The sequence below is a fragment of the Medicago truncatula genome, chromosome 2, assembly GCF_003473485.1.
Source record: "Medicago truncatula cultivar Jemalong A17 chromosome 2, MtrunA17r5.0-ANR, whole genome shotgun sequence".
Taxonomy (NCBI): domain Eukaryota; kingdom Viridiplantae; phylum Streptophyta; class Magnoliopsida; order Fabales; family Fabaceae; genus Medicago; species Medicago truncatula.
In genome coordinates, this window is record NC_053043.1 from 50,627,871 (window position 1) to 50,742,270 (window position 114,400).

General features: G+C 33.2%; 12 protein-coding genes and 1 pseudogene across 12 annotated transcripts; 11 read left to right on the plus strand and 2 right to left on the minus strand.

Moving 5' to 3' along the window:
• The window catches only part of LOC25480959 (boron transporter 4-like), a 4,698-nt pseudogene extending 3,212 nt beyond the window's left edge, over window positions 1-1,486 (plus strand).
• Window positions 1,487-39,437: 37,951 nt separating this feature from the next.
• LOC11433574 (uncharacterized) lies at window positions 39,438-42,404 on the plus strand. The gene is made up of 3 exons (XM_003597795.4): window positions 39,438-39,592; window positions 40,986-41,498; window positions 41,622-42,404. Exons 1-3 carry the CDS (start codon window positions 39,523-39,525, stop codon window positions 42,158-42,160), a joined length of 1,122 nt encoding a protein of 373 aa, XP_003597843.1. The 5' UTR covers window positions 39,438-39,522; the 3' UTR covers window positions 42,161-42,404.
• Window positions 42,405-43,517: 1,113 nt separating this feature from the next.
• On the plus strand, window positions 43,518-45,518 carry LOC11433573 (probable ribosomal protein S11, mitochondrial). Its single transcript, XM_003597794.4, has 2 exons — window positions 43,518-43,741; window positions 44,621-45,518. Exons 1-2 carry the CDS (start codon window positions 43,645-43,647, stop codon window positions 45,238-45,240), a joined length of 717 nt encoding a protein of 238 aa, XP_003597842.2. The 5' UTR covers window positions 43,518-43,644; the 3' UTR covers window positions 45,241-45,518.
• Window positions 45,519-46,409: 891 nt separating this feature from the next.
• LOC11430014 (cytochrome c oxidase subunit 5b-2, mitochondrial) lies at window positions 46,410-50,870 on the plus strand. Its single transcript, XM_003597793.4, has 6 exons — window positions 46,410-46,661; window positions 46,740-46,822; window positions 47,543-47,593; window positions 49,123-49,189; window positions 49,307-49,386; window positions 50,565-50,870. The coding sequence occupies exons 1-6, from the start codon at window positions 46,535-46,537 to the stop codon at window positions 50,607-50,609; spliced, it is 453 nt and encodes a 150-aa protein (XP_003597841.1). The 5' UTR covers window positions 46,410-46,534; the 3' UTR covers window positions 50,610-50,870.
• Window positions 50,871-63,076: 12,206 nt separating this feature from the next.
• Window positions 63,077-66,833, plus strand: LOC11421505 (acyl-protein thioesterase 2). Its single transcript, XM_024775948.2, has 10 exons — window positions 63,077-63,475; window positions 63,677-63,779; window positions 64,241-64,355; window positions 64,974-65,010; window positions 65,095-65,164; window positions 65,255-65,359; window positions 65,469-65,619; window positions 65,752-65,834; window positions 66,182-66,275; window positions 66,361-66,833. The coding sequence occupies exons 2-10, from the start codon at window positions 63,749-63,751 to the stop codon at window positions 66,446-66,448; spliced, it is 774 nt and encodes a 257-aa protein (XP_024631716.1). The 5' UTR covers window positions 63,077-63,475; window positions 63,677-63,748; the 3' UTR covers window positions 66,449-66,833.
• A 926-nt stretch (window positions 66,834-67,759) lies between these two features.
• On the minus strand, window positions 67,760-72,268 carry LOC11433073 (monothiol glutaredoxin-S15, mitochondrial). Its single transcript, XM_003597790.4, has 6 exons — window positions 72,123-72,268; window positions 70,746-70,877; window positions 70,549-70,648; window positions 69,558-69,624; window positions 68,161-68,239; window positions 67,760-68,080 (listed from the first exon to the last, which is right to left on the minus strand). Exons 1-6 carry the CDS (start codon window positions 72,171-72,173, stop codon window positions 68,033-68,035), a joined length of 477 nt encoding a protein of 158 aa, XP_003597838.1. The 5' UTR covers window positions 72,174-72,268; the 3' UTR covers window positions 67,760-68,032.
• Window positions 72,269-74,692: 2,424 nt separating this feature from the next.
• On the plus strand, window positions 74,693-80,161 carry LOC11434784 (lys-63-specific deubiquitinase BRCC36). The gene is made up of 10 exons (XM_003597788.4): window positions 74,693-74,976; window positions 75,102-75,227; window positions 75,847-75,934; window positions 77,180-77,265; window positions 77,355-77,570; window positions 77,947-78,128; window positions 78,801-78,959; window positions 79,100-79,180; window positions 79,273-79,327; window positions 79,673-80,161. Exons 1-10 carry the CDS (start codon window positions 74,866-74,868, stop codon window positions 79,898-79,900), a joined length of 1,332 nt encoding a protein of 443 aa, XP_003597836.2. The 5' UTR covers window positions 74,693-74,865; the 3' UTR covers window positions 79,901-80,161.
• A 956-nt stretch (window positions 80,162-81,117) lies between these two features.
• Window positions 81,118-86,601, plus strand: LOC11436368 (biotin carboxyl carrier protein of acetyl-CoA carboxylase). Its single transcript, XM_039830927.1, has 10 exons — window positions 81,118-81,215; window positions 81,248-81,300; window positions 82,299-82,487; window positions 85,066-85,145; window positions 85,319-85,378; window positions 85,510-85,746; window positions 85,813-85,875; window positions 86,018-86,086; window positions 86,211-86,256; window positions 86,348-86,601. Exons 2-10 carry the CDS (start codon window positions 81,285-81,287, stop codon window positions 86,419-86,421), a joined length of 834 nt encoding a protein of 277 aa, XP_039686861.1. The 5' UTR covers window positions 81,118-81,215; window positions 81,248-81,284; the 3' UTR covers window positions 86,422-86,601.
• Window positions 86,602-89,468: 2,867 nt separating this feature from the next.
• On the plus strand, window positions 89,469-91,143 carry LOC11433075 (mRNA decay activator protein ZFP36L2). Its single transcript, XM_003597805.1, has 2 exons — window positions 89,469-89,763; window positions 90,893-91,143. The coding sequence occupies exons 1-2, from the start codon at window positions 89,469-89,471 to the stop codon at window positions 91,141-91,143; spliced, it is 546 nt and encodes a 181-aa protein (XP_003597853.1).
• Window positions 91,144-91,700: 557 nt separating this feature from the next.
• On the minus strand, window positions 91,701-94,184 carry LOC11427200 (broad specificity amino-acid racemase RacX). The gene is made up of 2 exons (XM_003597806.4): window positions 93,269-94,184; window positions 91,701-92,216 (listed from the first exon to the last, which is right to left on the minus strand). The coding sequence occupies exons 1-2, from the start codon at window positions 93,950-93,952 to the stop codon at window positions 91,935-91,937; spliced, it is 966 nt and encodes a 321-aa protein (XP_003597854.2). The 5' UTR covers window positions 93,953-94,184; the 3' UTR covers window positions 91,701-91,934.
• Window positions 94,185-99,568: 5,384 nt separating this feature from the next.
• Window positions 99,569-100,735, plus strand: LOC25487948 (embryo-specific protein ATS3B). The gene is made up of 3 exons (XM_013610104.3): window positions 99,569-99,787; window positions 99,909-100,028; window positions 100,182-100,735. The coding sequence occupies exons 1-3, from the start codon at window positions 99,644-99,646 to the stop codon at window positions 100,425-100,427; spliced, it is 510 nt and encodes a 169-aa protein (XP_013465558.1). The 5' UTR covers window positions 99,569-99,643; the 3' UTR covers window positions 100,428-100,735.
• A 1,843-nt stretch (window positions 100,736-102,578) lies between these two features.
• Window positions 102,579-103,927, plus strand: LOC25487949 (embryo-specific protein ATS3B). Its single transcript, XM_013610105.3, has 3 exons — window positions 102,579-102,795; window positions 103,013-103,138; window positions 103,450-103,927. Exons 1-3 carry the CDS (start codon window positions 102,700-102,702, stop codon window positions 103,690-103,692), a joined length of 465 nt encoding a protein of 154 aa, XP_013465559.1. The 5' UTR covers window positions 102,579-102,699; the 3' UTR covers window positions 103,693-103,927.
• A 2,751-nt stretch (window positions 103,928-106,678) lies between these two features.
• On the plus strand, window positions 106,679-108,005 carry LOC25487950 (embryo-specific protein ATS3). Its single transcript, XM_013610106.3, has 3 exons — window positions 106,679-106,843; window positions 107,031-107,162; window positions 107,504-108,005. Exons 1-3 carry the CDS (start codon window positions 106,715-106,717, stop codon window positions 107,750-107,752), a joined length of 510 nt encoding a protein of 169 aa, XP_013465560.1. The 5' UTR covers window positions 106,679-106,714; the 3' UTR covers window positions 107,753-108,005.
• Window positions 108,006-114,400: the final 6,395 nt, after the last annotated feature.

Below are 114,400 nucleotides of genomic sequence, written 5' to 3' on the forward strand. Positions count from 1 at the left end.
CAGTGTTTGCTATGCCTGCCATAAAAATGATACCAACTTCAGTTTTGTGGGGATACTTTGCTTACATGGCTATTGATAGTCTTCCAGGGAATCAGTTTTGGGAAAGGATATTGCTTCTTTTTGTAAGACCTAGTAGATGGTACAAGTAAGTGAAAGTTACTTTGATTTCACCATTTTAACAAAATAGACATGAAGCATTGAAATAGACACAAACACCGAACACGACATTCACACATCGGATACCGGACACATCTTTATTCTGAAGTGTCGGTTGTCATTGATTTCTGGTTCTAAAGCCAAACCTATCCTTGCAGGTTGTTGGAAGGTGATCATGCTTCCTTTGTTGAGTCAGTACCATTCAAACATATAGTATTGTTTACACTCTTCCAATGTGTGTATTTCTTGGTTTGTTTTGGAGTGACATGGATTCCAATTGCTGGAATGTTGTTCCCTTTGCCATTCTTTTTGCTGATCACATTGAGGCAATATATACTCCCCAAGCTGTTCAGTCCAAACCATCTTATGGAACTAGATGCAGCTGAGTATGAAGAAATACCTGGTGCTCCAAGACTAAGTTTCAATATATCCTACAAAGTATGCTATGCTTAATTTTATCATTTTTTTTATTTGCTTTGTCTGCAGTCACGATTTCACGCTCACGAAGTCAACACATCGGTAGCCATTAAATCGAGATCGCACGTTGCAGATTTCAAGCTCGATATTTTAGAGTGAAAAAAAATCAAAACCTGCTTGCTTTCTACACCGTTCGAACCCGATCCAAGGACTACCGATGTGTTGACTTCATGAATGTGTGGGATTGTGATTGCATGCAATCCGAAGCCTTTTCAATATGTTATTTCATCTCAATTATGTTTTACACAATAACCTAGGATATTAAAGAGTTCTTTACTTTTGTAACAGGAGGTTGAATCACCTAAAGTTGGATCAAAGGAAATAGGTAATGCTGAAATATTAGATGAGTTAACCACTAACAGAGGGGAGTTGAAGGTCAGAACTATATATGAGCTTTAGTGAGGAAAGAAATAATCAGGTAACCATAATTCAAATGTTGTTTCTTTGGATGAATTTGAGTTAAATAGTTTTATTCTTTCTCTAAAGAGATGCATCGTTTTTAATGATGAGTTTTTGCAGGTTTATCCTCATAAACTTGATTCAAACTAGAATGTGATATTACATGGTAACCGTGACTGTCCAATCCAATGCAACTAATAGAGTTTCCTCCTCTTAAAGAATACATCCATGAAGATCAAGTGTTGCAATATAAATTTTCTACGTGATGTTAGTGGAATTTGTAAGTAACATTAGAATATAAGTAGTGAAAAGTTGGTACTCTAGTTACATATATATTATTCCCTATGTGATGCTTCCATAAAATTTTGTTAATAGATCTAGAAGTGTTAAATGAGCCTAGTCCGAACTAAATTGTGGGTTGGCTAAACAAAAAATTTGCTTTTAATAATTTTAATCTAACCTGTCCTTGATATTGATGGATTGGACCAACCACGGGATAAAAAAGTATATACTTAATTGCAGTTTTTGTCTTCTTATTTTTCTAAATCCGAGATTTCGATCTTCCATTTTCTAATCTACAATTTTGGTTGTGATTAACTTTGTTAGTCATTAAATTTTTGTTTGTCGATCAATTTGGTCCTTAAATTATTCGAAATAGTTTTAGAGCCTCTCAATTTACTTAACTTGAATCAAATAAGTCCCCTTCATCAAATTTTATAAACCCAAAAACATCAAGATATTCAAACCCAAAAACACATCAATCAACGTTAGTCCATCTTCTTCCACTCAAAAATTTATTTGATGAACTCATTCTATTATGCGCAATGGCTTTTGTTAATAGGCATGAATGAAAATGTGAAGCAACCGTTAATTGTAGGTGAATCAACCCCTACCTAACAAATGAATATCTTCCACTATGCTATTCTTTTTGTTACAATATATGGAATAAATTTACAGAACTTGTCCAATAAATCCTGGGTCGATTCATTATTTCCTTTACATCATCCTTATGAATATGAATGAACACACAACTTGGTGAAGTTAGAATAAGAGACTTCCGATCTTCATTAATCGAACGGTTAAAATATTTTTACCGTGTGAATTCAAGTCCTACAAATGCAGTTTCATGTTGATGACCAAACAAAAAACATTTTTTAGATGACTCCTTAATGCAGAATGACCTTTGATGAGAAGGATGTGTACTTACAATATCGACCGACTTGGTTCATTGTTTCTGACCCTGACGGTGTTATAATTAATGGTGGGTGGGAAGTTTGAGTGCCAGTTTAATGTCCTGAGAGCAGAAAAGTCTCCTCCAGTCATAGTGGATTCTGTCATGGAACCATATTGTTCCTCTGATTCATATTTCAGAAATTGCGGTTGTTGATTAGACAAAGAAATAAATGTGAGTCTTTTTGTTCCTTCAGCTCAGACAAGGTATAAGTATAAGGCATAACTTATCATTTTGAAAAACAGAAGGAATGTTCCTACAAGTATTATATGCATGCATTAAAAAAATCAGCTCACAATCGCATGTCTATGGTGCAGAATAGAGTTTAACAAGTTGATTCTAACATACAATAAAATTCTGTTGGATTCATGTGTCCAATTTGCAAAGCAAAATCTTTGGTCAAATCAATGTGTTGGACAATGGATCAACAAATGCTGGCAATTTTTTATGCTCTATAATTTGATGATTTGTTAAAAATGGTTTCTGTTATCTTATCTGCTAACTATTATTTTGTCTTCCTAACTGAAAGACACAGTAGTCACTACTTTATTTTTAGTAGAGTGTATCATTATGAGATTTCAATATCTTAAAATATGCTCTAGTGTCTGAATTCGTGGATTGGATTATTGATTGTTTATATTAGGTACTAAAAACTGTCTCTTAGGAATGGAGTGATTAATTAGGGGCTGGAGCAGTTTGTCTGTGATTGCGGTGGTGTAGAATCGGTGTTTGCAAGTGTTTGCTATTCAATTTGCAGGTGACTCAACTCAACATATCTACTGCTTTTTTAAAGGGATTGGTTGGCACATCTAGATCAATTCATTGGGTCGTTTTCAAATAGAATGCTTGTGTTTTGAGTATTTGGAAAGCAAGAAATGGAAAACTATTTCATAACAGACCATTTAGGGTACACGTAAGTTGGCTGAGCAGGAGAAATTGAATAGTCTTGATTATAACATAAAATATCTCAATGATGCTTGAATCCAAGTGCTAGTTTGGGGTTTATTTGACTGTGTTTTCTGCTGTCCAAAGTAGCGATACATTTCTGATATGTCGCAGTTTATTCTGGACAGATTTCAGGTCTGTCATAATTGCTTGAGATGTTTTGTGTGGAGATCATTCTTTCTACAGTCTGCCCTGGTTGTCATGCATGAGGCTATTCGTTTGTTTCTTTGCATTGTAATTCTTTTCGCTTCCGTGTTAAGCTGGTTTTGTAGCATCCTTCGTAAGTTAGAGTTTGACGGTTCTATTCTTTCTGCAACTTTGCAGACTGGATATTTTGTTCTAATAAATTTGTTTGCTTCTACATAAATGAAATTATCCTTGAATCCATACGCAACTAGTCTGTAGTGAATGGTGTACTCAGGCTTCGGCATTCACAATTTTCTTTTTTTGCAAGGTGTGTCACACCTGCGTAATTGTTTCTTGCCAGCATGTGAGTACCTGACACCGTCTCACCACTTATACGATAACACAAGCGGCAAGCATTGTCATTGTTGCCATCGATGCCAGTGTCATTGTCGTTGTTGTCACTCCTCTCCGGAGTGAGAATTGGTTGCTGCCACAACCTGAAAACCACCTCAGCAAAATCACCATTTATAATTGGCAGATTGATAGTTAGGTCGAAAATGGAGGCTACGCATCCACACTTTAACCACATGGAGCGTTGTGATGTAAGATCACACTTCCAGTACTACCATCAGAGTCAATAATAGTAACAAATTCATGTAAATTGTTATCTTAAAGATATAGCATGGTTAAAATTTTGAAGAAAAAAAAAATTAAAATTCAAGAGAGTAGCACTCATTTCTGGGATTTGCACGAGAGATGTGTTGTACACTTTAGCATTTTCTTTTTATTATATAGAAGTGCATTTGTTGAGAGGATTATATTGATAGAGATGAAAGTAGGTCGGATTAAGTTAGACTTTGATTTAAATAGGTCTAACTATTTTAAGAGTAATGATTGAAAATTTTATAGGGACTAAAAGTTGAAGGAAAATTTTAGAGGAATTAAAACAAAAAATTGGTATATTTATAGGGACCAAAAACATATTTAACCCTACTTTTTTTAAATAAACTAATAACATATGATTTTGTGAATCTCGCACCATACTTCTTTTCATAAAATGCCATTTTTCTTCTATTGTTGCTGTTGTGGGACTTTTCATAAAATGCCATACATCAATGAAGAGATTAAGAAGATGATTCTTGAAGAGAGTCATAGAAGTAGCTTGAGTATTCATCCGGGAGCTACGAAGATGTATCATGATTTAAAGAAGATTTTCTGGTGGTCTGGTTTGAAACGAGATGTGGCATAGTTTATGTATTCCTGTTTAGTTTGTCAGAAGTCGAAAGTCGGGCATCAGAAACCCGCTGGGATGATGGTACCTTTAGATGTGCCAGAATGGAAATGGGATAGTATATCGATGGATTTTGTGACGAGTTTGCCGAATACTCCGAGATGGAGCGACACAATTTGGGTGATTGTTGATAGGTTGACGAAGTCAGCTCATTTTCTACCTATTAATATTAGTTTCCCTGTTGCCCAGTTGGCAGAGATTTATATCAAGGGGATTGTGAAGTTGCATGGTGTTCCTTCGAGCATTGTATCAGATAGAGATCCAAGATTTACTTCTAGATTTTGGAAAAGTTTGCAAGAGGCTTTGGGTTCGAAGTTGAGATTGAGTTCGGCGTATCATCCACAGACAGATGATCAGTCGGAGAGGACAATTCAGTCGCTAGAGGATTTGTTGAGAATTTGTGTTCTTGAGCAAGGAGGGACTTGGGATAGTCATCTTCCGTTGATCGAGTTCACTTATAATAATAGTTATCATTCTAGTATTGGAATGACACCGTTCGAGGCTTTGTATGGTCGGAGATGCAGAACTCCGTTGTGTTGGTTTGAATCAGGAGAAAGAGCGGTCTTAGGACCAGAGATTGTTCAGCAAACTACTGAGAAAGTTCAGATGATCCAAGAGAAAACGAAGGCGTCGCAGAGTCGACAAAAGAGTTATCATGATAAGCGTAGAAAAGACCTTGAATTTCAGGAAGGAGACCACGTGTTTTTGAGAGTCACTCCTATGACTGGTGTAGGACGTGCTTTGAAGTCAAAGAAGTTGACCCCGAAATTCATTGGTCCGTATCAGATATTGGAAAGAGTTGGAACAGTGGCTTACCGAGTGGGTTTACCACCGCATCTTGCGAATTTGCACAACGTTTTCCATGTGTCGCAACTTCGAAAGTATGTTCCGGATCCATCTCATGTAATTCAGAGTGACGATGTGCAAGTTAGAGACAACCTTACGGTAGAAACTTTACCGTTGAGGATTGATGATCGTAAAGTGAAGACGTTGAGAGGCAAGGAGATACCTCTCGTGAGAGTCGTTTGGTTAGGAGCGACTGGTGAAAGCTTGACGTAGGAGCTTGGGAGTAAGATGCTGGAGTCTTATCCAGAGTTGTTTACTTAAGGTAAATTTTCGAGGACGAAAATCTTTTAAATGGGGGAGAGTTGTAACGCCCACTTTCGTTTAATCGTTATTTAATCGAGTTTAGGCAATTATATTATAATTATATAATATATGCATGATTTTGATATGTTTTGATGATTTGTGGTGATTTTGATGATTTGATTGATGACGTGATAAGTTATGAGTTTTGGAGGATTTGATAAGATTAGAGAATTTATTTTATTGTTAAATAAAATAAAGATTTGAAAAATATTTAGTTGAGGGCTGTTTTGATATTTTAGATAGTGTTGGGGGAGAAAGTGAAATAAGATAAGTTATTAAGGAGAGATATAAAAGAATAGACCTAGGTTTAGAAAAAACACTTTGTACGTGAAAACTTTTGGAAAAGGGAGAAAAAGCTTAGAGGGGAGCAAGAGACCAAGAGGGCTGCGATTTTCTTCATAACCAGGTAAGGGTGGGACTAATAACTCAGTAACATTAGTGAATGTAATTCTGATGATTAGTTAGCAAGAATTAGGATTAGATGGAGAAAACGAAAACTAGGTCAAATCCCTAAAATTTGAGAATAAACGGTGGAAATTGGTTAGATTGATGTAGAAAGTATTCCTGGACCTTAGATAATGTTTAGGACAAACTTTGGAATCAGTATCAGACTTAGAACCATGTTAATCGATGAATTTTTGTGATTTTAGGAAGCCTGGCCGTAGCGACATTCATCGCTCGCCGCGGCGAGCTATGATCCTCGCCTCGCGAGTGATGAGCTTCATCGCTCGCCACGCGAGCCTTTTCCCTTCGCCTCGCGAGTTGTTTGGTGCAACTCGCCATGGCGAGCAACCCTTCCTCGCCTCGCGAGCTTAGGCAGAGTGCATGTCATATTTTGTAGTTTCGACTTTTTAGGTGGACCTTGAGTGCCTTTAAATGCCTAAACATACCTAGAGATGATTAGGAATGATTTTATGACAGGATTGAACCCAAAACAACATTAGTTGGGAATCTGAGTGGTACTCGCCATGGCGAGTGAGAACTCTCGCCTCGCGAGCAAGTCCAGAATGTAGCTGTTGAGTGGTTGTGTGATCTGTGTCGCACCTTTTGATCAAGAGTGAACCCCTAACTGGTAATGAAACCTAATGATAACGTTTAATGCAGTCTGTAAAGCTATTAAGATATGTTGATATTAATTGAGCATGATTAATGTATTATGCAATATGTGAGATATAATGAAATGATTATGATTCTATTGAATTGCTGTTGATATATTGATATCTCCCTGCTGTTATGTGACTTGACTATGTTGCTGCTGTTATTTAACTGAGTATGCAATGTTTATATATGAATATAATGAAAATGATGACGTTTTGCTTCAAGTTATTGAATGCACATGATTACGATGATTACGATGTTTTGTTGTTAAGAGTCCATGCATAGCATATCATTGAGCTTAGTCCTCACCACGTTTTATTAGGAGCTTTGTCCTCCGCACGATTATTAGGAGCTTTGTCCTCCGCACGATTAAAGTATATTTATACTTATGATGACGATTGGTACCACATGCATATACGGAGTCTAGGAGCATTGTCACATTGTCATGTCTATTATGCTTTGTTGATGATGATTGATTATGTGATTACGTGATAACATTATATTGTTGAAGATGATTAATTATGTGATTACGTGATAAATGCTTATTAAAGATACAATGATGATTATGTTTTAAATTGATTATGATCAAGACTGATTAGGATGTTAACTTATGATTGTTAATTGCATTGATTAATGTTAATCTGTTATGAAATCTCACCCCTTCTGTTTGAATGTTACCTCGACCGTGGGTAACGTGCAGGTGATCGAGCTTAGTGTGTTGTTTCCGTCGTGAGTGCCCTTGCCTTCACTGTGTCGTCTAGGTCGCTCTGATACGTAACGGGATGAGGCTTTATGATTATGCATGCTTCATTCTATTACGTGACTTTTATGCTGTTTATGATTATGAACTAATTTCTTTAAGATTCATGATGAGGCCTGCGTGCCAAAACGTTTTATGATTATGACATAAATTCCGCTGCGATGTTTAAGATATTTGGTTAAATCATTATTTAACTGTTTTGGATTACGTTTATGTGATATCCCGTTGTTTACGATGCTTACTCTGATAAATGTTTTAATGAAATTTTTCATATTGGGAAAACGGGGTGTTACAACTGGTATCAGAGCAGGTCGGTCCGTCCGGTCAATTAGAGAGTCGTGTCGAGTCTTAGTAATATTTATATTACTATCTTATGTTGTTGTTGCTACTTTTGTAGAATCTCGGAAATGGCTGGAAGGAACGATGTTGCGTTAGCTGCTGCTCTACAAGCTGTTGCCCAAGCTGTGGGACAACAACCTAACGTGAACGCCGGTTCGAATGCTGAAGCTAGGATGTTGGAGACGTTCATGAAGAAGAACCCTCCGACTTTCAAAGGACGTTATGACCCTGATGGAGCCCAGACGTGGCTTAAGGAGATTGAGAGGATTTTCCGAGTGTTATGCAGTGCACTGAAGATCAGAAGGTGCGGTTTGGTACTCATCAGCTAGCCGAGGAAGCTGATGACTGGTGGGTTGCTCTTCTGCCTACCCTTGGGCAGGAGGGAGCTGTTGTGACTTGGGCTGTTTTCAGGAGAGAGTTCCTGAGAAGATACTTTCCGGAAGATGTTCGCGGGAAGAAGGAGATCGAGTTCCTTGAGCTGAAACAAGGAAATATGTCCGTGACAGAGTATGCTGCCAAGTTCGTGGAGCTGTCTAAGTTCTATCCGCACTATACTGCTGAGAATGCTGAGTTCTCGAGATGTATCAAATTCGAGAATGGTCTGAGGCCCGACATCAAGAGGGCGATTGGGTATCAACGGCTGAGAGTTTTTCCAGATTTGGTTAACAGCTGCAGGATCTATGAGGAGGATACCAAGGCTCACTACAAGGTAGTGAATGAGAGGAAGGGCAAGGGACAGCAGAGTCGTCCTAAGCCGTACAGTGCCCCCGCTGACAAGGGGAAATAGAAGATGGTCGATGTTAGGCGGCCTAAGAAGAAGGATGTTGCAGAGATTGTGTGCTTCAATTGTGGTGAGAAAGGCCACAAGAGCAATGCCTGCCCTGAGGAAATCAAGAAGTGTGTCCGGTGTGGTAAGAAAGGTCATGTTGTAGCTGATTGCAATCGTACGGACGTTGTGTGCTTTAATTGCAATGGAGAGGGTCACATTAGTTCACAGTGTACTCAGCCTAAGAGGGCGCTGACTACGGGTAGGGTCTTTGCTTTGACTGGGACTCAGACAGAGAATGAGGATCGTTTGATCAGAGGTACTTGCTATATTAATAATACTCCTTTAGTTGCTATTATTGATACTGGTGCTACGCATTGTTTTATTGCTTTCGATTGTGTTTCTGTTTTGGGTCTTGATTTGTCTGATATGAATGGAGAGATGGTTGTCGAAACTCCAGCTAAGGGTTCGGTGACTACTTCTCTCGTATGTTTGAAATGTCCTTTGTCTATGTTTGGTCGTGATTTTGAAATGGATTTAGTTTGTCTACCTTTGAGTGGTATGGATGTGATTTTGGGTATGAACTGGTTAGAGTACAACCACGTTCTTATTAATTGTTTTAGCAAGTCAGTACATTTCTCTTCCGTCGAAGAGGAAAGTGGTGTAGAGTTTTTATCTACTAAGCAGCTGAAGCAACTGGAACGCGACGGTATCTTGATGTTTTCGTTAATGGCTAATATATCTATTGAGAATCAAGCAGTGATTGATAGGTTACCGGTGGTGTGTGAATTTCCTGAAGTTTTTCCAGATGAGATTCCTGATGTGCCTCCAGAGAGAGAAGTTGAGTTTTCTATTGATCTTGTTCCTGGAACGAAGCCGGTCTCGATGGCACCTTATCGTATGTCTGCTTCTGAGTTATCTGAGTTGAAGAAACAGTTGGAAGACTTGCTTGAGAAGAAGTTTGTTAGACCAAGTGTTTCACCTTGGGGAGCGCCGGTTTTGCTAGTAAAGAAGAAAGATGGTAGTATGCGGTTGTGTATTGATTATCGGCAGTTGAACAAGGTAACTATCAAGAATAGGTATCCACTTCCGAGAATTGATGATTTGATGGATCAGCTAGTGGGTGCACGAGTTTTCAGCAAGATTGATTTGAGATTAGGTTATCACCAGATTAAAGTAAAAGATGAAGATATGCAGAAGACAGCTTTCAGAACGCGTTATGGTCACTATGAATATAAAGTTATGCCTTTTGGTGTTACCAATGCACCTGGAGTGTTTATGGAGTATATGAATCGCATCTTCCATGCATTTTTGGATCGGTTCGTAGTTGTGTTCATCGACGATATTTTGATCTACTCCAAGACTGAAGAAGAACATGCTGAGCATCTGAAGATTGTCTTACAAGTGTTGAAAGAGAAGAAACTTTATGCTAAATTGTCTAAGTGTGAATTCTGGTTGAAAGAAGTGAGTTTTCTAGGCCATGTTATTTCCGGAGATGGTATTGCTGTGGATCCGTCTAAAGTCGAAGCTGTATCGCAATGGGATACTCCTAAGTCCATTACTGAAATTAGAAGCTTTTTGGGTTTAGCCGGTTACTACAGAAGATTTATTGAAGGGTTTTCTAAGTTAGCTCTTCCGCTTACACAGTTGACTTGTAAGGTAAGACTTTTGTGTGGGACGTTCATTGTGAGAAAAGTTTCGATGAATTGAAGAAGCATTTGACGACTGCTCCAGTGTTAATTTTGCCGAAGTCGGATGAACCTTTTGTGGTGTATTGTGATGCGTCCAAGTTGGGTTTAGGAGGTGTACTTATGCAAGAAGGTAAAGTGGTAGCTTATGCTTCAAGACAGTTGAGAATTCATGAGAAGAATTATCCTACGCATGATCTCGAGTTAGCGGCCGTAGTCTTTGTATTGAAGATATGGAGACATTACTTGTATGGTTCGAGATTTGAGGTGTTTAGTGATCACAAGAGTTTGAAGTATTTGTTCGATCAGAAGGAATTGAATATGAGGCAGCGAAGGTGGCTCGAATTGTTGAAAGATTATGACTTTGGTTTGAATTATCATCCAGGTAAAGCTAATGTTGTTGCAGATGCCTTGAGTAGGAAGACATTGCATATGTCCGCCATGATGGTCAGAGAGTTCGAATTGCTTGAACAGTTTAGAGATATGAGTTTGGTTTGCGAATGGTCACCTCAGAGTGTGAAACTGGGTATGCTAAAGATTGATAGTGAATTTCTGAAAAATATCAAGGAAGCACAGAAAGTTGATGTAAAGTTTGTGGACTTGTTGGTTGCTAGAGATCAGACTGAAGACAGTGATTTTAAAATCGATGATCAAGGTGTGTTGAAATTCCGAGGAAGAATTTGTATCCCAGACAATGAAGAGATTAAGAAGATGATTCTTGAAGAGAGTCATAGAAGTAGCTTGAGTATTCATCCGGGAGCTACGAAGATGTATCATGATTTAAAGAAGATTTTCTGGTGGTCTGGTTTGAAACGAGATGTGGCATAGTTTATGTATTCCTGTTTAGTTTGTCAGAAGTCGAAAGTCGGGCATCAGAAACCCGCTGGGATGATGGTACCTTTAGATGTGCCAGAATGGAAATGGGATAGTATATCGATGGATTTTGTGACGAGTTTGCCGAATACTCCGAGATGGAGCGACACAATTTGGGTGATTGTTGATAGGTTGACGAAGTCAGCTCATTTTCTACCTATTAATATTAGTTTCCCTGTTGCCCAGTTGGCAGAGATTTATATCAAGGGGATTGTGAAGTTGCATGGTGTTCCTTCGAGCATTGTATCAGATAGAGATCCAAGATTTACTTCTAGATTTTGGAAAAGTTTGCAAGAGGCTTTGGGTTCGAAGTTGAGATTGAGTTCGGCGTATCATCCACAGACAGATGATCAGTCGGAGAGGACAATTCAGTCGCTAGAGGATTTGTTGAGAATTTGTGTTCTTGAGCAAGGAGGGACTTGGGATAGTCATCTTCCGTTGATCGAGTTCACTTATAATAATAGTTATCATTCTAGTATTGGAATGGCACCGTTCGAGGCTTTGTATGGTCGGAGATGCAGAACTCCGTTGTGTTGGTTTGAATCAGGAGAAAGAGCGGTCTTAGGACCAGAGATTGTTCAGCAAACTACTGAGAAAGTTCAGATGATCCAAGAGAAAACGAAGGCGTCGCAGAGTCGACAAAAGAGTTATCATGATAAGCGTAGAAAAGACCTTGAATTTCAGGAAGGAGACCACGTGTTTTTGAGAGTCACTCCTATGACTGGTGTAGGACGTGCTTTGAAGTCAAAGAAGTTGACCCCGAAATTCATTGGTCCGTATCAGATATTGGAAAGAGTTGGAACGGTGGCTTACCGAGTGGGTTTACCACCGCATCTTGCGAATTTGCACAACGTTTTCCATGTGTCGCAACTTCGAAAGTATGTTCCGGATCCATCTCATGTAATTCAGAGTGACGATGTGCAAGTTAGAGACAACCTTACGGTAGAAACTTTACCGTTGAGGATTGATGATCGTAAAGTGAAGACGTTGAGAGGCAAGGAGATACCTCTCGTGAGAGTCGTTTGGTTAGGAGCGACTGGTGAAAGCTTGACGTAGGAGCTTGGGAGTAAGATGCTGGAGTCTTATCCAGAGTTGTTTACTTAAGGTAAATTTTCGAGGACGAAAATCTTTTAAGTGGGGGAGAGTTGTAACGCCCACTTTCGTTTAATCGTTATTTAATCGAGTTTAGGCAATTATATTATAATTATATAATATATGCATGATTTTGATATGTTTTGATGATTTGTGGTGATTTTGATGATTTGATTGATGACGTGATAAGTTATGAGTTTTGGAGGATTTGATAAGATTAGAGAATTTATTTTATTGTTAAATAAAATAAAGATTTGAAAAATATTTAGTTGAGGGCTGTTTTGATATTTTAGATAGTGTTGGGGGAGAAAGTGAAATAAGATAAGTTCTTAAGGAGAGATATAAAAGAATAGACCTAGGTTTAGAAAAAACACTTTGTACGTGAAAACTTTTGGAAAAGGGAGAAAAAGCTTAGAGGGGAGCAAGAGACCAAGAGGGCTGCGATTTTCTTCATAACCAGGTAAGGGTGGGACTAATAACTCAGTAACATTAGTGAATGTAATTCTGATGATTAGTTAGCAAGAATTAGGATTAGATGGAGAAAACGAAAACTAGGTCAAATCCCTAAAATTTGAGAATAAACGGTGGAAATTGGTTAGATTGATGTAGAAAGTATTCCTGGACCTTAGATAATGTTTAGGACAAACTTTGGAATCAGTATCAGACTTAGAACCATGTTAATCGATGAATTTTTGTGATTTTAGGAAGCCTGGCCGTAGCGACATTCATCGCTCGCCGCGGCGAGCTATGATCCTCGCCTCGCGAGTGATGAGCTTCATCGCTCGCCACGCGAGCCTTTTCCCTTCGCCTCGCGAGTTGTTTGGTGCAACTCGCCATGGCGAGCAACCCTTCCTCGCCTCGCGAGCTTAGGCAGAGTGCATGTCATATTTTGTAGTTTCGACTTTTTAGGTGGACCTTGAGTGCCTTTAAATGCCTAAACATACCTAGAGATGATTAGGAATGATTTTATGACAGGATTGAACCCAAAACAACATTAGTTGGGAATCTGAGTGGTACTCGCCATGGCGAGTGAGAACTCTCGCCTCGCGAGCAAGTCCAGAATGTAGCTGTTGAGTGGTTGTGTGATCTGTGTCGCACCTTTTGATCAAGAGTGAACCCCTAACTGGTAATGAAACCTAATGATAACGTTTAATGCAGTCTGTAAAGCTATTAAGATATGTTGATATTAATTGAGCATGATTAATGTATTATGCAATATGTGAGATATAATGAAATGATTATGATTCTATTGAATTGCTGTTGATATATTGATATCTCCCTGCTGTTATGTGACTTGACTATGTTGCTGCTGTTATTTAACTGAGTATGCAATGTTTATATATGAATATAATGAAAATGATGACGTTTTGCTTCAAGTTATTGAATGCACATGATTACGATGATTACGATGTTTTGTTGTTAAGAGTCCATGCATAGCATATCATTGAGCTTAGTCCTCACCACGTTTTATTAGGAGCTTTGTCCTCCGCACGATTATTAGGAGCTTTGTCCTCCGCACGATTAAAGTATATTTATACTTATGATGACGATTGGTACCACATGCATATACGGAGTCTAGGAGCATTGTCACATTGTCATGTCTATTATGCTTTGTTGATGATGATTGATTATGTGATTACGTGATAACATTATATTGTTGAAGATGATTAATTATGTGATTACGTGATAAATGCTTATTAAAGATACAATGATGATTATGTTTTAAATTGATTATGATCAAGACTGATTAGGATGTTAACTTATGATTCTTAATTGCATTGATTAATGTTAATCTGTTATGAAATCTCACCCCTTCTGTTTGAATGTTACCTCGACCGTGGGTAACGTGCAGGTGATCGAGCTTAGTGTGTTGTTTCCGTCGTGAGTGCCCTTGCCTTCACTGTGTCGTCTAGGTTGCTCTGATACGTAACGGGATGAGGCTTTATGATTATGCATGCTTCATTCTATTACGTGACTTTTATGTTGTTTATGATTATGAACTAATTTCTTTAAGATTCATGATGAGGCCTGCGTGCCAAAACGTTTTATGATTATGACATAAATTCCGCTGCGATGTTTAAGATATTTGGTTAAATCATTATTTAACTGTTTTGGATTACGTTTATGTGATATCCCGTTGTTTACGATGCTTACTCTGATAAATGTTTTAATGAAATTTTTCATATTGGGAAAACGGGGTGTTACAACTGGTATCAGAGCAGGTCGGTCCGTCCGGTCAATTAGAGAGTCGTGTCGAGTCTTAGTAATATTTATATTACTATCTTATGTTGTTGTTGCTACTTTTGTAGAATCTCGGAAATGGCTGGAAGGAACGATGTTGCGTTAGCTGCTGCTCTACAAGCTGTTGCCCAAGCTGTGGGACAACAACCTAACGTGAACGCCGGTTCGAATGCTGAAGCTAGGATGTTGGAGACGTTCATGAAGAAGAACCCTCCGACTTTCAAAGGACGTTATGACCCTGATGGAGCCCAGACGTGGCTTAAGGAGATTGAGAGGATTTTCCGAGTGTTATGCAGTGCACTGAAGATCAGAAGGTGCGGTTTGGTACTCATCAGCTAGCCGAGGAAGCTGATGACTGGTGGGTTGCTCTTCTGCCTACCCTTGGGCAGGAGGGAGCTGTTGTGACTTGGGCTGTTTTCAGGAGAGAGTTCCTGAGAAGATACTTTCCGGAAGATGTTCGCGGGAAGAAGGAGATCGAGTTCCTTGAGCTGAAACAAGGAAATATGTCCGTGACAGAGTATGCTGCCAAGTTCGTGGAGCTGTCTAAGTTCTATCCGCACTATACTGCTGAGAATGCTGAGTTCTCGAGATGTATCAAATTCGAGAATGGTCTGAGGCCCGACATCAAGAGGGCGATTGGGTATCAACGGCTGAGAGTTTTTCCAGATTTGGTTAACAGCTGCAGGATCTATGAGGAGGATACCAAGGCTCACTACAAGGTAGTGAATGAGAGGAAGGGCAAGGGACAGCAGAGTCGTCCTAAGCCGTACAGTGCCCCGCTGACAAGGGGAAACAGAAGATGGTCGATGTTAGGCGGCCTAAGAAGAAGGATGTTGCAGAGATTGTGTGCTTCAATTGTGGTGAGAAAGGCCACAAGAGCAATGCCTGCCCTGAGGAAATCAAGAAGTGTGTCCGGTGTGGTAAGAAAGGTCATGTTGTAGCTGATTGCAATCGTACGGACGTTGTGTGCTTTAATTGCAATGGAGAGGGTCACATTAGTTCACAGTGTACTCAGCCTAAGAGGGCGCTGACTACGGGTAGGGTCTTTGCTTTGACTGGGACTCAGACAGAGAATGAGGATCGTTTGATCAGAGGTACTTGCTATATTAATAATACTCCTTTAGTTGCTATTATTGATACTGGTGCTACGCATTGTTTTATTGCTTTCGATTGTGTTTCTGTTTTGGGTCTTGATTTGTCTGATATGAATGGAGAGATGGTTGTCGAAACTCCAGCTAAGGGTTCGGTGACTACTTCTCTCGTATGTTTGAAATGTCCTTTGTCTATGTTTGGTCGTGATTTTGAAATGGATTTAGTTTGTCTACCTTTGAGTGGTATGGATGTGATTTTGGGTATGAACTGGTTAGAGTACAACCACGTTCTTATTAATTGTTTTAGCAAGTCAGTACATTTCTCTTCCGTCGAAGAGGAAAGTGGTGTAGAGTTTTTATCTACTAAGCAGCTGAAGCAACTGGAACGCGACGGTATCTTGATGTTTTCGTTAATGGCTAATATATCTATTGAGAATCAAGCAGTGATTGATAGGTTACCGGTGGTGTGTGAATTTCCTGAAGTTTTTCCAGATGAGATTCCTGATGTGCCTCCAGAGAGAGAAGTTGAGTTTTCTATTGATCTTGTTCCTGGAACGAAGCCGGTCTCGATGGCACCTTATCGTATGTCTGCTTCTGAGTTATCTGAGTTGAAGAAACAGTTGGAAGACTTGCTTGAGAAGAAGTTTGTTAGACCAAGTGTTTCACCTTGGGGAGCGCCGGTTTTGCTAGTAAAGAAGAAAGATGGTAGTATGCGGTTGTGTATTGATTATCGGCAGTTGAACAAGGTAACTATCAAGAATAGGTATCCACTTCCGAGAATTGATGATTTGATGGATCAGCTAGTGGGTGCACGAGTTTTCAGCAAGATTGATTTGAGATTAGGTTATCACCAGATTAAAGTAAAAGATGAAGATATGCAGAAGACAGCTTTCAGAACGCGTTATGGTCACTATGAATATAAAGTTATGCCTTTTGGTGTTACCAATGCACCTGGAGTGTTTATGGAGTATATGAATCGCATCTTCCATGCATTTTTGGATCGGTTCGTAGTTGTGTTCATCGACGATATTTTGATCTACTCCAAGACTGAAGAAGAACATGCTGAGCATCTGAAGATTGTCTTACAAGTGTTGAAAGAGAAGAAACTTTATGCTAAATTGTCTAAGTGTGAATTCTGGTTGAAAGAAGTGAGTTTTCTAGGCCATGTTATTTCCGGAGATGGTATTGCTGTGGATCCGTCTAAAGTCGAAGCTGTATCGCAATGGGATACTCCTAAGTCCATTACTGAAATTAGAAGCTTTTTGGGTTTAGCCGGTTACTACAGAAGATTTATTGAAGGGTTTTCTAAGTTAGCTCTTCCGCTTACACAGTTGACTTGTAAGGTAAGACTTTTGTGTGGGACGTTCATTGTGAGAAAAGTTTCGATGAATTGAAGAAGCATTTGACGACTGCTCCAGTGTTAATTTTGCCGAAGTCGGATGAACCTTTTGTGGTGTATTGTGATGCGTCCAAGTTGGGTTTAGGAGGTGTACTTATGCAAGAAGGTAAAGTGGTAGCTTATGCTTCAAGACAGTTGAGAATTCATGAGAAGAATTATCCTACGCATGATCTCGAGTTAGCGGCCGTAGTCTTTGTATTGAAGATATGGAGACATTACTTGTATGGTTCGAGATTTGAGGTGTTTAGTGATCACAAGAGTTTGAAGTATTTGTTCGATCAGAAGGAATTGAATATGAGGCAGCGAAGGTGGCTCGAATTGTTGAAAGATTATGACTTTGGTTTGAATTATCATCCAGGTAAAGCTAATGTTGTTGCAGATGCCTTGAGTAGGAAGACATTGCATATGTCCGCCATGATGGTCAGAGAGTTCGAATTGCTTGAACAGTTTAGAGATATGAGTTTGGTTTGCGAATGGTCACCTCAGAGTGTGAAACTGGGTATGCTAAAGATTGATAGTGAATTTCTGAAAAATATCAAGGAAGCACAGAAAGTTGATGTAAAGTTTGTGGACTTGTTGGTTGCTAGAGATCAGACTGAAGACAGTGATTTTAAAATCGATGATCAAGGTGTGTTGAAATTCCGAGGAAGAATTTGTATCCCAGACAATGAAGAGATTAAGAAGATGATTCTTGAAGAGAGTCATAGAAGTAGCTTGAGTATTCATCCGGGAGCTACGAAGATGTATCATGATTTAAAGAAGATTTTCTGGTGGTCTGGTTTGAAACGAGATGTGGCATAGTTTATGTATTCCTGTTTAGTTTGTCAGAAGTCGAAAGTCGGGCATCAGAAACCCGCTGGGATGATGGTACCTTTAGATGTGCCAGAATGGAAATGGGATAGTATATCGATGGATTTTGTGACGAGTTTGCCGAATACTCCGAGATGGAGCGACACAATTTGGGTGATTGTTGATAGGTTGACGAAGTCAGCTCATTTTCTACCTATTAATATTAGTTTCCCTGTTGCCCAGTTGGCAGAGATTTATATCAAGGGGATTGTGAAGTTGCATGGTGTTCCTTCGAGCATTGTATCAGATAGAGATCCAAGATTTACTTCTAGATTTTGGAAAAGTTTGCAAGAGGCTTTGGGTTCGAAGTTGAGATTGAGTTCGGCGTATCATCCACAGACAGATGATCAGTCGGAGAGGACAATTCAGTCGCTAGAGGATTTGTTGAGAATTTGTGTTCTTGAGCAAGGAGGGACTTGGGATAGTCATCTTCCGTTGATCGAGTTCACTTATAATAATAGTTATCATTCTAGTATTGGAATGGCACCGTTCGAGGCTTTGTATGGTCGGAGATGCAGAACTCCGTTGTGTTGGTTTGAATCAGGAGAAAGAGCGGTCTTAGGACCAGAGATTGTTCAGCAAACTACTGAGAAAGTTCAGATGATCCAAGAGAAAACGAAGGCGTCGCAGAGTCGACAAAAGAGTTATCATGATAAGCGTAGAAAAGACCTTGAATTTCAGGAAGGAGACCACGTGTTTTTGAGAGTCACTCCTATGACTGGTGTAGGACGTGCTTTGAAGTCAAAGAAGTTGACCCCGAAATTCATTGGTCCGTATCAGATATTGGAAAGAGTTGGAACGGTGGCTTACCGAGTGGGTTTACCACCGCATCTTGCGAATTTGCACAACGTTTTCCATGTGTCGCAACTTCGAAAGTATGTTCCGGATCCATCTCATGTAATTCAGAGTGACGATGTGCAAGTTAGAGACAACCTTACGGTAGAAACTTTACCGTTGAGGATTGATGATCGTAAAGTGAAGACGTTGAGAGGCAAGGAGATACCTCTCGTGAGAGTCGTTTGGTTAGGAGCGACTGGTGAAAGCTTGACGTAGGAGCTTGGGAGTAAGATGCTGGAGTCTTATCCAGAGTTGTTTACTTAAGGTAAATTTTCGAGGACGAAAATCTTTTAAGTGGGGGAGAGTTGTAACGCCCACTTTCGTTTAATCGTTATTTAATCGAGTTTAGGCAATTATATTATAATTATATAATATATGCATGATTTTGATATGTTTTGATGATTTGTGGTGATTTTGATGATTTGATTGATGACGTGATAAGTTATGAGTTTTGGAGGATTTGATAAGATTAGAGAATTTATTTTATTGTTAAATAAAATAAAGATTTGAAAAATATTTAGTTGAGGGCTGTTTTGATATTTTAGATAGTGTTGGGGGAGAAAGTGAAATAAGATAAGTTATTAAGGAGAGATATAAAAGAATAGACCTAGGTTTAGAAAAAACACTTTGTACGTGAAAACTTTTGGAAAAGGGAGAAAAAGCTTAGAGGGGAGCAAGAGACCAAGAGGGCTGCGATTTTCTTCATAACCAGGTAAGGGTGGGACTAATAACTCAGTAACATTAGTGAATGTAATTCTGATGATTAGTTAGCAAGAATTAGGATTAGATGGAGAAAACGAAAACTAGGTCAAATCCCTAAAATTTGAGAATAAACGGTGGAAATTGGTTAGATTGATGTAGAAAGTATTCCTGGACCTTAGATAATGTTTAGGACAAACTTTGGAATCAGTATCAGACTTAGAACCATGTTAATCGATGAATTTTTGTGATTTTAGGAAGCCTGGTCGTAGCGACATTCATCGCTCGCCACGGCGAGCTATGATCCTCGCCTCGCGAGTGATGAGCTTCATCGCTCACCACGCGAGCCTTTTCCCTTCGCCTCGCGAGTTGTTTGGTGCAACTCGCCCTGGCGAGCAACCCTTCCTCGCCTCGCGAGCTTAGGCAGAGTGCATGTCATATTTTGTAGTTTCGACTTTTTAGTTGGACCTTAAGTGCCTTTAAGTGCCTAAACATACCTAGAGATGATTAGGAATGATTTTAGGACAGGATTGAACCCAAAACAACATTAGTTGGGAATCTGAGTGGTACTCGCCATGGCGAGTGAGAACTCTCGCCTCGCGAGCAAGTCCAGAATGTAGCTGTTGAGTGGTTGTGTGATCTGTGTCGCACCTTTTGATCAAGAGTGAACCCCTAACTAGTAATGAAACCTAATGATAACGTTTAATGCAGTCTGTAAAGCTATTAAGATATGTTGATATTAATTGAGCATGATTAATGTATTATGCAATATGTGAGATATAATGAAATGATTATGATTCTATTGAATTGCTGTTGATATATTGATATCTCCCTGCTGTTATGTGACTTGACTATGTTGTTGCTGTTATTTAACTGAGTATGCAATGTTTATATATGAATATAATGAAAATGATGACGTTTTGCTTCAAGTTATTGAATGCACATGATTACGATGATTACGATGTTTTGTTGTTAAGAGTCCATGCATAACATATCATTGAGCTTAGTCCTCACCACGTTTTATTAGGAGCTTTGTCCTCCGCACGATTATTAGGAGCTTTATCCTCCGCACGATTAAAGTATATTTATACTTATGATGACGATTGGTACCACATGCATATACGAAGTCTAGGAGCATTGTCACATTGTCATGTCTATTATGCTTTGTTGATGATGATTGATTATGTGATTACGTGATAACGTTATATTGTTGAAGATGATTAATTATGTGATTACGTGATAAATGCTTATTAAAGATACAATGATGATTATGTTTTAAATTGATTATGATCAAGAATGATTAGGATGTTAACTTATGATTCTTAATTGCATTGATTAATGTTAATCTGTTATGAAATCTCACCCCTTCTGTTTGAATGTTACCTCGACCGTGGGTAACGTGCAGGTGATCGAGCTTAGTGTGCTGTTTCCGTCGTGAGTGGCCTTGCCTTCACTGTGTCGTCTAGGTCGCTCTGATACGTAACGGGATGGGGCTTTATGATTATGCATGCTTCATTCTATTACGTGACTTTTATGCTGTTTATGATTGTCATACCCCAAATTTTGACCACTTTTTTCTATCTTTACCCATTTTATTCGTATTTTTAAAGTCGGGAATTTTCGTCGTTTAAGACGAAATTTCGACAAAGAGGTTACTACCCTTTTCTCTCTTTATTTTATTTTTATTTCGGTATTTAATTTTCATCTTTTATTAGTTTTGATTTTAAAATTAGTAACTTTTTTCTTTAGTTTATTTTTTGTTTTTGTGTTATAATGTCAATGAGTCCAAAAAATCCCAGCAATGGGTCCAAAAATATTTTTTTTACACGCCTAATATTCAGGCAGATTGTCAAACTTTTGTTTCCAAATCCAGTATGTTGTTTCCTTTTTCCCATCAACCCTAGTGGTATAAATTAAAACCTGCAAAAAAGAAGAAAGGGGGACAATTTTCCACAGCCGCAAACAGAGAGAAAACCCTGGCCGCACAAAACTTTGACAAGAAAAACCCTAGCGGACAAAAACTTTGACAGGAAATCAATCATTGGCAGCCGCTCAATCACCCTTGCAAACCCTAATTTCCATTTCTCTTTCGAACGTATACAAACAACAAACCGGACCGGCACGGAAACCGAGCAAGCCAAAATAAGCCTCCAATCCACAGAGAAGAAAGAAACAGTGCGTGAATCGGAGCAAACGGAACTGGAACAGCAAGGAAAGTTCGATTCGAATCCGTACAACACAGCAACGACAAAACGGAATCGAACCATAGAAGAGGATCGCGAGTCCGATTCGAGTTGAGAGAAGAAGAAGCAAACAAATAGTGACGCATCGGAGTTCAAACCTTCATCAAGGAACAGAAGCAGAATCAACACGAGGTCAAGGAGGAAGGGTCCGAGTCTCGCGCACACTACTCGTTTCCAGACCGCAAAAAGGTAGAAAGTTTATTTGTTTTTGTATTCGCATTTTGAAAGCTAGATCTAGGTCTCATAAAGCCTTATTTTCAAAAAGTAAAGTTGGATTTGAGTTCTAGGAGGAAAAGGATATTTAAAACTGAAATTATTTTTGAATTTGGTGGAGTTTTGAAACTCCGGCACGGTGGTGCACCACCGGCCACCGCGCCGGAAAGCACTGTCTCGCCGGAGAAGATGAAGTTTCATCTTTCTCTGTTGATTTTTTCCAGAAATGTTTTAAGAGGAGAGAAGAGAGAGAAGTGAGGGTTTTGTTTTTTTTAGAGAGAGAGAACAAGAAAAAATGAAAAATAAACCGGTGCTGCCTTTTATAGAAACATTAACCGGTTCGGTTCGCCTATGAACCGATCTAGGCTTTGAACCGGACCGGTTCACTCTAAGTCCAATGGATCCTCTCTCTCGGCCCTTTTTTCTTTGTTGTTGGAACTTTTTGCTGTTTACTGTTGGCACCTACTATTTTATCCACTGCACCCCTCTCTGCATATATCTTAGTAATTCTGTTAAAACTCATGCATCTTACTGTTAATTGCCGTATTTTTCGTATTATTATTTTTTTAGTTTTGTTGAGTGATTTAAAATTTTTATTTTGTGCATTTTCTCATTCGGTAGTTTATTTTTAGTATGTGGTATTATCTTATGTTTTTTTTGCATCATTACTAATATTATCTCATGCATCCTTTAATTCTTGTCAATTATTTTATTATCATTAAATTAATTAGTGTGTATAATAGGGATTGAATGTAACACATGCATTTCATTTTCCGCATTTTGTTATAGTACGTCATTGCGTTTAATTTATTTTTAGATGACGCTTAACTTAGAGAAATCTTATCCAAAAAAATCAAATATGCAAAACTCCAAAAATATTTTCTTAATAAACCTTGGTTTGTAACCCAAGTGTTTTTCCTTTTATTTTCTTAATCAAATGCTTAATTGAATTAATATTCATAATAGACTTGATTTCTTGTAATTAAAATCTGACCAACCTCACTTTATTTTCTCTCATGCCTTGAGGCCTCTTATCCTTTCTTAAAACCATTTTCAAAAATCTTAAAATCAACCTAACCCACAAAAAAGAAACTTTTTAGGTGAACTACATTGGTTTTGATCCCTTTTCTTTAAGGGTATGTAGGCATATGATTTTTATCCTTCCAAATCAAATAAAAATAACCAAAAACATACTTCTTCTTCCTCCATTCTTTCACTTAGATTTTTTTAGGTAACAGTTTTCAAATAAGCAATGAATTTAGCACAAGATAATTTAGGTAAGAGGTTCCTACGGAATACCGTAGATGCTTAGGGTGCTAGCACCTTCCCTTCGCATAACCAACCCCCGAATCCAAAGTCTCGATAAGGGTTTTTACTCATTTTTTTCCCTTCCCACGAATAAAAATCGAGAGTTCAAAGATTGACGATTCAAATCAATTAATGGTTTGATATCCAAAAATCGCGAGCACAATGATTATGAACTAATTTCTTTAAGATTCATGATAAGGCCTGTGTTCCAAAACGTTTTATGATTATGACATAAATTCCGCTGCGATGTTTAAGATATTTGGTTAAATCATTATTTAACTGTTTTGGATTACGTTTATGTGATATCCCGTTGTTTACGATGCTTACTCTGATAAATGTTTTAATGAAATTTTTCATATTGGGAAAACGGGGTGTTACAATAGTGCTTCACGTCCATTCCCGGTTACTCATGTTGGCATGCAAGAGTCTTCTGCTGAAGCCCAGGTTCCTCCGGACAACTTGGCTTTCAATCATGCTGGTGTTGTTAATTTGACGGATATTGTTCCTCGTGAGGGATCTGACATCCAAGTTGCTTCTAATATTCATAGTAGCGTTCGAATTCAACAGGACTTAGATTTGTGGCGCCGTGTTAAGGAGTATGACAAAAAAACGGCAGCTGAACCTTTTCTTCCAGTTTTAACAAGGCAGCAGAAGCTACATCTCAAAAAAACCACTTCCGGTAAGCCTACTTCAACCCGCTCCACGGGTTCCAAATCTACATCTCATCAATGATTGCTCTTTATTGGAATGTCCGTGGTTTTGGAAACTCGGATACTAAAATAGCGCTGAAGAATTTTTATTTATCTCATAAGCCTACTTTTATCTTCTTGGCTGAGCCTATGATTAGCTTTTCTCATGTTCCTTCGTGGTATTGGCATGGTATCGGTGTAAATAAATGTTGTTTGAATAATAGGGGTCCTCGGCTACCTAATTTATGGGCTCTGTGGAATGATGAAGTTCCTGTTGTTGTTATTTTTAATTCGGACCAGTGTATTGCTCTTGAAGTCACTTGGCAGAACTCTTCTGTTTTCATTGCTGTGATTTATGCTAACACCTCTTATTTATATCGTCGTCTTTTATGGGCGGATCTTACACATCTTCAAGGGTGTTTTCTTGGTCCGTGGTTATTCATTGGTGACTTTAATGCTGTTATGGGTGCTCACGAAAAGAGGGGTCGGTGGCCTCCTACTACTGCTTCTTGTTCAGATTTTGGCTCTTGGTCGAATGCAAATCTTTTAACGCATCTCCCCTCTTCTGGTCCGTTGATTACTTGGTCGAACGGTCGCATGGGATCGGCATATGTTGCTCTCCGTCTTGACAGGTCTATTTGTAATGAGGAGTGGCTTGCTTTCTGGCGTGTTACTAGTTGTTGTACGTTGATCCGTCATCAATCAGATCATCATCCGCTCTTGCTTTCTGCAGATGTTGCCTCGGTTAAATATGCCATTCCTTTTAAATTCTATAAGGCGTGGTCTTCTCATGTGGATTGTCGAAAGTTGGTTTTGGAGAATTGGGCGAAGAATGTGAGGGGTGTTGGCATGGTTCGCTTACAAGGTAAATTACAAAATCTCAAAATGGTTTTTAAGTAGTGGAATCGTTCTGTGTTTGGAGATGTTGATAGGCAGGTCCGGTTGGCTACGGATGAGGTGCTGCGTATCCAGCAAATTATTGACTCCGTTGGCTTCTCGGATGATTTGTATAAGCAGGATCTTGAAGCGCAGCTGCTTCTTACTAATGCTTTAAATGTGCAAGATCAGTTTTGGAAGGAGAAATCTCGCCATCAGAGTTTTATTCATGGGGACAGGAATACGGCTTACTTTCATAGGGTTGCCAGGATCAAAGCGTCTTCCAAAAATATTTCTTTATTGTATGATGGTGATACTGTTTTATCGGATGCAGGAGACATTGAGGCCCATGTTCTTAATTATTTTCAGGGCATCTTTGGTGTGGTGAACAATTGTATTCCTAATGATCTGGTGGCTCGGTCTATCCCTGCGTTGGTTACGGAAGATGAGAACAATATGCTCATCCGTCTTCCGTTACGTGAAGAAATTAAGTCCGCTGTTTTTGATCTCAATGGGGATGGTGCTCCGGGGCCTGATGGTTTTGGTGGTCATTTCTATCAGACGTTTTGGGACATTGTTGGCTCGGATGTTGTTCTCTCGGTCCAAGATTTTTTCCTCCATGGTTCCTTTGCGGATAATATTAACTCTAATCTGCTGGTGCTCATTCCTAAAATTCCAGGGGCCCAAGCTATGGGAGATTTCCGACCTATTGCTTTAGCTAATTTTCAATTTAAAATTGTGACGAAGATTTTGGCTGACCGTCTAGCATCTATCGCAGTGAGAATTGTTTCTGTTGAACAACGTGGTTTTATTCGTGGTCGTAATATTGCGGATTGCATTATCTTGGCGTCTGAGGCTATTAATGTGTTAGACAAAAGACAGTATGGTGGTAATCTCGCGGTAAAGGTTGATATTCGCAAGGCTTTTAACACGCTGGATTGGAATTTCTTACTTGCGGTGTTGCAACAGTTCGGGTTCTCTTCTGTCTTCTCCAATTGGATTTTGGCGATTTTACACTCGGCAAGACTCTCTATTTTGGTGAATGGCAAAGCGGTGGGTTTCTTCTCTTGTGTCCGTGGTGTTCGTCAAGGAGACCCTTTATCTCCTCTCCTTTTTTGTTTTGTCGAAGAGGTTCTTAGTAGAGCTTTATCTTTGGCTAGGAATTCGAGCAGGATTGTGCCTTTATCTTATTGTCGGGGTGTCTCACTGCCCACTCATATTCTTTATGCGGATGATGTCTTGATTTTTTGCACAAGTCTCAAAAGTAATATTCGGTGTTTGCTTGCTATTTTCAAAGATTATGCAGATGTTTCCGGGCAGCTCATTAATAACCAGAAAAGCTGTTTTTATTCTGGTTCTATGACGGCGGTGCGTGAGAAGATGCTTGGGGAATTGTTGGGTTTTGGCGCTGGCTCAATTCCTTTTAATTATCTTGGCTGTCCAGTGTTCAAAGGAAACCCTAAGCCAATTTATTTCCTTCCTATTTCGGACAAAATCAAGATGAAGCTTGCTACTTGGAAAGGTTCATTACTTTCTATTATGGGTCGTGTTCAATTGGTGAAATCTGTTATTCATGGTATGTTACTTTTCTCCTTTCATGTTTATATGTGGCCTCGGAGCTTGTTGCATGATTTAGATAAGTGGTTAAAGAATTTTATTTGGAGTGGGAATGTTAACACGCGGAAATTATGCACGGTTTCTTGGAAAGTGGTTTGTCGTCCGTGGGAGAAAGGGGGGCTGGATCTCAAACCGACTCGCCTTGTTAATGAAGCTTTAATGTTGCATTTAGCTTGGACTCTGGTTTCTGAGGACTCGCAGTGGTCTTGTTTGTTGAAATCCCGCTACTTTTCTAAAGGGCAGCCTATCCGACATTATTTCAAATCTTCTATTTGGTGCGGGGTCAGACCACATATTGACACTATTCTTGCTAATTCCCTTTGGGTGGTGGGTACTGGTACTAAGATTCATCTTTGGACTGATAATTGGCTTGGGGAAACTTTGGTGGACATTTTGAATATTGACCCTCTGGTTCATGTCAACTTCTCTGGTTTACTGTCTGATGTTATTCTTAATGGTGGCTGGAATTTGCCGGATGAACTGACCTCAATCCCTGGTGTTGCTTCTCGGCTGCCCTCTGTTGTGCTTCCTTCTTCGGAGCTACCGGACTTCCTTTCTTGGCCGCTTGCCCAAGATGGAAAGTTAACTATCAAGCTGGTCTACTCTTTTCTCACGTCGCATACTTCTTGTGCTCCGTGGGCCTCAACTATTTGGAATTCTTGCATCCCTCCTTCTCATTCTTTTATTTGTTGGAGGCTGGCTCATGATAGATTACCCACGGATGATAACCTCTCTTCACGTGGGTGTGCTTTGGTTTCGATGTGTAGCTTTTGTTTGGAGCAAGTCGAAACTTCGGATCATTTGTTCCTTCGTTGTAAGTTTGTGGTGACGCTTTGGAGTTGGCTTTGTTCTCAGCTGCGCGTTGGGCTGGATTTCTCCTCCTTTAAGGCGTTGCTGTCCTCTCTCCCACGCCATTGTTCTTCTCAAGTGCGGGACTTGTATGTTGCTGCGGTTGTGCATATGGTTCATTCTATTTGGTGGGCTCGTAATAACGTCAGATTTTCTTCGGCTAAGGTTTCCGCTCATGCGGTCCAGGTAAGAGTACATGCTTTGATTGGCTTGAGTGGCGCTGTCTCCACTGGTAAGTGTATTGCTGCAGATGCTGCTATTCTGGATGTCTTTCGGATTCCTCCTCATCGTCGGTCTATGCGCGAAATGGTGTCTGTCTGTTGGAAGCCGCCTTCCGCTCCTTGGGTTAAGGTCAACACGGACGGATCCGTTCTTAACAACTCTGGCGCTTGTGGTGGTTTGTTTCGTGATCATTTGGGCACTTTCCTAGGCGCCTTTGTTGGTAATTTAGGAAGGTGCTCGGTTTTTGACACAGAGGTGTCTGGTTTCATCCTTGCTATGGAGCATGCTGCACTTCATGGTTGGTATAACATTTGGTTGGAAAGCGACGCTTCTAGTGCTCTCATGGTGTTTAAAAATCCTTCATTGGTTCCTATTCTTCTTCGGAACCGTTGGCATAATGCTCGTACTCTTAATGTTCAGGTTATTTCCTCGCATATTTTCAGAGAAGGAAATGTTTGTGCCGATCGTTTAGCGAACCTCGGTCACTCAGTTGTTGGGGAGGTTTGGTTGTCTACTTGACCGTCCGATTTTCACCAAGTTTTTTATGAGGACCACTGTGGTTTGCCTAGGATTAGATATCCGTAGGTGGCTGTTGTTTTTGTTTTTCTCTGAGGGTTTTGGCCTAGTCCCCCCTCTTGTAATTTTTTCCCCTTTTTTATTTATGTTATTTTTGAGTTTGGCGGTGCGGGATGGACGTTCATCGGGGTACCAACCTAGTTGGGATGTCGTTGCTTCTCCTTGATGTTGTCCTTTCTCCTGCTTTACCTAAAAAAAATGACAAAAACACACACATTATAAATTGAAAACAGCAACTCAACACACAAACACACACATTCATTATATTAGGAGTATATCTTTAATATCTCAAATCAGTTGCTCCTGTGCAAGGTATGTGTCATCAGTTGCTCCTCTGCAAGGTATGTGTCAACCTTCGTTGTTCCTGATGATAGAGTTGGATGTAATCCCTCACACCCCTTGTTCTTATCTAACTCTCTTCATGTTCCACAAGAATCGATAGATCTTCAATCCGACACGAGTATAAAGCTTTCATTTCTTCAAAAGAAAGCATTAAACGAAATCCAGAAATCCATACATTCCGGATTCGTTCTTCTTTTGAGCGGATAATGGATGTTGGTGATGAATGAACGGTGGATGAAATGCAACATGGTTTATTGATTGGTGTAGATTTGTGATGAAGATTTGGTGTTGTTGAGTTTATAACTGTTGTTGCATTTTTTTACTAGGCTAAACCTTATTCCCTTTTTATAGGTACCCAGATTTTTTTGTTTATTTCTCACCTTGTTTTTTGTATTTCAACTTCTTTTCTTTTTATTATTTTCTTTTCTTTCTTTGCTTGGATTATGGTTTTCATTTTGTAATTTGCAAATTTGTGCAATATAGGACAAACGTGTATGTTATCAGTACATGCTATTTTCACTCTTTTTTCTATCTATCTATCCGTGTTTGTGACTATTTTTATGGTTTGATTTCTTGTGGTAAAAAATGAATCAACAATTGGACTCAATTGGTTAACAGACTTTAAAAAAAAAAAAAAAAAAGTGATTGAACTCAAATCGTTAATTTATTTAAACATTGTTTGATGAGTATGAGTTATTAATTCTTATTATCAAACCCATTTGATTCCAATACATATAAATGTGTGGGTTCTTATGTGAAATGATTTTCATCTTGAGGGAGAAAAGCAATTATAAACTACATATGCTATATCATGTGTGCTTATGATTTTAATTTGCATATGTATATTTTAATGTGGTAAGGAATCGCAGATGATTCAATAGTTTTCTTGAAAACAATTATAATTGAGACTTCAACCAATTGTTTAAAAAAAATTATGATTAAAAATGTATTTTCATTCAAAAAAATTGTTTAAATAACAATTATTAAAAAAGAAAACGTTTATTAAATAAAACTAACTTTCTAAATTAAACTTAATTTCTTTTTTGTAAGAACAACAAAAATTTTATTATTTAAAATGTTTTTAAATAAATAATAGTTTTCATTAAAAAAAAAAAAACAAACGTTTTAAAAGAGTAACAATTTCTTATCAAAAAAGGAGTAAAAGTTTTGAAGAAAAAAAAAATAGTATTTTGGTTTTATCTTTCTTAACATTTTTGTCTATTAAATTGTTTAAGTGTGTATCAAACATCATCTATTTAAAAGAAAAAAATACAACTGTTTTATACTTCACAGTAATTCAAACTTTGAAGTTCTACTTAAATTTTAAAAAAAGTTTAACAATTGTAACATATCTACAAAAAATAAATTAACAGATCTAAAAATAACATACAACGATATAAACAATTATAGAATATAAATATATAATTAAACATATCATCATAATATAAAGAAAAACATATATTCAACATGCATTTTAAAAAAATAAAAACATACATATTCAACGTATACTATATACATATAAACTTGAAATATATAATAACATACTACCTCCGGTCCTATTTATAAGAGAAATTTAGGTCAACAAAAGTGAATGTATTTGGACTGAATTTTTAACTAGATACATCAACTTTTGTTGACCCAAAATTCTCTTATAAATAGGACCGGGGGGAGTATATCCTAAAACTTACATATTCATGTGTAATTATCAGATTTCTTGTGGTAAAAAATGAATCAACAATTGGACTCAATTGGTTAACAGACTTTAAAAAAAAAAAAAGTGATTGAACTCAAATCGTTAATTTATTTAAACATTGTTTGATGAGTATGAGTTATTAATTCTTATTATCAAACCCATTTGATTCCAATACATATAAATGTGTGGGTTCTTATGTGAAATGATTTTCATCTTGAGGGAGAAAAGCAATTATAAACTACATATGCTATATCATGTGTGCTTATGATTTTAATTTGCATATGTATATTTTAATGTGGTAAGGAATCGCAGATGATTCAATAGTTTTCTTGAAAACAATTATAATTGAGACTTCAACCAATTGTTTAAAAAAAATTATGATTAAAAATGTATTTTCATTCAAAAAAATTGTTTAAATAACAATTATTAAAAAAGAAAATGTTTATTAAATAAAACTAACTTTCTAAATTAAACTTAATTTCTTTTTTGTAAGAACAACAAAAATTTTATTATTTAAAATGTTTTTAAATAAATAATAGTTTTCATTAAAAAAAAAAAAAAACAAACGTTTTAAAAGAGTAACAATTTCTTATCAAAAAAGGAGTAAAAGTTTTGAAGAAAAAAAAATAGTATTTTGGTTTTATCTTTCTTAACATTTTTGTCTATTAAATTGTTTAAGTGTGTATCAAACATCATCTATTTAAAAGAAAAAAATACAACTGTTTTATACTTCACAGTAATTCAAACTTTGAAGTTCTACTTAAATTTTAAAAAAAGTTTAACAATTGTAACATATCTACAAAAAATAAATTAACAGATCTAAAAATAACATACAACGATATAAACAATTATAGAATATAAATATATAATTAAACATATCATCATAATATAAAGAAAAACATATATTCAACATGCATTTTAAAAAAATAAAAACATACATATTCAACGTATACTATATACATATAAACTTGAAATATATAATAACATACTACCTCCGGTCCTATTTATAAGAGAAATTTAGGTCAACAAAAGTGAATGTATTTGGACTGAATTTTTAACTAGATACATCAACTTTTGTTGACCCAAAATTCTCTTATAAATAGGACCGGGGGGAGTATATCCTAAAACTTACATATTCATGTGTAATTATCAGATTTCTTGTGGTTACACACCGTGCGTTCCTCAGGAACACTAGAGAGAACAAGAATACCAGCATCAACAACAGAGAATGCGATTTAAATATCTAAGGTAAATGTGGGTTGGAAACCGGTGTCTATCAGGTTAATCTGTAAAGACAATATGCATTATAACTAAATCAAGACAATATGTGGGTTGAGACCAAATTTAGGATCAAATTATACCGTTACCGTCTCAAAATAGTTGTTTAATTTGACTTTTACATGGGTATTTAGGAAAGATTAATAGTATTTTTCAATAGTAGTAAAATATATATCATTTACTAAATCACTCTTATTAATAATAGTTAGTTGAATAATTATAGAGGATTGAAATGCAATAAATAAAATAATGTTTATGAAAAAAAAAACAAATGTTGCATTAATATTGTAAAATGGTCAAATAATTTGAGATAACTTTCTTTTAAAAAGAGGACACATAAAAAAAGAGAAATACTTTAACTTATATCAAGTTGTTAATGATAGTAAGCCAAATTAGAGACCTATATTAATCCCTGATTTAAGTTGTTTTTAATATGACTTACTATCAAGTTAGTGTATTGATAAAAATGACAAAAACACACACATTAAAAATTGAAAACAACAACTCAGCACACAAACACACACATTCATTATATTAGGAGTATATCATTACTACCTCAAATTCGTTGCTCGTGTGCAAGGTATGTGTCAACCTTAGTTGTTCATGATGATAGGGTTGGATGTAATCCCTCACACCTTGGTTCCTATCTCACTCTTTTCCTTTTCCACTAAAATCGATAGATCTTTGATCCGATCCAAGAATAAAGTTTTCCTTTCTTCTAAAGAAAGCATCAAACGGAAGCCAGAAACCCATACAGTCCGGATTCGCTCTTCTTTTGAACGGATTATGGATGTTGGTGATGAATGAGCCGCTACAGTGGAAGCTCCTCTCGTGTTCAGAATCCTTGGTAATGAGCAGTGTATGAAACGCAACATGGTTTATTGATTGGTGTACATTTGTGATGAAGATCTGATGTTGTTGAGTTTATAATTGTTGTTGATTTTTGAGACTAGACTAAACCCTAATCCCCTTTTTATAGGTACCTAGATTTTTTTGTTTATTTTCTAACCTTGTTTTTTGTATTTCAACTTTTTTTTTTCCTTTGCTTGAATTATGGTTTTATATTTCCTGTTAGCTCATTTTGTAATTTGAAAATTTGTGCAATGTAGGGCAAACATGTATGTTACCAGTAATTATTTTTACTCTTTTTTATCTATCTATTTATGTTTCTGTGTTTGTGACCTTTTTTATGGTAAAAAATGAATCAACAATTGGGCTCAATTGGTTAAGGACTTAAAAAAAAATAACAAGTGGGTGAACTCAAATCGTTAAATTTATTTCAACATTGTTTGATGAGTATGAGTTATGAATTTTTATTATCAAACCCATTTGATTCAGATACATGAGTGTGTGGGTTCTTATGTGAAATGATTTTCATTTTGAGGGAGAAAGACAACTATAAACTACCACACGCTACGTCATGTGTGCTTACGATTTTAATTTGCATATGTGTATTTCAAGGTGGGAATGAATTGCAGATGATTCGATAGTTTACTTGAATTATAGTAGAGACCTCAACCCGTTGCTTAAAAAATTATGATTAAAAATGCATTTTCATTAAAAAAAAATTTGTTTAAATAATAATTATTAAAAAAGAAAATGTTTTTTAAATAAAACTTAATTTCTTTTTTGTAATAACAACAATTTTTTATTATTTAAAATTCTGTTTCATTATTTAAAACGTTTTTAAATAATAATAGTTTTCTTTAAAAAAATAAAAAAAAAACAAACGTTTTTAAAAAAGTAACAGTTTCTTGTAAAAAAAAGGAATAAAAGTTAAAAAAAATAAAATTAGAATTCTGGATTTTATCTTTTTTTAATATTTTTTGTCCAATAAATTGTTTAAGTGTATAAAACATCATCTATTTAAAAGAAAAAAATACAACTATTTTATACTCCACAGTAATTCAAATTTTGAAGTTCTTTCTACTTAAATTAAAAAAAAAAAAATTCAACAGTTGTAACAGATCTACAAAAAATAAATTAACAAATTTAAAAATAACATGCATCCAAATAAACAATAACAGAGTATCGATTAATGCTCAAAGTTCAATTTATATATAGCTGTCCTTGGTGGTTATTTTTGTCGATGTGGGACTTTTGAGACAAGGTAGAAAACAACAGTAAAGTCAACGAAGCAGAGTTAATGTCCATGTTTGTTCAAGTAAGAAGTATTTTCAATTATTATTAGTGAGGTAAACTGAGGAACATAGAAGAAGATGAAGAATAATCAACCGTTATGAATAGGTACAATAGATCTCTCATTATTTTTGTACATAGAAAGATATCATAAATGAAAGGTGAAGGTATAATTAAAACACTATAAGTATATAATCAATTAATAGGATGCATAAGAGAAATATTTAATGAAATCTTATCCTAACACAACATTTTAATATGTTAAGTTTCATGATTTTTAGCTCATTTACCTTACAAACAACTATTCAAACTCTATCACTAAAATATTATTGAACAGTTCAAATATTATCAAGTCTACATGGATATGATAACTCAAAATGTTTTGATAGTCGTTATAGCCATCAATTTGTGATATTGAAAAAAATTAAATGTCTTTTGCGGGGTAAAGGTTCTTATAATAGAGATTAGGTTGATGGCATGGGAAAGGTTGACATGTCCTTAATCAAAAGGTGGGGTAAGTTTTTGTAACTTTTAAGCTTTCAATAAGGTATGGTGGAAAAACAAGGGTGTCTTAAGGATGTCTTAAGAGGAGTACTCCCTCCGTGTCAAAATATAAGCAAAATTCACTTTTTAGGTTCATTCATTTAATGATGTATGTGGTCTATATTATGAACCACATACATCATTAAATGAATGAACCTAAAAAGTGAATTTTGCTTATATTTTGAAACGGAGAGAGTATTACTAATCAACTTTTTTCAGCATTCATTTAAACACACTCAATTTTATTGAGTGAAATTAATGTGAATCCTACACTTTAAAAATATAATTCATTTAAAATGGTGGAACACATATGTTTCTTCCAATTAAAAAAAGTGTTTAAGTGAGTGTTGAAAAGAGAGTATTTTAGCATTTATCGTATCTTAGATATAATGTGGATATGAGTTTTCATCATGAAGCGGGTATTGTTTCCTTGGGTTGTTGTGTTTAAAACAGGGAAGGGGAATTTATTCTAGCCAGAACAAAGTTCAAAAAGATGTCGATTGTCGACAATTGAAGGGGAAACAAATGTGTTATTTGAAGCAATTCAGATGCTTATCAACAAGAACAAGATGGTTATCCCTAAAAAAAAAAAAAAAACAAGAACAAGATGGTTAGATGAGAGCGAGTGGTGTTTGAGAACGATTCTCAAATTTAAATAGAATTTATTTATTTTCGCTCATCTCGTGTTTGCGAGTTTAGTTCAATAACTTTTACCTTATTAATAGCTAGTTTATCTCTACATTCTAACTTTGAGGTAATATTTCCTTAAAAAAAAAAAAAAAAACTTTGAAGTAAAATTTATTAGACGACAAACGAATATAATTGCTCATATGTTTGGGAGGATGGCTATTTCTTAGGCTATCGGTCAATGCATCATTGAGTTTAAACTCCTTTTTAACTATTAATATTGCTCATTGGCCGAAGAAAAAAAAAGGCCATGGCGACAGGATGTTCAAAACTAAATAAAATCACATGCAACCATGATATTTTTATTTTTTTTAAATAATACAACCATTTTTATCTCAAAAAGGTAATTTAGAAAAAATCAAATAAATAATGCAACCATGTTAATTGTGTCCTAATTTTGCCATGATATTTTTATTTTTTTAAAATAATACAACCATTTTTATCTCAAAAAGGTAATTTAGAATAAATCAAATAAATAATGCAACCATGTTAATTGTGTCCTAATTTTGCCATGTTATTTGTTCAAAAACACAATTATTCTCTAACCTGCTACTAAGTCAGCTTGATTTTCTTGATACCCAATTTTAACATCCTAAACATAATTATTATTGCTTCTCCTTTTGATTAATGATATGAATTAAATTATTAGTTTTTTAAAAAGAAAATTCATGGTCATAGGATGTTCTAAACTAGTAAATAAAATCACATGCAACCATGTTAACTGTTGCCTAATTTTGTCATGTTAATAGTACAAAAGGCAATTATTCTCTAACCTGCCACTAAGTCAGCTTGATTTTCTTAGATACCCAATTTTATCATTCTATTAAACATAATTATTATTGCCGACCACAAAACAAAGAAACTAATGGAAAAATGAAGAAATAAAGAACAGCCACCATATGTAGGCTAGAAAAAGGGACATTGAGATTAAAATAACTTTTGCAGTCACATGGGTTGCCTAGGATAAGATATTTGATATGGATCTCTTTTTCATTTCCCATCTTCATTATTTCTTTTCTAATAAAAAAATTAGGGAAGACTCATTTTCATGCAATGCAAGTTCGGACATACTTTTTAAAGGAAAAAGATAGGTAGACACCCTTTTTCATACACCTCTTATGTACACCCCCATGTATTAGGGGTATTTTAGTAATTTTACATCATATCACCACCCTTTTTCATCTCTTCTTTCAATGTTTTTGCCACGTGTCACAAATGTGTGTGGGTGTAAAAGGGTGTATGCCACCTAAGGTGGTTCATGTATAAGAGCTCCTTTTTAAATGATGTGTCTAATTATGAAACTTTAAGTTACAGCTGATGTGAGCAAAGTGTTATACAAAGTCAAGTAGAAGCCTCAAACTACTGATATTGATATGTCTAATTATGAAACTTCGAACTTAAATTCAAGTCAGAGTTGGTTGTTGAAATTTGGGACCTAACTCATCCTTACAAAACCAGTTTGTGAGGTGAGGATTGCACTCACTTACAAACACATTGTCAGGCTATCACCTATTCGATGTATGACTCTTAACACACCCCATCACGACCAACACTATTGGGCTTGGTTCATGGACATAAATAGTGGGTGACCCGATAGGCGGAAACCTGATAGCAGGTGGTCCAATGGATCTTGGAGAGACTCTTGATACCATATTGAAATTTGGGGCCTAACTCATTATTACATAACCGGCTCGTGAGGTGATGATTGCCCCCACTTACAAACATATTGTCAGACCATCACCTATCCGATGTAGGATTCTTGAGCAGAATGTGAAACAAGGTCAAGTAGTCGGGTAGAAACATCAAACTAATTGAAGATTTACACTGAAGTATGATACGTCTAATTATGAAACTTTAAACTTGTATTCAAGTTACAGCTAATGTGAACAGAATGTCTATCCATCCAAATCCACCGCAGTTAATTAATTTCCCAGCTCCATAATTTTTTATTCACATGATTGATACATGATTCTTAAGACCCCACGAGGACATAAATTAATAAACCATGTAGATTTGGTATACAACATTTACCAATTTCAATTAATAGAGGGGTGATCTCGTCTTTATGACCCAAGATCTTGGACCACCAATCCACCTTCATATAGAAGATCCATACGAACATGACCAAATTCAAAGCCATGTGTGTTTGGATCATGGTACAACCAGCCTAGCTAATTTTAATTTTTAAATTATATTTTATTGAATCTGTTCATTATTCATATTGAAAAACGACAAACCCATTGTGAGATCACCGAAACAAAGTTTGAAGGGACAAAATAATTGTTTGCCCATGTATAAAATTGGCAAATGAAAACAAAACTAGACTGTGTCCACGAATTTTTTATGTATTGTGCGAAGAAATAATTTAATATTTTAGTATATTACATATAATATATATGGGTAACCGAAAAATTGTATTAATAGTTTGTTAATCACTCTGACAAATATACTTGTATTAATAATAGATAGCAAAACCCTAATAGATAAGCCTAAGTAAATGGTTCAAAAGGTAATATATAACACTTGAAAGGAATATAAATTTCTTGCCACCGACAGTGTGTATGTTCTGGACTGAGAGAGCATGTGGGATTTAATGAGTTTGTCTTAACCTCCCCCATAAAATCATTGCATGAAATTTTAAGCAACTCTCTCTAGTGCTGAATATTTCACATATTTTTTATATACATTATTGCCACTGCAAAATCTAAAAACTACGTCTTACTAAATAACACGTGTCCATATATTTACTTTGCTCAAGAAAATTCTTTTGCTTTGGGATATGGAAACTTACATTGTTGGATCCAATTAAATTAATAATGCTTGTTTCTTAAAAAAAATATTAGGAAAAAAATTGATTATCAGGGGGAGGCATTACTTGTTTCTTCAACTTTAGGATTGAATAATATACTATAGTATTAATTTCGCAACTAAAATTAAGCTTTAGTTTTTAGAATTTTAATTTGCCAGATTCTTTTTTGAATTATTAGAAAAAGTTTACTTGTTTTGCATTTTCGGTGTAAAGATTTTTAAACAACCATCATAAATTATATTGGATATTCCCCTAAAATAAAAATGTATTGTATATGAATTTAAACAACCATCAAACCACTCACCATCTTGTTTCCCACACATTCTCTGTACCGGAGTTAATTCAAGACATTGAATATTAAATATGAACATCTTTTTCGATTGAAATTTAAATATTGGTTTACTATGTTGTAAAAGTCTAACTCATTTTGCTAGACTCAACATGTTGATGTGCATGCATATATAAGTTTTATTATTCTTAATTTGTGAACTGGTTACGTTATAATATTATCAACTTCTAGTATTGATAAGTAAAAAAATATTCATTTTTTTAAAATATAAGCAACTTTAAACTAGCTTCAATATGTTTATTGTTATTATTTCCATATCTCATTTTATCAAAACTTTATTTTCCTTATCCTTCAACAATGTTAGGGTTTGCCTACTGCACTCTCAAAAAAGTATGAAAGTGGATCCTTATCATTTTTATTAAAAAGAAGTAGATTTAATCCTAACTCCGAAAAGCATTGAGTACAAGAATAAATATTGATATAGTGAAATAAGGATTATATCTACCAACCAAATTAAAAGATTTTAAATTAGTATCATAGTTAACTAAACTTTTTGATCCTAACATAGAAAGAGTTAATTAGTTGTATATACTCGGGCTAACTAACACATAAGTAGATCCCTTAAAAAAAACACATAAGTAGAAGTTTGGCAAAGTACATCAAATGCTTGATATCTAAGCTTCAATGTGAAACAATTGCTAAACCAACTTTCTCTCTTAGTCACACACAAAAGATAACTTAAAATTGAATTATTAAGCCTCAATTATAGAGGTTATAAAAGTAGAGGTTTGTCAAGTAAAATCTTATTCGCTTAGCGAATAGACGTTTCTTCAAGTGAAGAGAAATGTGAATTTATCCTTTTAGGTCACTAATAACGTCATAATTGATTAAGAGAAATGAGATTCTCTTCGCGAATAAATTATTGTCTTAAAAGAAAGAATGTTTTGTTATATTTGAGACAAGAATGAGTATAATGCAATGAAATTGAATGTTTTTACACATCACATTCTACCACATTAATGAAGGAAAAATTGAGTTTTGAAGTCTTAATAGACAAATGAAAACCTTTCTAGTTACCAAATATGCAAGGACTTCAGCCGAACAATTAATGAACTCATTTAGAGGAAAATACATTCATTGTTGAAAGACAATGAAATATTTAATGAACTTTGATTAGCAAATTACTTTGATAGGGTATTCAATCAATATTCAATACTGGTAGTTTAATAAGTTATAAAAAATAGACTATAATTTTTTTGATTAAAATAGTAGCCGCATGAAATTATAAAAAAAGAACAAAAATTGGTGTCAATCTCGTTACTAATGAAAGAGATTTATGAAAAAATACAAATGGAGTAGTAATTTTTTAACTCTGACACTGACACTCGTGTAAGATTTGTCTGGTACTGGCAAACAATACTAACATGTATGTATTCAGGGCAAAGCCATCTCTTGCTGGAAAATTTAGGATAGGATAGTTCCAGTGGCATTGATGTTATTTTTTGCTGAATTTAGTGGCATTTTCATTTTATGATTCAAATAAAACCCTGTGCTCTCTCCCTAGGATCTCTCAAATCCAACTCACTCATATCTCTCTCTCTCTCTCTCTCTTTTTGAGATTCATACAAACAAAAAATTAAAATATGCAGAAGTTTAAAGTTCTATTGGTTCTATTCCTCTCAGTATGCCAAGGTGCTTTGTCTTATACAGATGGTAAGTTCTTAATTCCCAACACTATATGCAATGTAATGGTGTTTTGATTTCAATCACCTTAATTAATTCATTGATGTTAGTATTTATTGCTAACTAATAACCGAAATGTAATTTATGTGATTATTAGGATCTAACTATATTCAATGCAAGTGTTTTATTGATCATCTCCAAATGTTCACTTACTTAAAAGTTCAACATTAATGTTGTACTTCAATTTTAGATTCTTAAACTTTAAATTTTTTTGACTTAGAATTTATCATATTTGTTGTGTTTGGTTTTACTATCTATTTTGATATGCTTGGCTGTCATGGTTTTACCTAATAGAACTAAGAGCTGTGAATTCTAGAACTGATCTTAGTCTCAAATTAACTTTTTAACTAACTTGTTGTATATTAATGATTCCGAAATAACTTTACATTCAATATATTTTTAACTAAAATTAATTTTCACTGCAATAGAATCATACACAAATTTTTAAAATATTTTATTTTTAATAATTAACTATGTTCACCTAAAAATGAGCTGAATCGGGTAGTAATTTGAGAACAAAAAGAAGATATATATGTTTTGTAGTTCAAAATCTCATTTTAATGTTATAATCTATGTTAGAGGTAAAGAGAATTTTAGATGAGAATACTTTAACATGTTAGTGTAAAACAATATGTTTGCAACCTACTAATTAATTAGTTGCTTATTTAGGCTATATACATAATTTATTTAGATATTATTTCAACAAAAAAAAAAATATTTATTTAGATATTCGTAGGCTAATCATAATGTCTTCTCCATAATACTACAAATGTATCGCCAGAAAAAACAAAAACAAAAATAAAAATTTACATTAATAGATTATGAATGATTTTGAACTTTGCATGTGAGTTGTTTTGTTCTGCATAGTCTGGATCCACAACATCCCTTTCGTCAGATCTTAAGGCACATGATTTTGAGATAAGTTATTATCTAATTACGAAGCATATATGTACTAAAACGTTACCAGATACACGATTAACCTATTTATTTATTTTTTAAAAAATGATTAACATATTTATCAGTTCTTATGTTCTTTTACTTGATACCAAAGTAACAAAAACGAGAATTAAAAAAATGTGATGTGAGAATATCAGCATTCAGGCAGGATTAATTCAATAAAAAAAGTTATACACGATCACATTTACACGTACAACTCCTTGAGATCTATCTAGATTCTAGAACAATATAACATTGGAAATTCTTTTCACATGGCTTACAAAGGTTTGCATGTGCACACAGCCTGCACTTATTAACAATGGTGGAACAAGACCAAAAAGTGCTCTTGAAAAAGATATTTCATCTTTTATATATATATATATATATGAAATATGACACAAATCTTTTAAATTTAAAATTGTTTCAGGTTTATTGCCAAATGGTGACTTTGAAGTTGGTCCAAAAGCATCAAACCTAAAGGGTACAGTGGTGACAACCCATGATGCCATACCTAATTGGACAGTTTCAGGGTACGTTGAATACATAAAATCAGGACAAAAACAAGGTGACATGCTTTTGGTTGTACCAGAAGGTGCTTATGCTGTTAGGCTAGGAAATGAAGCATACATTAAGCAAAAAGTGAAATTAAATAAAGGGTCATCTTATTCCATCACATTCAGTGCAGCTCGCACGTGTGCACAAGAAGAGAAACTTAATGTGTCAGTGGTACCAACTTCTGAGAAAAGAGATTATGGTATCATTCCAATACAAACTATGTATGGTAGTAATGGTTGGGAATCATTTGCTTGTGGGTTTAGAGCTGATTATCCAGAAGGGGAAATTGTGATCCATAACTCTGGTGTTGAAGATGATCCAGCTTGTGGTCCACTTATTGATTCTGTTGCTTTGAAGGTTTTGAACCCACCTATAAGAACCAGAGGTAATTAATTAAACGGTCCAATATGATTGAATATTTTTGTAAATCTATTTTATGCTTTTTTTACATAGAAATAAAATTCTTAATTAAACTAGTTTGACAATTGTTTTTGTTTGTTTGGTGTAGCCAATTTATTGAAAAATGGAAACTTTGAAGAAGGACCATATGTGTTCCCAAATGCATCATGGGGGGTATTGATCCCACCCCACATTGAGGATGCTCACGGTCCATTACCAGGATGGATAGTTGAATCTCTGAAAGCAGTAAAATACATTGATTCTGAACACTTCACAGTACCAGAAGGAAAAAGAGCAATTGAACTTGTAGCAGGAAAAGAAAGTGCACTTGCACAAGAAGTATTCACAACAATTGGAAAAGTTTATGTCCTCACTTTTGCAGTTGGTGATGCCAATAATGCATGTGAAGGTTCTATGACCGTAGAAGCATTTGCTGGTAGAGACACTGTTCAAGTTCCATATCAATCTAAGGGTAAAGGAGGGTTTGTTAGAGGCAAACTTCGTTTTAAGGCATCGACAAGACGTACTAGGATTAGGTTCCTAAGTACATTTTACACCATGAAGAATGATAACTCTGGTTCTCTTTGTGGACCTGTTATTGATGATGTAAAATTGCTTAGTGTTCGTTATCCCAACAACCATACCTAAGTAGTATGCTGCAAATCAAAATGCTACCTTCATATCAATCATGTTTCAGTATTTTTATTACGTTATAGAATTAATTCTTGTAATAATATATATAGCTAGGAGGAGGATCTATTATTGAGTGGTTTTACTCAGTCTTATATATTCACGTATCCAATCTACATCTACGATCTACATCTACAATGTAAACAAATGACAAATATTTCAATACGTGGCAATATTATATATATAGCACTCTTTTGCATTATGATTTTCCAATGTCACATTGTTATATTTTTCTTTTCTTTTCTGATTTTAACTCTATACTATAAAAGCAATATTAATTGTTAAAGGCCACCCTAATAAAGCAAAATTTCAAAATTTCTTATTTCAATAAAATGAAATTCAATAAATTCCACGAGTTCAACATTTAACAAGTAATTTCAAACAACCCACCCATATGCATATTCATCATAATGAAAAATATTGAATTTACTTACAGACCATCATAGAAACATTATTTATGTGTGTCTAAGTGATTCATAAGAAGACGTTCTAAGTGATGGAGTTGTCTGAGAGCAATATCAGATAAAAACCAACATATCCCTAAACAGTAATTTCATATGTAAGAAATATCACCTAAAAAAACATGTCTTAAAATCCTTAGAACCAACCCACACCCATACTCTAGTATCTTAGTATAACATATGTAATCTCAAAATCATAAGCCAATTATGTATCCATTAATTAAACAGTAACCCCTTTTGTTTTAAAATGTAATTTTATCAAGGAATTTATACGTTTGGCAACTTTGGAATATGAACCCTTCTTGTGACAAAATGCAGATTTATAGTGTTTTCACATGCTTTAAAGTTTACCTGGTTTGGATTCTAAGATCTGAAAATCAAAGGGTGTCTCAAGTTTCCAGGAGGAGCGTAAGAAGGCGATTCTCAAACATCGAGCTTTCAAGGATTTTTTTTAGCTTGACTCCTACAAGCCTGTTCCTTTTTCAGACTAGCTTGTATCGTAGCCCACACATAGACTAAAATAAGAAGGTTGCTTGCTAGTTACTTCATTTTTGTCGAAAACTCATCTATTTATCAGAGTGTATCTTTTGATGGTAAAAACCTATCTTTAGATTGAATTTTTTACTACGAGAAGCTATATTCTTTGAGTAGTGATATATGTACAATCATTTGGGACAACTTTTATTTTATCTCTTTTTATTGGTCCAAAACAATAGAGAAAGAAAAATGAATAGAGGAAATAAGAATAGAATATGAGTATGAGAGAGAAAGTTGTAATAAAATTGTTGGACAAAATCTTCTTAGTTATTGACTATCTTTGAAGGTTAATATACCTGGGGTGTAAACAGCAACAACTGAAAAAGAAAACCGGCCCAACTCAACAATAACACGCTCAACGTTCGTTCGCTTCTCACACTCATATACCTTATACAACGCTCTCACACTCGGTTGCTCCACCGTGCGCCGTCGTCCTTGTTCGCGATGTTTCGCTATTTGCGTTCTTCCATTTGCCATGTCCATGGATCTCTTCTCTCTGCATCGAAAACCACACTTCCATCTCACACTACCTTCTTGCCCGGTAATGTTCTAATCTTTATTTTTCTTTACTTAGTCGTAGATAGAATGATTTTCCGGTTGGTTTGTGTATTTGAATTTAGTGTTTGTAAAATTCGATGCTTTTATACTTTTAGTTCTACACTAATATTTTTAGATTGATTTGGTATTAAGCTATATCATATAGGATTTTAGATGATAATATTGCGTTTGATGTGTTGTAAGACTAGATGAGATATGATTACAAATGACAACATTAGAGAGTTGAAGTAGCACCTATAGTAGGAAAGATGGTGGAAAATAGGCTTCCGTGGTTTTGACATGTTTAGAGAAGACTTGTAGCTGTTGCAGTAAAGAGAGTAGATCAGATGAAGTATCTTCAGACAAAGGAAGACTTAAAAAAGATATATATGGTTTATACTAGCCCATTACGGTGTAATTTGATCCATGTAGCTAACCCCGTGTAATGGGATAAGTGGTGCGTAGTCATAATGATAGATAGCAGGCAACTAGATACCATAAATCATTTTGTGTATGTTTGGATTCACTTTGTGAGACAAAAGTGATTATAGACACATAAAATTGTGTTTGACATGTTTGTGTGTCTACGAGTAGAATTGGTTTTATCTCTTGAATGAATTGTAACTTGATTTGGGGCTTTTGCATCCAAACCTGATTTTTAGCCTTAAATCTGTTGGTCATATTTCACTTTTACATGAATGGATCTAAGCATAAATCATTTTACGTTCAACTCACTTTACACAAAATCAATCTTACATAATTGATTGAAAGTCAATTTTTGCCACCGCATAATCAAATAGACACGATCTTTTTATTTTTTTTAGTTTTTTCTTTAATGTCATCTCAACAATCTTAGGTCCTTTTCAAACTCTTGAAACTGCAGGATATGTTAGAGGATTTTCTAGTGCAAGCTGGGGTTTGAACGGGAGGAATCAAGGTGAGAATGTAAATTCAAATGCAAGTGCTCGTCCAAATTTTATGCGGGATAGGGAGAATATTAACTCCCCAATTGAGAATAAGGCTGAGATTGGTGGGAATTTCAGGAAGATGGACTTTGTGAGAGGAAGTGTAGAAGAAAATGAAAAGGGTGTTATGGGGGGTTATCTATACAATCAGTATCATTTTCAGCATGATGCTGATTTTGTTCATATCAAGATGCGTCGTAACAATACCTTTGTTACAGTGACCGATTCTAAAGGAAATGTAAAACTTAGTGGCTCTGCTGGTTCCTTGAAAGACATGAAATCAGGGCAAAAGCTTTCTAGGTATGCTGCTGAAGCAACTGCAGAAGTGGTTGGACGAAGATCTAGAAGTTTGGGGTTGAAATCTGCTGTCATGAAAGTGAATGGATTTACTCATTTTCGGAGGAAAAGGCAGGCAATATTGAGCTGGAGAGAGGGATTTTCTGATTCTCGAGGAGATAAAAATCCAATTGTATACATCGAAGATACAACTCGTCGTCCCCATAATGGATGCAGACTGCCAAAGAGTCGACGTATCTAGTTATTTTTACAGGGATGGTTGAAGAAGCTTTATTTGACTTGGATAAAGACATAGTTTAGGTGCATATTGAAGAAGCTTCTGTTGAGCAGATTTTAATTATGATTTTGTTTCATACTTGTTTGTTTACATTTTGTACAACGATCAGAATTTTTGTAGCAACTTCTCTACCGAAAGGCTATGTAATTGGAAGCTTTTGTGGCTCAAATTATCATTGCCAAGGAAATCATGTAGCAAACTCTTCCTGAAATTGTCAAATTTAAATTCCTTGTTCCATCAAATTAAAATCCGAACCGCAAGTTTTTTCGATTGAACTGCATTGCTACTACATCAGTTGTCAAAAGCAGGACATTTGTTAATCATGATGGCCTTTTCTCCATCGTTTCCAATGGCTGAGCCGCATTTCCTTTTGGTGGCAAGGTAAGGGATTTGTGTATTAGACGATAAATTTCACTGGTCGGTCGTTCTCAACTCTGGTAATTCAGAAGCCAATGCTCCAAGATTAGAGATAACTTGGTTGATAATTTACAAAATATTCATCGGAAATGAGCATACAAAATAATGATCATAGCAGTGATATAAAGTGAACAGTAGATTGCGACCACATTTACATTTACAAACAAGTTTATATTTATATTTATATAATTTTGGGGTAAGAAGGAAAAAATAACTAAACTTTTTACCAAGCAATCTCAGAATTTGGTACATTGCAATCACTTGGATGGGATTATTATGAATTTTGTGTGTGCATACGAGTTTGTGAAAAATATAGGGGAAGCACGAGGAAAAACCATATTTCAGAACTCAGTTTGTGCCACCCAACCTGCTCGAAGCGAGTCTTGATTGTTCATAGTGTACGATTTAGGCTAACATGTCACATTTGTTTTTGAGTTTAACCAATATGCAATGACAGTGTAAAACAGATTTACACTGACATCCAATAAAAAAAAACATCAATCTGCCATATTACACATGTAATTTCAAAATATCTTTATGATTTGGCGCAATACAAGATGCTCATCGGCGGAATTTTGTTCAGCTGTATAACTTTCCTTTTGTAATATACACCCCCATCTTCAAGTGGGGGTTTGATTTATTGGCACGTGCAATATTCCACATCACGTGCTAATCCGTTTGGGCCTTGAAGTTGAACTTAAGCGCGTTCAAAGCACACGAAAGAGCATTTTTCACATTCTGTAATAACAAACAATACTTTCATTCTCAACTCTGTTTCGTTCTTCCTTCTTCCATTTCCAATCAAACGACGCCGTAACCACCGTAGATCTCAAACACCATCATGTGGCGGAGAATCGTTTCTTCTCCTCACCTCAAAACCCTAGCCTCTTCATCTCATTCTCATCCTCGATCCGCCGTCGCCGGTCTCCGATTCGCCGGCCTCAGCCGCCACGTCGCCACACAATCAGGTATCTTCACCGTTCATTTCTCTTCTTCGATTGAGTTGTTCTTGATTTTGATTCATTTTGATTTGGTTGTAATTGTAGCTGGTTCGGTGAAGAAGACGGTTGAGGATGTAGTTCCAATTGCTACCGGTCATGAACGTGAGGAGATTCAAGCTGATCTTGAGGTACTTACTTCATCGTGATTAATTCATTTTTTAATTGAACGAAATTTGAATGCTAGTGATGTTAAATGTTATGAATCGAATTGAATTTTTGTGATGATATTAATATCCATTTTTATTTATATCTTGTCCGTATTCTTATGAATTGAATTTTTGTGATAATAATATCCACTTTTATTTTTCCATTTTGTCACTTTCCTATGCCTTGAATCCGAACTACTTTTATTATGATATAAATATGCTGATTTTAAATTTTAATCTGAGGATCATTTTTGCTGTAACTTGTAAGATTTGTTAATCATGCATAGCAGAAAATAGCAGATTGTTAAAAATCCGCTAAAGTATGGTGCTATAGCACCACTATAGTTAGTTAGGATACTCGCCATTTTCTCTCTCCATTTATTATCCCATTACTAAAGTTTTTAAATGTTTTGGGGTGTATAAAAAGATTTGGACTCATTTAACTTTTGTATTTATATTTTCCAAAACTATAGTAATGGAGGAAATGGAGAGGATCCTAACCCCAATATAGTTGTTATTTCAAAACACATTGTACTAAATAGCATATGGCGGAACAATAGTGGTTTGTTGGAATTCTGCTACACTATAGCGGTATAGCGCTTATAGCTGCTATATGACAAGACTTCATATTATATAGGTTACTTTTGGTATTTGAGGACTTTTTTAACATTCTATTTTTTGTTTGTTTGTTTGTTTGTTTAGGGAAGGAATATCCTTGAAATAGACCACCCTGAAGGTCCTTTTGGCACCAAGGTTAGTAATGTTCTTGTTTCTTCAAACAAATATATATGCAAGCTGATGTTTAACTCGTTTTAAAGTTGTGTTGTGTGTTTTGATGTTGCTTTCCTATGTGTGTGAATTAGATGTTTCCAAGCTTGATTTTTATGTGGGTTGCGGAATGGTTTTGGTTTATGTTTGGTGACCTTAATTTAGAAAAGTGATTTTGGCAAAACTAATGTTGTTTGGAGTGTGTTGTTAAAAATCATTATGGATATTTATATTTTAATTACCTAAAGGGTATTTCATTCTTCATATTGTCTTTTTCTTTTCTATTACTTATTTTCATTATTTCAGTCTCTAAGAGCTGCACTGTTGCAAATGGCACAAATGTTGTTGTAACCGTACTCAATTGTAAGATAAAATATGGAACACTATTTAATCTTTTTGAAGTTTGGTTCATTTATATTTTTAGTGCTATGAGTCCTTAGTTTAAAGAGAAACTATTAAGAAAGATCTAGAGATTGAGGAGTTGAATTGAGATACGATAGAACATTATAGGGCCGTTTGATCCATGTTGCCAACCCTGCTTAGTGGGATAAGGCTTGGTTGTTGTTGTATATGGTCCCTAGTCTCCCTACCCTTCACTGAGTTATAACACCCAAGTCTCCTTGGGATGGTATTATAAGATCAAAAAACAATGGGGATTAGATTGGATATGAGTGTAACCAAACATTTTTTTACCTCCAAATTATCATTCTTCAAAAATTAATAATTTGAATGTAAGATTTTAAAAAACATCTATCAAAATCCATAAAATTAACAGAAGCACTGCATATAATCAATTACTTGTTGATAAGTAAATTCAAATTCAAATTGCAAAGACACATAGAAGGCTGGAACTACAAAACTGATTACTGGCTTGGAATTTGGGACTAACTATCATACCATCAATCTACAATACCTATATGATTCGATGCAGAAGCAATCTTCTGGAGCTTCTTCTCAGACAGGACTCTTGCATCAATGAACAAACATATAGATATGTATTAAATATATCAAATTTGGATGCTAAGTTGCTTACATTGGATATTCTTTGGAAGTAAGCATGAGGATATTGGTAAATTGTTGGTCCTGTTAACAAGTTGCTATCCTCAGTTACTTCACTGTACTCGGTTGTAAGAGGTGAAGAGTAACCATGGCTAGAAAATCAAGGGGTTTTGTAGCTTTGTTGAGCTTTAAGTTTACACAATTGTAGTTTTGAATCCAAAGTTTAAAGACAAAAAATGTGCTTAAAGATGTTTTATGAAGGTTGGTGAAGAGTAACGATGGCTGGAAAATCAAGGGGTTTTGTAGCTTGTTGAGCTTTAAGTTAACACAATTGTAGTTTTGAAGTTTCCAAAGTTTAAAGGAAAAATGTGCTTAAAGATGTTTTATGAAGGTTCTGAAGTGTGCTTGATATATGTTTTGTGAATAGTTGCTGTAGATTCACATTGTCCGCGTTGTCTAATACTTATAATGGTTTTGAAGTATGCTTGATATATGTCTGCTTTCGTTGTTTATAGGAAGCACCTGCTGTTGTTAAGTCTTACTATAACAGAAGGATTGTTGGATGCCCCGGTGGTGAGGGTGGTAAGTGTTGCCTGTCTTTCTTTATGAATCTGTGTGCAAACCTTTTCACAATCTGGTGATAAGTACTAGAATTTGGTGCATGTTATTATAGATGAAAAATTTGTTTTTTTAATGCAGAGGATGAGCATGATGTTGTCTGGTTTTGGCTGGAGGAAGGCAAGCCCCATGAATGTCCAGTGTGTGCACAGTATTTTCAGGTAAATTGAGCATCACGTTTATAACTTTATATTTATTGGTTACCATGATCAATTTGGAGTTAAATGTTGAGATATGTAAGTATGTAGATTGAAAATCATGTACTTGTTTGCACATTACTGCCCTCAACTTTCACGGACTTCATAGGTTGATGTTGCTCCTAAAAAATCTGTGTTTTGACATGCTTTGATTTCCTTTAATAATTTGAATGACTTGAATAGTTTGAAACACAATTAGCTGACAATTGATTGTTTGGTTTTGAAGTTACACCTTGTCACTTTTTAATGTATACTTATGTTCATAATTATAAGATCCTTTGACAATTTTATCTGTCCCTTTTCATAAGATCTCTTTGGTATTTTCAACTACATTAATTATTTCTTTACCAACATATTCCTATTTATTTATATCTTTTTCTTCAGTCAACAGTAAATACTATGTTGAAAACATAGTGTAACTCTTTCTCATAAGGGATAAAATTGTAAAAACAATAATAGTAATTACAAACAAATTTAATATTACAACCAACTTTCTTAATTCCGGTAATTTGGCCAAAAGGGTCCTGTTGTTGTGGATGGATGTAGTATATGATATTATTATATTTTAGCAAGAACAAACGCTCTATGACAGTTGACATATAAAATGAGACATCATATACCAGAATACTATTTTAAAACTTTGTTCGTCACTGCTTAAGCACTAGGTGCACTACAGAAGCTTGAACTTAATTTGAGTTTGAAATATTCATCCTTTAGCCAAAATTTGCGCAGAATTTAAATTGTTATCTTTTACCAGTGTCATCACTCATGAATGCTTTGATGTATATCTGAGCTTATGTTTTGTTTGATATAAAGAAACCATGGTGTAGTGTATGCTTAAATCGAAAAATCATGCATAAAAAATTCCTCCACATGGTGAATATATAGCCACCTCTCATCCATATTATTAAAATCTGTGCAGTATATCATGTTTACAGCTTTTGGAAAAAATGATTTGAAAATTCCAGGAATAAGAATAGTTGGAACAAAATTCAATTGAATTCTTTTCAAAATTTCAAATTCTAGTCAAATACAAATTGACTATTTAAAATGGGTCCTTTACTGCTAATTAGAACTATTTTTTGGTTTTGCACTACAGCTTGTAGTGGTGGTAACTAATTTTTTTTGGTTCTGTGTTACAGCTTGAAGTGGTGGGACCTGGCGGTGATCCTTATGGACACCATTGATTGGATGCTGCAGTTTTCCTTCAGGAATAAATTTTCCAAAGAGATTGTTTTATACCTTTCAAAATCACGATGCAATGATTTGTTTGGTTTTGACTGGTCTAGACCTTGCGGTTTTACAACTTCAGAGAGTTTCTGTGATTATTTAGACACAGGGTGGTCATTTGATTAAGCTACAAATCCTGTTAGGTTGTCATTTTTGCTCTGCCTAATAATTGATAGCAACGCTATGATTCTTTAACAAAGTTTTTTTCTTTTGAAATACGCATAACCTGCAGCTACTTTTAGCACCTATCCACGAAAGGGACTGCAAGTTTATTTCAAGAAAAGCCTCCACTTTCATCCATTAGGTGAAAAAGAAGTCAATTTTTAGTCCTTAGAATTCAGACATGGGACATGTTAATCCCTCCGTCGACCGTCATCCACCAACTGATGTTTGTGTTGACTTATACAGTTACTGTTGTGACTTGACTGTTTGTTGGTTTATTTTCACCGTGGCATTTATATGAAAAATGTGTAGAAGAGACAATCTGGTCTCTATTTGAAATTAAATAAGAGGCAAAACTTTGGTTCCTTATCGAGGCATTCTTCTATTTCTCTTCCTCCTTTTGTTGAAGGGCTTAAGTGTTTTCTGTAGCTTTGTTTACCACTAAGCGGTGTTTTTTTTTTTTTTTTGGTACAACGACTAAGCGGTGTTTTAGTTGAGTTGATCAATCATAGTCACTTTTATAGGTGTAAAACTTTTGACAATCTCAAACTCAAGTAGGAAGACGAAGGGAAATGCATGGAGGATGTTTGAAATTGAGGGTCAGGAAGGAATCATGTCCCTGCCATTTTAATTTCAAATAAAAGGATCGAAATGTCGTTTATAATTACAAATATTTTTGTATGTAAATGGTTAAATGCCATGATGGAAATAAACCAACAGCCTAGTCAGCTTACTACCTATCACTAGCAGCAGACATGCAACACAAAATCGTTTGTTTGTGTGGAAGTTGACAGAGAATGGTCTCATTTTTTCTCAGGGATCAAAATGACCACTCTTAATCTTTAAATAATCTTTTGAAAATGGATGCAACGTGAAAGTAAGCCAAATGAAATTCAAACGTAGCAATCTTAGTGAGTTTTTTTTTCTTCTTTTTTCGATGATCTACCACTTAACATTGATAAGATTGCAACGTATGGTTTGAATTGATAAAAAAAAAAATCCATGACCTTAGTAGTTTTTTTCCATAATGTGTCGAATAACATTCCTTAAGTAGGTTCTCTACCAGTGCACAGCATGATACCCTGAACTAATATTTTATCATTGCTAAGAGTAGCCTACATTTGGATTGAATTGATAAAAGTTTACGTCTGATTTTATTTCTCACTTTTTTGCCAAGAGTTTTTGAAAGCAATGAGATGAAAATAAATGAATATTTTTTTTTTTTGTTTTCTTTTGAGAAAGTTATATAAAGAACGAATAAATTTATGTAAAATCTTCTAAAACCCGTCTATTGCAGAGTTTCCCATATTGTTCTAATATAGGTTTAAATATGTAAATCGTCCCTGTAAGTTATAAACGTTTTGCTTTTGATCCTTGCCGTCATCATCCGTTACAAAAACGCTTATGTGTCTAACGGCAGCTGACGTGGCGATGTGTGATGTGGCAAGTGAGGCTTATGTGTTGTTCCAGATAATGTCATAGGGACCAAAACCGAAAAAGAAAATTTACAGAGGGACGAAATTCAAAAACATGACTTAACAAAATTTTAAATTAAAAACTTTCTTTTTCTTTCTTCATCTTCTTCCTTCCTTTCTTCATCATCTTCAACCTCATCTTTATCAACATTCATCAATCTTTATCAAACCTAGAAAACATAAATTAGACATTCAAACTCTTTAATCAAAATCTCATTTTTCATTTCCTCTTATTAAACTCTTCTTATTTAAACATATTATTTCTTAATTCTCAATTCTACCCCTTTTTTCAATTGCATATCCAGGGATACAACATAATAAAACAAAGGGAGTGAAAAAAAAAACTTCAATGAAGAAAAATATGATGAATGTTGAGAAGAACCCCAAAACCCAAACATTCTTCTTCTAATTTTAATTTTAATTTCATCAATTTTAATTTTAATTTCGTCAATGTGAACTAGAACACATGCCCATAACAAACAAACCTACGACTATGATAGGGTTTTTTATGGCTGGAAGAACTTTGCAACGAAACTAGCATCTTTTGGAAAATTGTGCCTCTAAAATTTGCTAGAAAAAAATGTGTTGTTCGAAAGAATAAAATGCAATTGGTGTGTGGTCTAATGGGATGTTGTTGTTGTTGTTGTGTGGTTTAATATGAAATTTTGAAGGTTTCTGGAGAATTTAATTAAAGTTATGCGTTGTTGTTGTTTGAAAATTTATGGGTACAATTATTTTTGGGTGATGATGAATTGATAGAAGGAAATAGAATTAGAACCAACATAAGAATCCATAAAGTGTTCATTATACTATACAATATATGTAAAGAAAAGAGATGCAATTTGGGGGTAGATTAGGAGATTTTAAGGTTTCAGTGTGATTTAGATTTGGAATTGGGAATACATTGAATATGGTGAAGGAGAAGATTTTGATGGAAATAGAATATGAGATTTTGATTAAGAGTTTGAATGTGCAATGTATGTTTTCTGGGTTTGATGAACATCAATGAAGGTGAGGCTGAAGATGATGAAGAAGAGGAAGGAGAGGAAGGAGAAGATGAAGAAAGGAAAACAAAGTTTTTAATTTAAAATTTTGTTAAGTCGTGTTTTTGAAGTTGGTCCCTCTGTATATTTTAAGTTTTGGATTTGGTCTCTATAACCTTGCCATTGGACATCTAGAACGACACATAAGCCTCAGTTGCCATGTCACACGTTGCCACGTCAGCTACCGTTAGACACATAAACGTTTTTGTAACAGATGGTGACGGCAGAGACCAAAAGCAAAACGTTTATAACTTACCGGCTCTGTTTTAGAAGAAAAAAGGATACAAGGACGAAAACAAAAAACACGCCAATTTACAGGGATGATTTACATATTTAAGCCTCTAATATACTCCCTCCGTCCCTTAATGTAAACTCCCTTTACTTTTTTCACATTTCTTAAGAAAAATTGTCAGTGTAATTAATGTATCTGTTTTGTTTGTTAATATTACTAAATTGTCATTTGTTTGTATGTGTATTAAATTTGTTTTTTTAAATTTTAAGACAAGTTAGTAGTACTCCCTCCGTCCCAAATTGTATGTTGCTTTAGGAGAAAAAATTTGTCCCGAATTATATGTCGCTTTACAATACCCATGCAACATTAATGTTACTTTTCCAATTATAACCTTAATTAATTATTACTCTCTCTTCTTTCAATTCTTTCATTTATCTTTCTCATATTATTTATTAAGGACAATTTTGTAAAACAACTCATAATATCTATTTTCCACACAATATTAATTGCATTTCTTAATATGTGTGAAATGCCCAAAACGTCATACAATTTGGGACGGAGGGAGTATTAATTAAGGATATGTTTAGGAAAAAAAAAATAAATGCATCTAATAATTTAGAAAGGGGTTTACATTTAGAGACAAAAATAAAATCAAATAGGTGCTTAGATATAGGGATGGAGGGAGTATTAGCCATTTTTTTATTTTATTTTTACGAAAATTAACGAGTTTATTATAATCAGCGCAGAGTTAAATTACATTGGATTTTACTTGCGTTTCCCATAACTGTCTTTTAGAAAATCACGCTCAGTTCCGTGAGCATGGCTTATTTGGTAGGACAATGCATTATTATATGCAGGGATCGGAGTTCGAACCCCGGACACCCCACTTATTCACTTTATAAGGTAAATTCTAACCACTAGGCTACCTGACAAAAAAAAAAAAATCACACTCCATCGGATTTGGAAAAGAAAATAAAAACAGCATATGTTTGCATTCAGATGGTTAATTCGAGCAAGTGCAGTTTTAAATTAGGTATTTAAAGGGGTATTTAAAATCGAAACAATTCAATAGAAAAACCATAAATTGAATTAACCTAAACCAAAAACCCTATTTGGTTTTTTATTTTGGCAACCAAACTAAACCAAACATTAATTAAACACATGTCACTTAACTTAGTACTCAAAGAAATTCAATGATGAATTTTATAGAATGGCATGCTTTTTTTCTCTTTTTCTTCTTTACTAAAACATGTTTTTTCTCACGTTAAGTTTCTTCTTTGCTTTTAATTTTAAAAATATATTTATGTGATTTAATTTAATTCTACTTACACTTTTGCATATATGTTCATATTAGATATATTTTAAGTTATAGAAACTCAATGAGAATTTTTAGAAAATAATAAAATCTTAGTTTTTGCATTTCTTACTGAAGAGAATTGTTTTTTGGTCCATACCGCATCTTAATCTTTTGCAAAAAAAAAAAAAAAAAAAAAAAAACACAACAACCAAATCAACCTAAACCACATTGATTTAGTTTGGTTTTCATTTTAAAAGTCAACCCGACTAAATCAAACCACATATCTTTTATCTTACGGTTTGGATAACGTTTAGTCTCTAAACTAAATCAAACCGCACCGCGAACTTTCCTATATATTTATGAATCATAAAGGTAAGATTTTTAATTGAAAAATGATATTTGTACAACCACTTTTTAACAACTTTCTCTTTCATACTGACATTATATCTCTTCCTTAATGAAAAGAGAGAAAAAAGAAATTGTCTCATTTAATTGTTCAAATAGCACAACTATTTTTAATTAGGTATTTATGAATCAAAAGGGTGAGAAAAGAAGCTGTCTCCTGGCTATGACATTAATAAATGATCCCAGCCCATTAGCCTAAAATTCAAATGTTGGCATAAACCTTAAAATTGGTTGTCCTATTCCAGCACCGCATATGTTAACTCGGACTAGACTTGATAAGATGGGAAGCAAATTAGGTTCCATTCCAATTGAAGAAATTAACTAAAACAAAAAATTAAGAACTAGATTCTTGACCATGACATTTTAATAAAATCGAGCGATCATAATTTAAAGGATGGAAGAAGAAAAAAAACTGGTGGGTAGGGACTAAACATGAACTTACTATAATACTCCATACCTAAAACATAACTTCGAGAATGCATATAACACAATTTCCTTCTGTATTTTTCTTATCATTTTATAGAAAAAAGAAATATTCGAAAACAAAAGAGACGAAATAAAATGATTGTACTTGCTGAAAATATAGTGAAATGACAACTAAATATTCTTAGGAAGGTGTGTATATGTTATTATGTATCCCAAATTCCTTTGTCCTTTCTATGAGCCCTTAAAATGGCACGCAACCATTACCATACTAAAGTAATAAAATCTAATTTAAGAAATCAGCATCAGAATAGAATAGATTCAAAGTCTCACTCACATCTCTATCTTACCAATAATGAAAAGGAATTAATTGTCATTTTCTTTTCTAAATGGAATTATAAGGATAGTTCATATAGATGGAGGGAATTTTTGACATAATACAAAGCTTTACCAACCATTATTCCTTTGGGTCGTTTTTCTTCTCGAACATGTTTTACTTTACCTAGCATAATAACATTTTACTACTACAAATCTTATAGGTAAAAACTAGAAGAACTTGATTGTTGAACTTTTTGTTGTTTAAATTTTTTGGCATTCAAATTTGACACAGAAATAAGTAGTTATTATTTCATTTTAATGGTTAGTTAGATAACTTCAACTCATAGCATGCTAAGATTTGAATTCATGTGTAGTACTTAGGCATCAACCTTCACATTATCTTTGTGGTCATGGAATAGGGGTAAATTGGTACAGAAATCTCGGGTAGACTATTTTAATACTCCCTCCGTCCCATTTTAAGCGAATCTTTTGTTGAAGTATTGATGTATAAGTGAAAGAGAGAGAAAATGGTTTTGAATGTCTTGTCAAGTATTGATGCATTTTTTATTATCATAAATGCAAAGTTGAATATATTGAATTGAGAATGATGAAAGTAGTATTAATTAGAGTTATAATTGAAGAAGAAAAAGTTATTATTATTATATTGAAAAGTGAAATGGGTAAATTTTTTTACGACAATATTTTTTTGCAAATGGCTTCATTATTATGGGACGAAGAGAGTAGTTTTTTTAATAGATGAAAGCTTGTGTTAGGGAGTGTGTAAACTCATGTTTTACATATTACTCTCTAATAAAGTCTACTCCCTCCGTCCCTTAATGTAGGCACTCATTGCATTTTTCACATTTCTTAAGAAAAGTTGTTAGTGTAATTAATGTGTCTGTTTTGTATGTTAATATTACGAAATTGTCCTTTGTTTGTATGTGTATTAAATTTGACTTTTCATATTTCAAGACAAGATAGTAGTATTAATTAGGGGTATGTTTAGGAAAAAAAATAAATGCATCTAGTAATTTGAAAAAGGGTTTACATTTAGGGACAAAAATAAAATCAAATGGATGCTTAGATATAAAATCGGAGGGAGTATACACTATCATCGAGAATTGAACCAACGTTTTTATAAGGAATGAACAAAAAAAATTATCAACTAAATCAACATCTATTATATGTGGATAGCCTCTTGAGAAACTTGTGGATCAATAAGTACACAATACTTCATCTAGTCTTATTTATAAGAGATATTTGGATCAACCAAATTGATGCATCTCGTCTAAATTTTGAACTAGATACATAAACTTTTGTTGATTCAAATATCTCTTATTAATAGGACTAGAGAAAGTACATTATTGTAAAAGTGATAAAATAAATCATTAAGGTTTTTTTTTTAAGAAGTAAATCATTAAGGTTAAGACTTTAAAAATTCGAAAATAGTTTTTAATTATCTTGCCATAATCTAATGGGTTATCATAAACTGGAGCTAAAGAATGTAATCATGACTAAATCTTGTTATTGGTAAATATTCACGTAAGATAATCCAAAGCATAACTTTCATAATTATCTCACGACCAAAACATGAAGTGTAGTAATATCAAAGAGGCTTATAATTTGTATTTGACTTTTAATGATGAGCTCAAACTTGTTTTTCACTTTTTAAATAAGTTTTGTCTTATAATTAGTATTGGTCTACCCTATCATCATATCCATATTTGAAATCTACATAGCAATCAAAACCTTCTTTTGCAGCTGAAGTAATAATAATCTGGACAATTACACTTTTATCAAAAAAGATTTATTGGCAATGGAATAGTTGATAAATTTTGTCTTGCTTCATCCAATTCAAGACTAAATAACAGCTTAAAAGTTTTTATTTTGGCTTAAATGCAATTTTACCCTCCTATTTTGATTGAATCTGAATTTTACCCCCCTTATTTTAAAACTCGGAATTTTACCCCCTCTATTTTGATTGAATCGGAATTTTGCCCCCCTTATTTTAAAACTCGGAATTTTACCCCCTCTATTTTACGTTTTTCAGAATTTTACCCCCTATTTTAAAATAAAGAACCAAAAAATACTAGAAAAATAAAGAAACGATTATAAAATATTAATTTGGTAACAAAATATAAGGAAAACAAGAAAACACAAAAAAAAAAAAAAAAAAAACTAAAAAATAGAAAAAATTTGTAATTACAAGAAAAAATTCAATTAAGAATACATGAAAAAACTAATTTGCACCTCTAAATATTTGCTATTTTCATACTAATTTTTTATTTTATTTTTAGAGATCATACTAGTTTGATGCATTTTTTTCTAGTATTTTTTATTCATTTTTTTTTAGTATTTTTTTGGTTTTATTATTATTTTTTCATTAAAAAACATTTAATACAAATAATTAATTATGTGGATAAAATAGGGGGAGGGGGCAAAATCCTGAAAAACATAAAATAGGGGGGTAAAATTCCGAGTTTTAAAATAGGGGAGGCAAAATCCAGAATCAATAAAAATAGGGGGGGTAAAATTCCGAGTTTTAAAATAGGGGGGGTAAAATTCAGATTCAATCAAAATAGGGGGGTAAAATTGCATTTAAGCCTTTTATTTTTTAACCGTTCGTTTCTAAAAGGGATATTGGTAGTTCGACGTTCAAATGAGAAGTAAAGTCTGATAAAAAAAATCATTTAAAAATTGAACTTGAATTCTTTTAAATATATATACATATATATATATATATATATATATATATATATATATATATATTATTTTTTTGGTACAAATTCTTTTAAATATTTTTATATAGATGTTATTGATCATTTGAGTTCAATCAATTGCTTTAAAAGTTTTATGTTTTCTTTAAGGTAAGTACTCCAAAACCATAAATTAGATCCTACTAAAAATACTAAATCTTATTTATTCCTTCAATTTTGATATCAAATCCTAATTATTCTTGAAATAAAATTTCGCAAATCTTCATTTATTATGAGTATGTTTTTGCTGTAATTTATATTCTCCATTGAAAAGACGGCAATTATATATATTGCTTGGTATACTTTTGTATTCTTTTACAAAAATGTCACACCTCTTTTTTATTGACCCCTTCTCAAAGAAAGAACCACGATCCTCTCCACAAGTTATATGTGGCCTAACCAACCTATCCATAAATAAATATAATACAAAAAAAAAAAAGGATTTTTATCCGTAAAGAGTGCAAGAAATATATACCATCTTTTTCCGGTTAAATCATATGATTTTGACCAACATAATGTGACACAAGTAATAGATACTTAGACCCTTAACTATTTGGTTCATGCTTGGTGCATATGAGGAAACATTTTTAAGATTAATCTCTGCACGACTGCAGTTGCATGTGAATAATACATTTGGTTTACCCAAAAACAATTATATGATTTTGGTTTATAAATTTTTTTCTTATAAATACAATAAACAATATACAAGTACTTTTTGCTAGGGGGTTTGTATATAAACTTATAGATTTTTCTTTTTCAGCAGTAAAAGTTTAAATGAGTTATGTCAAAAGGCTCATCATAAATTAAGAAAAGCTAAGCCTTAAGATTAAAAAATTCAAGATAAAAGTGCTTACATATTGTTTAAAAAAATAGTACTTATATATTATCCACCAATAAAGTTTTTTTTTGAAAGAACCAATGAAGTTGAATATGAGTTAAATTGCTAATATTAACTTGATCAAATTTCCTCGACATATTAATAAATAGATGTCACATTAATAAATTTTACGGATAGTTTTTTTATAACGTGAGTGTGTAGAGATGATAGTAGTAACATAATTTGAGTGAGTTTTAAAGTGGTCCCTTTTTTCCAATTCAAGTGTAGCATGTGTATATTCTCGTACAAGCGTATATTCCATTACTTTGTGCAAGTAAATTAGCGATCATAAATTTTTCAACTTCCAATATAAATTATTTCTGGTTTTTATTTTATTTCTTTAAAAAACTTTAAATTTGTGAGCACAAATTATTAGTATCAATTTTATCAAAAAACAAATTAAGGAATATTTTGCTCAGTATGCAAGCCAGCTTATAGCAAACTAGGGAGCTTTAAAATAATTGAAAAAAATGGACCAACACAAATTGCAGTAAACTTTTCAGATTATGAAGTTTACACGTTTTTTCAATTAGGTACTCAAATATGTAAATGTTCCCTTTACTATAAAGTTTTGCCAATTTTAGCCGCCTAATAATCTGCAAGATTATACCCACCACACAGTATTTAAATTAATCCTTTTTTTGTTACTTTAAATTAATCCAATAAGAGATAAGTGATTTTTTTCAAGTTAAAAAAAAATAAAAAAAAATAAAGATGGTAGTGCCAACAGCATATTTTGTCTGCTCATAAACAAACGCTCCTAATTGTACTATGCAATTTTTTTTCTTACTTTTTTCTGAATTTGGAGCTATTCTTTTTCTGAATTGAGTGTGGGGCTATTAAGGAGTTGACAAAATGAAAAAGTTTATGATCTTAAGTTTTTTCCTTAGATGAGGGAAAAATCCACTAATTTTTGACCTTTTAGTGTATTAGATGCTCAACCATTAACAGCTTAACCAATTAAAATTTGACACGTTACTACTAATTCTAAGTTTAAGTCAACCAGTTTAATATTGATTTTACTTTTGTTGCATCAACATTGTCTTGTATGCAACCAAACCCTATAATAGGTCTTTTTGTTGTTGTTTAGGAATAGACCCTATAATAGTTAACACCTTTCTGTGCAAATATATATTATCTCATGAGATATTCTTCTCCCAAAAAAATTCACTATCAATTAACTTGCTTAGTTCTTTTATATATTTTAATTTTGAGATTCATTGTAGTACAATCTTTTGAAAAAATCTCATTATATTTTAAATTTAATAATATAAAAAAATTGCATAAACGTTTACTCATATTATATATATCACAACTTTATTGAATTTTAATATCACTTAAAGCTTTTATAATAAAAGGTCTTGAGTTCAAATAACAAGGGGAAGTGGATAGTGAATCTGCTTTTAAAATAAAAATTAAAGAGAAAGAAATTTAAAATAATAATAATTACAGAGTACGAGTATGTAAAATATAATTCAACATCTTGAACAAAAAAAAAAAATATATAATTCAACATATGTTTAATATTTGTCTACACTATTAGTAAGTACTTATTCCACTTTTACTTTTTTAAAAATATAAATAAATTGCATGATGATAGTGGGTACGTGTGACTTTTATTACTAGGTAACATTTGACATAAAGTATGCGATTATAAAAAGATGATGTATTACAATATTTTTTTAAAAGGATGATTAAGATGGAAATATGTGATCGAGTTCAAGTGGTCGATCAATGATTTTTAGTTAAGTGTTCGTTAGGAAGAATGTAAATTTGAATCTAGGTTAAAATAATTATTGATCGAATTTTATTTTTCTTTCAGTCGAATTTCAGGTTATGAAGACTTACTTCATCTAAAAATGGAGAGTTAAAAAAAATCAAGATTACAAAAATGGACTCCTTTAAAGTTTATGCAATCAAGAGGTTCAAAAGCAAAATATTTTAGGATGGATTACAAATGCAACATCATAAATTCACAACTTGTTTTAAACAGGCAATTTTTAATGCATGGGAATTAAAAAGAGAAAAAAAAATATATATAAATGTGTTAACATTAAGTAGCACTGTCATTCATTCTGTCAGGAGAAAAAAAGTCTGAGTGGGAATTATGGGCATTCACCTTTTTCAAAGTGGGGACTTGCTCATGTTACAGAGGATAATTCACCTAATAACAATAATTCTAACATTCTAGGTAATAAATCATAAATAGTGGAAAGTTTGGTACATCAACAAAATGAAGTAACAATCACATATCATGACCTATATAAAACCGATACTTCAGATTAAAGACATCTTCAGTATCTGACATACACGCCGACATGACACCGATACATGTAGTTACATTAATTACTCCTATAGATCCGAAAAATTAAAATTTGGTTAATGAGTTTTACTAAAGCTTTATTAGCACATCCAATTTAAAATGTTAAAAATTGTCCAGAATCTTGATGAATGCAAGCATAGAAAGAACTACATAAACAAGTTAGTGGATAGAAGGAAGGACAGATAGCATTTTAAGATTTCCAAGTAAGAAGGCATGAAAGCTGAATTTTATAGGAGAGCAGACATAGTGGTGCACAATGAATTATGTACTCATTGACCTATACTACTACTACTACTACATAGTGGCACTCTCTACCTCTCATTGTACCTCAATTTTTATCTTGGTGAGCCTGGTATATATGCCAGGTCCACTCTTTCACTTTGCAATAAATTACATATTTGTTATTACTCTACTGTGAGAATCAAAGCTGCAAATATCTCTGCACAACTTGGAGACAGAAACAGGATTGCAATATGTATAATATATAATTATAAACCATAGAAAAGAAGTTGGAGCGTGGGATATATTCATGTTGGAGTCCACTATAGAAAGCCCTATCTTACTGACAAAATAAAAGATATGCAGAATTTATATTAATAATTTAGACATAAGATAATTTCATTGTGATGATGATTTTTTTATACAATTTTAAATACATGAAGATTTTAGGGCTTTATTTTTTTTTTACCTAAATGTGTTACAAAGAAGATATGCTATTATCATTATCATCATTACTATTATTTTGTCATTATGCTTAAGAGAAAGTCTAGCCTTTGGACTTATGTTGTTTCTCATATGTATAAACAAACAAAACTTTTCTTCAAGTGGGGTTTGTGCTGCAAAGTTTAGTGGCAACTAAGAAATCATAAGAGAGGGAAGTTAGATTGAAAAGCTAGCATACTTTTTCTTGTCAATTCTAATTTGAAATCCAGTTTAACATACGCTTTAGCTCGGTGATAAAAGTATAACATTGTAACCTCAAGAGACAGTGTGTTCAAATCCCCTCGAAAACAGTCGTAAAATGACCGTTAGTGCCACTTTAATAATAGTAAAAAAAATTAGGTACCTGTGTTTTTTATTTATACGAATCGAAGCGACAATGACCAATTTTCCAAGTTACTAAACTTGATTGTTAGTACTATTTGCTAAGAACTAGAAAGCAACACTTGCTTTTCCAACTGAAATTATGAAGTGATTTCCATTTATTTTTTTTCTAGAGTTTCATTGAGTTTGAGTGTACAAAATTGAAAAAAGTTTAGTTTTGAAGTTAATGGGCATCCATCAATCATGCAGAAATTCATAAACAAATGATTGTGAAAAGATATTTTCTTTTTTTTACAAACTAAGGTTATTCTTTTCTTTCTGTATTTTCAGTAAATATTTGCTTTATTTTATGGCCACTATCCACAAATAAGCATAGATTCTCTCTTAGAGACTCTCTCCTAGCCGTGCTGCTTAGGAATGGATGATTGTGCTCTGTCTTCTCTGCTTTGATTCTCTCTGCTCATAAAGGTTTCTTGCTTTTGTCTTTGTCTTTACCTCTCTCTCCTTTTCATTGATACCATTCTAGGCTATTGCAGCTGCACTCTATAAACGGTGCACTCACATTATATACTTACATGGCAATGAATATTCACACATTTTATTCCTACTCCACCATACCTTTTAGGGTATAAAAGGGCCATCACCATTCTGCATTTTTATTCATTGCAGAAGCCTCTTCATTGTTATTACAGTTGCAGTAGGTGAAGGTGCTTTCATTAGTTCTTTCTTTCAAGCAGCAAAATGAGTCACGCGCATTCTCATATCGGCTCCGGTTTGTTCTTTTTGCTCCATTTTATTATTTTCTCTTATCCTTCTTTGCAACTTGCATGAATTTTAGTCTGTAGATTGCTATAAGTGCTTGTTTGGAGTCACAACGAGTTTGACGAAATCATGTTGACACCATGATTTTGTTGAAGCTCTAAAGCGTGCGTAGCTTATGCAAAAATTACAGTCACACACTATGATTCTGTCAAACTCGTCATGAATCCAAATATGCACCAAGTAAATACATGATCTTTTTTTGTTTCTTTATTTGTTGTTTAAAGAGTTCAAACTCACATGTAAATAATGTTTTCCTCTAGCTCGTTGCATCGCTGAACTTCAATGCAAATTTGCTAGGTCCATTTGAAGGATTGTTATCAATATTTTTACCTCATGTTTTGACATCTATCAGCTATGTTCAAACTTAGCATGTTATTGAGTAGTAGCCTTCTTTCTTGTTTACAATAACAGGTAGTAGAACTACTCGACGAACTTTTGAATTCGGGAAGACACATGTAGTGAGGCCTAAAGGAAAACATCAAGCTACTATAGTTTGGTTGCATGGACTTGGTGATAATGGTTTGAGGTAAAAATGTTATCTCTTTCTAACACTGTTATATGTCATGCAAACATCATCATAAGTCATAACCATTAGTTATTCCTTCTCCTACTTGTTCTGTTTTGTACTTTTCCTTTCTTTCCACATCCTCTCTTTTTCCTTTTCTCTTTTACTCTACTCTGTCCAAAAAAAATATTGTGTTATGTTTCATTCTTCGGTTTAAGTACACAATCCGTATATGAAAGCTGAAACTTTATGGGAAAGAATATGAACTATATTAGGGGTATTCCTTATGTTGAATGTTTTAAGTATTGAAGTTATTTCTGGTTAGATTCCACATGGAATATATTCTGCTGAAAAAAGTTGTGATTATAATTGTTGGAAGCTTGGTTGTGAAGAGTATATACTAAATTCTCTACCTATATGAGTATTGACAGAAGAATATATAATATGAATAGAAACTGGCACATTGTTTTTATTTTTAGTGTGGACACATGAAATACAATTGAGTTTGAGCATTTCAATATATGGTTGAGTATTTTTATGTCAGACAATTTTTACCTGGGAAATGAGAAACTTAATTGATGTCAGATTTAATGGCCAGAAACATGCTTATCTGATTTTTTGTGTTTTGTTTCTCTGCAGCTCATCTCAGTTGTTGGAATCACTTCCACTTCCAAATGTAAGAATATTTACTAAAATAATATTTTGATAACTCATGAATGCTATAATGTTATTTTCTTATTTATGATATGATATGATACAGATAAAATGGATTTGCCCTACTGCTCCTACCCGTCCCGTGGCGATACTTGGTGGTTTTCCCTGCACTGCATGTAATTTTTATTTTCTCACCTAATTTTTGTTAATTTATTTAGGGCACTAAACAAGTCTAATTAACACGGTGATTGAACATTAATCTGCAGGGTTTGATGTGGGAGAGCTTTCGGAAGATGGTCCAGATGATTGGGAGGGTTTAGATGCTTCAGCAGCACATATTGCTAACTTGTTGTCAACAGAGCCAGCAGATGGTTGGTACTTTTCAGGCTTTAATTTAATTAATAACAACAAATCATTATTTTTTGGACCTTAATTGAAGTAGGTACCTTGAATTAACATTATTTCATTATTATGTGACAGTGAAAGTTGGTATTGGAGGGTTCAGCATGGGTGCAGCAATAGCATTATACTCTGCAACATGCTATGCCATGGGAAGGTATGGAAATGGCATCCCATATCCTGTCAATTTAAGAGCAGTTGTTGGACTCAGTGGTTGGCTTCCAGGATCAAGGTATCCTATATTATAACATTACTATTTGCTCTATAATTTTGATCACAACTTTAGCACATATTTGCTCTACTATTTTCTCATCAGTTTCACGATAATCATTTGTCTATTGTGTTGAAATCTGCTATCTTCTAGGAGCTTAGGGAACAAGATAGAAGTGTCACATGAAGCGAGAAGGCGAGCTGCTTCATTACCAATTTTACAGTGTCACGGAATCAGTACGCATCTATAAATCTTATATGCTGATATAACTAGGTCGAGCATTTTCAATCTCAACTGTCTGATCTCAAATTAACAGTCGAGATTGCTTTAACTGATTTTGTTATTCTGTAATCTAAACCGTACAATCTCATATTAACGGTCAATATCGTTTACAGCGTAAAAACACATGTTTTTATCACTGCATGAAATCTGGATTCTGTTCACAGATGTAACACTAACTTTTACTGCATTAGATTCTAGCAGTCACAAATTTTTTATAGCATATTTGGAACGGTTCCCTTTGCTACTATTATTACTATGTTTGTACATGATTAAGCATAAGATCAAAGTATTCATTTTGTAGGTGATGATGTAGTCCACTGTAAGTATGGAGAGAAATCTGCTCAATCCTTAAGTTCAGCAGGGTTTCGATATGTTGCATTCAAATCCTATGAAGGGTAAGATGAAATCAATCATAACACTAATGAAACATGTGAGTTATTAGAAAAGTTATCTCAGTTTGTTGGTTTTTGATGCATGCAGGATTGGTCATTACACAGTTCCAAGAGAGATGGGTGAAGTTTCCACCTGGCTTAGTTCAAGGTTGGGACTTGAAGGATTTTCGTCGTAAATGACAAAACTATTTTCTAGTACGAAAATATGAATCAGAGCATATGCTTGTAGAATAATAACAGGGAAGGTGGACATTGTAGAAGCAAAACAAGCAACTAGCTAGATGGTGGAGGGGTTCATGGGGTATATATCAATAGGAGGATTCATTTTCTGGGTTCCTTTTTGTCGTGTTGGTGAGCAATAAAGATATGTGAATGTGTTCACTATGATGTATTTCTCTCGATTATTAATATTATTGTAGAATCTAGGTACTGAGTGAGTCAGTTGTACTATTGGAGAGATTTTCAGTTTTTTTTTTTTTTTTTTTTACTATTGTAACAAAACGGGGAACTTAGACTCCTTGTTTTTCAATTTCAATAAACATTTTTTCTTTTTTGGGTGAACTATAAATCTTTATGTAGCTAAAGATAATGTTGGTGCTTTTAAGAAGAAAAAAGAAAAAACAGGTGATTTTTTAACCATAGCATATCATACTGATACCATACAAAGAAAACCACCAACTGGGAAATTGCATCATTGTCGTCAGTTACTTGGTAAAAACTTAGGTATTCCCTTGATGGGTAGATCACCAAGAATAGCCGATTATCAGTATCTCAGACTAAGTTAAGGCAAAGTTGTCAGCTTAAAAAGATAAACAATTTCTTTTGCGGGTCGTGTTCAATTTGCCAGAGCAATTATTGATGTGATCCCTCTTTATCCCGTGATGACGAGTATTGTTCCGAAGGAGTGTGTTATGAAAATCCAGAAAGTGCAGCGTGCTTTTATTTAGGGTGATGACGATCATGGTTGTCGGTACAATGAAACACTTGCATTGAATTATTTTCCCCATTTAATTTAACTGACCAAGGTGCAAATTAGGAAGGCTAGGATAAGTAAGAATCTCCAACGCTTATTAACATTTAAGAACAGTCCTTAAGTTTTCAAACATTAGCGATGGTCGAGCTGGCATCCACATCTCATGATAGTTCCCACGATGGGACAGTGCTTAATAGAATTGTTGTACTTCATAGTATAAGTTAAGAACCAAAACATGGTTCCAACATTGGAGTGAAAATCAATCAGTGTTCTTAAATCTCATGTCGCAGTTGCGGACACACAGAAAGCAACTTAAAAACATGAATTTGGTTGTTCCAACATTGGAGATGCTCCAACAGGACATTGGGGTGGATCCTGCATGGCATGGCTTGGCTATGTAAGTTGTGCACGCGGCAGGTATGAAGGGAATGTGAGTAATGGACAAAAGGGGAGAGGCAGACATGAATTGGGTATTGTTTTGCAGTGCTGCATTTTTAATACAATATCTGTGCTCTAGTCACATTATTCTAAATCAAGGTGTATAAAATTTCGGTCTTGACTGTCATTTCAGGTACAACAAATAAACAATAAAGCAAGGTATGCGCACACATGAAATTCTTATACCTAACAATTTTTTATTCGTCAAATAACTTAACTTATTACTATCCAGAAAATCTAATACAAAGACATCACATAGTGTCATCTTTCAGCAAAAGAAACAGATTGCATCGAACAAGTCGGTCTAAACTACCTCTCTCTTTTAAATCCCATCACCTTAGTTGTGCTTTTACTGCTTGGACACAACATCTTTAAGCTTTTCCTTCAACTCACCACTCTACAAGGATGTGAAATATTGTTAAACAGGAGAGCACTAAATATTGTAAAAATTGATCAACTCTTGCAATGGGAACTAACCTGGTGCATACTAAGAACAATATCTGATCCACCAATAAACTCTCCCTTAATGAAAACTTGTGGAAATGTTGGCCAGTGACTGCAGTGAAAGAACATGGGAGAAACATAAGAAATGTATATTTGCCTAATATGTAAATTATTAAGCTATTAAAAGGGAAAAGTAAATTATATTTGGCAGCACCAGCACTTCTCGTACTACCATATTTGAAAATCAAATAATATAAGACAACACTGTGACACAACCATACCACTTTAAATGCAAAGAAAATAAAAGATATTCAAAATAATTTTATATAAGTTGTCATATGCATGTACATATATCAATAGCATACAAGGATATACTACCTCCGTCCCTATATATAAGACCCTTTTGCCAAAATCACGGGAATTAAGATAGTGTATATTTGTATTAAAGTTGTTTGTAAACACTATTGTTTTTACAAATTTATCTTTTAAGAAAGAGAGTTAGTTTATGTTTTCAAGATACTATATATTGTTGATTGAAGAAAAAGATGTATAATAAATAGAGGGCCAAATACCTTCCCGGGTCCTTTAAATTTCATGTTTTTTTCAGATAGATCCTTTAAGTTTCTAAGGTTTCAGATAAGTCCTTTAAGTTTTTAAGGTTTCAGATATGTCTTTAAGTTTCTAGTTTGTTTCAGATAGGTCCTTTCTATCAACCTCCGTTAAGCCAAAGTTGATTTGATAGAAAAGACCTATTTGAAACAAACTCGAAACTTAAAGGACCTATCTGAAACTTTAGAAACTTAAAGGACATATCCGAAACAAACTCGAAACATAAAGGACCTATCTGAAACAAATGTGAAACTTAAAGGACCTAGGGAGGTATTTGGCCTAAATAAAGGCATGTATGTAAAGAAATAATTAATGTAATTGGAAATAGCAAATGAGTCTTATAAAAAGGGACAAAAAATTTTCTCAAAAGGGTCTTATCATTAGGGACGGAGGTAGTAATAAATAACAAATTAATAACCCGCAACTAGATATGTTGAAATCAACCGTAAAAAGTTTTCTGTCCAAATATAAAACTGTAACTTCACACAGTACTTGATCTTCAAACTGATGTTTATGATCTTCAGATTATTGACATGACACTCGTCCATTGAATTCCATAGCCATTAAAGGGTATCAAAATTCTAACACAATTGATATTCGTAAATGGAAGATTTCAACGTTTAGACAGCAGTCATAGCACAACGATTACTTACAAGTTTTCAGATTTATAATCATAATAATCTGATTTTCATTAATATATTTGGATTTAAACAATGCAGTTGGAAATTAATATTTTTATGTTTCATATCACATATCACTAATACTAGTTGTAAGAGCATTACAAGAAGCTAGAGTAATATAACCAGCATGAACAAACTTACCTGAAGGCTTTTACAGCATCTTTCACTTCAGGATCCTGCAAAATGTTCCTAGCACTTAAAGGAACATCTGCAAAAGCAACAAATATGAAAAATTGCAACATATAAAATCGTCCATTCATCATCCAGTAAAGCTAAGTCATATTCACAGTAAATTTCTGTAGGCTATAAGTAAATTAAACAATTGGAAGAACACATTTGAAACTTAAAGGCCGCATCCTATATAAGTTCGCGCAGGTTATGATATAGATCATTATAATTAAATTGCAGGCCAGCCACCTATGTACTAACCCTTTAAAATTGTTTTAGTTTCCTTTTCCGTTGAAGAGGATAAAATCAAAAGGCAAGGGTGACATTTTTATCCATTCAACATAATTAAACCAAAACATGAAATTACAGAAACACAGTAGCTACCATGACATCAGCTACAACAACAAGAACAACAACAACAACCAAGCCTTATCCCACTAAGTGGGGTCGGCTACATGAATTAAACAACGCCATAGTGTTCTATCAAAAACCATGTTTTTCTCCAACTCATTTATCTCTAGATCCTTCTTAATAGTTTCTCATATAGTTTTTCTAGGTCTACCCCTACCTCTAGTGATCTGACTCCCCTCCATCTCATCTATACTCCTTATTACAGAATCCACAAGTCTTCTCTCTACATGCCGAAACCACCTATGTCTAGTTTCTACCATCTTTTCTACTATAGGGGTTACCCCCAACTCTATCTAACGTCGTTATTTCTAATTCTCCCCATCTAGTCAATAAACCCATCAGCTACATTCAACAAATTAATCACCATAATGTTTGTAGAAATGTAAGTAACACTATCTCCTCCACTCTGAGTCTACACTTTCAAATCACATAAGCACAAAATTTCAGAATACATGAAAATGTAACAGCTCTACCATGAAAAAACTAGTTCAGATTCAGAGGATATAATTTCTCAGGTAGCAAGGATGAAGCATGAAAATTATCATTTACTTACCATATTGTTTTAAAACTTTAACTGCAAGAGAACTAAATCCACACTGTGGGAAATCAGGTACACCCTTCATGTAAATCATAACAGGATTATCCTTGACATCCTGTACATTATTAACAAGTCACAAATTACTTATACCATCAAAACAATAAACCCTTCATAGAATTCTCATGTACAGATTCAACTGATATAAAATTCACCTGCTCAATAATACTTGACAAAGAAGTTCCAGAATTCTCAACTTTATTAGTTGGTTTGAAGTCATCGTGTGTGTCGGTATCATTAGACACCTTAGTTGTGTATCTCATTCCATAATAACTGGAACTAGTTAGCTGCAAACATGTTAAAAGAAAACCAACACCATTACATACAGAAAACACAATTCACATTTTAACGAACAAACAAACTCTAGCCATTTAAATCATAACACTAAAATAGTTAAAATCATAAAGAGTGACAATGCAAAACTCCAAAAGTTAATCTTAGGGCCTGTTTGAATTGACTGATTTGAGCTTATCTACAGACATAATCACTTGAGACTGTCTGGGGGAACATGTGAAAACAGCTTATGACATGTTCATAACCTGTTTTCAGCTTATTTCCACAAGATCTCCAGGATAACTTATGAAGACAGCTTATGGCTTGTACAAAAACAGTTTGACTTTATTTTATCTTTTGCTACGGAAATAGCTTACATTAAGTGCTTATATATGATAAGTGCCTATGCTATAAGCTGCAAATTAAGCTGTTTACCCAACCATTGCCTTAGTAGAACATGAATGAGATAATAGTAAATTTAAAAAGAAAAAGGGCTAAAATTCAGTGGCAATATTTACTTTTTGAGGAACCAAATGTGAGTGGCAATTTATGTATGTATGTTCGGTTTCATTTTTTAGAGGAGCCAAAATTGATTCTAAAGGTGTTGAATTAATTTTGACATGTTTGGTTGCCCTCCAGGAAAATTGATTTTGCCTCTAGAAGAATTGATTCTAACTTGAAGCTAAAATTTGGAGCTTTTGATTCTAAAATTGATTTTAACACTCAAATTTATTGTTCAACTCACTTTTACATAAACATATCCAAACATAAATCACTTTACATTTAACTCACTTATAGCCATGATCAAACTTACATAATTATAGCTTATAAAAACAATTTATAGCTTATACAAAAACAGTTTAACTTTATTTTATATTTTGTTATGGAAATAACTTATAATATGCGCTTATGCTAAAAGCTGTAAATTAACCCGTTCATCCAAACAGGGTCTAAAAAGGCTTTTCAAGATTTCATGATTTGAAAAGTAATAGCTTATTGATCTCATACGATAGCAAAACAATTTCAGGATTCAAATTCAAACTAGAATTATTGAACGACCCATTTCAATCTGATAAATAAAAATTGCAAGGTGAGAAATTATAAGAGGAAAATGAAGAAAACAAAGGATACCCATTACCGAAAAATGGAAAAAGCATGGAACTTTATGATTATAAACAGGTAAAAGGTAAAAAAAGAAACGAAGTTGCAGAAAAAAGAAGAAGAAAATTAGGGTTTGATTTTAGGAATGGAAAGCTTACACGTGTAGTGAGAGAACGAGCAGCGATTCCCTTGAAAAGAATGGTTGCCATGGAAGCACTTCTGATGTGAGGAATGTTTCACAACGCAGACAACTTCGAACTAAGGTGTTTATATCTCTCTCTTCTGGTTTAGGGTATAAAAGGTATTTCCTCTATTTTTGTTTGTTAGAGAAACAATATTACTTTTTAGGATTAACATTGACACATTTAAGATGTGGTGCGAAAGACATTTTTATTTTATGATGAATGTATTTTTTACTATCTCAATATTGGTTTGGATCAACACTTATCGCGTCTCTTTGCTCATTGGATACCCCTCCGAAAGGTAGACTCAAACTCGATATTGATGGTAGCTTTCTAGAAGATTTTGATTGTTTAGGTGATGGTGGCGTTGTTCGCAACCACGATGGAGATTAGGTAGCTGGTTTTTCTCACTATGAAGTTGTATGTGATACGTTATTAGCAGAGTTATGTGTTATTCAGATATGTCTTGATTTTTGTAGTAAAAAAGGCTATGTCAACATTATTTGTGAGAGTGATTGTTTGGAAGCAGATGACTCAATTATTGATGGTCGTGATCATACCTTGCACACTTATGCTACTAACATCCTTCATATTAGAGATGTTTTACATGAAAATGAAAATACAACATTGGTGCATGTTCTTAGGGAACAAAATATGTGTGCAGATTTTATGGTTAAGGAAGGATCACATGCAAGTTGCTCTGTTCGCTGGAACTATCCTCCGTCTGGTATGAAATCTCTAATCCTGAGAGATAAGCTTGAAACTTAATTTCGACTCTCCCTTTTTCTTCTTTTTCTTTTTGTCTCGTTACATTGTAGCATATGTTTAAGAACGAGGTGATTGAGAACTCCCCTTCTTATTTCTAACTAGCTCATAAGATCATCTCTGTAAATCTTTGAAACCAAGATTTTTCCTAGAACTTAAGTGGTAAGTTGATTTGATGATAGAGATGAACATGATTTTCTCTTTGTTGAATAGTGCATTGCAATTGAAAGCTCTCAATAAGGTAGGATATAATAATCATTATCTTATATGTACCATATCAGTCGAACACTTACTATCAAGGAACTCCTTAATGTTCCATCCAAAATTATCCAAACTATCAAAATTGTATACCTTTCCCCGAGCAATAACTCTAATTAACCAATTTTTTTGAGTTAATATGTGAGGTGAACCGTGAGATCAAATATAATTTCTTTAAATTTACACTATTAAAACAAAAAGGTATAAATGAGTCACTTTAAGATATCGTGGCTAAACAACACCAAATACAAATTTTTTGACGAAGATTGAAGTAAAAGAAAATGTTTTTTCCAAACAAGTAAAAGAGAATATTTATTTATTTATTTTCTATAAACTAAAGGTATATATATATAATGAAAACTAAATGGATATTTATTTACATAAAATAAAATTCTCTCTCTTTTTCCTTTTCTCTCTTGTGAGCCGTTACCAATTGTGAGCCGTCACCAAAACTTTAATTTTTTCTCTTTCATCCATCAAAGATGGGTGACTTAGAGTCAATTTTTGACCCAAAATCACTTATCTAACTCGTTTTTATCTTTCTCTTTTATCGAAATAAGTGATTTTCACATCTATTTTTTTTTTTTTTAATTTTGTCATCTTAGTGCGACGTTTGTTTGTTCGTCGTCTTCGTACGGCGTTGTTTGTCTTATTTGTTTCGTTCAGATATTTGTTCGATTTAGATTGTCACACATCAGATTTGATCTAGGGGCAAATCTAATGACTTTGGTCGTTCACGTTGCAGATTCAGAGACATTGGTATTCCGGAGACTTGAATATAGTCATATGTGTGGACTTTTGTACTTTGCCGTTTTAAGCTATTAACATGGATGCTATGAGTTTGTTCGCAGATTCATCCCTTTTGTTTTTAGCGAATTTGCAATGTATCAATGTATTCTATCAATTTGAATCAATAAATATCATTTATTTTTGTCTAAAAAATATATATTTATTTACATGGCAAAACCATCGATTTTTTTTATCAAATAGTTTAATGATTTTAAATTTATCTCTTAATGTGTTTTGTTAGTCAAGTAGTTTAAGGACTATAAATTTATCTCTTAACATAAATGAGAGGAGTGTCAGGTTCAAATCTCATTATCTACATAGTTAAAAATATACTCCCTCCGTCCTAAATTATAAATAAAAAATAAACTCATTTTCTTTGTCCCAAATTATAAGGAAAAAGAGCAACTTTTATTATTTAATTATGTTTTTTGAAAAAAATTATCTTTTCTAAAGGAAAATTAAATGCAAAGTGCATTCAATTTGCTATCTTTTTCATTTTCTCTATAATCAACTATCAATGAAAATTGTTTTTACATCTTCATATAAAATTTATTTTAAAAATAACACAAATAAACTATGTTACAAACTATTATGTTTTAGTTTTTTTTTTCTTATAACATGGACCGGAGCGAATATTTTTTTGTTGGTGAAAATTTACACGCCAAGAGTTAAATTTTAACTGGATATGTTTAATTAGTCAGATTAGGGTAAAGATTAATAGCTAGATAGAAAGAGATTAACAGTAATTACGTTGTTCTATTGACTAGACAGTTGAGGTTGAAGAAGGAGGTGAGAGAGAGAGAGAGAGAGGGAAACATCAAAGAAAAAGAACGTAATCGAAGAGAATGAGATTATTATCATCATAGGGTTTTTAGGGTTTTTGATTTTGAACCAATTTTTGGCGAAAATGTCTCTAACAAGCGTGAAAATGTCCGAAGAAGTTTGGTTAACATGCGCAACTCATGCATTCTCCACTGAAACCGAAGAGATTATGGGTCTTCTTCTTGGCGATATCCAGGTATAGTATAATAATCCCCAAATTCTTCTTGATTATTTTTTCAAATTTTTGATTTTTATTTTGATTTTTCCCCAATTTGTGTCTCACAATGTTAAATTGAATTTGTGAAATTGTTGATTTTTCAGCATTCGAAAAATGGGAGTGTGACTGCATTGATATGGGGTGCATCTCCTCAAACAAGGTCTGATAGACGAAAAGATCGTGTTGAAACTAACCCTGAACAGTTGGCTGCTGCTTCAGCTCTTGCTGATATATCCTTTCTCTTGTTGTGTGTTATTGCATTTAAGATAGATCTAAAAAACTCATTTTTAAATTCAATACTGTTTATTTTGACCTCACATGTCACCTATGAAGCAGAGACACGGGGGCACGACACTGGCATGTTGACACAAGTAGTAATTTGAGAAAAATGACATGATTGAATGTAATCACACCTGCGGTGTTAGACACGTGTTGGACGCCGCACATATTTCACTTAGAAATGTCGTGCTGCAGAGCATATCACTTAGGCCCTGTTTGGATAAACAACTTGATTTGCAATTTATAGATGATAAGTGCTTATGTATAAGCTATTTTTATTACAAAAGATAAAATATAGTCTTAATTTGAAATTTATAGATGATAATCTATTTTCATAAGCTATCTTTGAGAGCATATGAAAATAAGCTGAAAACAACTTATGAACATTTCATAAACGTTCTCACAACTGCTTAAGCCGGTAGGTAAACTGAAATAAGCCAATCCAAACAGGCCCATGTGTTTAATGCATTGGTTTAGCTTGACAATGCTGTCCAATTTTGATAATTTGCTGTTCTTAGTGATTTAAGGACTACAATTGTTGCTTTGATTGTGTCTTTAACTTCATAGCACAAAATGACTGTTACAACTGGAAGAACAACGAGGGTGATAGGCTGGTACCATTCACATCCTCATATTACTGTCCTGCCTTCACATGTCGGTATGTACTTTCGGGTAAACCGTTTCCCATTGTTTCGATATTATCTTCTGCTTATCACTGAATGTATCATTGTTTTAGTTGTTTGTGCTTGGATTGGAGAACTGAATCCTAATGTGTTGCATTTATGAAATCGAAGATGTTATATAGTATTTTTTTTCTCAGAGAGAATATTGCTAGCCTAGATTTGAGAAAGGAGTGCGCTTCTATCATCCTTTATGTTATACAGTTCCTAGATGTTGAAGTCAACAGTATTTTTATGTATGGTGATATTCTAAATTTTGCACTTTGAGTTGTGTTCCAACTTCAACATCAATTGAAGGTTAGTATGTGTGACTGAGCATATGAATCAAATATGTTGCTGTAGAGGATCAATGATAGATACTAGATGAAAATAGTTTTTATCGATAGCAAATTCCATTACATTCAATGTATTCAAGCATCCAGGTTATCTCCCACTCTAAAACCCTATCCAAAACCAAAGTAAATCTGTCGAGCACGTCCTACCTATTATTTATAGTCTATTATCTCATACTCTCTAACTAACTCCCAGACAAAGAGGGTTTCCCATCATTTGGCTGATGCAAATGTTATTTTCCATGAGAAATTATAAGAAGACTGCACATTTTTCTCTATTGCCTGTATTGTTTCATTGAAACAGACAAAATATCGATGTCTGTTACTGATAGTATGATGCTTAATAGTTACATGCAGTTACTTATTCACATGCACCTCAGACACTTCTCCACAAATCACTGAATAATACCCTGCGTTCTAGTGTAACCTTTCTGAATGGTTCAACTTGAGCACATGCCGTACATGGCATGTACAACTATCATTTTCCTATATCTGCTATTTATACTCCACTTTTGGTATTTAAGGTAGGATATAACATTTTCTGATGTAAGACATAGAAAATGTATGGGTTTACAATAGCATATAAGTTTTGATTGTGTTTGAACAATAAATTAGCTAGAGAGTTCTATGAATTAGGTTGAAAGGCTTTCTAGCAGGCTTTAGATTTAATTTAACAGTACTCACTATTCATATACGTATTCTAAACTTCTAATGACATCTCTCCTTCCTCAAAAGTTTGTGATCTGTTTGCATACATTTAACAGCATGCTTGTTATCGCATTGGATAGGATTGCAACAAAGATTTTTTTTAAATGACTTGTCTTTTTTCCTTTTTGGTTTTATCCAAAGCAACAGTATAATCATTTAATCAGCATCTTTACTATTTTGTAGATGTGCGGACTCAGGCAATGTATCAACTTCTTGATTCTGGGTTTATTGGGTTGATTTTTTCTTGTTACAACGAAGATGCAAACAAGGTTGGTCTGAAACACATGATAATTGTTAGATGTCTTGCAGTATTTATTCTCATCAAGTTTAACAACAAATAGCTTTGAACTGTATTCAGATAGGAAAAATTCAAGTAATTGCTTTCCAGTCATCTGATGGAAAGCAGAATAGCATGTCAAGACCCATACCTCTGTCTCCTGTAAATAAAAGCTCCATTATTCATATAGATTCATCACCAAGTTCCTCAGAGAATTTAACAACAAGATCTGGTTACTTCAAGGGAGATAGCCCAGAGCAGGACACTGGTGATTCGAGAAGTGCTGGTGCTAGTAAGGTATGCTTTATCTTATATGAAATAAGATTTAACACCCCGTGTGTTGAATTTTGTGGTTGAAGAATAGACAACAATTTGAAAAATGTAGATTACATTTGAATTCAGAACATGGTGGGACTTGAATGTTTATTTCCAATCTATATTTTTGTGATTGAAGTTCTTAAAGATCAGGGAAATTCTTTCCTGTTATACTGGGTTTTGTATACATCCTTTTGTTGATACAGTGATGTTGATCTTATGGAAATGCGTTCAGTCCCTAAAGGATGTCCCACCAGTATAATCATAGTTGCATTTTTCTGTCTAGGAGAAAGATAATTCGTTTTATGTGTGTGTTTTTAATTTATGTAATCAAAATTTAAATTGTAATTTTTCCTAGGGTGGGGGGAGATCTTCAGAATTGGGGAATTTCTTCGCTAATGCTGATGCCAACTATCTAGGGAGTGTAAAAGATGGAGAAAACTATCATCTCAACAATTCAGACATCATCGCAGTTGATGATCCCATGGATATGTCAGAAAGTATGCAGGAAGCTATGCACCGCTCAAATTTGGACATGAGGTACAGAATATAGATGAGTATGTATTTGAACACTTTGTTGTTTATCAACTGACAATTTAGGCGTGTTTTTTGGATTTGGATTCATCTTGTCCCCTTGCACAAAAGGGAGCACAGTGGCTGTTGTTTATTTAGTATATAAAGCTTAACCCAGGTGACCTGGTGATAAAGGTCTGGATAGCTGCAATATACTTGCCATTAGAGACTGAAATTAGGAAGATTAAGGGGAGGGCCCTGATATCCATTTTATTGTAAACAGTAATGTCATATGTATGAACATAATCTTTAACGTGTCTTAAAAATGCTTCCCTAGAATGCTCCTTAGTATGATTCTGCTGTCTTTGCTTATGAAGCTTTCCTTGGAACAGTTCCACTGTTCCACCAAGTATATATGAAATGCCTATGATAACATAGTACACTATAAGTTTTGCATTAGAAATATAATCGTGCAGGGGAAGGTATTGTGTGGATGTTTCTTGACATACTTCTTAGTTAAACTTTGAATTATAGATGGAAGTGATTACTGTAGAGAATTTCAATATAAAAATGAGAACTGCAATTTTCTGTATTCACTGTATTATGATTGTTCACAGGTATACCATGTCTAATCTTTTATGAGGTTGACAAGATAGTTTCTCCATCTTGGGTTTTAAAATAACACATATTTGGTGGCAGTGGTGCAGAGTATGTTAGAAAGGAAATTCCCCTTCATGTGTTGCCATCGTTGTCTTTTATCAACCTTGATTCGCCGCTATCATCATACACGGATCTGCAACATGTACTATTTGAAGAGGAACGGACTGCATATAATCAAGCCATCTTACAAAATACAAGGTGGTACTTGATTAACTTATATACACTTATTCTTGGTACATATATGAAATTTTATGGAAACACTGTTTTGGGATGAGACCGAAGCATTGAACTTATTGAAGTGTTTCTAATTTCCTATGCCATTTGTTTCTGCTTTGTAGGGATGGGAAAGTGCATCCACTCACTTTCATACACCACACTTCAACTTATCAGGCTTCCTTGTGCAAGTTGATTGAGTATTGGTAAGAGCATGATCAAGATGCCCGTTTATTTATTAGTTCTATTTTTATTGGTTTGTTCTTTTTCAATAGAGAATTATTACTTTTTGGTACAGTTTAAGTCCTGCAATCAACGCACTTCAAGATCGACTAAGAGAGAATGAAATTCGGGTATGTATCAACATTTTTAAGTTGCTTCATAATTTATTTTTCTTGACCATGTTGTCAGTATCTTAAGAGGTTGGATATATTTCAATTTCTTTATTGCCTGATCCTCTGTGAAATTTTATTTCCAATTTTTTTACTGTTATTTACAGAAGACCCTAATTAAGATTCAGAACTAACTTGGCTCCCTCTTCTGTCATGTCCTATGTAGCGCTTTAGACGTAGTTGCTTCCTAAACATGCTCACAAGTTATTTGATGACCCAACAAATTTGAGATTTCTGTCTTTCAATGCTCTGCAACATTTGTTCAACCATCTTCACTGTCTATTGACTTATGTTTTTGAATTACAGTTAGCAGTTCTGAGTGAAGAAGCCAAGAGTCTGGAGGCGGAGGCATCTACGTCCAGAGGGAGTGAAGCAAGTTTAGGATCTCCCCGTCAAGTTGCTTCTCCCCGTCAAGTTGCATCTCCCATACATCGAGGAAGTTCATCTCCTCGCCAAAGAAACTCGCAGAGTTCAAGTGAATCTCTTGGTTCAAAGAGTGTAGCTAGTCCTGGTAGCCGGAGCAGAAAAGGATAACAATGTTGAATTCGTGTCGGATGTAGTGCTTCAAGCAACATGACTTGATGATTAGTGATGATTTTGCTAGAACGATACATAGAATGTACATGATAGCGGTATTACGCCTCCGCAAAATTTGCTAGTTTGAAAATGATGCTCAGTGAAATATTTTGGTTGTTGGAGTCGATTACCTGTGTACAATTGTGAGTGGTGACTTGGCCATTTTATTCTTGGAAAGAACAAATTGAAGTTATCTCAATGACATTCATGGTTGGTTTAGATTGCCTCTTTGGAATTGTTGAATTTTTTTAAAACAAAAATAATTCTATGGAATATGTTTTAAACTGTCTTATATTATATCAAATAGAACAAACAATTAACGAACACTCATTTTTTTTGGTTACAAAATAAAAACTCACTCATTTAGGATTAAATGATCAGAGAAAAGAACTTTGATAAAAAAAGATAAGAGTGCATAACTAGTTAACTCATTGTAAACTTACCGTCAGGGGGTAACATTTTTTACACAAGTCTTCAATCACATTTTCATTGCATACCACATTAATCTCATTAACATAGGTACAAATTTGGTTCAACCGAATTATTCTTCTTTTTTACTTATTTATTTACAATCTTATTTTCAGCAGAACCGATAAAATCAAGGTCTGAACTCTGAAGGTCTTATTGATTCAATCTCCATCTCGATTTTTAAAAAGACATTGCGGTTTTAAAAACATCAAATTAGATAGGAGGATAAAAACCTAAACTAAGATAAAGAAGTGATGTAATTACAACTCAGATGGTAGTTACATATATATTTGATACGTTTCTACACATCTTTAAATCTATAATCCTCTTTTTCTTGACACATGATATTCTTTCTCGCTACTATTCTATTTGACTTGAAAAAACTTAAATGAAGTTTTTTTTTTTTTTTTTTTTTTCCAAATAAAAAAGACAAGATTCCTCTAAAATTAAGAAACTTTTTATTAGATATGTTATGTTAGAAAAGATTGATTCGTAAGTGTCACTCAATTGATAGCTACGATAGACATTATTACGCATTCAACTCCAAATAAATGTGAAAATAAAGTATACAAAATTAGAATGCTCAAGTATGACTTGTTACTAATCATAAACTAATTTTCAAAATTGAGTTTAACGGTGTAAGTTTCAATAAAAAATGCTTAACCTCAAATATAAAAAAAGAGCATGCCATTGCCAATAGCATGCGATTAGAATTAGAATGGTAGGACCAAAGCAATCCAAGTCCCCAACTTCCAGTTGTAACCGTCAACATTCATTCTCTCATTCTCACTTCTGAAACTAACAAACTTTCTTTCTACAACGCTATTTCACTATTACACTTTCTTCTTCACTTCATAATCTCTCTTCCAATCCAATGGCTTCATCTCACTGTACTTCCTTCTTCTCCTTCTCCTTCTTTTGCTTACAATTGCTACTATTTTTTAACCTCAAAACAGTATTAATTTGTTTGAATTCTTCTCCATTTACTGTTTTGCATGTACTTTCTTCACTATCAGACACTGTTATCTAAATTAATACTCTATTAGTTTGTTGCTTTAGTGATGATAAATTTGTTTTATATTATTTATTACTTTTGGATAGTTGGATTAGCAAAGACTGATTATAAACTTTGAAGCACATACATAATAGTTTGAGAAAATGACAATAATTCAATGTAATCATGTTTCTATGTCATGTTAATTGATGCTACAAAGATTATAAATAAAGTAAATTCTCACAAAAAGGATAAAGAGCAGTCAGGTGCATTAAAACTCCCACAAACGCAGGGTCCGGGAAGGGGTCCCACTATTTTGGTGTATTGTACGCAGCCTTATCCTGTTTTTCATTCAAGAGGTTGTTTTTAGGATTGAACTCGTGACCTTTCAGTTACATGAAAAGAAATTCAAATGATTTGTCGAGCACATGGTAATCTCCAAACACAAACCCTAGGGATCTTTAAGGAGGTGTTTGGAGACTGCATAATTAAGGGTTAATCGTGTAAATGCTTATGTAAATGTTGTTTTACAACCAAACAAAACGAGGGACAGGTTTGCATATGCACTGCAAGCCGTTTATATAAGCTTGGGAGCTTATTCGAAAATAAAGTGATTTTTTTTTTTTTTGGAACACATCATAAGCTATTCCAAGTACTTAGACAAGTGTTTATTTCATTACATAATGGGTAGAGCGGCGTAATGAGTTGCAACCTTTGTAACATTTATAGCAACTCTTTCTTTTTTCTAACGTTGAGAGTCATTCTATTGTCTTAACTTGTATGTATTGCTCATGCAAATGGTGAAAGTCTGCGGTTTGTTCTTAGACCTTTGAATGGTTTTTATTGTTTGGTCCCCAAAAATAATGGTTATTTGGGTCATTAAACATATCACAGGTAGCTTAGGGACACAAAATGTCAAAGTATTAAACTTGCACTTTGGTCAAGAAAGAGCTGAGTTTTCACAACATTTTGGTACTAGAAGTTGGATCAGTAGGAAGTCACTGCAGTACGCTAGACTGGTTGCGTCAAAGCAAACAGTTAGATCTTTAACCCCATCTAATGACCAATCAGCAGAGATCCAATGTAAGTTCTTTATTCTTTGACATTCACAATTTATTTTGCTATATAAGCTATTCAAATGCCATTGTTCTATTACTCAATTTCTTTAAGCCTATTGAAAAATTCCTGTCATCAATGATTTCACGTGCATTATTTTTGTCCTACTTCGGACGGAAATGATGTGTTTTAGGCTTTAGCAAACATGTTGATGTCATACTGTTTGTGCTTTGTAGTGTAGAGAGTACACACTCAGGTGCCGGAAGTACATCTATACACTATAGATTATATTATATGAGTACATATTCGGGGCCGTCAATAATACTAACATAGCATGCCAATTCTCAACTCTCCTCCCCTGACCTTGCACCCCTCTTGCTAGCTAATGTAATGGGCACAGCCCTTCTTAGGACCTAGCCTTGTTTGTTGCTTCCCCCTCGTACCAAAATGAAAACATGGTAATTGTTTAGGAATTTGGCGCATTGACATACTTGAAATTTGATTAGTAATATACTCAAATGCATTTACTTTAAGAAAATACATTGGTTTAAAGAACTGTGAATTTGACTTTGTTTAAAATAATGAATAATCTCCAGGTAAAAAGAACAGACTTAACATTCATTATGGTACCCTGAAGAAAGTTAATAACAGTTTAATCCCTCAATCGCAGAAAGTGGCACAAATTTGGCCTTCTAAAAATGTTACAACAATTTAGTTCCAGTTGATATCAATTTATCCCTCAAATGTAGAAAATAACATGAATTTAGTCTCACCTATGATTCGTAAACAGAAGAATTCTTTTGAAGTCATTTTTCATGATTGAGGGACTAAATCTGGACTTTCTTTGAAAGACAAAGTTGATGTCACCTCACCTATATCTTTAGAGGACAATAATAGGTGCTTACTCTAAGAAATAAAAATGGATACGAGGTTCATTCAATTTGATATGTTTAACTAGACCCTTATTGGTTTCTACATTACTCTACTCAGAATGGCATTGTTTATAAAGATTATGTTAGGAGGATCTCTGGTAAGATCTTGGCCAGAAAGGGGATTTATTCGCCCCTGAAGTTTTATCGATCACAACAAAAGAATTACACAAAAGAGAACTATCTTCTTTCACACCGGAAATTCCAGTTTAGCTAAGCAATATTTATAGAAGGTTGGAAACAACAATACAAACTAACAGAATAAAACTAACTAAACATAAATAACAACCTGCAAAACGATCTAACAATAAAACCTAAACACACAAATACCCGTAAAAAAGAACCTAAATACATATTAATCTCTATTTATATTTTTTTCCCCTTCTTTCAGTAATAAACCTTTAGAGCCTTCTCTGTAGGAAGAGATTCATTAAAAATCAGTAAGTGTTTGCTGGTGCATCTCCGACCTCGATAACAACCTTGATCTCGACAATTGGTTCATCTTAGGCTTCTGCAACTACGCACAGATCTTTTGTTCTTGTGTTTCCATGATTGTCTCTTCTGACCAGTTTGATTTTAAATTTATTTCTTGCCTTGTTCTCGCCCAAGAACAAGATTCTTGGTGGTTGTCTTCTTCATAAATGTGTTCTTGTGGCTGTGACAAAATCCTTTTTAGAGAAGGTTGTGCCTCCAACTTGTTCGACTCACCCAAAACTCGTAGGTTAGTGTTCTCTCCCTCCATTGTTGGCACCTCGTAACAACCACCGTTTCCCTCTCTAATTGTTCTGATCAGATCTGTGGAAAATGAATCTCAATTTGGATCTTGGTTTTCTTCATGCTAAGAATGAAACCAAATCATTGTCTCATCATCCGTGCTCATGTACAACATTGGTTTTCTTCAGCCTTAGCTATCAAACCAACAGGGCCTGTCCAGTTAAGTTCTGGCAGCGCTACCCTTTTAGCCCACATGTCCTCCCACTCCGGCATTGCTGACTCTCCCCGAAGATCTGGCTGGTCAAACTAATTGTTAGGAACCCGAAATTTTAATTGAAAACAAAAGACTAATTTATTGAAAGATTGAGAAAGAATAAGATAGTTATCTCTCCTTTAAGGGTCTCCTCTTCTACAATAGAGCCATTGATCTATTCACGCAAAATAATACAAATCTGAATCATATCCCTTCTGTAACTCATTAACCTCCTATGTATACATGATAACCCTATAACTATCTCATTAATTAATAAATTCCTCAACTAAATCCTTCTTATCCTACATCCTAACAAACTCCTTATCCTATATTCTAACAGATTCATTGGAGCTTCCATTTCCAACTGCTAGTTTGCACTTTACAGCATTTTTTTTTTTAGAAACTTGATCATATACCAGTCCACATTGTTTAATTTTCAAAATTCGGTTATTTTTTATCAAGGTTCTGTTGGTTTATGTCAATATGGGATTCTATGGGGAAAATACTGATAAGTTCATGCATTCAATATCTGGTTCACACAATCAAAAGTGCGTATAAACTGACATTTTCATCATTAGATTTCCGAAAACTGAAACTGTTAAATTACTACATAAAGCAATTGAAATTTTCATGTGGCAAAGTCGACTAACTTGATATGTATATATCATAGTCTGGCTTCTATTGACAATCTTTTTTTGATGATAAACAGCTGTTTCAAGGTCAGAAGATGGTTCTGAAGAGAGTAAATCTTCCGGTTTGACAAATCAACTGTTTCCCAATTTTAATGATGTTAGTGCATATAGTAAATGTCATCATCTCTACTCTCTTCTCAATTGTCACCAGCAATCAGCAATTCAGCATCAATCAAACAAGTCCTAATTGATGATAACATTATTATACAGTCTTCATTAATAACTCTTGTTCTGAAATTTTAAACCTATATAACTTCAATCTCTTTGCAGGTGGAATTCTTGCTCACTAACTTATGTGATACGGCATCAATTGGAGAGCTAGAATTAAAAGTAAGCTATCATGCTGATCAATGAATTTATTCTCTTCATAAGCACAATATTTTTCACGTACTCTATTAAATCTTGCTTCCTTTGTTGTTTCTTCTTCATTACCATCTGCCTAACCTCCAAATATATATCAGCTTGATGGATTTCACCTGCGTGTAGTGAGGGATTTGACTGAAAAATCTAAAACACTTCCTCCTTCAATTCCTGCTCCTGTAAGTATAAATACACCCGCAGAAGCACCTAAACCAAATGGATCAGTTTCTACATTGACAACATTGGCCATCTCGAAGCCAGCACCTTCTTCATTATCTATCGAGGGATTCCTAGAAAAAGCTGCAGATGAAGGGTTGGTGATAATTCATTCTCCAACGGTAAGATTCTAAAACAAACAGTATTTTACATTCCATTCAATAATCTACTCTAAAACCATAGAGCAGGTTGGCATCTTCAGAAGATCTCGGACGATAAAGGGAAAACGTGCTCCTCCTTCATGTCAAGAGGTACACTTGAAGGCCTTTCCTTCTCCTTTTTGGGGTGGTCAACTGAAATCTTGTTATCATAGTATCTTACATTCACCGCATGTGTATGTTGAGAAATCTACAATTTCAAATATAGTTTTTGATAGTGTCAATTTTTTGACAGATGCAAAATGTTGAGGAGGGGAAAGTGATTTGTTACATTGAACAGCTTGGTGGGCAGCTACCAGTTGAGGTTTGTGTATTAAACATGTTTCCTAGCTCTTTCAGATTCTCATCATCATATACATACACTGTTTACTGTAGTTACTATTACAATGGCAATCATAGTTTTCTTTTTCCTTCAAATTTCTTTCTAGTCTGACGTGTCCGGGGAGGTCATCAAGATTCTAAGAGAGGATGGCGGTTAGTTGGTTACCTCTATTTTTATCTGTTTAAACATAATGGCATTTTTATGTGGGTTTTGTTCATTACTTTGTGTGTGTGTTTGTGACAGATCCTGTTGGTTATGGTGATACACTTATAGCAATATTGCCGTCATTTCCCGGAATAAAGAAGCTTCAATATTGATCTTTCAATTTTTTTTCCTTCAAAAAATGCATAGATTCACTGTAATTGTCTGATACTTTGAGAACAAGTTATATGGTAGTTCAATAGATTATACTCCCTGCAGTATTCAACACTCATATACTGAGGCTATTTTTCCCCAAAAGGAAGGATAAGGATAAAATGCCAACCCTGCTTTCTCATTCTTTCTCGTTGATTTGCTATTTGCTTAAGTTATATTTGCATTTTTGTTTGCAAATAGCCTCCTATTCAAAGACAAATATTCATTGATTTATTTAAAAGATGGTGTAAGTCGCAGTTGGAATCAAGATAGAGTATAAACAAACAAAAAGCCATAATGATAAAAAAGTTAATTTGCGCACATTTTGATAGATAAAGGACCCAAATGGGACAAATATTTTTTTAAAAATTGAATAAAAAATACATTTAATTTTAAAACATTAAATTTCCTTATATATTTTTTTTCCATGCATTTGCAAAATGAATTTTGCATACTTTTTGGGGTGGTTTGAAAGTGAATCCAAAAAATAGAGTGTAATCCAAGCTTTTCGTGGGAGTGTAATTTTCTCTTCTTTATTTTGTAAAAACAAGTCAAGGAGTTTTTTTCTAAGTTACTCTGCATCCCACAAATATAAGATATTAGTATAAAAAAGCTTTTATTTCATGTGTTGGTTAATATATAATGCCAATGGAGTACTTCCTCCGTCCCAAAATGTAAGTAAAAATTTGTCCCAAAATATAAGAAAAAAAACAAACTTTTATCCTAATTAATCTTGTTTTTTTTTTTTTTTTTTTTTTTTTTTTATAATTAAAAAAATCATCTTTTCAAAGAAAAACTCTTGCTTATTCTCATGAAATTAAATGCAAATTACATTCAATTTTTCCTCTCTTCCATTTTCTCTATAATCAATAGCCAATGAATTTTTTTTACGTTTTCCCATGAAACTTATTCAAAATAAAACACAAAAAACTATACTCCAAATTCATATATTTTAGTTTTCTTAATAAATATGATTTGATTTTTTTTCCTTCCGACAATTTAGGACGGAATGAGTATTACTTTTCTTTTTTTATATTATACTTAATTATTTATTACTCTAACTTTTATCAATTCTTGTAATTTTTCTCTAGTAATTTGGTAAAGTAAATCATAATTTTCATAAAATCAACAAAAATAACTTTTATTCCCTCAAAAATAAAATATAAGGTAAAAGGAATTTAAAAGAAAATATAAATGCAAACATATCTGGTCTAAATTTTGTGTTAAATACATTGGATTTTTTAATTATTTTAAATCCAATAATTTTTTCTTTTGACCATACATTAATCTGGGGGCAATAATGCAACCGGTAACACACAATAAGTTTTTATTATATTTCATTTTTTCTTTCATTTTCAAAATTAATTTAGTATATTTTTGGGATGAATGGAAGGTGAATAACAAAATTAACTATTACTCCTTCAAGAATAAAATAAGTAAAAAGAAATTTTAAAAAATAATAATTAAAAAGTCAAATATATTTAGTCTAAATTTTGTATCAGATACATTTGAACTTTTAATACATTAATTTTTCCATTTTTTTACCAAACATAATTCTGGCAATGACACAGCTAGTGACGTACATTAATTTTTCCCTATATATCATTTTTTTCCTTCCATTTTTTTTAAAAAAGAGAGTATATTTTTGGAATTCTTTAAAGTAAATCAACAAAATTAACCACTACTCCATCAAAAATAAAATATAAGCAAAAATAAATTAAAAAATAATTCAAAAGTCAAATATATTTGATCTAAATTTTGCATCAAATATATTTAATTTTTAAATTATTCTTAATGCGTTTATTTTTTCTTTTGACCAAACATTAATTTCGGAGTTTTTCTATTCACACCCTATATATTTCTGGTTACACCCAGTTTTTTTTTTAAGTTTTTGATAATACCAAAATTGTCCTTTTATATAAATTTTCTTAAAATCTTGATTGCATTCATTATCACTCTAAAATTCCACTCTCTTTCACCCACCAACGATCAAACAATCCTGATGTTCAATTAATCTCTATGGAAGATTAAAGAGTGAATCAAAACATCTTTCATTCATACTCGATTGCATATAAATAAGTGAATTTTTTCTTCTTTTTTAATAACACTGGTTTCAATTTTCTTCTTCTTGTTCAACTGTACTCTACGACAATTTCAGTTTTACATTGTTGAAGTTAACTTAAATTCAGTTTAAGTAGGTTCATGTAAACTTAGTTTACATAATCTACTTAAACTTAGTTTACATAACCTACTTAAACTGAGTTTAAGTATATACACTTAAACCCAGTTTACATGACCTACTTAAACTAAGTTTACATGTACATACTTAAACTGATATTGCGTATAATCATTGAACAAGGTTGAACTTTTAGATGTACACTTAAACGTAGTTTACATGACCTACTTAAAATAAGTTTACATGTACATACTTAAACTGAGATTACGTAGAATCATTGAACAAGGTTGAACTTTTAGATGTACACTTAAACTCAGTTTACATGACCTACTTAAACTGAGTTTAAGTATGTGCACTTAAACTCAGTTTACATGACCTACTGAAACTAAGTTTACATGACCTACTTAAACTGAAGAGGAATTTTAGGGTGTAACCAAGAAAAAAGGAAGATGCTTTTTGAAAATTAAATTTTATGAAAGGGTAATTTTATCATTTTAGGATGCAACCAGATTAAACAGTGTAATTAGAAAAACTCTTAATTTCGGGCAACGACGCAACCAGTAATACACAATATATTTTCCTTATATTTTCATTTGCATTTGAATTTTCAATTATTTTTAATACATTATCATTTTTTTTGACCAAACATTAATTCGAGTCAATTGCGCACATTAATTTTTCCTTAAAACGCAATTTAGTATATATATATTTGGGCTTATAAATAAACCCCAAGCCCATGATATAAGACATTCTCCATCACCTTTTGTCTTTACAACTTCCAATTTCAAAGTTGCATTGCTTCAAATTCATCACTCAGAAGAAGAGTGGTTGAAGATGGATTCAGAAGCTGAAACTTCACAAACCCATATGAGGATTAAGACTCAGCTATGCAGAAGATTCATGCAAGGAACGTGTCCTCTTGTTGCACCCCAATGCAACTATGCACATGGCTACCACGACCTCAGAACAGCAACAGGACCAAGACTATGTAGAATGTTCATGCACACCAGACATTGTAGCTATGGAAACAACTGTCGTTTCCTTCATGCAACTCCTCCTCTACCTCTTCATCATGTTCATCCTCAGCAGCAGCAGCATGAGAACATCAACTTCTCTTTTCCACAACCACGTAATTTTCTTCAATTTCTTTCATTTACTACACCACTATTTAATATTGTTTGTTCATTTCTTAGTATTAGAATGAAAAGGGTTTTTCACTGTCTAGCACTGACACATCTATTGAAGGTGTATCCCATGTTTGACACGTTTCAGTGTTTGACATAGACGAAAATGGTTAAATTCAGTTAAATCATTTTTTCAAATTATTATTTTTGTCGACGAGTCTGTGTTGTGTCCGGTATTTGTGTTGATGCTTCATAGGTTTTCCAATTTTAATAATGGGGTTTGAATTTTTTATGTAAAAAATAAAATGTTTTTTTTATTTTTATAATATTTTGAAGATTATTATTTGGACTGTGAAATAGTGTTATTGTATGATCCAGTAGTTCTGCAACAAGCTTAATCAGTTATGGTGTGTAAATGAATTTTGCTAGGTTGACATACTGTTAACATATTTCAAAACAAAATGACAAACATATTATGCTGGTTCTAGTGCTGATGAGGTTGCTTAGTTGTTAAGTAAGGTCTCGAGTTTAAGTCTTATAAATGGAAAATTGACGCATCTTGAATGCTTTTCTCCTATTTAGTTAGGGTCTGTTTGAATTGACTTATTTAAGCTTATCTGCTGACTTAAAATCTTTTGTGACTGTTTGGAAGAGCTTATGAAAACAATTACAATGCTGTCAATTGCAGAACATGGAAATTGGCGGTCTGTTCAATTTCCGCAATATTACAATGCTATAGTGCTGCTATTTGACAATACTTTGTACTAAATATTGTATCGCGGAACAATAGCGGTTTGTTCGAATTCCACTATGCTATAGTGACACTGTAACCACTATTTGACAACACTCCTTATGACATATCCATAAGTTGTTTTTAGCTTATTTATATAAACTCTCCATGATAGCTTATACAAACAGCTTATAGTATACATGAAAATAGCTTGACTTTAGTTTATCTGTTGTTGAAAAAATAGCTTATACATAAATACTTATATGATATGGACTTAAGCTGTTTATCCAAACAGGACCTTAGTCCAGGTCCAATATGATTTCCATTAAATCTTTTTGTGATTCAATAGAATATAGAACTGTGTTTTTGTAAATAAATTTTGACATGAGACTTTGTGAATGCAGAACCAGGGATAATGCAAAATACAGAATGCAGGATCATGCAAACTTCTGCTGCTGCTACAACTAATGGCCACTCTTCTGCACAAAACAACACAACGCAATCACAAACTTTTAGCTCTACTCCTGCTAGAAATACCTCAGCCATCACAGTGGCAACTACCTCTTTACATAAGAATGGACCCTATGCTGGTAAATCCTTATCTGACATAAACACAATGCAAAGGGTCATTCGTCTCTATGCTGATTGGATTTAAGAAGATGTATCGCTGTACCATAGCGCTGAGTAAATTGGACTAGTAGAGACTTGGTTATGTTTTTTTGGAGGAATATGAGGGGAAAGATTCAAAAGTTTTACTTCAGTAGAAATCTGACACAGTTTGTTTTGAGGAACATGCTATAGTTTTATTTTTACTTTTTTTTTAAAATTTTTGGCAAGGTATATGCTACAGTTTGTTTCTGTGCAGATATATACACATAGCCTTGTAAACTTGTTACTCCAAAATGTATTGGAACTGTTGTGCATCATTTGAAATACATTTGATTCAATTTCGAGTAGGAGTGTTCAATATAACTATCAATAATTTATGACTCACCCGAACACTGTAAACCTGTTTTATATTATAATCTGGTTATGCGGACAAGTTGTATCAATTCATCGAGTTAAAAGTGAAAGCTAAATATAGGCATGTAGTAACTAGTAAGTACAGGCCAATGCTATTTCACAGGTATCTTTGAAGGACCAAAATGAATATTTGCACTAGTTTTTGTACAGTTAAGAGTACACAAATAAATGAGTTCACTGATTCCAGGATTTCCTTTGTAAAATTTGAATAGATAAGATGGAAAGTTCTTTAATCTCAAACAAAATTGATTTGAACATGGATGGATAGAGAAGGAACTCATGCTACTTGAACAATAAAATGCATATTTGGCTTGTTACAGTATTGGTGAATTCAAAAGTTTGCATTAATGAAATGCAGGACATCAATGAATTCAGAAGAATATTGATACATAATGAAATACAACTGTTGCTTTCAATTGTTTTTCATGTATTATCTCCACAAGATCTTACCCATTTGATAGTTGACCGGGCTAAGGCGTCCATTGGATCGATACATTTTTTGAGAAGAGGATCGTCATGGGGCAAGACATCTCGCATTTCATCAGAAGCAAGGATAACAAAATTAACTGCCCTCACCAAAAGAACTTGAAGCGCAATTCTCAATAGATTGCATGCCCCTTCCATGTCCTTTCGGCTCAAAGCTTCAGTCGCAGGTATCACTGTATGCTCCATAGTTGCTCTATCTGGCAGGATAACCTCAAAGCCCTGAATATATATTAGTAAATAAGATGAACACATTCACATCTCTATTGCTTGTCAACATAATTCAACATGATCTTACTTCTAAGCATTGCAACGTTTGAAGAAAAAGTAGAAAACAACTAGTACATATGAAGAACAAGTAGGAATTGGGAAGGTAAAAAACAACTACTGCATATATACATACTTGACAGTCAACTCCATGTTCACAAAAAAAGAATCGGAAAAACGTTATTTGCAGATAGGTACTCTAACAAAATTCATTTTGATAATACCATTCAGGTGTTAAGCACCAGTGGTAACGCATAACAGTCCACATATATAGTAGAGCTATTAGACAGAAACAAAGTTCCCAACAAAGCAGTGTTGTCAAATAACTGCATTAGCGCACTAGAATTTGAACAAAATGCTACTGTTCCATGATACACTATTTAGTACAAAATGTTGTCAAATAGCAATTATTGCGGTGCTTCAACATTGTAGCATAGTGAAATTTGAACAAACCGCTATTTTCTGCTATTCACCATTGACAACATTCCAACAAAGTACACATATAGGAAACTGAAAACAAGTTATATATTCAGTGCAAACATATACTCCCTTCGGTCTCAAATATAGGAAAATACTTTTTTAAGGTTCACTCAGTAAATGATGTATCTAGTCTATAATATAATACATTATTTATTCAATGAACCTAAAAAATAAATATTTTCTTATACTTGAGACCGGAACGAGTAGTCCTATTGGACAGAAACGAAGTGCACAGATATGAAATTGAGAAGTTATTAATAGCTGCAAAGCATTAAATTAGGCATCTCACTTTTAACAAACAGACAAAGTTTCAAGCTCCCCTTTACTCAAAGTTTCAGCTAATCACTTCCATCATCTATTATATTTACCGTCATAACTGGTAGGTTCCTATGATCCATGTAAGTAAAAATGAATTCCTACTATACTATTGTCACAGAAAAACTCTAGCATGCTGTAGTTTATAAATGAGATTAAGGACAGTAAATTATTTAAAACAAACACAAGAACAAAAAAAGCAGGGAAATTACTTCATTTTGAAGCTTCTCCTTATAAAAACCAGCTGCTAGAGTTGCATTTGTTGCAAGCACTCCAATCCTCAAAGGACTACCAGCTTCAAGTGGCTTTAACTTAGCTTCCTTAAGCTCCTTTGCAACACACTCAGCCATATGAAGAAAAGGAACAGAACAACCTATGGATACTTGTTCATACCAAGAATGTGAAACATTACAAGGCATAACTATACAACGCGCCCCGGAATTCTCGAGAAAAACCCTCTTATTTCTAAGACTCTGCACAATCTGAGAAGAATCAACTTTAAAACTTTCCAAACTCCTTTCATAAGAAAGAAGCTCCTTGTTCAAAATTGGATCAGAACAAAGCAAAAAAGGAATAGGATTTTGTCCATCTTGTGAACTCAACTCCACAAGCTTTCTTAGAAAATTGAGAGTTGCATCAACAGACATGCCTCCAATTATGCCAACAGTAGTTCCTTGATAACCAAAAGGACTAACAGAATCATTCCTTACAGAACCAACAAGGTTCTTTGAAAATTTACCACTTTCATCTGCATTCAATATAACTGAAGATGGGGGTGTAGATAGAACTTTCCATGACCTTGACTTGCACAAGTATCTAGGATTAAGATTAGGATTAAGAATACTTACAAAACCAAATAATGTTTGTGATTGATAACACAAAGACATTGCCAACATCACATCAAATCAAACACCTCAAATGGTTTCTAATTCTTATTCTTATTCTTCACTATGAATTTTACACCCCCATTTGAATTGATGATTCCAAAGTAAGAGATTCAATGAAAAAGAATCAAACTTTAGAAAACCCTTTTTGCTGCAAACATGTGAAAAGCCAGAATCAACATGGCTCTTTTTCTCAAATAAGACAGTGTCACCATATCATATATTTTTGACAAGAACTGTGCTATATGGTGCGAACGTTATTTCGCACAAAACACGCGAACTAGTAATTTACGTGCAAAATCTTACTTTCTTAGAAAAAAGACCAATTTTATTTTCATACTTCCTTAAAAAAAAACTAATATTTTTGAAAGAAAAAACCATGCTTAATTACAAAGTATTTTTTTTAAAAAATAAAATAAAATCAGAATGGTCAAAATAGTATTCCCACCTTAACCTTAGGCACATAGAAATGCACCCATATATTTTATCTGGTTACATTTATAAGCAATTTTTGCTTTTTTAGATACATCGGTTATTTAATGAATTTAAAAAAGTAAAAGTTGTTTATAAATATGACCAAAGAGAGTATATACTTCTACGGAACATACGCAAGTTGAAGTGTATCTATTATTTGCTTTATTAATCAATAAATTAACGATCACTTTATTAAAATAAAAAATATTTATCAAATTGTATATTGTGTCGGTGTATATTTATTTTACACATTAATCATATTTTTTTGTGCATGTGTAAAATAATTTTATACATGCATCAAATGATGTGTAAAATAATTTTAGGCATATATACAAATTACTCCCTCCGTCTCTATATATAGACACACATTTAACTAAAAAATTATCCCTAAATATAAACCCATTTTTAATTAATTAAGTGCTACTAACTTATCTTGAAACATGAAAAAACAAATTTAAAACACATACAAACAAAGAAAAATTTGATAATATTAACACACAAAACAAACACATTAACTACATTAATAATTTCTTTTTAAAAATTGCTAAAAAATAAAAATAAAAATCTTAAGAAATGTGAATAATATAAGGGGGCTTATACTATAATGAGAGAGGGAGCAGTGGTTGGTTACTTATATTAGTTAATGTTTGTGGGTTTGCACAAAAATAAAAAATAGTAGTAAAAAGTTAATGTTTTGTGGGATCAAGGTGATAGAGCCGAATATTTTGAACTTGCCAAATCATTCGCTCAATTCCGACGAATTTTTCTCTCGCACCAAAAAGCATTTTCCTTTTGACAATATCACCATATAATAATATATTAATAACCATATTTATAAGTAATTATAATAATCAATATCAATAATAATAATATTTTATTTGTTCCTTTCAAATCAGATCTTCACAATCTCTATTGGATTCCTCTAAATTATTATTCATGGCTCACATGATAATTTATAAAAATATAAAATAATGTTGAAATATCATCAATGTGACCAAATAGAATTTAATATATTGTGTATAAAAATGTGTAAAATGAAATAGATTATAGTAAAGTGTAGAATGTTCTAACATGGTTAATAAGGGTGGTAAAGTTTTAAGGAAGTAAAAAGTGCAGATGATAATATTCTAATTTGTAACAACAACAGACATAGGATTTCATGTCATCAAATGCCAAAAAATCATGTTTTTCAGTGATTTGAACAAAATAGAAATAATTTAGAAATGGACCATTATAGACAAGTGGTGAGCATCGAAGAATGTTCTTGCCATGTGCATCGTTAATGTCACGTTTAGATTGGTTGTGTCTTTTTCAACTAGGCTCCACCACTTGTGAAATAATGAACCAATTGAATCTGAGTTTGTTTAAAAGTTTAGACTTTAGAGTACTTTTTCTCGTATGCATTTGTACTGTACTTTATTATTTGGATTAAATATGTAAATCGTCTATGTAAGTTCGTGTGTTTTTGGTTTTCGTTTCTGTATTTTTTTGTTCTAAAATAGACCCTGTAAGTTATAAGCTTTATGCTTTTGGTCCCTATCGTTATCATCTGTTACAAAAACGCTTATGTGTCTAACGGCAGCTGACATGGCAACGTGTGACGTGGCAAGCAAAGCTTATGCGTCGTTCCAGATGTCAAATGGCAAGGTTACAGTGACCAAATCCAAAAACGCAAATTTACAGAGGGACGAAATTCAAAAAGAATAACAAAATTTTAAATTAAAAACCTTGTGTTTCTTTCTTCATCTTCTTCCTTCCTCTTCTTCATCATCTTCAACCTCACCTTCATCAACATTCATCAATCTTCATCAAACCCATAAAACATAAATTATACATTCAAACTCTTTAATCAAAATCTTATTTTCTATTTCCATCAAAATCTTCTCCTTCACCAGATTCAATGTATTCCCAATTCCTAATTTAAATCATACTCAAACCCTAAAATCTCCGCATCTACACCCAAATTGCATTTCTTTTCTTTAGATATGCTATATAGTATAATGAACACTTTAAGGATCCTTGTTTTGGTTCTTTTTCTATTTCCTTCTATCGATTCATAATCACCAAAAATTAATTGTACCCATAAATCTTCAAACAACAACACATAACTTGAATTAAATTATGCAGAAACCTTCAAAATTTTACATTAAACCACACAACAACCCATTAAACCACACACCAATTGCATTTTTGTCTTTCGAGCAACACATTTTTTCTAGCAAATTTTAGAGGCCCAGTTTTCCAAAAGATGCTAATTTGAAACATTACAACGTTCTTCCAGCCATAAAAAATCCTATCATATTCGTAGGTTTGTTTGATCTAGGCTTATGTTCTAGTCCACATTGACGAAATTAAAATTGGAATTAGAAGAACAAGATTTGGGTTTTGGGTTTCTTCTCAACATCCTTCTTATATATTTTTCTTCATTGAAGTTTTTTTTTCCTTCCTTTGTTTAATTATGTTGTGTCCCGAATATGGAATTGAAAGAAGGGGGAGAATTGAGAATTAAGAAAGAATATGTTTAAAACAAAGAGTTTAAAAGAAGAGTTAAATAAGAGGAAATTGAAAATGAGATTTTGATTAAAGAATTTGAATGTTTAATTTATGTTTTCTGGGTTTGATGAAGATTGATAAATGTTGATGAAGGTGAGATTTAAGATGATGAAGATAGGAAGGAAGAAGATGAAGAAAGGAAATCAAAGTTTTTAATTTAAAGTTTTGCTAAGTCGTGTTTTTGAATTTCATCCCTCTGTAAGTTTTCGTTTTTGGATTTAGTCCCTATAACCTTGCCACTGGACATCTGGAACGACACATAAGCCTCACTTGCCACGTCACACATCGCCATATCAGCTGCCGTCAGACATATAAGCGTTTTTGTAACAGATACTGACGGCAGGGACCAAAAGCAAAATGTTTATAACTTACAAGGTCTGTTTTAGAACAACAAAAAATACAAGGACGAGAACCAAAAACACGCGAACTTACAGGGACGATTTACATATTTAAGTCTTATTGTTTCTTCATGAAGAAATAACAGTCCATTTTTTTTAACTATTAGTTTTCCCACCTTATGGCCTTCTCCCGCGACCTTTAAAATTTCCAAAAATGCCCTTGTGCATTCCGGATTTTAAAATTCGGATTCATGTTTACTATTTCGAATTTTATAATCCGGACAATTCTTATGTATAATCAGCCATCAAACTCTCTCACATTTCAGCAGTTTTGAGTTTTGCTTTTAAAAACAACAAAAAAACTAAGTAAAAAAAATGCTAAAAACCTGTCAAATAAAATCATAAAAATTCTAAAAATCAAATAAAACTAATGCAAAATTTTTCGGATTTTTCTGAGAATATGAAAAATTTTAAAAAATGAAAAATGGGTCTAAAAGATGGAATTTTGGATTTTGAGGGGCGGAGTCCCGTAAGAAGTCCCTTCTAGGGGAGTCATGGTCCTTGAATTTTTTCTGATTTTCTGGGGAAATTTCGGAGCAATCCGAAAACCTGATTTTTGACTAAGAAGAGGTAACAATGACCCAAAACAGAAGGATGAGAGTTAGGAAGATTAATATTGTCCCTAAAATGACTAACCATGTTACAAACATGTTTAGAATTTGTGCTGATACATTTCGGATTATATAATCCGAACTGTTTTACCTTGAAAAAGGGTGTTTAGGGGGTTTCCGGAGTATGTAATCCATAAACTATCATGTAACGCGCCCTATTTTTTGAAGTTTCCGGATTACAAAATCCGGAAAAATCCGTTACTCATTTTTTCACCCTTTAACAAAAGAAAACATCATTCTGGATTATATAATCCTGAATACTCCGAGAGTAATTTTGAAAAAAAATAGGGCGCGCGAGGAAAGACATAGGATGGGAAAAATAATGCTCTGTTTTTTTTTGTTCAAAATCGTACATGGTTGTCACATGTTTGGGCCTTAAAGTGTCTCGTGTTTGCGCCATTGAGGGTTTTGTTTTGAGAATTTCATATAAGATTTTTTTTCCAACCTCCATTTTTCTCGTGCCATCTAAAATCTTTATTTTACAGATTTTATAATTCGAAACATAAAAAGCAAACAAATCTAATATCATTTTCTAATTCAATAGCAGCAACATAATTCAACCCCAACGATTTCCACAACATAAACTCAACAATATAATACAACAACAATGGTAATTGCAACAATATAATTAAAGACAAAAAAGACCATGGATGAGGATGAGACAATCTAATTCCTTGTTCGTGTTCATCCATGCATTTCTTCGTATATTCTCTGTCGAATAACATGAACATGCCTCACCAACATAGCGTCAAACTCGATTGGTATTTTTAAACTATACTAACTATAGAAAACATGGTCCTTATGCATAAATTGTTCGAAAACTTACATTTAGACCATTCAAATATGGTGATTTTTTTTTTCATGCATACTTCATACATCCAAACTGATGTTAGGGGTTCAAAGATCCATCCATGGACATTATGTTTCATCTGCATATGATTCTAACCAAGAGTGTGAAAGATGTACTAGGTCAGTGTAGAACAGTTAATTAAAGTTCAATATTTGATCATTCTTTTTTTTTAAACTTGGTATCTAGTTTAAGGAACTATTATTAATTTGAGGGTTCAATTTTATTGTCCACTAGCGGAAGTTCTATTTAAAGTAAAAACAAAACTTTATATAGACTAGTTCATGAAAATTGACATCAGAAAATCAAACCCAAGATCTCAACATTTTTTTTTGAATTGGTTCTTTAATTTTTTCTTTTTTTCTTTCTCAAATTGATCTTTTGTGTTAGATTATTGCACTGTTAGTCTTAATAAATTTTGTTAAAAGAAAACACACATAACATTTTAATATTATTTTGAAATAAATTTAAATTTTGTATACATAGTAGTGAGTAGTGACACATTCCAAATTATTATTTAAAAATTTACCTTGGTTATTCAGTTTTGGCTTTTGGGATGAGTATCAAACTAAAACAATTAATATAAACAGATTCTAATGAATGGACCGAACCAACAATTAGTCGTGACTTGTGATCTTTCATTTATGCAAAGGTATTAGTGATTACATTTCCATGAAGCCATACAAAGTTTTAGAAGACATACAATTTATTAATATATTTTTTAAAAGAGTATATAGTATAGTGTTAGCATTTCATGGTTTAGTTAAATATTGCTCCTGGCCTTTCTAATGCTCATTCTATTCTCTTGAAGCACAAAAACATGAAAACTCTTCTAACCTTAATCTTCACATTCTCCATCATCATCATCATCATCGTTGCCTTCACACATGCAACACCAACATTGATCATTCGCACTCAACCTCAAATGAACCAATCATCCATGCTTATTCATACCCAACAACAAGTAAATCAATTTTCAATGTCCCTTTTCCCTGTAAAGTTTAGTCACTGGATGAATGATTTATTATTAATTTCATATTTTAATTAATGCATCTTAAATAAAAGGTTATATATGCATGTTTCAGAATGAGACTAAACGGAGTGGTAACTGCGATTACAAGGTGACCATAGCAACAAGCTGCAAATCTCCTTTATCTACAAAAGATGAAATCAGTATTTTATTTGGAGATGCTGATGGCTCTGAGGTTCCTTTCTATACCACAAACAATTAATCATATATCTATACATGTTTATGTTGCTCCTTAATTTTTGTTGTGCAAATAATATTACACCCTAATTATTAATATTTGTTAGTTGCCAACAAAAAAATTATATATCTATACATATAATAATTGCAGGTTTATGTACCAAGATTGGACGATCCTGATTCTGGGACGACGTTCGAGCAATGCACCACGATGGATTTTGAGATATTGGGACCATGTATTGGTAAAATATGCAAAATGTATCTATTTAGGAACGGCACGGATGGTTGGATACCAGAGACTGTCATAGCATATCACCATGACAACCCTCCAGTCACATTTAAGTACAACATTGACATTCCTAAGGATTCTGGTTATGGCTTCAATAATTGTGGTTAACAAGTGTGTGTGTGTGTGTGTATTTCGGCAACAAGATCAAATGGTCTAGAAATATAGAAGCATCATAATACTTATAAAATAAGGTTGATTTTTTTTTTTAGTTATCAAGAGTTTAGTGGTGAAACTAATACACATGTACTTAGAAATGAGAAATTACGGGTTCACGGTCCAACATATATATCAAACATCCTAGCATATTTTGTATGTTTAAGATGATGATTGATGTTGTAAATGTTGAATTATGTGCTATATATTGATGCTGATTTAGTATGATTTTTCCGTCAAATAATAAAGGAGGTTTCTTAACAGATCCATCAGAACTTTCATCACCAGAACCATACCATACATCTATTTCACAGAAGCATCTTTACTCTCACATGATTATCTCAACCTCTAACGTTAACTGAACAAAGTGAGGAATATAAGAAATGGGAGTTCAAATTATAATGAAATTCCTTTAAATAAAACAAATAAAAAAAGAAAAGAGTTTAAGTGATACAAAGATTAATTCAAGAATTTATTCTGATTCACTACCAACATATGGTAGCCATGGCCCTTCAACTTGAATGATTTTCCACTAATTCACACAAACAACAACAACCATAGTACGATCAATTTTTTGAGGTGCTCAAGTTTTCATATTATATTTAAATTGATTTATTTATTATTAGGGTATATATATAGACGGACATGTTAAAATTTTCATTTCTCTACTTTTCTATTGTGATTAATTATACATAAAAAGATATTTCAATTTTGACATATACTACGATCAAATACTTTTTATAAATAAAATTAAAATAAATTCCTGTTGTCAGTATGGGATAGTTTCCAATTTATTCAATGAGATATAGCTTTTTTTAAAATTAATAACTTAAATAATATAATAAAACGGATACAATAGCACATAATGTAGTTTAAGTTAAGAGTTAAAGGTATAAATGAAGAAAAAATCGAGCTCAAAATTATGTATTTCTTTTATAGACTAACAAAAAAATATGATTCTCGACATAATTAAATTTTTGAATTGTAAGTATATGAGCTCTAGTTTATTCAGTTCAGGCGTTTGGAATGAGTATATAACCAAACAAAAAGTATCATTAATGGGTCGTAATCAACCAAATTTTGGTTTAGCGGAAAATATTAGACTTTCACAATATAGCGAATCAAGAATTATGACAAAAATATTCACATATCGTGGCACCCACGACTCAACTACGATTACTTCTTGCAAAGGAAAAATATAAAATATTATAGAAAAATAAGAACCGAATCGACATTTAATGAATTGCATTTCTCCCGAAACAATTTGTTCATTCAGGACTCCAATGGTTTTTTTTTTCTTGTTTTTTATTTTTTATTTTTTATAGGGATGAAGCCATTAAGGTTTCGGAAGATATACTATATGTATATTTTTTTAATGGGAAATGTTAACGAGTGTCCTGAGTATTTTTTAAGACTTTTAAATAGTAAATTTTTATGAGAATTATTGTATTTAATGCGTTAGAAATTGAAACAATTGACTTTTTTAGTGAACAATTTCTTGAATTAAAATGCTTAAAGAGCGCCCAGAAACATAAAGTCTTAACACAACCTCCAACTCCAATGGAGAAACTTGCCAAAATGCCAACATCTAGTCTTGAAGAGTGCTCGAGTTTCGCCGAGAAATCCACGGAAACAAACAATAGTACTCTATTAACTACGATTTTTTTTATTTTAGATTAAATTTTATGCAGATCCTCGTAAAATAATTATATTGACAATACAACTTAAAAATTGATTCATTTCTTTTCAAAAACTAAAAATGGATTCACTTAATGATAACGTCCCACACAATTTAATAGTGGACTGTTAAAAATACTCTCTTTTCAACACACTCTCTTTCGTTAGATGAAATAAATGTATGTCCTACCACTTTAAATGAGATAAATTTTCAAAGTGTGAGACTCGTTTTAATTTAAGTCAATAAAAAAGTAAACATTAGAGATATTGAAAAGAGAATGTTGATAACACTATTAAATTTAATATGATATGCAAAAAAATTCACTAAAATATAATAGAATATTTAAAAAAGTGCAATGTTAGCATATCATGGTGTCATCAAATATTGGCCCCGGCCTTTATAATAATGCTATAATAACTAATAGAAACTTGGCCCTTAAAAAAACCTAATAGAAACTTTGAAATATCTAAACAATTTAGGTGTTCCTCTTTTCTCTTCTCTTGGAGCACAAAAAAGGTTACAAGTAATTAATAACCGAAAGACTAAACCATGAAATCTCTTACCTTAATCTTCACATTCTCCATCATTGCTACCTTCTCACATGCAACACCATCATTATTGGTCACTCTCCTTCATACCCAACAAGTAAATAAATTTTATATTCTCATCTTTATTTTTATTTTGAAATATTAATCCAAAGAAGGGAATACCCTTTAATTCAAAATTATTAAAAATCATTTGAACAACAATATAGCGTACACATGAATGTATACATTATTGAATCTTAAATAAAAGGCTTTATGTACGTATTATATATATATATATATATATATATATATATATATATATATGCATGTTTCAGATTAATGAGACTGCACTATCAAGTGGTAGCTGTATTTACAAGATCATCATAACAACAAGCTGCAGTTCTCCAAGACTTACAACAGATGCAATCGATATTTTAATTGGAGATGCTGATGGCACTCAGGTTCTTTTCTCTATCTAAGAATATAATTTAACCATATAATTAATATAACCATATATACATAAGAGAAATACAATTAGATGACCACGTTCTCTCGCTCTTTGATACAATGTTTGTATAAAATAACAATAAAAGTTCAAGTTTACTTATATGAGTTTATCAACCGACATAAGTATTTGCGAGTTAAGAACACATCTTATAATATGTCCATGACCTATATTTTCAGCTTATTCGCACAAGTTTTTCATGATATAGCCTATGAAAATAATAGATTAAAACTAATATGAAAACACATATCTTTATATAATTTGCAGATTTTTGCAAGTCCAGATCCTAACACGGGGTTGTTCAAGCAGTGTGCGACGGATATATTTGCAGTACATGCAGATTGTATAGGAAAAATCTGCAATATGCACTTTGTTAGTGTTGGAAGAGATGGTTGGATACCAGAGACCGCCATCGTATACCACCGTGACTACCCTCCTATCACCTTCAACTTCGACTCTTTCCTTCCTTCAGGTGGTCCCTTTGGCGTCAATTATTGCGAACACTATTAATTACTAGAATTAATTAATATGCTTATTATATTTCGTCAAAGATCAAATGTCAAGAAGCATATAGAAGCAGTGTAATACGTATTAGGGCTAGCTAGGTAGGCTCGAATAAGGTTCCTTTCTAATTACTGTTTGTTTTTACCAGCTAATAACTGTTTTAATACGGAAGAAAAACTAAGAAATAAACAAATTTCTTTAAAAAATATATTGAATGATCAAGTTACATTTTTTTATGAGATTTACATTAGTCTCTTACACTGTCCACAAAAAAAAAAACTTAGTCTCTTACACTACATATAGAGACTAATTTTAGTTAATTGCATAGAACTATAATATTTTAATATAACAAATTCTAGTATCTCTTCTTCTCCCATCGTCCTATACTGCAACTTCATCAAAAAATGCAACTAATTACAGCTTTGATATTGTGAAAGTTTTGTTTTGTTTGGAGAACGTTTAATTTTAGCTAAGAAAGGCTTGATGTAGTAAAACTTTTAAAAGTGTACGGAGTAATTTTTTTTTTCAATACAAAATTTACTTTTTTTTTAGGGAAAAAATTGACTTGTTTTGTTTCATTAACTAATGTCTCGAAGTGTAACAAAAAAAAAAACTAATGTCTCGAATACACTAATTAGCATGACCCTTAATCATATAACTACACATAGGAGAAATACAATTTGATGAGTTAAAATCGCTCTTATTTTGTTGAACAAATAATTAGCTCAATTTTAAAATTTACGATATTGATGCTATTTTTTTAAGGTTAATTAAGCAAATGGTCTCTATAAATATTCAGAATTTTGTTTTTAGTCCCTACACAATAAAATCACACATTTTAGTTCCTGTAACATTTTGCTTTGGAATTTTACGGACCAAAAATGTTGGCGCAAAATTTTTACAGGGACTAAAAATACTAATAAAAAATTTACAAGGAATAAAAATGTTGATAGACAATTTTACAGGGACTAAAAAGTAAATTTTTATTTTTTGGCGACTAAAAATGAAATTCTGAATATTTATAGAGACCGTTTAGTTAACTAGCCTTTTTTTATTACACTGATTCTAATTTATTATTACACCCTCCGTTTCTAATCGATTGTTACCATTAAATAGTATAGAATATTATTTGAACTTCTTCGTCTCATATATAATTAATTGTTTTTATGAGGGGAAGACAAAAATGTATTATGTGCTCTTTTTACTTTAATCGTTGTTTTATTCCATTGAATTTTTCTGGTAAGGTTTTTAACGATGCATATTCTTAAACAAAAGGATTATGTGATCTTTATCCTTCACTAGAACTTTTTTTCCACTAGGTTTTTCTCCAGAAAAGTTTTAATGAGACATCCTCGATGAAATTCCAAGAGGGGTGTTATGAATATTATAAGTGGATGTCCATTTAATATTTTTTTTTGAACAAGCCAAAATGAATTATATTAACATTGCCTGTATAATTACTTCAGCACAAGGCGTGCCAAAACAATCACGAAAAGAACAACAAGTATGATAAAATTTACAAAAAACTAGTCGATGCCCAAACACAAAAGAGGGCTCGACCACCACGAATGAGTACCAAAACTAAAGGTAGCATTATTAGCTTTCAACCACCACAAAGAATATGATTTTACTTTATCTAACAGGTGTGGTATAAAGCTTTCTCGGTTCCTAAATAACTTATTATTTCGTTCTATCCATTTAATTATTGGATTACTAGGCTATACTATTGGATCAAGTTAAACCATTAAAATTATCTGCTAAGTAACACTGTTATGCCTATATCCTAGTCACACATTTGTACTTATCTATCAAGTCATATCATTGTACTTCTTTGTAAATAAAGATCAAATGTAAGGGAATAAAAAAATCTTGTTCTTTTTGTTCTTATTCTAAAAGTTTCATAACAATTTTGATACAATAGAGGAGGTGTAATTCAAGCTTTCATTTGTTGCTTTTGTTTGTGTTTTGTTTTTTTTTCCTTTTCATTTCTCATTTTTTTTATTTGAGTTAGGTTAACGTCGACTCAAGTTTTTCCCTCATTATTTTAATGTATATTGGCAAAATTGATCATACAATCGTGTTGGAATTGAGTGACTTTGTAGATGAAAAGTCGTCATGGTTTCCGCTCTATCTTTTTTCTATATTACACTCTCTCTAATTTTTATTTTCTTTCATCTTTCTCTCTCATAAAACACCCTAAAATACATTAAAATCACCATACATTTCCTTCCATAAACACTCACTCTCATTCTTTTGTAGTCTCTTAACTTAATTTGAAGTAATGTTAAGTATTTATCTTTTTTCTTTCTTTCCATAATATTGAGTTAAATTATTTTACTAACTTATAACTTTTCTTTTATAGGTCAATAGGTCAATATTCAAGTAGCTTACCACTTATCAAATTTTTCTTTTAATTTTGCCCTTGTCATCTCAATTGAAAAAAAAAAAACATAATTTTTTATGTCATTTCATAAATTATCAGATAACAAATTTCAAATATCTTCTATAAATTCATTCGTTTTAACTCAAATTTATCAATTATTCACCATTTTCATCAAACATAGCCTTAGGGGTCAACATGCTCGAATATAATTACTTTCAGCAAAGGAATCTATGATCTTTAAAAAAAAAAAAGCAAAGGAATCTATGAAAAATCCAAAAACTAAAATAAAAATGAATGAACCAAATAACTTTTTTTTTTTTGAACAGACGAACCAAATAATTAATTAGTCTGTGATCTTTCGGTAAAGCAAAGAATTAGTGAATTGCATTCCTACCACACCAATTGGCAATTTGTTCTTCCATGAAGCCAATAAGTTTATTTATTTTTATATGAATGAAGGCATTATAGTGTCGAAAGACATATATTTATTTTGTGGTAAGGATTTGAACTCCGGATCTTTTATATATATATATATATATATATATATATATATATATATATATATATATATATATATATATATATATATATATATATATATATGTTTGGGAAGTCCATATTAGATACTAATAAACCAATTAAACCATGAATTCTCTTACCTTAATCTTCACATTCTTCATCGTTGCTGCCTTCACAAATGCAACACCATCATTGGTCTCTCGCTCTCAACTTCAAATGAACCAATATTCCATGCTTAACCATACCCAACAACAAGTTAATACATTTTATATTCTCATCTTTATTTTTACTTTGAAATATTAATTCAAACAAGGGAATACCCTTTTGTCAACACAAAAGAATTTAAAAAAATCGATAAATCATAATACAATGAACATGATCATTTGTTCATGCAGTTTGAACAAATATACATAACTGTAGTTTCGTATTATGCATGTTTCAGATTAATGAGACTGAACTTGTTAGAGGTAGTGGTAGCTGCAATTACAAGATCGACATAAAGACAAGCTGCAGTTCTCCGGAACATACAACAGATACAATCGACATTATAATTGGAGACGCTAATGGCAATCAGGTTGTTTTCTCTACTACCTCTAAGAATATAATTAGGGATCTTCTATCGTACACTCACAAATTAAGATGTAACGGTACATTATAATTAATGTTGAGATAAGTATTTATGAGAGTTACAGTAACATCTTATAACATGTTTGAACTATATTTTCAGCTTATTCACATGCTTATGAAAACAATTTAAACTAATTTGAAAATACAAATCTTTATTATAACTTTGTTATAAAAATAGCTTAGATATAAACATGTATAAATATGCAACATAAGGAGTATGTAATCTTTTTTCTTTGAACTGAACTATATATGTATTGGTTCGATATCCATGCACGTGTATAAATGCAGATTATTTCAAGTCCAGATCCTAGTATGCGGGGTTCCTCTCTCAAGCGGTGCACGACGAATCCATTTGATCTGGTACAAGCAAATTGTATAGGCAAAATCTGCAGTATGTTCTTCGTTAGGTTTGGAACAGATGGTTGGATACCAGAGTCTGCCACCTTATACAACGATGGCTACCCTCCTATAACATTCAACTTCAACTACTTGATTCCTTTCGGCGTTCCCTCTGGCATCTATAATTGCAATAAATAAGTTTTTATGTTAATTCGTAAGTTCTCACTAATGAAAATTGTATCATTGATCAGAAGTTGTTTTTTCATAAACTACATTGATAAGCTTATGAATCATTTATCTCGCGATTCATCAAAGAATGATAGCTAATGAGTTTCTGCATTTATTTAGCGTCAAATAACACATATTGCTTTCGATAAACCGATGACAATGTTGATTTGCTGTATTTTTTTCTCAATCAAACCATTCAGCCCGTGTAATTATTTTTCTTCAACTTTGGTTATTGTTGTTAAATTATGAGAGTTGAATATTATTGTTTTTGAATTGTGAGAGTTACGGAAACATCTTATAACATGTACATGAAGTATATTTCCAGCTTGGTTTGCATAAGTTTTTCACAATAGACTAATATGAAAACAGATTAAAACTAATATGAAAATACACATATCTTATATACTCCATATGTGACTGTATATGCGAAATATGCAATATGCACTTCGTTAGGGTTGGATGCCAGAGTGCCACCTTATACTACCGTGACTATCCTCCTCCTGTCACCTTCAACTTCAACTTCAACTCGTTCGTTCATTCCTTTAGGTGTTCCCTCTGGCGCCGATTATTGTCAAAGGTCAAATCTTCAATAAGCATATAGAAACCGCATAATACGTATTAGGGCTAGCTAGGTTGGCTCAAATAAGATAGCTTTTAATTGCTGTTTGTTTTTACCAGCTAATAACTAAGAAATAAACATATTTCTTTATAAAAAATGAATGATCAAGTTAAATTAATATCTTATTTTTAATTATGAGATTAATATTTGTCTCTTAAACTACACATATGGACACTAATTTTAGTTAATTGCATAGAACTAGAATATTTTTAATATAACAAATTTTAGTATCATCTCTGTTCTCACTACTAGAAAAAGCAAAATTAGCGAGGGAAATTAGTGACGGAAAAAATGAAATTCTTCACAAATTCCTTGGTCGCAAAATTTAGTGACGGAATTAGAGAGAGATTTTACGTTTTCCTTCACTAATTTTTGTTTTTTTAGTAGTGTCTTCTCACATCGTGCTATACCTTCATCAAAAAAATACAACTAATTATACTTGTTTAACAAAAAAAATTGGTCGGACCATACATTAGTCAGAAACGAGTTTTGGATATTGTGAGAGTGTTGTTTGGAAAAGGTTTAGGCTAGGAAAGACTTGATGTTTAAGTGGTTTATTGTGAGACTGACCTCCCTTTCTTGGGAACTTATCTAATAATACACAAACAAATTACAGCTTGTTTACAGCGGCAACGTCAAATTTCTCAAGTGTAGTGAAACTTTTTTCCTTTTTTGACGAAAGTGGTGGTGATATAGTATGAGTTATACAAAGATATTGAGAGGAAATATTTTCAACATGAACAACGATAAATGAGAGAAACTAGATTTTGAGAGCTTTGAGTACAATTCACATGTCTTTTACTAAGAATATTCTTGTTCTTAGTTAATTAAGAGCTATAGTCAAATGCTTTATAGCTCTGTTATTGACTAATCCAACTAAGCAATTTTTCTTTTATGAAAATAGTATTAGTCGGACTCAATTTCAAGAGAAAAAAAGTGCATACATATGTTTGACTAAAATATAAGTGAAAAAGAGTATTCTACGTGCAGTTTCGGCCATTTACACGTGCAACTATCTTTACGGAATTGAGCTTAAATTTATGGGGGTCTCAAATATTTGATGGTTGTTCAATAGGTTTCTTGGGTCCTTGATAAAAAAAATAGGTTTCTTGGGTTGCTTGCAATCCCCTCAACCGATCACCTTGTACTCTCGATCAACTTTTTTCTTTTTTTGTAAACTATGGTTGGGTCATCACTCTCGATCAACTTTTTCATACAAAGTGAGCAATTTGAAGGATTCATTGAACAATCATTCACTTTATCTCTTAATGTTAACTTGTAACTGTTCAAATTACCCTTAATTTTTTTTATTATTGCCCATTTTTAATATTAGAGCAAGCTTCATATTTGATTCGGACAACCCTTGATACTAGTTGACTACTAATTAGGTTAGTGAGAGATGAAATTTGAGATTTAAGAAGAATGAGTTGTACAATGAGAATTTTGATTCTATTATGTTCAAAACATAGCAAAAAAACCTAAGGTAAACGTCAAACTATTTTTTGGTGTTAACCTTCCAAATTTTAAGAGAAAGAGGCTTGATAATCTCAAGTTCATAAATATCATACTGGGGCATTCATATAAAGAAATGAGTTATTTTTTCTTAAATGATGCCTCAAAGTTTGTAGATATCATAAAAATGAAGTTAAATTATAGTACATATAATTTTGAAGGGATATAATTGTAATTCAAGCATCTCTTATGGGAGAGAAATGTAATTTACTTTAGGTTTTTACTTTTTAAGGAGGAAAATGCATATTTTAGTATAACATAGGAAATATAATTTAAGCTTTTCTTTTGAATATTTTTGCTCTTTCTTTCATTTCCCTTCCTTTTCATATATTTTTTTTTTTAGTTAAGTAAATTTCAACTCAAGTTTTCTTTTTTCTCATTATTTTAATATATATTAGCAAAATTGCTTATGCGGAATTGAGGGACTTTGTAGAGGAAAAGTCACCGTGACTCTCTCTCTCTCTCTCACACATTTCAAATATATTTTCTCTTTCATATTTCTCTCTCTTAAAACACCCTAATATCACTATGTCAAAAAGGGCTTATATAGTGCTTTAAAAGTGCTAGGTAATATGGCACTGCTAAAGGTTAAATAGCGATTTAAAGTAAGCCCTAAGTGCTATCTAAAGGTGGCCTTGTATAGCGCTTTCACCTATAAATGCTATCTAAGGGAGACTTTACCTAGCGCTTTTAGATTTAAGTGTTATCTAAGGAGGACTTTACCTAGCGCTTTTAGATTTATGCGCTATCTAAGGGTGGATTTACATAACGCTTCAACACTTAGGGCTATAATTATGTGGTTTATGATAGCACTTTTTTTCTTCAAATATATGTACTAAAGTTGTGGTAGTGTTCATGATGGATAATTCTCTAAATTTCTAGATCTTCTGAAGTTCCATATCTATTGATATCTACATGTCTTAAACTTTCAAGTTATCTTCCACTCCGATCATGGAATGTGTGCTAGAAATGGTTGTTAACTAGATATTGTTCATCGCAGTAAATAGTTACTACGCATGGATTTGTTAGTTATCCGTGTTGGCGGTCGAATCCACTCCCCGCTCTGAAGAGTTGGTCTGATGCTCGTCAATTATGCACCTCGTTTTTCGCAATTTGGTTTCGTGCTTGTAGACAGGTGCGCCGAATTGTGCGCGGTGTATACTGATTCGTTTTGGATTGAGTTCTTTTGAACCCTGTTGGGATGTTTTGTTTTTCTTCTTGTTTTTTTGCTTTTGGTGGTTAGGCTTTATGTCCCACCAACTTTTGTAATTTTCTCCTTTTAATTGAATCTACTTAGGGTATTGCGAACTCATCTACACCTTATTTTCTTAAAAATAAAACATTTTTTATAAGTTAATTTGAGTAACTTATAACTTCCCCTAAAAAAAAGCTTATAACTTACCAATTTTTTCTTTTAATTTTACCCTTCATATCTTAATTGTCAAGTCTAAGGTGAGGATCAATTAAGCCCCTCATTGAAAACCATGAAAAATATACCATTATCTTCATATCTACGATCAACTTCATCTCCCTCGCCACATACTCCTATTTTGGTTGACAAAGGCAGACAAATTCAAATTTCTACTACAAAATACCACGTACTACCACCCTTCATAGTTTCGGTCATTCACTTTCTAATTATTGCTTTTTTTTTCCTTCGTTTCTCAGATTACTTATTTATTTTAATTTTAGTAGCAAATTGGAAAGTTGTTTGTGTTTTAGTTGAAGGTTGAACAGTAACATTGGGTTTTGACACGAATTCTTTCAATTTCTAAGTATAAAAATTCAACTCCCTATGAGATATGTGTTCTTTCCTTTTGTACCCATTAATGCCTTAGTATAATCGATTTAACATTAAATTTGAATAACTAAACCATAGTGTAAAAGATGGAACTAGTGAGATATCACCATTGAAGCGCCATTGGAGAGAGCGGTTACATGGATGGGGATAGACACGGGAGGTATTGTGTGTATAGATGTGAACATGTATAGATGATCTCGATTTTAGTTTCCACAAATCTAGAGCGTTGATTTTATCTAACAATATATTTTATATGGTTTACCGACCAGAGAAGTTAAAAAAAAAGTATATAGATTAAACATATATTTTTACGCCATATTTCATATTTATAAGCAAATTTAACGCAAACCTTAAACAATTTCTATAAGTTCAATCAGTTAACTTATAAATTATAAACTATCAAGTTATTAGCTAACTTATCAACTATTCTATATAAGTTCATTTATTGTAACCAAACTTATTCATTATCGACTATTTTTACCAAACTGACATGCCTCAAATATAATTACTTTTAGCAAAAACAAATCTGAGAGAAATCCAAAAACTAAAATAAAAATTAATGGGCCGAATACACAAATAGTCGGTGATCTTTCAAGAAAGCAAAAGAATATAATTCGTTAATTGCATTCTTGCCACACTAATCTGTTCTTCCATGAAGCCAATAAGGTTTTTTAAATTAATTATTTTTTAATTTTCATATCCTGTGTTTAGCCTTTTTTTTCGGTTGAGGAATAGCCTTTTTTTTTTTTTTTTTTTACTACTGTGTTAAGATATATTTACGCTACTAATATTTAAAAAAAGGAACCAAACGGAAATAGGCAATTGAAGAGATGAGCAATGAATCCATTTTAACTTGTAATTGATGGATTATTTAACTTAGTTATTATAATTTTAATTCAATTACAAATAAATTAATATAGACAGTCATGTAAGGACAACTCAATTGATAGCTGCAAGGAAAATATTATGTGGGATTGGGTTGGAATCCCAGATTCTCTACTTCTTCACATATAAAATGTGTAAATTTCATCAATTAGACTACTTGACAAAAACAATTGAGGCATGACATTGGGCGGACACAATTTTTTACTTCCATGTCCATGAATCAATCCAGGTTCGAGTAATATATATATATATATATATATATATATATATATATATATATATATATATATATATATATAGGATGGATATATTGACTTCAAGAATAAGTGTTTAAAGTTACTCTAAATCTTAACCCTTAATTTCAATATTAATCGATGATTGTAATTAATTACTATCAATCCATATCATAAGCCTTTTTTTACTCCTTCGTCTGAGGATCTAAAATAAATGGCTACCTCAATCCCTATCTCAGTAATTTCTTTTTAATTGAATCGGATTGAAGAATATGATGTCAATTGCATCATTTTGTATTCTATTCATAGAGATAATCCAAAACCTAATAGAATTTTAATATTTTTAATATGCAAGAACCGTTGTTGAATGAAATCGTGAATCATGTGTCGATGAATTACGTGATTCCTCTAATTAGCAATTCTTAGAAGTTGAAGGTGTATAAATAGCTTTGTATGTGTTAATTGGAAGTTATCAATTTGTCCGTTCATGGCAAGAGTACCCTATGTTGGTGAAATGGCAAATACCCAATTTAATAAAATAAAATAAAAAGGTACTTTCAATTCAATATCTAAATAGACTTCTCACCATTAATTCAATTGAGAAAATTGTGTTTTCAATTTCATGATCATTGATCATATTGGATGACTCGTGATAATGGAATGCAAAATATTCAGTTTCGTCTTCATCTTCCAAAAGGTTTAAAGTCGTGATGATCTTGTTATTAATTCAGTACCATAGTTTCGCCTTCATTGATCACTAGCGTCCACCGTGTCCGTCTGTCCGCTCTTTCTACTGCGCTAATACATGTAACTCATAAACAATATGTTTTTCAACATCAATGTTGTTTAGTTTTTTTAAATATATCTTGGAGAAAATTATTAGAATTAAGAGAAATATCATACATTCCCCTCAAAAAGAGAAAGTTCTAACGTGATAAAAAAAATGTAAGATAGATAGATAATACATGCACTTCTCTAACATGAAGTTATTTACGATTTACTTAGTTTTGTAATGCATACTCATCTATATAAGAAATATGAATATGCATGAAACATGAGTGAAATTTATGCGAGTGGGTTTCACGAAGACAATAAATCTTTCCTACCGCTAACACAATTTATAAAAACCTTTATTGATTACAATTTAATCTTTTTGCATTTGTCTAATATTCACCCATTCTCCATCTCTCCTATTAAAAGAAAGCTCCCTCTTTACCCGATCTACCTCTCTCTTATTGCATTTGTCTAATCATTTTTATCCGGTTTTTTCTAGATTACCTTTGAAAAATGGTGGGTAATTTACCCACCAACCAATCATAATGAGCAATTTATTGGTGGGGTCAAGATAGTTTATGGATACCACCTAAAAAGGTGAAAGTTTATTGGTTGGGGTAAATTACCCACCATTTTTCCATGGGTACCCTGGTTGTCACCTTTTTATCCCTACTATTGAGTTTCCGCTTTAATACACTTTAATCAAAGCTACAAAAAGTTTGAAAAAAAATTCATTTTGGTGGTTTTTTTATGTCGTTAATTCAGTTTAATCAAAGCCACAAAAAGTTTGAAAA

What these genes read in the sequence shown, in the direction of transcription:
- LOC11433574 (XM_003597795.4), top strand. Translation starts at nt 39,523, where the DNA reads ATGCAGAAGTTTAAAGTTCTATTGGTTCTATTCCTCTCAGTATGCCAA. An exon ending in TGCTTTGTCTTATACAGATG is followed by an intron (nt 39,593 to 40,985) that starts GTAAGTTCTTAA and finishes AAATTGTTTCAG; the next exon opens with GTTTATTGCCAAATGGTGAC. An exon ending in CCCACCTATAAGAACCAGAG is followed by an intron (nt 41,499 to 41,621) that starts GTAATTAATTAA and finishes TGTTTGGTGTAG; the next exon opens with CCAATTTATTGAAAAATGGA.
- LOC11433573 (XM_003597794.4), top strand. Translation starts at nt 43,645, where the DNA reads ATGTTTCGCTATTTGCGTTCTTCCATTTGCCATGTCCATGGATCTCTT. An exon ending in TCACACTACCTTCTTGCCCG is followed by an intron (nt 43,742 to 44,620) that starts GTAATGTTCTAA and finishes TTGAAACTGCAG; the next exon opens with GATATGTTAGAGGATTTTCT.
- LOC11430014 (XM_003597793.4), top strand. Translation starts at nt 46,535, where the DNA reads ATGTGGCGGAGAATCGTTTCTTCTCCTCACCTCAAAACCCTAGCCTCT. An exon ending in ATGCCCCGGTGGTGAGGGTG is followed by an intron (nt 49,190 to 49,306) that starts GTAAGTGTTGCC and finishes TTTTTAATGCAG; the next exon opens with AGGATGAGCATGATGTTGTC. An exon ending in TGTGTGCACAGTATTTTCAG is followed by an intron (nt 49,387 to 50,564) that starts GTAAATTGAGCA and finishes TCTGTGTTACAG; the next exon opens with CTTGAAGTGGTGGGACCTGG.
- LOC11421505 (XM_024775948.2), top strand. Translation starts at nt 63,749, where the DNA reads ATGAGTCACGCGCATTCTCATATCGGCTCCG. An exon ending in GTCAACAGAGCCAGCAGATG is followed by an intron (nt 65,360 to 65,468) that starts GTTGGTACTTTT and finishes ATTATGTGACAG; the next exon opens with TGAAAGTTGGTATTGGAGGG. An exon ending in GCATTCAAATCCTATGAAGG is followed by an intron (nt 66,276 to 66,360) that starts GTAAGATGAAAT and finishes TGATGCATGCAG; the next exon opens with GATTGGTCATTACACAGTTC.
- LOC11433073 (XM_003597790.4), bottom strand. Translation starts at nt 72,173, where the DNA reads ATGGCAACCATTCTTTTCAAGGGAATCGCTGCTCGTTCTCTCACTACA. An exon ending in CTCGTTCTCTCACTACACGT is followed by an intron (nt 70,878 to 72,122) that starts GTAAGCTTTCCA and finishes ACATGTTTGCAG; the next exon opens with CTAACTAGTTCCAGTTATTA. An exon ending in GATGCTGTAAAAGCCTTCAG is followed by an intron (nt 68,240 to 69,557) that starts GTAAGTTTGTTC and finishes CTTTCACTGCAG; the next exon opens with TCACTGGCCAACATTTCCAC.
- LOC11434784 (XM_003597788.4), top strand. Translation starts at nt 74,866, where the DNA reads ATGTCTCTAACAAGCGTGAAAATGTCCGAAGAAGTTTGGTTAACATGC. An exon ending in TGTCCTGCCTTCACATGTCG is followed by an intron (nt 75,935 to 77,179) that starts GTATGTACTTTC and finishes ACTATTTTGTAG; the next exon opens with ATGTGCGGACTCAGGCAATG. An exon ending in GCCATCTTACAAAATACAAG is followed by an intron (nt 78,960 to 79,099) that starts GTGGTACTTGAT and finishes TCTGCTTTGTAG; the next exon opens with GGATGGGAAAGTGCATCCAC.
- LOC11436368 (XM_039830927.1), top strand. An exon ending in CTCCTCCTTCATGTCAAGAG is followed by an intron (nt 85,876 to 86,017) that starts GTACACTTGAAG and finishes ATTTTTTGACAG; the next exon opens with ATGCAAAATGTTGAGGAGGG. An exon ending in GATTCTAAGAGAGGATGGCG is followed by an intron (nt 86,257 to 86,347) that starts GTTAGTTGGTTA and finishes TGTTTGTGACAG; the next exon opens with ATCCTGTTGGTTATGGTGAT.
- LOC11433075 (XM_003597805.1), top strand. Translation starts at nt 89,469, where the DNA reads ATGGATTCAGAAGCTGAAACTTCACAAACCCATATGAGGATTAAGACT. An exon ending in CTTCTCTTTTCCACAACCAC is followed by an intron (nt 89,764 to 90,892) that starts GTAATTTTCTTC and finishes TTGTGAATGCAG; the next exon opens with AACCAGGGATAATGCAAAAT.
- LOC11427200 (XM_003597806.4), bottom strand. Translation starts at nt 93,952, where the DNA reads ATGTTGGCAATGTCTTTGTGTTATCAATCACAAACATTATTTGGTTTT. An exon ending in AGGAGAAGCTTCAAAATGAA is followed by an intron (nt 92,217 to 93,268) that starts GTAATTTCCCTG and finishes ATATATATTCAG; the next exon opens with GGCTTTGAGGTTATCCTGCC.
- LOC25487948 (XM_013610104.3), top strand. Translation starts at nt 99,644, where the DNA reads ATGAAAACTCTTCTAACCTTAATCTTCACATTCTCCATCATCATCATC. An exon ending in TTATTCATACCCAACAACAA is followed by an intron (nt 99,788 to 99,908) that starts GTAAATCAATTT and finishes TGCATGTTTCAG; the next exon opens with AATGAGACTAAACGGAGTGG. An exon ending in GAGATGCTGATGGCTCTGAG is followed by an intron (nt 100,029 to 100,181) that starts GTTCCTTTCTAT and finishes TAATAATTGCAG; the next exon opens with GTTTATGTACCAAGATTGGA.
- LOC25487949 (XM_013610105.3), top strand. Translation starts at nt 102,700, where the DNA reads ATGAAATCTCTTACCTTAATCTTCACATTCTCCATCATTGCTACCTTC. An exon ending in CTCTCCTTCATACCCAACAA is followed by an intron (nt 102,796 to 103,012) that starts GTAAATAAATTT and finishes TGCATGTTTCAG; the next exon opens with ATTAATGAGACTGCACTATC. An exon ending in GAGATGCTGATGGCACTCAG is followed by an intron (nt 103,139 to 103,449) that starts GTTCTTTTCTCT and finishes TATAATTTGCAG; the next exon opens with ATTTTTGCAAGTCCAGATCC.
- LOC25487950 (XM_013610106.3), top strand. Translation starts at nt 106,715, where the DNA reads ATGAATTCTCTTACCTTAATCTTCACATTCTTCATCGTTGCTGCCTTC. An exon ending in TTAACCATACCCAACAACAA is followed by an intron (nt 106,844 to 107,030) that starts GTTAATACATTT and finishes TGCATGTTTCAG; the next exon opens with ATTAATGAGACTGAACTTGT. An exon ending in GAGACGCTAATGGCAATCAG is followed by an intron (nt 107,163 to 107,503) that starts GTTGTTTTCTCT and finishes GTATAAATGCAG; the next exon opens with ATTATTTCAAGTCCAGATCC.